Raw genomic sequence first — 144,179 nt, forward strand, 5'->3', positions numbered from 1 at the left:
AAAACAGGGCTTCCCTTTGTACCTTTACAAGCCCCCATTTTTCTATGGGCCATATCTATCTTCTCCCTATCCAGAGACACTCCTTTGGCCCACTCCAGAACCTTTCCTCCCTCTCCCTGCCCCTTGTCCTCAATTTTCCCTGCCCTCTATCCCTCTGGGGTAAATAAATCTCCTTTGTGCTGAGATCTTGGTCTTGTGGGGCAGAGGGTCTTGGGCCAATACTGATCCTAACACCACCCCATGGCAGAAAGACCCAAAATAGTAAAACAGCGAATGCTAAAACTCGTTTTATATCTAACCCACTTCCTTAACAATATGCTGCTTCTATAATAAGATGTTAATCTATCTATTAGCTATCTATTAGGAGTGGAGTCATCAAAACTTAGGTACCTCCCACTGGTCCTTCCTTATCTACAACATTAAAATTAGATTTCTAACACCTCGGCGTTGGTGGACACCTTTAAACAACAGCACTAGTAACACACTGGTCTTCTTCATCTTATTTGACTTAACTTTTTTTTTTTTTTTGATTTGTTTTTTTTTTCGAGACAGGGTTTCTCTGTGTAGCCCTGGCTGTCCTGGAACTCACAGGGTAGACCACGCTAGCCTCAAACTCAGAAATCTGCCTGCCTCTGCCTCCCAGAGTGCTGGGATTACAGGTGTGCGCCACCGCCGCCCAGTGACTTAACTTTTTAAAAGAGTTTTAACACTTATCTGTGGGCTCGATGGGGATGTCTTTGTGTGTTATGGCGCATGTGTAGACCGGAGAGGACAGCTTATAGGAGTCTGTTCTTTCCTTCTACCACAGTTCTGGGGATTGAATTTAGGTTAGAAGTGCCTTCATCAGCTGAGCCATCTCACTGGTCCTTTGATTTAAAAATCTTTCACAACAATAATCTCATAGTTCAAGCCGGGCAGTGGTGGCATGCACCTTTGATCCCAGCACTTGGGAGGCAGAGGAAGGTGGATTTCTGAGTTGGAGGCCGGCCTGGTCTACAGAGTGAGTTCCAGGACAGCCAAGGCTATACAGAGAAATCCTGTCTCAAAAACCAAACTAACAATAATAATAATGATAATAATCTAGTAGTTCATATTGCAATTTTAGAAAGAATGGCTTGATTTTGAAGGAAATAAAAAAAACATTTTAAAAGAATTAAATCTTGAAGAAGATATTTTTAAAATGGTATTCATTAGTCCTTAAGAGGCACCTTGGCTGGACTGGCAAGTGTATGGCCCTGTTCATGATCCCCTGCAGAGGAAGAGGCTGGAACAGGAAGAGGGGAAGTAGGGTAGGAGAGAGAACAAAGAAGAGTAGGAATTGGTTGTAGCACCAGGAGTTTAAAATTAAATTCCCATTTGCCTCATTAGTAGTGGATGGATTCCCAACATACCTGTCATGGCTGAATAATTTCCTGAAGATTCCCTCTTGTCAAGACTCACTTGTAACACTGAAACAAGTCCTGTAGGGGAAAAGAGACATGTGGACTGGCAGGGTGAGTGGGAATTCTAAGATTCTCCACTGAAATCAGAGCCCCAACCCCCAGCTCCCAGTCCCTGAAACAGGACACCCACTGTGCATTGGATGTGGCCTTCACAAGGGAAAAAGACAGGAGCATTTAAGAGAGCAACAGAAAACCTAATCACGGATGGTTCGCTTCTCTGAATTTGGCTGCTTAGCGGCTGGGATGTCTACCCTGAGTCCACAGGTAATCATGCATAGGAGCAGTCACAATTTACAAAACTCACAGAAACAAGCTAGCCGTGTCTGGATTTGGGGTAAGAAACCAAGTGTGAATTAGATAACTCATATTTCTTCATTTGCTTCTGTTGGCTTCCTTGCTTTGGTTTGGTTTGGTTTTTAACTCCAGTGGGTTCTTTAGGATGCTTACCTCACTGTTGAGAAAGCCTCTCAATGTCCCCCATCTAACTAAATGGTGTCCCTTCCCAATTTTAGACAAAGCTTTTCCTGGTTTTCTTCTAGGCATGCATGTACAGGCGGGGTCTGTTCACAGGGACACTGCTGTCTCAATCTTGAAGCAGATGGGATGGAAAATTAATCTGCTAACATAATGCAAGCTGAGAAGACATTCATTTTCATTCCTTATCAGAGTCCCGGGGTGGGGGTGGGGCAGGGCAAGCACAGCTGAAAAAGAGGAGCCAAATCCGATGACATCATTTACTCTAGGGAGAGAGCATAGCCAATTTATCAGTTGTAAATATGTCAGGCCACTGAGACCTTTGGGAGGACCGGAGGATCAGCTAGTCCATGGACCCAAGTCAGCAGTGACACACTAGAGGAAGGAGGACTTGTCAAGTTATGCTGCTCTGCAAAGCTGTCTGCCTCTCCTCCTCACCTGGAGTTTCATCCAAGACATCCACACTGCTCGGCCTTCCCTCCTCAGCTTGTTGCCGGCTCACCATGCCAGACTCAAGTCTGCACCCCGTCTTCCAGGTCCTGGGATCTAAGACGTCATCTCCTATGACTTCTCCTATTTGATTAATTTGTCCTGCCATTCAGGCCCATGAACTCCATTACACCTCTTGAGACATCTGCGACCGACCCTTCCCAGCATTTTCCTTGATTCCTTTACATGCCAAGTGGAGCAGCCAGAGACTCATTCCACCCCACCCCCTAATCCTCAGGGTGAGAACAATGCTGGCATATAATGAATATTCAGCACATTCTTGTGGTTGAGTAATTTTTCATAATTATGAATTCCTAGATTTTGATAAATAATAACAATTATTATATGTATGCTCTTTTAAAAAAATAATGTAAGCAAAATCCCTTCTTATTTGGAAATAAAAACCAATAATTCAGGAAAGATGGCTCAGATCACAATAGGATTGTTAACAGGATCCATGGTGATGCTCAGTTGTAATCCCAGCTCTCGGGAGGCTAAGGAGGATGGTGAAGAATTTGAGATCAGAGACAGACAGGCAGACAGACAGACAGACAGGGGGAAAGACAGAGACAGACAGATAGACAGAAGGGGGAGAGAGAGAGAGACAGACCGACAGAGAAACAGAGACAGAGAAACAAAGACATTGAGACAGAGACACAGAGACAGACTGACTGACTTCCTGATCCCTTCTCTTTTTCGGGTTCAAATTCTGTAGGAAGAGAAGGATCCCTGTCCCCACCCCTACCCCCCACCTCCCACCCCAGGGAAAACTCTCAGAACAATTGCCATCAAAAACAGACTTTTAGGTGGTGCTCAGTACTGACCTGACCCACGGTCCTGGTCCTCACATGTTTACATCATAGCCTGCTAATCATATATTAGGGGATCTGAAGCCATGAAGATTTTTTTTACTATCTGTCATGTGTCCATTCTATGCTTTGATATAAAATAGCACCGGAAATGAAAAAAGGAAAAGTTTAAAAATATGCCGGGGCAACAAAAGAATTATTTTTTATTGTGATGTCTTGAAATGTCTAGTTCTCTTCCTAGGTTTCTCTCTAATGTCTCCACACAATTTACAGATGTTACTAAAAAGAAGGGACTCACTTCTGTTAAGAAACACGAGAAGGAAGCAAATGTATCAACCCGGTATCATTCCAATTTCTTTTCCTATACATCATGTGACATGTCTGATTATAACCTGATGGCAGACGAGCGTTGGTATGAAGACTTCGCCATTGTGTAATGCAGACATGTTGCTCATAACCATCTGCCAGATGGAAACTGTGAGGCTTTAACTGGAGAGTGAACTATTTGGTCTATTTTGTGTAAATCTTCAAAGCATAAATTAAAAGCAGAAGATGTATTTTATGGTTTCAAGACCTAAAAGCCTCGGCCACACTCTGTAAATCTGCCTGTAATGTGGAGGACAGCTTATTCAGTCGGCCAGCCTGACAATCTTATCAACTCTCTTGTGCTGTTTCACTCTGAGATGCCTGAGCTAAAGAAAAATGTACCCTGAAATGAGTATTCCCATCTCTAAATATGCAGCTGGAACCCTGAGGCCAGACAGGGTTTATTTTAGTGTCTGTTTGCAGTGCTCTCTGTGGTACATCATGTTGAAAGTTTTCTCAGTCAGAAAATATTTCAATCGTTCATGGTTTTGTGGGGCCTATATGAAAAAGAATTCGGTACACATAGAAACGATCTCTCAGTTAGTACTTAAAATGTATTTATTTTCTTTTCATATTGCCTGAATAATTTATGTGGTATGTTTTGCTAGTTATCGAGAGGAGGAACTTGAAAAATCCATTTCTTTAGAGTTTAGAAAGCTTCGCTTCTTCCATAAGTATCAAGCCAGGACTTGGCATGTTTTAGGAGTCATACAGTAAAATAAAGAATGGGTTTAATGTCTAAATAGAAAGACCCACACTTACATTACTTCTCTAGACCTAAGTGAACTGAAATGGAAAAGGTGGCAAACACTCTAACAAGTAAATATCCATTCCCACTGACCAAGATCACATAAACTGTTTCTAACCTTGTATACCAGCAAGAGAAACCAAGATGCATATTTTAGACATAGTAACTAGGAAGCAGTTTCAAAGTAGCTCATGTGAGAGTGGTGGCTTAGAATAGGAAGGATTTTACACAGCCAGTGTCTTCCTCCCTAGCCCACCCCCCACCCCCACCCCCAGTGAATGGTGGCATAGCTCTCTGGAGGTCTGCAACTGTTCCCCCCCCCCCCCCCGCCTCCCTCCTATCTGCTATATAGTTTAAAACTACCAGTTCTTATCTTTTGGAGATAAACACACTCAAGTGTTTATAGATGAAATGAGATACACACACATACTGTGTGGGGTTTGTTCTGTTGTTTTTCTTGCAGGGCTGGGCAGGACCAGAGACATGGTCCTGCTGGGACATCCATTGTGCTTCCTTACCAGACCAGCCACATTTGCTTTCAAATAACCTGGGAGCTGGGAAAGGGGAGGGGAGGTTGGAGAGAAGAGTGTCGTAGAGGGAAGAGAATTGGACATGCATTGAGCCCTACATGAGAAAAAAAAAAAAAACGATGGTAAGATTATTGAATGTTTTGTCCTCTCTGATTTTGTCGTGTTTTATAAAGTTACTAAAACAAAACAAAACAAAAACCCAACTCTTTAACACTTAAAATCGGCTATAATGCCATGCCTATGTGCAAACAGGCAGCGCTAATTAGATTCTGTGGGTCAAAAAAAACCCCAAATCAATCAACTGAAGAGACCGTGAAGTTGGGAGTGCACCATGAAGGGAGTTTTGAGGGGGGTGGATGGAGAGGGGGCATGCAGGATATGACCAAGATACATGGTATCCATGTATGAAATTATCAAAGAACAAATAATAATTAAAATACCCAACAACATTTGTAGCCGGGCATGGTGGTGCACACTAGTAATCCTGCAGAAAGCTGAAGCATCTGAAGACCAGGGATGGCTGGGGCCACATGATGGCATCCTGTCTCAAAAGAGTCCCCTATCATTTGGACTTAATAATTGACCTTTCAACTTTACATCAACCTTTCAAGCACTCAAAGTCACATCCAAATTTCATCTGTGAGTTTATTTATTTTTTTCTTATCCAATGGTTCTGTTCAAGATACTTTCCCTAAATGGATAAATAGTATGCCTTACCTTCCTGGGCTCTGCTGTGTACCGGTTTCCCAGTCTGAGTTTACTGTTCTGTACAATAATGGCTTTGCATTGAATAAGTTCCCAGAGCCCTGCCAACCTATAATTACTGAGGCCAATTTGACCGCTTATTTCTAAAGACAAAGATCTTCTTGCCAGTGAAGTCTGTGAGCCAGAGAGCTCAACTCCAGTCTGAGCAAAGACCAATGTGTGCCTGCAATATTGAGTCATTTGTGGGGTTTTGCTAAAATTTGGCCCTGCCCTGTTTATATTTCACTATGCATGGCTTCTTGGAAACTTCTCGTGTCAAATGAAAGCTGATCTAAATAATCTGTACTGTCCACTTAGCAACATTTCCCAGGGAAAGTGTACCTTGGGAGGGTTAGAAACTGAGAACAGATTAGTGACTGCTTGTAGGAATTTGGCTGAAGAGTGCGAGTCTACAAAGCATGGGGAGATGGATGACTAACATCTTTTGGCTCGCTATACCACCCAGACACTCTTCTCTGTTGTTTCAAATGACTTAGAGTCAATATTTTTGTTGCCTAGATTTCCATTATTAAATGTTAACTAATGTTATTTAAAAGACAAAGAAATCTTTTGGAAACCACTGAATTTGACTGAAGTAACTTTTTCATCCTTTTAAAATAAAATGTTCTTATTCCCTGATGCTAAAAGTCAAATATATTCAGAAATTTGCTGCAAGTGACTCTCAGTCTGCCTTTCTTTTTCCCACCCTGCCCACACACCATGGGAAGCTCCACTAACAGGCCCCCTGCACTCTGTGAGCCCCTGGTGCTAAATATAGTTGTTCAAATCAGGGGGATGATCCTTACAGGGCTCTACAGCTTGGATAAAAAGCCATTAATCTGATGATTAAAGTGGAGAGATGAAACCCGAGGCCCTAGAGACTGACTTCATTAGAACTCTCTGGACTGACAACATTAGAAATACAAACTCAATTGTGCTTAAACAAAATATAATAAATTGTTAAGTCATTAAGTTAGAAGTCCAGAGAATGATTTTTCTAACTGGCTGGGTATAGAACTCAGGGGATATATTCAGACCTGAGATTATCCAGCTTACAGTTGGGTTTTTGTCTAGACTATTTTCCATCTCAGGCCAGGTTCTTCTCAGTTGGAGGCAAGGTATCTCCCAGTAGCCTGTCCCTTCATTGTTTCATTTTAGCAACGCCTCAGGGGAATCAAATTATTTTTTATATCTCAGAAAAATCCCCAGGATTCACTGGCCTACTTTGGATTTGAGCCTATATGTGATCTAATGACAAGAGCTAGGGAGCTACAATGGTCTGATGGTCCAACCTGAATCTAATTCCCACCCTTAGGTCAGCGATGGCCCGACCTCACATATTTAATGAGAAGAATGAATGGCTCTCTACACAGAAACTGTGATGTTCCCTCTCAAGAACAGGTCATACAGTAGAAATGGAAAGTGATATCTAATTGGTTAGTAGCTGACCACATTGCAGGGATTGAGCCCAGGTCCTGTGCACATTAGGCAAGCATTCTTCCATTAAACTATATCCCTAGTATACTGTCTGTTAATAGATCTCCTATTCAAAACCAGCTCTTGATTGGATAGCCTTAAAGGAGGAATATATATATACAACAAAGTTGCTAGCACAGTGGACTTGCTGGGATAGAGAGGGTCACAGTTTGCCTTTATCTAAATGAATGTGGTTCTTTCCCACACATCTGACTGAATATGCCATTTTATTCTTTAGCTGTTACTCTTTTTAGCTGGGATTATGCTGGAAGCTAACAACCAGGGTGTCTAGACCACCAATGATGATGGGAGGTTTAGTAGTCTTGCTTGTCAACCTGACTGGTCTGAGAACATTCTAATAAAACACATCTCTGGGGTTGTCTGTGATGGTGTCTTCAGAAACAATCAGATCACTAGGGCTATCAACCATTAATCCATCATAATATGATAGGATTGTTGGAGAAAGCTGACCACTAAGAAAGTGTTCTCAGGGACTAAATCTTGCTTTCACTACTTTTTCTCTACTTCAGGGCTGCCATGATGTGAACTGCTTTGGTCCCACATGTCCCCTATTGACTATAATGAGATGGATCCTGTGGTGGTTTGAATACACTTAGTCCAGAAAGTGGCACAATTAGGAGGTGTGGCCTTGTTGGAATGGGTGTGGTCTTTGGAAGTCTCCTCCTATGCTCAGCCTTCACTAATTATGGAAAAGAGGGAAGAGAGCTGCCTGAGGATGCCAGTCTTCTGCTTGTCTTTGGAACAAGATGTAGAACTCTCAGTTCCTTCTCTAGGACTGCTATCTGCCTGCCTGCTGCCATGCTTCCTGCTATGATAATTATGGATGAAACCTCTGAAACTCTAAGCCAGATCCAATGAAATGTTTGCATTTATAAAAGTTGCTTAAAACAAAAAACAAAAAACAAAAACAACAACAACAAAAACAAAACAAAACAAGCCGGGCAGTGGTGGCACATGCCTTTAATCCCAGCACTTGGGAGACAGAGGCAGGTGGATTTCTGAGTTGGAGGTCAGCCTGGTCTACAGAGTGAGTTCCAGGATAGCCAAGGGTACACTAAGAAACCCTGTCTCAAAAAAACCAAAAAAACAAAAACAAAGAGTTGCTTGGGTCATGGTATCTTTTCACAGAAATGAAACCCTAACTAAAAAAGTTATGGATGAAGACAAACCCTGAGAAAATGCAAGTTCAGATCAAGTATTCCTCTCTTAAATCAGGTATTTTGGTCAGAGTAAAGAACTAATGAATATAGAAAGTATATACAGAGTTCCTCCTTACTCTATAAATGTTCAAAAACATTGTTAGATTTACAGGGTGAGCCTCCTATATCAAGTATAAGTCTGCTTGTCTGTTTATCCGGTACAACTGTTGATACAACATACTCTGTTCATTGCTTTGTTCTTTTTGTTGTTGATTTTTTTTTTTTTTTTTTTTGTCTTTGAAAAGATAGAACAGTACAAACCCGGTGTTAGCCAAAGGGAAAAACACATAAATTGTCATTCTCTGTTTAAGTTAACCAATATAATCAGCATCTTGTCTCAACAAAATAAAAGTGTTTATTGTTGTATGTGATATTGTTTAGGTTCACAGTGGTTCTCAACCTTCCTAATGCTGTGAACCTTTGACACAGTTGCTCCTGTTGTGGGACCATCAGATGTTCTTGTTACTACTTCATAACGGTGGTGACTTTGCTACTGTTATGAATTGTAATGTAAATATCTGTGTTTTCTGATAGTCTTAGGCAACCCCTATAAAAAGGGCAATTCAGTGGTCCCCACAGAGGTTGTGACCCATAGGTTGAGAATTTGACTAATTTAGGATAAATTCTCTTCACTGCTTATAAAAATCAATTAGACTTAATCCAACTTAGGCCTTACCTCATATATAAACCTTGGGTACTCTGCTTCTGTCAGTTGCTTTCATTTCCTTCCTCTCACCCTCTTTTGTTCCTCCAAGGATGCTACATTTATTGAGTTGTTACTATGTACCCACTGTGTTAAATGTTTTCCATGCCTTACTCATTGAACCCATCAAGTCAGGACATTAAAGGTACTATTACTTTTACAGAAGCACAAAGAAGCCAAGACGCTTTGTCCAATGTCATATGACAATTTAATAAGTGAAGCTTTGAACCGACAGTCATTCTTGAGCCCATGTTCTCGACTTAGCTGAAAGAGGTTAGAAGCAGACGTCTCACTAGAGCTGAACACTGCCTAGACTTCAGTCTTCTATGACCCTAATCAGAAAACTCAGCCAAGCCTATCCAGACTTCTAACCTACTGAACCGTAAGATTAAAAAAAGAAAGAAAAGAAAAGCGTTGTTTTAAGTTGTTAAATGTGTACCAATTTGTCATACAGCTATAGAAAATGTATATAAGATTTTTTGTCCTTGAAGTTCAGCTAAGCCAAGTGAAATGGCTAATGTCGACTGCTGTGATCTGCCAAAGAAATGATTTCATTTTTAGGTTCCATGTAGTATTATCTGCGGGTGTCCAATATAATATTTTTTCTTTTCTTCTTCTTTTTTTTTTGTTTTGTTTTGTTTTGCTTTGTTTGTTTGTTGGAGACAGGGTTTCTCTGTGTAGCCCTGGCTGTTCTGGAACTCACTCTGTAGACCAGGCTGGCCTCAAACTCAGAAATCTGCCTGCCTCTGCCTCCCAAGTGCTGGGATTAAAGGTGTGCGCCACCAATACCCAGCTCTAATATTGTTTTCTTAGTGCAATGTCATAGACTTGACAACTTAGGAAGACACCAGAAATGTCTATGGACTGCTCAGTTCACTGTCCTTTACTCCCAAAAGCTGTGCTGACAGTTTCTCCATCACATAGCACAGCCAGTGTCCCTGGGTCCTTATCAGGTTGCCTCTTACGACCTGGGTCTGTGTTTGTTCTCATAGAACTTACTACAGAGAAAAGATATTTTTCAGTTTAGACTATAGGTCGGGCTTTAAAATTCTTATTGTCAAACAAAAGAGTAGTTGGAAGGAAGGAAGAAAGCAAGTAAACAAGTAGCTAAGAAGTATCCGAAGTTCTCATGCACAGAAACACAACCCCCTTGAGGAGATGGGAATTCAAGCCATCTTCTCAAAACAGCTCACTCTAAGCCTCATTCAAACAAAGAAGTAGCTGGGTGTGGTGATGAAGAGCATTAACCCGCCTCTTGGGAGACAGAGACAGGCTTCTGAGTTCAAGGCCAGCCTGGTTTTCAGTTTAGACTATAGGTCCGACCTTTAACATTCTTATTGTCAAACAAAAGAGCAGTTGGAAGCAAATTCCAGGCCAGCTAAGCCAATACAGTTAGATGCTGTTTCAAAAAACAAATGAAAACAAAAATAAGACATAAGTCCTTAGCTGTGCAAGAACTCAGCAGTTGTGTTTTTGTTATAAAACATTTAAAAAATTTTATTTAAACTGGGCCAGTGGTGGCACACACCTGTAATCCCAGCACTCTGGGAGGCAGAGGCAGGCGGATTTCTGAGTTTGAGGCCAGCCTGGTCTACAGAGTGAGTTCCAGGATAGCCAGGGCTATACAGAGAAACCCTGTCTCGAAAAAATCAAATCCAAAAAAACCAAAAAAAAAAAAAAATATTTACAATGAAGATCAAAGTCTATAAAAAATGAATCCAATACAAGTAGGTAGATATTTTAATCCCATGGATATGATTTTGAGGCAGTCAAGACCAAACAGCTCCTCCTAGTTGTCATGGAGGGAATGACACTATCAATTCAAGAGGTTCTGTTGAGTCTAACTGAAAGATGTTAAGAGCCAGTCCCAAGTCCTGACCACTGTTGCTTGAAGGACTGTGCATGAAGAAGTATTTCTTCTAAGCTCCACCCCACAGTTGCTGGCAACAGTCAGGTATGCCTGGCACCCTCTCCCCCCCTTCCTTCTTTCTCCCCATTCCCCTTCCCCCTCTCCCCACATTCTGGCTCCTCCTCCTCCTCCTCCTCTCTCTCTCTCTCTCTCTCTCTCTCTCTCTCTCTCTCTCTCTCTCTCTCTCACACACACACACACACACACACACACATACACCACAAGCATATATCCCTTTCCAACTCCCCTCCCCATTCACTAAGTACACTCTAGTTCATATATAGGCGCCTATGGCTGGTACCTAATGGAAGCGATGCCCAGCAGAGGCCTGTAGAGGTAACTCCTTCTCTCTACACCATGCCGCGCCTCTACCAAACAAATCCCTGGATTCTTTTTCACTTTTATAAACCACAACACTTATGACTACCTTTCCCTATTAATAGGAGAGTCTATTCTTGGAACAACTTTTGTTCACAGGTTTCCTTCAATAAGTTTTAGAATCAGCCAAATCCTTTTCCCAATTAAATTTGAAACATATGTTGTACTGTTTAAAGAGCGACTAGCAAAGGAATACTAACATGATATTTGGAATGCGTGCAAGGATCTCATGTATTAGAAATATGTATAGAAAAGAGATGGTTGTCAAGTACTTTACTGTGTAATAACGTATTCCAAGCGTTTCCCTCTCTTTCCAATACATCTTAAAGGTTCTTTGAGCCGTGCGGTGGTGGCGCACGCCTGTAATCCCAACACTCTGGGAGGCAGAGGCAGGCGGATTTCTGAGTTCTAGGCCAGCCTGGTCTACAGAGTGAGTTCCAGGGCAGCCAGGGCTACACAGAGAAACCCTGTCTCTAGAAAAAACAAATCCAAAAAACAAACAAACAAAAAACAAACAAAAAACAAAAAAAGTTTCTTTGTTTCTTTCTATCACAAGCAGATCCATGTTGCATAGTTAGCTTATTTTATTAACTAAGAAGAGAAAATGAAACATTTTCAAAAAGTTTACTTATTAAGGAATCCAACTCCCCTTATAGAGTATAAGACTTGAAAGAGACATGGAAGTCACTCAGCATAAACCAAGCATGAATATGCTCCCCTTAGGCAATATAACCAAACGCTTTTATGACTTTTGTTAACCACAACAGTACACATCAGTCTGGGTAGCTCTTACCGTTTGAATAACTGCTATAAACGTCAAGCTGTGCTAGAAAGCATAGCTGCCTTACTCTCATCTTGCTAGTTATTGTTTAGTTACAGGTCTTTAGTCACTGAGACGTCTCATCCTATTATATTCTATATTGATCATCAGTTTGGATGTCCAGAGAAGCAGTTCCTACGAACCGGATTTTAGTTCTCAAATGGTTCAGTAGACTCCAAAGCTATAGTGAAGGTTAAATTAACATCGATGGTCAACTTGACAGGGTCTAGACTCATCCAGGAGACAAGCCTCAGAACATGTCTGTGAGAGATTCCCTAAATCAAATATCAAGTTATTTTAATGAGGTGGGAAGTATCACTGAGTGTGTGTGTGTGTGTGTGTGTGTGTGTATGACAGCATTCCATAGGCTGAGGTTCCGCACTGCATATGATGAGAGATCTCCCTCTGCTTCCTGACTGTATGTGCACTAGGAACAGCTGCTCCTGTTGCCAAGGCTTCCCTTCAAGAAGGGCTCCACCCTGAAACTGGGAGACAAAAGGTATCCTTCCCTAAGTTGCTTTTGTCCCGGTATTTTCTCACCACAAGAGGAACCTTTAAGTCTCCAACAAAAGGTGGAGAAGCCTATTTTACATATCAAAGCCAACATGGCGTCCAGGTTCTCCAGGCATCCCTCTGTCTCTACCTGGCATACCCCACCCCCTACCCTAAACCTCTCCAACTGGGGACTGGGCTGCCCTTCCCCCAGCTGCCCCTCCCTATGTGATCCAGCCACTCTCTGGGTCAGTCTATTGCTCCAGGCTGCCCTTCTAGATCTGCGGCTCCTCTTCCCTCCCAGGTCCCCTCCCCTCCCCCTTCACAGGGCCCGGCTTAGTCTGACCCTGTCTACTCTGGAGTCTCCCAGAAGTCCCTGCCTCTGGCTATGCTCTTCCTTTATCTACAATAAGCTTTCCTCTCCACCATACCTAGGAGTAGTCAAGTCCTTTACTCTTTTATTTCTTTTTTTTTTCATTCACAAATAACTAATACAGTTGTTTCTAAAGTTTCTTCTGAAGCAATTAACATGGATTCAGATTACAGAAATGAGCTATACTTTTTTTTTTGGAAGTGCTTTGTTTTTTTTTTTTTTAATTCCTCCAAATATAAATGTTAAAACTAAAATGTCAGAACATGCGACAGTAATATTAATATAGCAACCCTGGAGGTAAATGTTAAACACATGCACACACGTCTTTGCAAAGAGCACCTGCAGATGTAAAACCAAGGGTGGCTTTTGTTATAGACAAATCTACTTGAAAAGTTCCATAAAACCACTTTATATGACATATCTTGGCATTTTCCTTTTTTAATTTGAAAAAAAAAAGCCAATGAATTTCTGGAGAACACAGTTAGTATGTGTTATGTCTATACACTTCGAGTGATCACATTTCCCTTGCTTCTGGAGATTTTCTGTGAACTGGTCCTGTACGTCTCCTGGCCCATTTTCTCATGCTGTCTGTTCTCTGAGAAAGTGATTTATTAGATTTATAGATTTAAAAAGAACTATGGAACAAGCCTGCTTAGTTGCACTGTCTTTCTCCATCTAGGTTAGGGGTCTTATTCACTGGGGTCTTTGTTGTCGGTCTCTTCATTCACGGACTTGGCCTTGCTAGCATGCCTGTGTGCTTTGTGGGTCCGTGACTACCCAACACGCCATGCAACAGGCAGATGGGACTCCCAAGGTCGCGCCCTTCACTCAGATTTCTTTTGTTCCCTCAGGGAGCCACTTTCTCTGCCTTGGGCTCCACCCTTCCTTCACTTGGAACTCCTCCCAGAATGTGATGTTTTAGGTGGTACATCCTTCAACTCCCTGGATGCCAAAGTGGGAAAACAATGAAAATAGGTTTCATTTACAGAGGTATGTGGTAGGGTGGGGCAATCAAACCTCTTTCTGCTTGCTAAAGATAAAGTTTCAGCTGGAAACTAAAACAAATTTAGGCTATGAACCATATTTCTTGCTAAAGAGCATGCACTAGCATTCCAGTTATGTTCAAAATGTTTGCATAACTTGCTAAACACATGTTTAGCAAGAATAAATGTACCATTATTCTATTTTTGAAGATTAAAAAAATACACACACATGAAGAAGTTATAATGGTCAAGAGTTGGGGTGGTTGTTTTTGGTTCTGGACTTTCAGGTTTTTGAGAAAGGATCTCTCTACATAGTTCTGGCTATCTTGGAATTCACTATGGAGACCAGTTTAGCCCCGAACTCACAGAGATCAGCCTGACTCTGTCTCTTGAGTAATACTGTATTTAAAGGTGTGCACCACAATGCTTAGCTCTCCTGAGTCTCTTTTTAAATTGTGTAAATTCTGAGCCCAAGGAATAAAATAATCTCATTCAGTACAGTTGGATGACAGATATACAGATGGAGGCACAAAGGTTTAAAAATAATCAAGTAAACACTGACATATCCCAGCAGAGCATGGAAGCAGAGTGCCAATTATAGAGGAAAGCCAACTGATGAATTGACATCATCTAACTCAAACCACAGAGCCACTTAGTATCTCTGCAGTGTCCTAATGGTGTAGGTAGACCAGATGGAATTTCATCCAGCTTTGTCCAAAGCAAGTCCTTTCCTTAAGAGGGACTTTTACTACAATTATAAGGCAAAGAAGACGATTAATAAGCAAAGTGCTTCCTGCCATGTCTTCCTGAGCCAGGTCCCACATCCTCAGCATATGATGGTAATTATACCCAGAAATGATCCCCAATGCCGGGCTCATTTTTAGCCCCTCTAACATCTTCCTCTTAGAATAACGAGGTAACTTAGACTGAGCTGTGCAACTTTGGGGCAGCTAACAAATGAGAATAATGTGAGGATCACAAAGTTATGTGCAACAGTGGACTGCGGAAGGCAGGTCCTTGCTTTGTCAATATTTTACTAGGCTTGAGGGAATGCTGCATATATCTGTGCATTGCATATTTTTTAATGTTTTTTTTCTTGTGTATGTGTTTGTGTGACAGCATGTGGAGTGGGGAGTGTGGGTGGATGTGTGCGTGTCGGGTTCAGAGAACTACTTATGGCAGTCTACTGGGGAATGCATGAGGGCAGAGGTATGTGCCGTGTGCTCATGTGGTAGCCAGAGGACTACTTCTGGGCGGCTCTTCTCTCATTCTACCATGTGGGTCCCGAGGATTGAACTCAAGTCTTCAGACTTGGCAGCTACAGCACCTTTACCCATTGTCTTAGTTAGGGTTTTATTGCCGTGAAGAGACACCACGACCAAGATGACTCTTATAAAAGAAAACATTTACTTAGGGCTGGCTTACTGTTTTAGAGGTTCAGTCCATTGTCATCATGGTGAGAGACATGGCAGTGTGCAGGCAGACATGGGGCTGGAGAGGGAGCTGAGCGTTCCTCATCCTGATCAGAAGGCAGCAAGAGAACACTGATTGTGCCTGGACATAGTTGAAGCATAGAAGACCTCAAAGCCTGTCCTCATGGTGACACATTTCCTCCAACAAGGCCACACCTACGCCAACAGGGCCAGACCTCCTCCTGATAGTGCTACGCTCCATGGGCAAAGCATATTCAAACCACCATACCCGTAGAGCATTGCTGGTCCTGTTGTCAATATTAATGTTAATTAATTTGTCAATATTAATGTTAATAATATTAATGGCATCTTTAAACCAGTCTGCAGCAAGCACTTGTGGCTCATCAAAAGTGGAGCCCGATCTGTTCACAACTTCATCTTTGTCTTAAAAATACTTGTATTTGTCATCCCCCCTCACTCTGTGTTATGTGCTATGAGGGCCTTTAACCCTTTCAGCCTTCTTTCTCTGGGCACCTCTGAAGGTTCTATTGAATTTTGCTGCCTAGGCAAACAGTTTAATATTAAAGCAGCAGACAAGAAAGCATAAAAACAAATCATGAAAGCTGATGTATCATTTGGGAGTATGCAGCAGCAGCAGCAGCAACAGCAGCAGCAGCAGCAGCAGCAGCAGCAGCAGCAGCAGCAGCAGTAAAAGCAGCGACAACAACAAAAAGGCAACATTTCAAACCAAAGCAGACTGAGACTTGTGTCAAGGACTGAGGAAATCCTTCTGTATGGCGGGAGCTGCAGGTATTGTCACCTCTGGCTTGTTGAAGCCTCATCTTCCCTCTGAGAAGAGAAGTTTATGGAGCATCTTTGTCATGTCTTCAACCTGGTGCCCCACCCTTGGAAGAAGTATATGAAAGAAATGGACGTCCATCCCCATCCCTAGGGATTTTTTCTTTACTAGATGAGAGAACCCAGAATCTGAAGCAACACAACTACAAATATGACAACAACACTTCAGCAACAACCACTCAGCTCAGCTGTCAGCTGCCACAGACACCCAAACTCTGTTTTCTCTCTATAAAAGAGACTCCTCATGCCTACTATGTTCCTAAAGCATGGGAGCCAGTACCTGCCTGTGATACCTACTCTGTGCCCAAAGAATGGTGAGCCTGAAAGGATAGAAAATAATACAGCCTAACTCTAATGATTCCAAGAAGTCAGAAGTTTAAAATGCTATCTCGCTTTGTTAGAAACTAGGTAAAAGGTCACATTCCAGAGCCTGCCCTTTGTTTAGACCTAGCAGAAAGGTGATCCTGGCCCCACCAGTTGGAAAAGGGCTGAGCTTATCTTGCTTCTGTAAACTGCTTATGCCATTACCGCTATACAGGAGTTCATGCAGCTATAGACATTCAAGAAAATAGGAAACTAATTGGTCCACTGAGCGCAGGCTCTGATAATTTAACTGATTGGCCTAAAGCTATGGAGTGGTACAAATCAATTGGCTCACATTTCGTGGGCTCTCCATGCTAAGAAATGGTTTGTGATTCGCGGGCTTTGTCGTAAACTTATAAAAGCTGTCGCAATTCGGCACTCGTGGTCCACAGTCCTCTAGCCCTGTGAGGTGTACGGCTGTAGAACCCAGAATTCTGGAATAAAGAAATCCTCATGCTATTGCATCGAGACAGTTTCTCGAAAGTGATTTGGGTGTCACCTTCCGGGGTATGGGGTGCTGGGGTACCCTCAGTTTTTGGGGGGGTCTTACAAGCCAGTACCCACCTGTGATACCTACTGGGTGCCCAAAGAATGATGAGCCAATACCCTTCTGTTCCCAGAGCTAGGCAGTATGTTCCTCAGTAGTTAGTTATCAAGTACCATTCTGCCTATCTGAATTGTACGTGATTTTGATTATGCAATTCAGATAAATATTTTTGAACCTTTGAAATAGAAGTGCGAAAAGGCGTATTTTATATCAAAGTCCATTTTAATTCCTTTAGGAAAATAATAAAGCTGTAATACTTAAAAATATTACTGTTGAATCATATCTTGGCAAGGGAACTATAAAACAGCAGGGAAATAATACTATCCAAATTTGAAAGGACATTTCATCTGTTGTTGTTCTACACCAAAGGTCAGCAAACTGTTCCTAAATGGACATAGTAAATATTTTCAGATTCATGACTAATATGTCCACGTGGATTCTATCACAAGTCTCAGCTATGCGATGAAAGCACAAAAGCTTTTAAATAAAACACTAACAACCTGTATGCGGGCAGTGTCCACACCTATGAGTCTGGAACTGAAGGAGTATAAGTTTGAGGCCATCCTATTCTACACACAGACCCTGGGAAGAGAGGGGGAGGGAAAGGGGAGAGAGAGAAGAGAGTGTATTCATTTAGAGGGGATGGGAGCGATGGCTCAGTGGTGAACCTCAAGTGTGCAGACTCGGGTTCTGAAGCTCAGTACTAACAGAAATGCTGAACTGGGAGTGTGCCTTTGATCTCAGCACTCAGAAGGTGAAGGCAGGGGATGCCCCAGAACAAAAGGGCCAGCTAGACTAAATATATGACTGAGCTTTGGGATCAAGCAAGAGAGCCTGCCTCGATGAACAAGGTGGAAAGGAATTGAGGAAGACTCCCAATAGCAACCTCAGGTCTGCACATCCATGTACACATGTATGCATACACACCAACACATCTACACACACACACATACACACACACACCACATACACACACACACACACACACACACACACATACACACACACACCACAAACACTTGCAGAAAGAAGAAAAAAACCACTTCATTTCTAAACACTGAAATTTGAGTATCGTACAATACAATAATCTATCATAAAATGTTACTCCTTTTCATTTTTTTCCACCATTTAAAAATATCTAAAATTGAGGCTGGTTTTGTAGCACAGATGATAGAACACTTACACAGCATGCACAAAACCCTGTGATCCCTGTAGTTAAGTGAAGATGTTCCCCATAGACTCTGGCATCTGAGAGCTTGGTCCACAGTTGGTGGAGCTATGACCTTGTTGGAGAAATTATATCACTGAAGCTGGGCTTTGAGAGTGCCCAAGCCTCTTGCCATTACCAGTGCATTCTTTGCTTAGAGTTTGGCATTCAAGATGTGTGAGTCCCCAGCTTCTGTTCACCACCATGGACTCTAACTCTGTGAAACTGTAAGCCCAAATAAACTTTTTCTTCTATAAGTTGCCTTGGTCATAGGGTTTCATCACAACAATAAAAAAAATTTACTTACACAGTCCCCAACACTGTATAAAGCAAGATTGGTGGTATATACCTTTAATCCCAGCACTGGGAAGTAGAGGCAGAAAGATCAAAAGTTAAAGGTTATCCTCAGCTAGATAGAAATGTCAAGAGCAGCCTGAGATACACAAAACCCTGTCTTTAATTAAATATAAAATCTATTAACTGAACACACACACATAAACCCCACATCACATACCTGTGATATACAACAACATACAGGAAACAGTCCCACTACAAATGAGAGCAATGGAAAAGTAACATGGGAAGGTAGGACCAAAACAAGACCCAAACACCAAATCCTGGAGTTCCATCACCAGCACGCAGAGCACTTGGTGTCATGATGTGAGCTCCAATGGGTTTGGGTAGCCCCAGCCCACGGCGTGGCAGTTTACAACCCACACCATCTCTCTATTGAGTTGGGTCCACTCTGCCTTCAGCTTCATTCCACATACATTCACTTCTCTGGCACCTCTAACACCTTGGACTCTCTATTGCTGCTTGGGCTCTAGCCTCAAAGCTTTATGCTTCACTGTCTCAAGACTGTTTGCAAAGAATCTGACCCCTTTGACATCTTAGGCCTTGCCCTTATTACCCTATTAACTTTTGTTCCTTTCCACACTTGCAAAATTAGCATCGTAAGAATTATGCTAATGTTGGCCACCATTTTCAAGTGGTAACCAAGGTCCTTCCGGACTGCAGTGGTATTTGCCTCTTCATGGCTCATGGATGAGTTTGATGAACAAATCCTGGTGAATTCATCCTCTAGACATCCCTGGGCAATCAATCTAGACACCCCAGAGATGCTCTCATAAAAGAAAGTCTTTCCAAAACAAATAAGCTAAATCTTGAGATGCCTTTAAGGCATCATTCCCATGGTCCTAGTGCACCTGCATTCTTTAAACCACCTCCATCTCTTTACAACCAACTTTTCCTGGGATCCAGCTTTAAACACGCTTCTTTTGTAGGAAAAAATAATCACCCCCCCCCAATCCTTCTGTTCTGTTTTTTTCACTTCAAATTCTCACTGTATACTTGGCTAAAAGCAGCCAGCAATATCCACGCCACAGTGTGAATGCTAGGCAGTCCTGAAATTTCCAAATGAGTATGTCATCTTGTGACTCAGCCTCTCCCAGAGTCTCAGAAAGCTGTTTACCACAGTGTAACATTCAGTCTCATGTATAGTCTGTATTGCTAGTGACATTCTCAGCTGATGAGCTTCCCACCAAGATTACCTATTATGAACCTCTGCTTAATGTATGTTCAGGCTTCTAGATCATGTCATAAAAATTTTTCAAATATTTCCCTGCAAACTGGTTCAAATGTTTTTGAATGACCCTACTTACCTGCAATGATTTCCTGTTAGTCAGCACTTCTAGGTGCTGTGACTAAACTCAGGAAAGAAACAACATATTCCTTTGCCCCATTTTCTTCCATGTAGGATCCCTATCTATTAGATGGTCCTGCTCACAGCCAGGATGAATTTTCTCTTCTTACTGAATCTGCCTGAAAATATGTCCCTTCTTCCCCAGCCAGACTTGTGCTATATTACTCCTGTAGATGCTTCTCAGTACAATTAAGTTGACGATCAAGACTGGCTTCAGGAACCTCTCTCCCCCACCCCACCCCTCTCTCTCTAAAACTGAGCACACTGAGGATCAGGCTTCAATGTATAACACTGAGAAGATGGAGAAACACATTCAATCCATAACAACTATCTGTTAAGTTTTGAACATGTTACTAGGTATACCTTTACAACATCAACTCCTTCAAGAGATAACCATTAGCTATCCCTTCTGATTTCTGACCTAGTAACTATAATTGCTTTGTTGCTTAAATATTTAGATGATCTGGGCACATCAGGATATTTGAGTATTGTTTATTTTCAATTTTCCAAGAAAGTGAACAATTCTTGTTTGCATGACTGTTTGTCGCATCTTTGTAGCACAAGCTTCTCATCTGTCCTGGCCTCTTGTTGTCCTTTTAACTCAGAGACATACCAAGCACAGAAAAGAAAAATAAAATCTATCTAAGTCAAAGAATAGTTAAACACATTCAGTTTAAATCAAGTGTCTTGGTAATTCTTGCTTCTTATTATTGGGTTCTTAAGATTTGACTGTTGTAGAGTATAATAAAAAAAAGTTTATGCTTTACATTTAGAAGTGACCATTATAAAATTCTTTCCTTAACTTAGACAAGACATATCTTTTAATTCAAGAACTATATCTTCAAAATAACGAAGAGAAAGCAATTGTTAGATAAATTATGTTTGCTTTCTAAAAATGCTTTGAATCCTGATGCAATGGCTTTACTTTAAGATATTATAAAGGAGGCAGAATTCAAAGGCAATTGGAAGACATTCCTTTGACAAGTTAAGTGCTCAGTTGGTGAGTGTCCTGCTCCAGGTACTGGTCCATAGGAATTCTATAGAAAGAACTCTAATCTTCTTTAGCCTAGCTGTACCTCTCATTCCTGGGGAAGGGAAAGAGGCTTGCTGATAGGCATGGCTTAACCAGCTTATGGAAACGTGTTCCTTTTACCTTGAAAGTTTCTAGACTAGTCCAGTTATCTTGCTTGCTGGATCGTATATAGTCCTAGAGCATCCATCATGCAATAAAAAGCAAACTTTCAAGATTCAGACATCCAAACAGAATAGACACAGGCTTGAGTACTGAGGGGTGTAATAGGGTATCCACAAAAGATTAATACAAACATCTACACAGTTCAGAAGAACCTGAAGATGAGAATTAAGTCTCAAAGGTGAAAGGAGTTTGCCATCACCAAATGACTTGGTTGGCTGTTCATGAGTAGAGCTAACATGAAAAGCCAATTCTTTATATAGTAATTGGCAGAAAACACAATAGAACAAAAGATATCAATTATTTTAATTTGAGGATATTGATAGTGAAGGGGAGCCTGAGTTAGACTTCTTCCATGACCTTTACTTCTCAGCCATCTGGATCTTGAAGGTCCATCCATGAACAAGTGCTTATGAGTTGCTTATCAGAAGAAATGTCCACTACATTGTTTCTTATAAGCAGACTCAGTCTTCAGTGGAGAGCAGCTTACACTGGTCTGTATTGTAGATTTGCTTTCATAGGCACTATTGAGTTAGCACTTTCTTGATAGGCTCAAACTGGACACAAGTCACTGAATTCTAATGGGCAGATATGGTTCAGAGGCGGCATCACGATCGAAGGACCGACCCATCCTTTGCTGACATTGCCACCACTGCCATTTTGCAATGTGGTAGCCATCAGGGGAGAGATTTACTCCACAGATTTCCTTCAGGTGGCCTTTCTAGGAACCTGCTACAACATCCTGTGTGCAGGCTCAAAACTCATCCAAATGCATCCAGGCAAAGAGCCATCTAGATATAAGGCAATGTCATCTATTCTCACGTTCTGGCCTTCCTTTGGAGCTGCCAAATCTCTTAAGTGCCATGAATGAACAGCCATTGCAGGTGGTGCCTAGGAACCATCCTGATGAATGCCACATTGCTTGGATGTCACAAACATTTTGGCCTTCATTATCTTCTACTAGTTCCCCACTGTCAAGACTCAAAAGGTCACAGAACTATCAACAATGCAAGTGGCAAGGCTTAATATCTTTTTGGTCTACTAAAGCAGTAGATTTGGGCAGTAGAAAGTTACTGCTACATTTGTGTTATGGCCTCAAAGACTGTAGAGAGGTTGAAATTGAAATGAACCAAGCACACGAGATCTATGCCATCAAACTCTGCTCAGCATTTCAGACGTGGGACTCTGAGACAGCAGAACAGAGGCTCATTATTGTCACTTTGGCTTTAGAAATTACTCAAAGACCAGAATAAATCTGTCCAGCTCTGGCATCTGAGAGATCCTAGATGTCTCAGGGACCTCCTTATGGAAAAGGGCTTCATTACTCTGTGCAGTGAATAATGATCAATCTGTATCAAGCCACCTTCAAACTGTTTGGTTTATCATGGTACCAGGCTTACAGACACTCTTCTTTGGATTTATTAGGTTTCTCGTGATCCTATTCTTTTCTTTGTTTTATGTTGTTTTATATTTTCCTTTTAAGGTACCGATACTGACCATTGATCTTTTTCCTCTTTGAGCAGGATCCCCTCTTAAAAATATTGTGGAACCTAGGTCTGGCTGTGAATGCTTTTAATCCCAACACTGAGGAGGTAGAGGCAGAGGCAGAGGCAGGTGGGTCTCTTTCTGAGTTCCAGATCAGCCAGAACTACAAAGTGAGTTCCAGGATAGCATAGACTAAATAGTGAGATTCTGTGTTAAAAAGCAAGTATTACGGGCTCCTCCAAGGCTCGATGCCTGAGTCATCTGGGAAAACATTGACTCTTTCTTCCACAGTCTGCCTGTGCTCTGTATTACTCACTGGTTCCCTATTTAAGTTTAAATATGTCTTCAGAGCTTGTATTACCATTTCTTATTTTAAAATCAGTCTTTTCCCTCAAATTCCAGACCCCCTTTGGCCAGACATTCTTTCTCCTTCTCCCCAGGTGGCATGACTAAGTCTCCAGGTGCTTTGGTTGCAGCTGTTGCAGAGGTTTGTGCAGCAGCCATGCTAGAGTCTGGAGTCATGAGGCTCCATCAGCACCAAGCTGTAGAGTTCAGACAGCTCACTGACCATTCCGCCCTTTTCATGAGAACAACAGTCACATAGAATCAGGGCTCACCTTAAGAAACTTGTAACTCAGTTGCTTCTTTAAAGATTCTGCTTTCTCCATTAAGGTCCCAGTGAGAGGTTGTGACTGATAAGGATTTCAACAAGTAGATGTGAGGGGAGGAAAATCCTTTAACTGCACTAATATTCTCAGCAGGACTCAGAAATATTTATTGGGCAGTCTACATTTACTACTCAGCAGTAAATAGCAAAACATTAGGGGAGTTTAGCATAGAAACTACAATTCTAATATATGCATATATGGAAAGCCAGAAAGAGAGGGCTGTGGTACAGAGGTGTCAACATCAAGACAAAGCTAGCAAACTCAAAGAAGGGAAGCTAAGGGAGGCAAAGCCTCCTATAAAAGCATGGCTCTGTGACAGATGTGCCTGCAGGGACTTCATGAATAAAATGGGTATTTCTGTTTCAGACAACAGTCCCAAACTGAATGACCCAGGTCACTGGTCAAGTTCTGCTCACCAGGGTGTTTCAGAGCCAAAATAATTTCCAAAACATTTTCATCATCTTTACGGTAAATGCTGAATATCAGCCACGTCTGCATTTCTGTTGGTGGGAACGAACCAGAGGAGGCACGCTGCTGAGGAATGACGTTTCCCACCCTGGATCTGAAACATGTCACTTCTCACATTCCACCGCTGAGGAGGATGTCTACTGTGTATCTAACTACCAGGGAGGCTGTAAATGAAGTCTACTGTGTGTGAGAAGACTGGTCCAGAAGAGACTGCTCTAAGTAGACATGTGGGAGTCCCGGCCATCTCCCTTAAAAGTATACAGTGTGAGGAACAAAAGATTTCCTAGTAAGAATGAAGTCAGTGCCCTCCATTAAACACATGACAGTACTGTTTGGGAGAAAAGCATCAATGAAAAATTTGAGAGCTGCAATAAGATACAGGTCTATACAGAGAAATACTAAAATAGGACCACGGTAAGGAGGACAAATATTAGAATGCCCAGAATTATCAGAGCCATAACAACTTCACATAGAAACTAATTGGTATCATTTTATTTATATACTAATTACATTAGACAATAAGAGACACTATCATTATGTACTAATTAACCATTAAATTCAACACCTAGCCAAGCCATGGTTATGGTATTTATTTCCTATAGTGTCTTTTCCCTCATTGGCTTTTAACTAAGCTTTTTTCCCCCCAATTTCAATCTTTGACATCCTGCCTCAAGGGAAATAGAATATGTTTTCAAACAGTGGACTGATAGAAAATGATAAACAAACAGGGAATATTAAAATAAGAGTAAAAACTTTATGCGCTGAAAAACTGCCAAAAGTAACACATTTTACTGGACTCCAAATGAAAGGGCCTTAAAATAGACTTTCTAAAAATGCAGAATCCATGGGTAGTCAAAAGAGATCATCGGGTAAACATGTACCTGTAGTTAAACCTGAATCACATATCCGGACCCACTTTGTGGGAGAGAAGTAACTCTTAAGGGCTGTCCTCTGATCTCCATAGGTATGCCATGGTGTTCATGCAACCACACAGATATGCATACACACAATATATGGTAAATTTTAAAAAAATACATGCCGGGCAGTGGTGGCGCATGCCTGTAATCCTAGCACTCTGGGAGGCAGAGGCTGGTGGATTTCTGAGTTTGAGACCAGCCTGGTCTACAGAGTGAGTTCCAGGACAGCCAGGGCTACACAGAGAAACCCTGTCTTAAAAAAGCCAAATCAAAAAAAGAAAAAAAAAGAAAAAGAAAAAGAAAAAAAAAGGAAATACACAATACAATCCCAAATTATAGCTGAAATATGGTGCCAAAAAGGATAATATATTTTTTCCAGGTGTTAACTAGTGTATTTAAACTGCTGAGGAGCCCCTTGGAGGAGGGAACAAATTACTCCCTCACATGAAGCAACCATTCTCTGTGAAAGGGTGTTAAGAGCTGGGGTGCCATGCACTGGTAGTGACAGACAGAGGACTATGACAAAGTGAAGACGATGACTGTTGCCTCAAAATGCTAGGAAAAAAATCTCACCTAGGAAATGACTTGAACAATTTCATTACTAGGTATTTATCCAAGAAAAAAAATCCATCCATGCAAAGAATGATTTATTCATACAACAAACAAAGATGAATCTCAAACCATTCATCCTCAGTGAAGGAGCCAGATGCCATGGGTTCAGAAAACTAGAAAATGCAGACTGACCCAAAGGGAGGGAGTTGACTCATGGTTGTTGGGACAGGAAGGAGAGGAGGGAATGGTCACACCAAGGACCAGAGCACTTTTGGTCACTCTCATCAGAGGCGACCCACTTTGTGGTGTACACATGACAACCCTTAGCAAAGTGTAGGTCTCCAAACGTGGCTGAAATCTGAAGGGAATATCTTAGAGAAAGCGCCAAACCGTCTTTTCAAATGTTCTGATGTTCTAGTCACCTTCCCCTCTCTACTCCAACCCTCTATATGGGAGCAGCCAGAGGCACAATTTGCTGAACCATCTGAGCCAGTTGTTTAAGTGATGACTTTATCTAAGCACTTGTAATCAGTTCAAACAAACAAAAACAAATGAAACGAAAACACCCACCACACTGTAAGAAAGAACCGTTAAAAGAGAAAGATTTTTGTTTTCTGAAGAAAAATATTTACCCACTTATGATGTTGCAGGCCTGAACTCAAAATCTTTTTGTCACTTAGGACAAAATCAGGACAGAATTGGTGTGCTACCCAGAATTCCACACTGTGTTTACTTTTTGTCTTGCCCTCCTAATCCAAAGCAGTTTTAATCAGTAGAGTCCTCAACACTTGCATTATTTTAGTCAAAGCTTTACTGGAAGAAGAAAATAGGCAGACAGGCTGGCCGTGTTTATTGATGAAGTCTCAGGAATCTTGCGGACCACGGCATCAGTTGACAGAAACAGGCCTGCTTTGCAAAAGAGGACATATTACCAAGTATCTTTGAGATGGACTGCAGAGGAATTAAGGCTCACAAGTAACTAACAAAGACATCACAGCTGAAAAGTCCAGGACACCGTGAGAAGTTTCGAAGTGCTGAAGAAAAGCTGTCTTCCTAAACATCACCTTGTGTGGTAACTATTGCAGGATACAAGCTTTTATTACAGGGACACCTGCAGATTTATGAAGCACATTTATTTATCTGTTTATTGTCAGGGTTTTTCTGTGGAGCTCCAGCTGTCCTGGGACTTGCTCTGTAGGTTAGGCTGGCCTCGAACTCACAGATCTGCCTGCCTCTGCCTCCTCAGCGCTAGGAAGGAAGTCTTGTGTCCTCTCACCTGCCTACCAATTCCAACCTCTTTGTGAGACTCAAATGATTTGGTGGACACATCATGATTTACATTCTGTAGCTGTGTGATCGCCATATTAAAGCATTTCACTCTGGGAAAGCTATAGTTTTAGAGGGCACAGGATCGGGGCAGATTGGAGAGCTACAGGGGAAACCCATACCCAGATACTAACTGTTCGGTTTGGAAAAGAATTATGTGCCTTAACTGTATTGTTACCATGTAAAATTAAACCATGCATAACTCTCGTGATTAGAGACTGCTAGAATTGGATTGTGTTTCATCAGGAAGCAGAACTCAAATAGTTTTTCCTGGGAAGACTTTGGGGGAAGGTATGTTACCAAAGTTGCAACACTGGATACATAAGGGAAGTTTAAGCTTTCAAGAATTAGCAACTAAGAAATCTTGTCACATTTGGGGCAGGAGAAACAGTTCAGATAAGAGAACATAGTGAGTGCTCTTCTAGAGGATCTGAGATCAGCTCCCAGTATCCAGGGTCCCGTGTTGGGCAGCTCAAAATCACCTGTAACACCAGCTCCATGGACTCTCTTCTTCATGTGCATACCTACGTATATGTGTGTGTATGTATGTATGTGTGTGTGTATGTATGTATATATGTGTGTGTGTATGTATGTATATATGTATGTACGTATGTATGTGTGTGTGTACATAGATGTCTGTCAATCAATCTCTCTATCTCTCTATCATCTATCTATCTATCTATCTATCTATCTATCTATCTATCTATCTATGATTTTAAAACCTTTTAAAAAGAAATAAAGAGGCTAAAGAATTGGCTCCACAGTTAAGAGTACTGACTGCTCTTCTCCAGAGTTCCTGAGTTCAATTCCCAGCAACTGTCTATAATGGGATCCATGATGGCTCACAACCATCTGTAATGGAATCCGATGCCCTCTTCTAGTGTGGCTGAAAAAAGCGAAAATGTACTCACATACATAAAATAAATAAATAAATATTTAAAGAAAAAATAAATAAAGAAAAATTTTGTCACTGTAGGCCACTCACCGTTAGTAGGACAGAGCTCTAGAGAGCTGGAGCCTCCTCCTAAGGGAGCATCCTGAAGGAGATCTAATCTGGATCAGAGTTCCACAGGTCTGCTTATCTGCTGATGTGTTATCTCTGACCCACCCTCTCCCTAGAGATAAATTAAATTTGATTAGAATTTTAATGGAATAAATTAGCAACTAAAGATGTTTATTTTTATTTTATATTTTTACCTTAGAAGAGCTCATTCTGTATTGCCTCACCCACCTGCCCAACCCCAAATCCAGAGCAATCCTGATCTGTATTGCCCCCCACTTTGAAAAGGCAAGTTCTAGAAGCAGGAAGCTGCTATCAAAAAGGGCAGTTGGGAGTGGGATGGGGGTAGGAAAGACATTTCCTGTTCCCTTCCCTCCTGTCTTCCTGCAAGCCGGCAGCTGGCTGAGTAGGCCCGGAGGCCAAGCCCCAGGGCCCAGAGCAAAGCCAGACAATCTGGAGGAAGAGCTGAGGTGAAGCCAGAGAGTTTCCCACGTTGCTTGTAACTTATGTGGGGCAAAACTCACTTCAGGGAAAGCCATGAATGTCTTGGTGAGTGAAGGGCATGCATTTTATATCAGGGACCTTAATTTAAATTCCAGCTCAGTCTCTCATCTTTAAACTCTGAGCCTCAGAGAGTAAAACGGAGGCTGTTAATATCTATTTTTGGCAGTTGCTTTGAGGACAAAGTTAAATAACACTTGCAAAGTACTGAGTACTGCCCCTGGGGGCTGTGGTCTCCATGTGACCAGAAAAGCAGTCCTTAGACTCTTTCTTCATTTTCCAAGTTCTCACTCCCAGGGAGCACGGAGGATAGAGCTGGGCATTCCCACCACACTTCAGGCTAGGAGAGTCCCTAGTCTTTCACATTTGATTCAACGTGCTCAAGCTAGGCACAAGGGACCCGGGGCTCAGCAGAGTATGCTTATGAACATGTGTTCATAAGCCTGGGTTCAAAGAGTACATGGAGGGACCAATGGCTCCAGCCACATAAGTAGCAGAGGATGGCCTTGTTGGATATCAATGAGAAGAGAGAGGCCCTTGGTCCTGTGAAGGCTCGATGCCCCAGTGTAGGAGAATGCCAGGACAGGGAAGTGGGAGAAGGTGGGTTAGTGAGAAGGGGGAGACGGGATGGGAGAACGGGTTTGGGGAGGGGAAATGAGGAAAGGTGATAATATTTGAAATGTAAATAAAGAAAATATCTAATAAAAAAAGAAAGTGAAAAATCCAAGATTCAAAGAACAAAAACAAAAACAAAAAACAAAACACAAAACAAAACAACCCTTGGGTTCAATTCCCCTCTCTTGACCCCCCCACTTGTCTATCAAAAATTAGTCAGACTGCCACATGACTGAACAACAGGCAGGAGCCAGTCGCACAGCAGCAAATAGCTTTCTATGTGACCTCTCTTAGATGAATTACTTTCACGTTGGAGACAACGACATCTTCCCACATCCTGTAGTCAATGGCTTTATGGGTGCTTTTGTTGCAAGAGCGAGATTATGAAGAGAAACACCAATTTCTACAAGACTGGTGACTTAGAAAATGCCATTCTAGAGATTTTTCTGAGCCTTGGGTTTTTGTGTGTAGGGATGAGAGGATGATGGGACTTTCCTGTAAGTTCGTGGGGGGGGGGGGAGATGGTGCCGTAGCTTAGTGTTGAGAGCGCATGCTCAGCACACTCCAGGCTCTGGGTTCCGATCCTAACTCTGCAAAGGAAGGCAGCTGTGGATAGGTGAGTGAGGAACTGCATATGCAGTTTGTTAGCAAGTCACGCAGCCTCGATCAGTGTTTAAGGAAATCTGCGTACTTACTGTTTCTATTAAGCTATTGAAATGTTATGATTCTGTGCATGAGAGCAATCCCTTCCATTTTCATGTTTTAAACAGCGATTTTAAATGTCCATTCCGTGCTAGGAAAACTCTCATAGCTAATAAAACAATATAGTGAATTAACCTAGGATGTGATTCAGTATGGATTTTGAGAGAACTATATTTTTGCCTTTATTTTTATAATTCACTTGGCTATGACCTTAATTTGTTACCACAAACTAGGCACAAAGAATGACTACTGCCACCTCTATCACAACAGTCTACTATTGGTATACCTTTTTACTTAAAGCATAATATTCATGGTTATTTTTATGCATCTGGTTCTACCTTCATGGCCAATTGTGTACTAGAAATCTAAAATATGTGGTGGTTAAAAAGAAACAAATGAAAATAATTTAAATATGAAAAATCTTTCAAGTATTTTTTTCTTTTATGCCAACCTTCCAAAACAAATTGCCAACGCAACAAAACTGGACTTAACATCATGTTGCTAGCATAAGATAGAGCCAAACTGGAAAAAGAATCAACAATTAATATAAATAAGGATTTCCCAACCACATGCTGCCTGTCTTGGGAAGCAGGGACAGTCTGGTGAAGCTGTCCAGCTGCACAGTAGTTCTTTCCGTTTTACTAGATGAAGTAGACTCCTTTGCGAAGCCTTTGGGAGTTACATCATTCTAATGAGAAAAGAGTATTCCCGTCAGGGAGTAAAAGGCATAGATTAAGGCTTTTAAAGTGCTGATTTTTAAAAAAACTAAAAAAGTATCTTCAATTATAAATAAAATGCTTATTAAGTTAAAATTAGTCAGCTTTCCTAGCATAATTTAAACCCGTTATCAAATATTTGCTCCCTGGCTGCAGGCTTCCGGTCAAGTCTGGACAGACTGCTCTGACTCTCTCCACCAGGGTTGCCTCTGGGGTGGGGCAGCTTACACTTTTTCTGCACCTGTGCTCAAAGAGCAGCCTGTTTGCAAACGTGGCTGTTTTGAGGAGAAAAAGAAGGAAAGGATTTCATGCAAAAACCAAACCCAAACAACAACAAACTACGTCCCTCCCCAAACCCTAAAAAACCATAAGAAACAGAACAGCTGTCATTTATTTCCATCCAACTTACTGACAGAAAAATCTGGACTTTTGTGAACATGCTACAAAGTTCTGGAGGCGGAAAGTCTCAAGGTCACCCTGCCAAAGACTTCCGCTGGAAGGACTGAGAGATTAGCAGGAGGATAAAGGCTGAAGATTTTCAGGAAACAAACAAACAAAAAACCTAAACAAACAAACAAAAAACCCAGCTATTGTCACCCAATGGTATTCTTTGAAGTCCGGAAGTTCTTATCAGGGGTTCGTTCCCCTCCTGCAATAAGCAAGCAATTTGGTCTGTAGAGATATTGACTATAATGTCTTCCTGTTCCCGTCCCAGACAGGGCTTCTCTGTATAGCCCTGGCTGTCCCGGAACTCACTCTGGAGACCAGGCTGGCCTCGAACTCAGAAATCCACCTGCCTCTGCCTCCCGAGTGCTGGGATTAAAGGTGTGTGCCACCACCGCCCAGCTGACTATAATGTCTATTAATATCAAAAAACCAAAAACCAAAAAACACTTTTTCATTTAGAATGTAAAAACTTACCCTTAAAACTTATCCCATGATCTGTTTCTATTTCAGAGTGAGTGGATCTAATAAATTATCTTTGCTCTTCACATAGCTACAAGTTTAACTCAAAAAAGTCAATCGAATTCAAGTTCTATATCACAGGCACTCTTGATCAAAACATCCGAAGAATGTACCCCACAAATGTATGTGCTCCCTTTACCCTAGTGAAATTGTAAGTTGTCAGAAACACTGGGAAAATCCTGCCGTCAGGGCAGTTACGGGTGGGGGTTGGGGGAGAGGTAAGGCAAGGCCCTTCATAGTTAGATGTGTCTCGGTAGGTCACATTTAAACCCTCACATACAGACAGCTAGTGCCCCAAGGAGCTGATGGGGAAAGGAAAGCGACAGTTATACTGAATTCAGGCCCAACTTCCCCCTAGAAAAACTAAGAAATGAGGATGCTCTGTTGTTGCAATCTAGGATCAGGTCTTTGAAATAAAACCAGAAAATGCTAAAAGTACTAAAAACAAAAAGAGTCAAACAAACAAACAAAACAAAACAACAGCTGCATCAACAAAAACACCCAAAACAAAATGCCAAAAGTTTGGAGAAGTATAATTTCAACTGATTCTCTAGAATTTGAGTTACAGATGACTGTTGAGTGGTCATGGTATGGGGTTACTGGAACTAGAATCTGGGTCCCCTGGAAGAGCAGCCTGTGCTCTTAAGCACTGAGCCATCTCTCCAGCTCCCCAACTCCAACTGTAGTCTTTAAGATTTAATTATCTCTGAGTTAGAGATAATCCACTGGAACTGGAAGTGATCTGGATGGTGGAAGGCTGCTGTGGCAAAGCCCGTTTACCTTAATTAAGAAAATATCTCCATGTCCAAAATCAAAAACAAAACACAACTTTCAAGTAAAAACATTCCTATAAAATTCAGCCAAATATTTTTGCTTGTGGGCCACCAGAGACATTTTCTATGGGGCTGAAAGAGAAAACTTTCTTCTGAAATGTAAAGTAGCTTCCCCCAAGCTCTCTAAAAAGTATATTATTCTAAAGTATTTTGAGTACGGTAAATATACCAAACTATCATATTTTTGCGACAAAATTCTTTTCTAACCGCTTCTTTCCTTCCTCCAGAATCTACCATATTTGTGGAAAGCCTTCCCTCCAGGTTTATCTAGCAAGCATCCTGATTTCCAGGTATCCCTCTCCCCGCTGAAGAGAGCACTTCCCAGAAGTTCACTGTTTTACAAGGAGCCCTTTTATATCTGAAAGAGAAAACCGTTTTGTCTAGGGATGTTGAGAAATTCCAAAAAAACTAACTCAGCCGGGATTCTAAATTTGGGGGAATGTATGGCACTCACTCAACACTTAGTGTTGGTCACAAAGATTCCTGACTTATTTTACACCGCTTGTAAGAAACTGATACTCGCTGTGCTTTTTTTTTTAAGTTCTTTACATCAATAAAAATAAATGTCAATTTTGCATCTTTAATGTGTTGAGGATTTTATAAAGCATACAAATTCAAATTATCCGTATGGCAGAACTTTTGGCGAAAACAAGAACCTGGTACAAAAAACCCATATTTTGCTGGTAGCTTTAAAAATATTCTCAAAGCAAATGAGAGCACGCGCCTAACCGAAGGAGAAAAGCCAAGTTTGGGGTTCGGATCTGCTGCTTTGAAAACAGTGGGTTTCTCGTTTTTTGAAGCCCTACCAAAGCAACTGGGCTGGTGTGTCTGAAAGGTTAAAAAAAAAAAAAAAAAAAAAAAAAAAAAAAAAAAAAGCCAACGCGTTAGGGCTGCTGGCGGCTGCAGGGGCATGTCTCCTATCCCCTTTCCAACCTCAGTAGTGTAGGAAGTCCGGAGAATTTTCAGTGAAACTTTATGCATTCTTGGAGAAGATAATAATTGAAATATAAAAAAATCTGACGGCGGGGGAGGGGGTGGATAGTGGAATTCTGCCGTGACTGTGAAGTCTGAAAAAAATAAACGCCCAGATACGTGGAAGGGGATTCGGGGAAGGCTGGAGGAAGGCAAGAGGAAGGCAAGGCATACACAGTCTTTGTACCCATCCCCACCCCAGCTCTCTTCCAGAGGCCACCCGGGTCTCTGCTTTGAGCGCAAATGGCCCAGTGAACGTGGCTTGGGGACGGGAAGGTCCCTCCCTTTATCAGCTAGTTCAACTTTCCCCCTTCACAAGCTGTTCACCACTTCTCTTCTAAAAGAAACGGGCACCCTATTCCCAGGAAAGGAAAACTTTGCTTCATGACTTAGAAAAGAAACTTTCTGTTGCTTCATCTTTGCAAAGAAAACTTGGTCCTGTGGGTTTGCCCGGAATCTGCTGAGCGCCGTGCAGAATCCCGGGCTGTAGAAGCTCTGGGAAGGGGTCACCTTTGCCACGCGCTCACTCTCTCCTGGGCTTTCTCGAAACCGGCAGGCACTGCGTGGAGAAACCGGGGTCTGAGCCTACCTAACACCGTAAAGGCAAAGAAAGGGGGCCTTAGGCGGCGTCCAGGACCCAGGAAAAGCACCCAGAAGGAGCCGCCCCGCCCCGGGGCTGCTAAAGTGAAGCGTGGATTCCTACAGGGACAAGGTGGTGGCCACTTTATGACTTTTTCCCTCCCCACAAAATACACTCCGGTGAGCACAGACTTTTCTCAGAGGTGACGCAATGTTCTCAAACACCACCACAACCACCAATTTACAAAAAAAAAAAAAAAAAAAAAAAAAAAGGAAAGAGATGTGGGGGTAAGCCTTGCCACCCCAGGCTTCATTCGGCTGCAGCCCCTCCCTCCCTTTCCTCCGGGTCTACTTCACTTTACAGCCGTTTCCCATCCCTACCCCCAATCCTCCTCCCAAAAGTTTGACGACCGCAAAGGAAACCAAATGGGAGGAAAAAAGTTCCCCAGTCCCAGACCTGGCGGGAGATCAGCATCTCTTTTGTTCGGGGCGAACCCACCGTGCCCCGTGACGTCACCCGGACTCTGGGCCAATCGGCGCGCGGTCGGCGGCGGCTGCGGCGGCGGGAGGGGCGGGGGGAGCCGGGCCGGACCCTCCTCCCCGGCGCGCGGGGCCTCGTGGGGGGCGGGAAGGGACTGTCCCATATAAGCCTCCGCTCTTGGGGCTCAGCCGCTCGCACCCGCTGCGCTGCTCAGGGGGCAGAAAAGGAGCCCAGGGTGTGAGCCTGGCCTGCGGCCACAACTTCTGATCTTCTCCCGTCCTCCTTCCATCTTCTTCCCGGCGTCCCCACCTCAGGACTTTTCCCACAGGCTGCGAGGGGAACCACAGTTCGTGGTCGCTTGCCTCCTGGGGAGGGTGACTCTCCTCCCATCCACTCAAGATGCTCAGGGGTCCGGGACCCGGGCGGCTGCTGCTGCTGGCCGTCCTGTGCCTGGGGACGTCCGTGCGCTGCACCGAAGCCGGGAAGAGCAAGAGGCAGGCTCAGCAAATCGTGCAGCCTCAGTCCCCGGTGGCTGTCAGTCAGAGCAAGCGTGAGTACCGAAAGTCTGGCTAAAACCGGCCGGCGGCAGGGATGGGTTGGTCCTCTGCGCCCGCCGAAGTTGTGGCTAAAGTTTTGCGCGCGTGCGTGGCTGTGCGAACGTGTGTGAGTGCGCGCTTTATTGAGGGAGACCCGCTGAGGACACAAAAGGCTTAAGTCTGAACAGGCTGGTTGCCGGTGCGGTGGAGGTAGGGACCGTCTGCTCTTCCCTCAAGTGCGCTAACAAATTCTACACCATCAGTTCGCCCTTCCAGGAACCAAAACTTGAGGTGAAAAAGAAAAGAGACACGAACTTACAAATTTTACATCTGAGATTAGTGTGGTCCCCCTGACCCTTATTTTCTTTATTAGTAAATAATTGATTAAATATTTAACACGGAGAGGAGGTAAGAATATCTAAGTAGGTAGTTTCTTACCAACTTGAAAGAGATGTAGTTGGCTCAGTGCTTTGGGGGGTACCCTAGGATTCCTCACCAAGAGCAAGGATAGGCATTTCTCTTCAAGTTTTCAGAGACACGCTCGTCCTTTATCTTGTGCTAGAGGAAATTTTAAAAGTTCTCTCTCCTTTTTTTTTTCTTTTGAGACGATCCCCCACTGTAGCCTAAGCTAGCCTGATATTTCCCTGTGTTGTCCAGGCTTGTGTTCAACTTGGAACAATTCTCCTGCCTCAGCTTCTACAGAGCTGGGGCTACTGGCATAATCATCAGGACACCCAACTTAAAGTTTTCTTTCTTGTCTTATTTTTGTTGTTGTTGTTAAGAGTATTGAAGCCCCTCGTGATTTAAAAGTAATTTCTATTTTTTGCCTCTCAGAGTGTTTCAATTCTGCTGAGGTAGTTCCCCTGACCAGATGGACATGACGTCACTGTATAACTTTTAACCAAGTTAAAAGATAAGAAGGGAAAAAAAAAACCTTAAACATCCACCTACATAAACAATGCTTAAATCTTTGCCCAGCTAGGTCCCACATTTGTATTTTAGTGGAATGTTGCTTTTAAGTTTTTGTGTTTGCTCAGGCTCACCAAGTCAGTTGGCAAAATTCAGTAATTTTGTAGGGGAAAAAGAGAGGAGGAGGGATGGAACTGCTCTAACTTTCCCTGCAATTCTTCACAGCTGGCTGTTTTGACAATGGGAAGCACTATCAGATAAATCAGCAGTGGGAACGGACCTACCTGGGCAACGCTCTGGTTTGTACCTGCTATGGCGGAAGCCGAGGTTTTAACTGCGAGAGTAAACCTGAACGTAAGTGGAAGGCAGTCTGGTCCCTGGCAGACCTGATGCTTTAAGTAAAACCACATTTGCCTCTTCCTCCACGCTGCTGGAATCGCAGGGTGTAATTCCCTCTCAGCAAAACTTCTTACCCTGGCTTTTCACGTGCTCCTGACTCTAAAACAAATGTAATCCAAACTAGGTTCCAAAGCCTTCTCTTTATTCTCTCTCGGAGCTTTTAATTAGAAAATGGAAGGTTTTGCATGTCTCCCTCCAAAGAGAAGACTTATAAAAGTTTGCTTATAAAAGTTTAATTTATTAGAAAGTTATCACAGATCTGTGGCTCCTGATGGTGGGCTTTGAGCTGCTTTGAGGCACTGGGTTGTAAAGTGATTTGTTAGCTGCAGTTCAATGAAAAAAAACCATCACCACTTGTGAGACTTCGAAGCCCCTGGGTAGCCTTCATGTGAGGCTGCTGGGGGAGGGGGGGACATTTCAGCAGGGCTGTCAGAGGCCAGCGGCTGCTGGGAGGCGGGCAACCTTCAAACTGTTTGTGTGTCCCTTGTGACCCTTGGATTGATTTCCCTGGTTTGAGACTGGAATTTGAAATCTTTCCTTTGCAACTCAGCTGGTCACAGGGTGTGGCTTTTTTCCTGAGAACTCTTTACATTATAAATAAGAGAACAACAGAGAGCTTGCTAAAGGTCAAAAGCTCTGGTTTCATTAAAGCCTAACTTAAAATTTGTCTCATTTAAGTTTCGAAGTAGCCATTTATGTGTGTGAGACTCATGGACTTTTTTTTTCCTTTCCACAGCTGAAGAAACTTGTTTTGACAAATACACTGGCAACACTTACAAAGTGGGTGACACTTATGAGCGCCCTAAAGATTCCATGATCTGGGATTGTACATGTATCGGGGCTGGGCGAGGCAGGATCAGCTGTACCATTGCAAGTAAGAAAGGCCTTCTGTGATGTGAAGGAGGTCATATATACTGTTCTCTCTGTTCCGTCCCTGTCTTTTTCTGTTATCCCTGACTAAATATTTTTTACTTTAAGATTTACCTCGATGACCAAACCCCATGAGGTTACCCACCTAGTTTCTGTACTTCTGGAAAATGGATCTAAGTAGAGATGGAATTTCTCTCTCCCTCTCTGTCTCTCTCTCTGTCTCTCTGTTTCTCTCTGTCTCTCTCTCTGTCTCTGTCTCTGTCTCTGTCTCTCTCTCTCTCTCTCTCTCTCTCTCTCTCTCTCGTGTGTGTGTGTGTGTGTGTGTGTGTGTGTGTGTGTACAGTGGAAGATCTCTTGGTTCTTTTCAGTAAGATATGCTCAAGGGACCTACCTATCTTAAATTATCTGTGCATCTTTAAGCCAGATTGATTGATCATATTATCATGTGCAGCTATGAGCCAGACTTGTTTTTGTTCTTTTTCATGAAGTCTGGTTCTGTATGATGAATAGACTGGACTTGGGGAGATCTTGCTGTTCTCAATTTCAACACAGACTGATGAACACACAGCGCATCTCCAAGGAGCTTTGGGTGCTGGGCTGACTCTCAGGAAGTCTACAGCTAAGGCAGTCTTTCTAGTATGACTCATTGGGTTACCAGTACTTTCTATTAATAAGACTTTTTCTAAAAACTAACTCTTAAATATAAGTCCTCTGTTCAAAAGAACCAATCAGACCCTTCTGAATAGACCAAACCAATGTTTCCAATACTTAATGTTAGGGTTTTTCCAAGTTTCCTGGCAAAGACCAATAGTCAATGGTACACAGTACTTGTGACCCTGCATACAATTCAGCCATTGGGTCTAACAGTCTAAGAAAGTATCAGGGTTTTCACATTCGTGAGTGTGTATGCTTAATTTCCACAAGAGTGCTATTTCCACCCTGGAGTGAAATGCAGGCGCTCCCTACTCCAGGAAATTGGAATGCTCTGCCCATGCAGCTCACTTTGCTGTCTGGGAGGACAATTCTTCCCAACTCTTTATTGTCTAGGGAACAGATTATCTGTGACCTCTCTAGGGAACCATAATTTATGACTTCTTGCCATTTAGATTTCTCCATGGCTTTCCCTTTGTGCTTTGGCAACTGACCCAAAGTGAACAGATATGTTTTTAGCCTTCTTCCTTTGTTTTTGTTGTTGTTGTTGTTGTTGACAGGAGAGCTGATCTCAGGGTTAGGGATTGCATTTTGTCCAACATAAGTACGTTGGACCACAAGATGGTCACCGCCTGAATTCTCTGAATTAAATTGTCCTAATGTTTGTCTTTAATCTGTAACAGATCGCTGCCACGAAGGGGGTCAGTCCTACAAGATTGGTGACAAGTGGAGGAGGCCACACGAGACTGGTGGCTACATGCTAGAGTGTTTGTGTCTGGGAAATGGAAAGGGGGAGTGGACCTGCAAACCTATCGGTGAGTGGCTCGCTTGGGTGATCGTGGGGAAAGGAGGCACAAGCAGAGCTCTAACGTGTGCAACCCAAATCGCTGGCCAGGAGAGCTGAATCACAATGTAAAAACTAGTGAAGTGTGATATGATGCCCCAGTCTTAAGGAAGTCAGATCTTGAAGTATGAAACATAAAGAAATCCTAATTTTGTTTCAGAAGTACAAGGTAGAAGAATCACTTAGAAAGAAGTGATTCCTTATGTTTATATACGATGCTGTCTCCTTGGTAAAGACATGTTATTTAAAGGGGGAAAAATTACACTATTGAGTCATTTCTTGTTGGAACACAGTGGGCCAAAACCCAAAATGCTGTGTAGCTCCAATCACACTTTGGTAATTTCCTTAAAAACAAACATTAACAGTTGTGGGGATATTTATTTATTTATTGATTGATTGATTGATTGATTGTCTCAGCCTCAGTTGTACTCTGTGAATCCCAAAGTTTTGGGTCCTGTTTCCTATTTCTCCAAATCAGACTTGTAGTTTTTCAAATTTATTTGTGTGTGTGTGTGTGTGTGTGTTTTACATTAAATCTAAAATGTAAAGAGCTTTCCTCTCATTCTTTGTAAGTCATTCATTAATTTATATTCATTTAGTTTAGGGACACACACACAGATCAATGGTAGAGGGCACTTGCTGAAGGAAACCTAAAGTCCTGGGTTCAATTCCCAGTACCACATTAATGAATTTAAAAAAAGATTAGGATTTTGCATAGGGTCATTTCCCCTAGGGTACAGACATCCATTTCTTTCCACTTGAAATGCTTATGGTAAGCTTGGGACCGGCAGAAAATACTGTCTGTGTATACTCATTAGGAAGGCAGGAGTTGCTTGCCAACGGGGCTGGGGCTTCCTCTTGCTTTGGCCTCTTTTCTCTGTGCTTGGCTGCAGGGCGTGTCTTCTCTTCTGAACAGAGTGCCACTTTAAGGAATGTGGCTGGGGTTTTGCTTACATGCTACACTTTAAATTACAGGGAGACACTATAATTTTAAATAGCCTTCCTCCCCCTTCTTTCTTTTTGTGTCCGATTTCTTCTACAGCTGAGAAATGTTTTGATCATGCTGCTGGGACTTCCTACGTCGTGGGGGAGACCTGGGAAAAGCCCTACCAAGGCTGGATGATGGTGGACTGTACTTGTCTCGGGGAAGGCAATGGACGCATCACCTGTACCTCCAGAAGTAGGTTTCTGTTGAAAATGCAGCCTGCTGTTGCTTCTGGATTCCTAGAGAGAGTTGTAAGGCTAGGGTAATGCTTTGACAACTTTACAGTTGCCTAAGATGTCCAGAAAACTGTATAACCAACACATTCTGCTTCTTCAGGGGACAGAAAAAGCAGTTCTCTGTTCAACTCTGCCTTAGGCCGTCAAAATAAAAAGAGCCTTAGCGATTATTCAAATGCTGAATGGGTCTTCTTAGATCTGGAGATTATCACGGAGGTGTTTTTCTGGTACTAAGGACAATTAAATCCTTAAAGTAGCCTGTAAATGAATCCTTTGACTTGGCGAAGCTATTGACATGGAAATAAAAGGTTCTACATTTCAGATTTCCTTCTATGTTTGAAGTTTAAATAAGGTGTACTGGCTAAACAAGAACCTAGTAGACATGAGAAGTGTCCGGTCTTATCCTTCTAATAGAAAAGTGGAACATTCCTGTGCATTTGTTCATTTATTGGGCAGAGAGACTTAAATTACAACCCATCCTTGCTCGTACATACAATGTGAGTAGTAAGGCTCAAACTTTGTGACTTAAATATTGCTGCAAATGCAGTCAGAAAAAATAAAATCAGCCATTGATTGAGGCAAATGCATATACACTTAAGAACAGAGGTCAAAGGGAGGTGTCTTTTCTGCTAAGACCCCAGCTAAAATGGTGTCCAACCTGAACCTGTTTTCAGTATCTTTGCTGAAACTCCTAATGCTGAGCTTTGTGAGTGCTTACTACACAAGCCTTCCTCATCTTTGACCCACTAAGTGTTCTCTGAAGCTAAGCTGTTGCCCAGTTTGTATTTCCCTCCTATTCCACCACATACAAAGTGAGTACTTATAGCATTTCATTGATCACATGCTATCTATTTGAGAGACTTAGCATGCTGTCAGAAGAGTTTTAAGTGATAGGTAAGAAATTTGAATTAGATTTCTTTCCACATTTATTTTGTGTGTGGAGGTAGGAGGCACACACGCCACAGTGTGCATATAGAGGGCAAAGGACAGTTTAGACCATGCAGGGTGAGGTGACCTCGGGTTGTCAGGTTCGGTGGCAAGTGCCTTTACTCACTAAGCCCAGAATTAGACGTCTAATTTGTCTTCAACTAAAATACTGCCACAAAGGACTTGGAAGACCGAAGATCATCACAGTTTTAAATCAAAAGATCTAAGGAGCCTATAAGTTTGGGGGAAACATTTGGTCATTTTCCATGGCTTATTTTTGTTTAGCAAAGAATTTGAACTTGGGTGGTATTTTTAATTACTATTTTAAGCTGGATAAACTAAACACATTCAAGATATCTAGATTTGATTTTTTTTTGTATTCATTTTAAAATTCATGCTTCAGCAAATTCCAAGGCTGTTGTTAGTTTGAAATTCTACAGATGGAACTTTGAAGGCAGAGGCAGCAATTAAGACTTCAAGACAATCTTAGAAGGGAGAAAGATGCCGGAGGCTAGCTTCTTACAGGGATAATAAGACATAGCATCCTTAACTCCGGAAGAGACTTTTAACCATGGGATAAGGCCATTTTGTTGATGACTTTTATGTTTGTTGACTTTATTGTGTATTATTGTTATTATTGAAATTATTATTATACAGGGGGATTCTTATAAGCCCAGACTGGCCTAGAACTTGCTACATTGCTGAGAAAGACCTTGAGCCTACCTCTCAAGTGCAGGGGTTACAGGTGTGGGTGAACTTTGTAATTATAAAACAGGTATTTTGGGGTAGGGCAAGAAAAGAGCCTTCTAGCCAAAGAAATTGTTTTTCCACAGGAAGTCTTTAACATAACAAGCGGAGAAAGCAATGTGCTTATTATTTTATGGTTTCCCTGGGGCAATTAGAAGAGACCTGCCTCTCTGTTGTTTCTAGTGTTCCTATGAGAGTTGGCCTTTGAAAGGAGGGCCATAGGCTGTAATTACCAGAAGGTCTAGAAGACACTGAGAAGGAATAAATAAAATCCCAGGGAATGAATTGAGTCAAAGAAGCAATGCAGAAAGTCTTAAAAGAATTTTTTTAATCAATAAAAGACACCAAACTTTTTTTTTTCTTCTTTGGCCAATGGAAAGGCAGGGCTGCACTTTAACAAAGCATGCATCTGACTGTTAGAATCTGCATCAGCAGCACTGGGGGTAGGACTGTCACCAACAGGAGCCACTTAGAAGCATTCAACTTTAACATTCCTGTCTTAGAGGGAATGGCTGTGTGTTGGTTACTAGATAACTTCTGGATTCAATGCTTCTTTCCCGAAACAGACAGATGCAATGATCAGGACACTCGGACGTCCTATAGAATTGGGGACACGTGGAGCAAGAAGGACAACAGAGGAAACCTGCTCCAGTGCGTCTGCACAGGCAACGGCAGAGGGGAGTGGAAATGCGAACGACACGCCCTGCAGAGCGCTTCAGCTGGTGAGGCGCTGGGACCGGGGGACAGCTCGACTTACCGTGCCAGAGTGATTTATAGAGTTTCAGCTGAGACGCCAGGATCATTTACATGATTTTGTTTAAAAAATATTCATTCTATGTTTTGAACAAAATTGAATGGAATGAAGTTGAGAAGTGCACTCAGCACTCCAAGACAGAACAGAGGTTTGGAAAACATAGTGGTAACTCTGATACCAGCTCGGTCAGTACAGTGTTTGCCTTGTGAGCACGAGGGACAGAGTTCAGGGCCCAGAACTAAAGTAAATATCCAAGGGTGATAGTGTTATCCCAGCACCACGAAGGTGGAGGCAGGAGGATCCCTGGGGAATCACAGACCAGCCAGTGTACACTACTTTGGGAGTGGGGGTGGGGGTGGGTCCAGGTTAGTGAGTGATGGAGTGGTTGACCAGCCCACTCTTCTTGGGGGAGTTGGGGGAGTTGTGTTCTAGGTTTGTGAGAGATGGCATCTTAGAAATCCCTGCCTTCCACATGCACAAGCTTTCCACACGCATGCACACATAGATAATGTTCTTGCACCCTCATTCACATGTACAAGTAATAGCGAATGAATGTGTGGTATGCACTTAGAATCCTCAAGCCCTGGGTTCAATTCCCAGCACCCTCCCAAAACAACCCAGTAGTTATTGTATATATTTAAAAGAATAACAAAAAAAAAATGTATCTCGGATGTTTTGTCAGAGTCTGAGGAAGGGTTCAGAGTACTTGCCGACTATGCGCAAAGCACTGGTTTTGGTTCCCCATCACTAAATAAAAGGAGGGTGTGTTGTGCCTATGAGTCCAGGGATCAGGAAGTCGAGGGATGGAGGATCAGAAGTTCAAAGTCATCCTTGGCTACTTAGTGAGTTGCAGTCAAACCTGCTCAGTATAAGAAGATGCTGGCTCTCATACACACACAATCTGAGGAAGAAAGGCTTTGTGGGTGGCGCCTTCCCATCATTGCACTCTGTGTTTTCCTCGAGCTTTCTCTGTGTGATATTCCAGCCTTATTACTTAGCCTCTTAGCAATCAATCATTTAGCTAATAGTAATTAGATTTTTTTCCCTTTTGATGAGTTTATCTTGACCTAATTAATCCTTGTGAAAGCAAACAAGGTTATATTTGATGATCCCTGCATTATCTAATTATCATCAATAACAACAGCACTAAAACAGAGGAAGAAGAGTTACGAGTGTCAGCCACTGAACTAGATTAAGGATTAACTCTGAGTTAACTGGGATTAAACAGTTAACTATTTTTAGTGTATTTTTCTAATACACTGAGGCATTTCATTGTTAAGAGGTTTGAGAAACACCGTTCAACAAAACAACCTCGTCTCTGAGGGCCTCGATGTCCTTCTGTATGGTGGGCCTTGACACTGTTGGCATCATCTGTCTGAGTTATCCTTGGGGAGTAGTGCTCACCAGCGCTGGGAGAGGCTAGATTCACTCTGGAAGCTCTTCCATTGCCAGCTCTGCTGCTGCTAAGGACTCTGACTTTCAAAAGTCAGATTTCTAAAAGAGAAGCTAGCAGATTTTGTTGTGTTTGTTGACTATCAGAGGAAATTTGTGAGGATTGATTGGTTTTAGGAAAACAAACATACATCCTAAGTAGTTCTGCTGAGCACCTATACCCAGGAAGGAGGCTATCTTAGGGAATCTGTAGCTCTCCAGGGTGTCCTCCAGAGAGCCAAGTGCTAGAGGGAGGGCAGGGTGTCTCCTGTGGCTTGTCGGCCTCTCTCTGGAAGAGGAAAGGCCACACACTGTGCATATGAGAGCCCTAAGGGAGGAAAGACGAGGCAGACCAACCATTTCAGGTAAAGGGGGACCCCTGGGTAGAAGGCAGGATCACCCGAAATGAAGAGCAGTTGAGTGGGTTGAAGCTTAGAACAGGGCAGGGAAGGCCAGCAGACAGGCAGGTGGAGAGCTGTGGAAGGGTGTGGAGCTCACAGATGCGTTGCTTCCTAGCATGACTGAAGGCTTGTTGAAGATAAGCTGTTGTGTCGTGTGGCAGACACTTACATATGCTGTTCAGGAGGCTCAGAAGAGATTATCCGAGGAGTCTTACGAATCACTCCATGGGCTGAATTCGAAAGTTCTAGATCAGGCCAAGAAGACACTGGACTTTTTGACTTTTCGCTTCCGGCTTCCTAACTCTTTTTCTCACGCTCACAGGATCTGGCTCCTTCACTGATGTTCGAACAGCCATCTACCAACCGCAGACTCACCCCCAGCCCGCTCCCTATGGCCACTGCGTCACAGACAGTGGTGTGGTCTACTCCGTGGGAATGCAGTGGCTGAAGTCTCAAGGAAACAAGCAGATGCTGTGCACTTGTCTGGGCAATGGAGTCAGCTGCCAGGAGACAGGTGGGCACTATCTCAGTCCCGTAATACTAGTGAACCTATATGTAGTGTCTGCGATATCTTAGTTGTTCCTAAAAAATGTAAAATGATGAACCCGGAGAAGTTTATAATCCTGTGACAAAAATCACAGTGGTTAACATTTTCTTCTAGTCTTCTAATGTGTATATTTTCTTCCTATCATGAGGATCAAACTGCTTTGTATTGTCTGTATTTTAAAATTGTTTCTCTAGAGTAGTCTCATATACTGTTTCTTCTGATGTGAATATAACCATGTATCTCTCCGTGCCATCTTTGAATCATAATAACTTGCATTCATAAAGCTTTACAAATGGGGAAACCAAGTCATGGTAGCAGAAGTGTCTCCCAGAGACATTAACAGGGGAACTCTGGCTCACCCTTAACCAGCTGACTTGACTTTTCTTTTTGTTCCTTTAGTAACACTGTCTCCATTTAAATTAGAAATTTGCCACCACTAGGGTCAATGTTGAGGGTGGGAAACAACTGTACTGACCGAGTCTCTTGGTTACGCTCGTAGCTGTGACCCAGACTTATGGTGGCAATTCAAATGGGGAGCCCTGTGTCCTCCCGTTCACCTACAACGGTAGAACCTTCTATTCCTGCACCACTGAAGGGCGGCAAGATGGACATCTGTGGTGTAGCACAACTTCAAATTATGAACAGGACCAGAAGTATTCTTTCTGCACAGACCATGCGGGTGAGTGTCCTGGGAGGAACCAGAGCAGGCAGTCGTCTCTCCTTGCCTTACACACCTTTCTGTGTGCCAGCAGCCAACCATTAATTCCAAGGCTGTACAGGAACTACCGTTTTGATCTATTTGGACCCAGGAGGCATAGCTAATCAATCCCACAGCAGAGGCAGTTCCCATGTCCCTTAGCGCAACTGGGGAAATGTCACCAAGGGAAAAGCCCTATGGTTTGATTATTTTGACACATGGGGATTATGATGCGATTAAAGACACTCAAGTATTGAAATCAGTGGCTGATTCCCCCAGAGCCGACGAACACACAGGATAAATGTCAAGGGTTCGGGTACTTATCTTCTGTGTAGAGTCATATTTTACACAAAGCTATCATTTAATCTTTCTTTTCCCCTTGGCTGGGAAAATGAGAAAACACGAGATTTAAATCTATTTTGAAAGTGAAGATGAAAATCCACTAAGAAGCTTAGGGCTGTATTATCAGGTATCTTTTATTTGTGGATAGGCCCTCTGGGAATTAGCAGCCGGAACCTGGCTCTGTCTAAGCCTGCGGTAGGCTCTCCTTGTTATACACACCAAAGCTCTGCTGTAATCTGCCTGTTTCTGTGCTGTCTTGGGCAGTTTTGGTTCAGACTCGAGGCGGAAATTCCAATGGTGCTTTGTGCCACTTCCCCTTCCTGTACAACAACCGCAATTACACTGACTGTACTTCTGAGGGTCGGAGGGACAACATGAAATGGTGCGGCACCACCCAGAACTACGATGCCGATCAGAAGTTTGGATTCTGCCCTATGGCTGGTAAGAGGAAGCCCTGTGTGGACCACTAGCAGCCTCTTGGTGAAGATTCCTCCTTTTCTCCCTGAGACAGTCTGAGAAAGTACGATGCACATCTATGTATTATATCTTACATTTGCAAACTGAGAAAATTGTCAGTGGCAATGAATATTGATATGCTTTTAAAATCTCACTGCCATGATTAAATGTCAAAAACTAAAACACAGTTCAGATGCCAGGTACTCTTTAGAAGTCTTCAGACATGAATTCACAAAAATGTATCTTTGAAGAAATAGGTCTGGTTGCTGTGAACTAATAGTTACTGACACATGGCCGGCTTGACTGGCGCCGTAGTGACCGAAATAAGTCAGAAAAGTTATTTTCTGGCAAATACAGAACTGTCCTCAGTTTATCTGGAAACAGAAAGAGGAATCAGGGATTGCTTATTGTTTTTAAGTTTTGAGAGTCCTGTAGAAGACATTTCTTTTCCCAGCGCAGAACCAGGAGCCTGAGGGTCACGAGAGTCATGTGCTCAGATGCAAGGAAACTATACTTTCTTTTTCCTCATTTCAACAGAAGATGACATTGGGTTTAAGAGGGACAGTCACTTTTTACATGGGATTTTATGCTCCCAGGTTTCCTTTGAACTCGAGTAAAGTCACAAGGCTATAGTTAAATCGAGTCCTAGACAGTAGGAATCAATTGAATGAGTATATGAGATTTTCTTACTCTAATATTCTCCAGTCTAATACCTCTTGGTATTTCTTCTCTCCAATCTCCTCTGGACTGGTTCTTTCCTGGAGAGTTCAAAACTCCACCTCCATCTAGCTTCGTACAGGCAAGCCTTCTTCCCAAATGAGAGAGATTTCTCTGGACTGTCAAACAACGCTGCTAACTTCACATGCCTATCCATTGGTGCCACATGACTGTTTACCAAGTATTTTTCTTCTCCATTGCCAAACAGCCCATGAGGAGATCTGCACAACCAACGAGGGGGTCATGTATCGCATTGGGGACCAGTGGGATAAGCAACATGACCTGGGCCACATGATGCGGTGCACGTGTGTTGGGAACGGTCGTGGAGAATGGGCCTGCATTCCTTACTCCCAGCTCCGAGGTATGCTGGGTATGAAAGGGAGTGTGTGTGAAAACCTGTAGTTGCCAAAAGCAGAGGAGGAAACATGCAGTCCCTGGCTATCCACTCACTCGCTGTGCTGGAGAAGTTTCTTGTTTCCAGCAACCCATTGAGAAAAACTGGCGAGCAAGTTGAATAGTTGTAGGGCTCTGGAAATATTCCCAGGATGTAAGCATTTAGGTTGAGCCAAAAGGATGGCTTTCCCAAAGAGAAATGGACATTTGATCCTTTTAGCTCTATCTAGGTTCTGCCTGTGTTTATGTCTAGAGAGGAGATAGCATCATTTCTCTAAGGGGGAAAATCTTTTCTATTTGCCAAATTTAAGGAGATGAATACATACTTAAATTAATTTCTTTTGTTCAAATCAGCTTTTTCCCTTTGGACTCAGACATGTGATAGGAGGAACTGTTGATTTATTAAAGCAATTTTAGTTTTCCGTTTCTTTGATTGGAAAAATAATATTTAGGTGAAACTCAGTCAATAGTTCCCATAGCCAGTTCACAGACATTGCACCCTGCATTGATTCCTTTTATGGTGTCCAATGGATAGAGATATCTGGGAGTCGTCGTTGTTACTTAGAACATTCCAGAGCAGGAAGGAAACTTTAATAAGGTATGCAAAACAGCCCTTCATTTGACAGATGAGAAAATGGGGTTTCAAAGATAGAATGTAACCTTTTTCGGGATTTCTCATTGATTGAGGGACAGTATTGACTTACATTTTAAAACTTTCTGAACACCATAGATGCCATTTTATTTTCCAGATCCAACTATCTTTAACTTTCTATTGCTGTGGAACACCATGAGCAAAAAACAAACAAAAAAACAACAAACAAATAACTTGGGGAGGAAAAGGTTTATTTCAGCTTACGCCTTTCAGGCCACAGTCCATCCCATCACTGGGGGAAAGTCAGGGCAGGAACTCAAGCCAGGCATCTGGAGGAAGGGACTGAAGCAGCACAGGCCCAGATCGAGGAGCCCGGCTTACTGGCTTGCTCTCCGTGACTTGTTCAACCTGCTTTGTTATATAGCTCAGGACTCCCTGCCCAGGGCTAGCATGGCCTGCCCACCATGGAATGGGCCCTTCTCCAGTCAACCATTCATCAAAACAGCACCTCCCAGACTTGCCTGCATGATGCCAACATTTTTCTGTAGATCATGTCAATGTCAAGTTGGTAAAACCCAACCAGCTCTTCATTAGAAAAAAATGATATTACTGCATTATAGTGGATGCTATGTAAATGTAGATGCTCTATTCGTCTTACGGTTTTTACAACCAAAAATTTAAATAAAATCATCAACTAAGTGAGAATGTTAGAGGAACTAAGACATGCGTTTGTTGAAAAATTAGTTTCTTCACAGGAAACTGTATTTTACCATGGCTTTTAGTTTAATGGGTTGTAATCCCTGACAATTATAAGTCTATTAGTCAGAATAAGAGGGGAGTAAAAATTAATATTATTAAACTTTGAAAAAAAAAGCTTAATCCTGTGCCAGTAGAAAATGTATTTTAACAGGTGTTAAATCCAGCCGTAGAACCTAATGTTTTGAAAAGTACAGTTTCTTTCACTCATTAGTCAAAGCTCATCACCCACCCAACTGTTCTCCTGTACAGATCAGTGCATCGTGGATGACATTACTTACAACGTGAACGACACGTTCCACAAGCGTCACGAGGAGGGACACATGCTGAACTGTACCTGCTTCGGTCAGGGCCGGGGCAGGTGGAAGTGTGACCCCATTGGTAAGTGGCTGCCTCTGCTTGGTCTGTTTACACCGAGGACGGTGGTTGGCTGGCTGGCTGGCCAGTTGCAGTTAAGGAAAGCTGTTCGTTGCCAGACTGCGTTCTCTGTAGACCTGTCTGCAGAGAGAGTTTTGCAAACTGTGCTTTCCTCATGGGCGGTGTCCAGTCTGAGCCTGCCGCTCGTGGCTTGTGTTGTGGCTCAGTTTGGTGACAAGGGTGGCTTTACCGAGGTTGAGTGGGGTTAGCTTTTTTTGGTTCTGAGCCATGACAAAGGAAGTTTCTGTTACTGACTGCAGAACCATGGGTAAAGGGCTAAGCAAGCCAGTGGGTACCCCCTCCCACCACTGCCAAAACACTTCAGTTTTGGCTCTCTGTGCAGTAGATAGCACTGGGCTAAGAGCGAGTGTTCGACATTAAAGAGCCCTGTTCCTAAATCCAAAGTTTAAGATGATCAATTCATATTCCTTTACTGAAGAAGACAGACTGCTTACTGAGACAGCAAATTGATCCCAGCAGTTTGTTTGGCCTGAGACTGTGAAGCCAAGGGGTCCCGGGAGGCCTGCTTAGGAGACTGTCCAGACTTCAAATTTAGCTCATTAACGTAAAGCTGCCTCCTGAATTCCGAAGAAGTGTACAAGATGAAATCATTGCGAAGTTTGTTCTTGCTTTACAGATGGCCAGGCAGCTACTTTAACACCTAGTTTTAAAATTTTTAATTGGTAATCTAGTTTTCTAAAATTAATTTCCAGATTTTGGCTATATACTGAAATTTTAATCTTTACATTTTTTTTAATTTAGCAGTGTTCCCTCTTTAGGACACTAAGTATCCTTTCCAATAGGTACATTTTAGTTTTTACGACTAATTTTCCCATAAAGGTAAATGATTTGAACAGTATAGTACTTTAGGACTGGGGAAATGGCTTCACACACACGTGCACGGATCACACATATATGCAGCCCCACCCCAAACACATACACTTATAATATACTTTATCTGTAAGAATTGGAATTTTTATATTCATATTTTAAGAATATACTTGATCCCACCACAACGATGTATTTGAGGCTGTTTTAATCTTTTCTTTGTGTATGTTCTAGACCAGTGCCAAGATTCAGAGACCCGGACCTTTTACCAGATTGGTGACTCCTGGGAGAAGTTCGTGCATGGTGTCCGATACCAGTGTTACTGCTACGGCCGTGGCATTGGGGAGTGGCACTGTCAACCTCTGCAGACCTACCCAGGTAAGCATCTCTGAGACAGAAGCAGACTTGTGTGTGCCAGTTTATGCTACTATTTGGAAACCCAGTTGGGGACTTCTTTGCTGTGTCCCATCCTGTCTCATATTACTGCCCAGTAGTTAATTACGTTTTCAACTTGTAGAACATTCCATTAGGTGACAACATTCCAGTTCACTTTATCGCAGTCGAGTGTGTGTGTGTGTGTGTGTGTTTGTGTGAATACATGTGTGAGTGCATGCTTACATGTGTGTGTGCATGCATGTGTATGAGTTTGTACGTGTACATGTGTGAGTTAGTATGTGTGTGTGTGCACATGTACATGTGTATGTGTTTATGCCTGTGTATGTCTGTTTGTGCATGGACATGTATGTGCACATGTGCACAGGTGGACTTGCGTGTGTGCATGTGTATGTGTGCATGTTCAAGTAGAAACCATAAAGTAACTCGAACCGGAAGTAAAAGAGAGTTTTACACTCTGTTTCTTAAAGAGAACTCACATAGACAGAGGACAAGAAGTACAATCTGAGGAACGAATTTGTTCCCTGCCATCTTAAGCCCTTCTTTGTGTCAGATTTCATTGGTTCAGAAAGAGGAAATGTGCAACAAAATTGAAGCCAAGAACCTTGGGCAACTCCACCCACAGAGTTCGAGTATTTATTACAGTTTTGTTGTTGTTGATATTTATTGTTAGGTTTTTGTTTTTTTGTTGTTTGTTGTTTGCTCTTCCGTAAAGACATCATGCTTAGGTATAGGCATTAATTTGTTTGGGGAAAACATTTAAAATTCATTGAATGGTTGTAACCACACACACTGAATTATGACCAACATTTCAGCAGTCTCCTAGATTTCTGTTAATGATTGATTGATTGATTGATTGATTATCCTCTGTATGTGTGTGGAGAGGGCTGTGCCTTGGCACACACATGACGGTCAGTGGACTTTGAAGCTCTTTCTTCACACACATTCTTTATATGGGTTCTGGGGATCAGATTCAGGTCTATGGGCTTGTGTGGGGCAAGCATCTTACACTGAGCTATCCTTCTGGCCTTCTGAGCTATCCTTTTAGACATAAAACAGGACCTGTATTAAGAAACAAAAAGATTTGGGAGGGACATAACCCACAGGCAATAAAAAAATATATAATAATAGGGCTGGTGAAATGGCTCATCAGTTAAGAGCACTGACTGCTCTTCTGAAGGTCCTGAGTTCAAATCCCAGCAACCACATGGCGGCTCATAATGAGATCTGACATCCTCTTCTCAAATGTCTGAAGACAGCTACAGTGTACTCACATATAATAAATCTTTAAAAAATTATAATAATAAATTAACTCCATAAGTGTTAAGATTAAATACCAAGATTAAATTAAATTACTCTGCGTGAGAGCATCCCAGAGGGAACCGTGAGAGCCAGCCGCAGTGTGAACCCATGAGTGAGCTTTGAGTCCTAGCTCTGACTGTGCCATGGAAGAGACACTAGTTGGCTTCTCATCTGTACAAAGGAGACCAGCTAACCAAAACTGCTTCCAGTCCTTCCCTAATTAATGGTCAGCGACCCAGAGCCCCGTCCACCACTCATGCAATAAAGTGGTGTTTTCAAAGGCAGGGTTTCACTGTGTAGCCCTGGCTGTCCTGGAACTCTCAAACACACAGAAATCCACCTGCCTCTGCCTCCCAAGTGCTGGGATTAAAGGCACGCTGAGATTAGAGGTGTGTGCCTCCCATATCCGGAATACGCTCTTGTGTTTATGTGCTGGGACCATCCGTCCTCCTCTGCTCAGCCCTTAGACTCTGTCAGGGCTGTCAGGAGAGGGGACTGCTTCCGAGGCGTGTGGCTCAGGGCAGCCTCTCTTAACATTTCTTGCAGGACTTAAGTTTAAGAGTGAGCTGCTTAACATTTTAACAATTTAATACAGTTGCTTTGTTTTGCTTATTGAAAGTCTAATCCAGTCCTTGGGTGGCCTCAAGCTTCCTATGTAGCCAATGATGACCTTGAACTTCTGTCTCTTGTTTCCAGAAAGGCTGGGATTACAGGTGTGCACATTACACCTACCTAGTTAACTTCATATAGTTTAAAAAATCTGATTACAAATATGCCATACTTTCAAAAAAATGAATATTTAGGAGGGCTGGATTTTTCAATGGTACAAGCCAAGAGTGGAAGTTTATTTTGTTTTCACAGTCAGTTTTAGCAGGGTAGTTTTTGAAATTTATTTTCTTTTAAGACCTTTTTCTTTTAAAAAGTAAGCCTATCCACATGGTCTCTCTCTGCAAGCATTGGCGGTGGATTCTGCTGGATAGGAAAGAGTCAATTAGCAGCAGTTTTTACCTGTTGACTTTGGCCCCTGTCTCTAAAAAGGGCAATGTCAAAAGCCCATTGCACACAGAAGAGATTGCAGGGCAAGCGGATGAGTGCTTGACCCCAGATAGCGCTAGCTCAGTGTTTATCTCAGTGGTGGCTTTGCTCAAGGGCTCACCCCTAGCCCGTGAGGCTCCAACAAGACACCAAAGATGGCTGAAACACTGTGTCTGAGCCTTGCCCTGTTTGTTCTTCCTACTGAGTTGGTAGAGCTGTTCAAACTAACAAAAGATAACAGGAATTCGGTTTGTCAATAAGCAACCAGGAAAGCACAGCTCTCAGCAAATTAAGTAGAGAAAGAACAGTTCGGGTCAAAAAAAAAAAAAAATCATGAATGTTTAACTTCTCCAGGGTCACTATTATCGGAAATCACCTGTTCTGACCTTATTTTCAACTGATTTTGAAAGTGTATAGTGTGTCCTCCTACAGGTGAAGATCTCGCAGTGAGAATTGCTATTAAAAGTCTAAAAGGTCCGAGGTGTGGGCGTGTGGGATGGGATCACACAAACTAACATCAAAAGGGTTATAAAAACACTTCAACTTAAATAGTGTAAATGATAGCTAGCCTTTAAACCATGTGTGGTAGTGTACAGTGTAGTGGAGAGCTGGAATTTATTTAGTTGACCTAGAAAACAGATGAGGTTTTTTTTTCCTTCCTTCCTTCCTTCCTTTCTTCCTTCCTTTCTTCCTTCCTTTCTTCCTTCCTTTCTTCCTTCCTTCCTTCCTTCCTTCCTTCCTTCCTTCCTTCCTTCCTTCCTTCCTTCCTTCCTTCCTTCCTTCCTTCCTTCTTTCCATTTCTGCACAGAAATGCTCTAAATCCCTTTTGCCATTTAGGGCAGTCCCTGGAAGGTGGATCCTGTTATCATTTTAGGGGCCTGGAGAACTGAGAGCTCAGGTTACGATTCAGTAGTTGTCATACAATTTAATTCCCAACCCTCCCATCAGACACCACGATTGCTGATCCTCCAGTCCCAGGGGACCCCACACCTGTCCTCTGCCGGCACCTGTACTCTCTCACACACAGGCATTTAAAAAATTAAATTAATAATAGAATTTCAGACCTGCTCAGAAAGGAAGGCTCAGAAAGGAAACGAAGTTTCTGTAGTTCTGAATCCCTTGGGCTAACCATAGCGACCATCTTTCTCTCCCTCCCTTTCCTGTCTTCCGTCACCCTTGTCACAACAGGGTATGATGACTGGACAGACAGTAAATGTCATTTGTATTCTCTTAATAGACTTATCAAGGAGATTTAATCATCACACTGTTTCCGGCCTCAAATTCAGTAGATAAGATGTGTGTGAAATGTCTCTCTACCTGAGAGATTATACTAGGATTTTTCTAAAACAGCAATATATAACAACCTTGTGGAGATTGTCACCAATTGTATAAGGACACACGTCTGTTTTTACTGATTCATATGGAACCACTTTAAATAGTGTTCAAAATTTTTTTAAATGTATTTGTATTTGATGAAGAATCTATGGAAGGATGGATTCCAGAGGGCTATGCAAATGACCTGAGTTAATTGATCAAACAACCCACCTGTGTGGTGTGTGGACCCTATGCTGCTTAGGGTGCAAAGCGGAGAATTGTGACATTTCCTCTTGTAGCATTACGTGAAATCAAGACTCAGTGAATATTTGTTGATCTTCAACAAGCTCAATTATTCCCAGTGTGGAAGTTGAGTACAAAAATTTTTGAGGTCACATGAATATGTAAGTTACATACTTGTTCTACTAAAGAAGATTTTTGTTTTCAAAGAATTTAGACGCTTAAGACCATAATTAAATCTGAAAGTCAATATATTTTTTCCAAGAGCATTCAGAAAATCACAGGTAGTATAGAGTACCGCTTCATCTGCATGCAGAAATTTGTTGTTTCACAGAGCATCAGTGAGAATTTTGTGTGTTAGGTTTTGATAAGGACTTTGTACAGATGAACTTGGATGGACAGAGAGTAGAGTACAGAGAAGATAAATTTCCATTCTGTAAACAGATTTTTTGACAATATTTCATTATTGTCCTAAATGGAATCTACTATATTAAAAAATTGATTCCCTTCTCTTATTTTGCCTCCCCGCATCTATCTTAAATTTAGTTACTGACAGTCATATCAAGATCTGAAAACATTGAATTTTAAATATATTCTGCCAAATGTCATTTCACTTGGTGATTGCTTCAAAAGATAATTTTTTGAGCAGTTTGACCCACAATGGTTTTAAGAGTATAATTCATTCTCTCTCTCTCTCTCTCTCTCTCTCTCTCTCTCTCTCTCTCTCTCTCTCTCTCTCAAGATTTATTTATTATATGTAAGTACATTGTAGCTATCTTCAGACACACCAGAAGTGGGCATTTGATCTCATTACAGATGGTTGTGAGGCCACTGGGATTTGAACTTAGGACCTTTGGAAGACCACTCAGTGCTTTTAACCGTTGAGCCTTCTCTCCAGCACCAAGAGTATAATTCTTAAGTAAAAGAAAAATAAAAACTAGATCCCCCCCCCCAAAGAGAAAGCTTAGACTGATGGGGAAGTAAACCTTGGTTTTGGTATTACCTTTGTCTGTTTGTCCAGGATTCAGCCCCATTTAGAAATGTTTGTTTTATATCATGCCATAAGAGGCCTTGGGAGCATTGCTTCCTTCTGAGCAGATTGCTCTGTGCTGAAAGCCTCCATGATTCAGAATTTGTCTTAAAAGAGCCTTAATGTAATTAGTACATGAGGCCTGCATTCCGAACTTCGTTCTTTGTGTTAAGGAAATTTCATAGTTGTCTCAAGTCTTACTTTGAAAGGCAGAGACGAAAGCAAGCTATGAGACATTGGCCTGGTTTCTGTCTTAGTTATTAGAAAAAGAATTCTAATTGCATTTCTTATGGGAAAGGCAATAATTACCAGGTAAAATCAGACCTGTTTTTTTTCCTTTTTCTTCTTCTATCATCACTGTGTAGAAGGTTTAACTGGACTCAGTCATTTTTATTATGCCCATATTTCCTGAGAAGAAAAAAGACTTTTAAGGATGGACATCCATGTTTAATAAAACTTTTATACAAAACCTTTATACACAAGCAAAAGAGATGGCATGTTTTCATTTTCAGGCACAACTGGACCTGTTCAAGTAATTATCACGGAGACCCCCAGCCAGCCCAATTCCCATCCCATCCAGTGGAATGCCCCTGAGCCTTCTCACATCACCAAGTACATTCTCAGATGGAGACCTGTGAGTACTGGCTCAGCAGCCCTGCACTCTGACCCCTGACCTTACTAGACGAAGATGTGTTGCCCTATGGGCTTGTCACTGCTTTTGAGTTAACAGATCTGATTCCATGTTGAATAGTGTTTATATTTTCTTAGTGTCTAGCCAATATGTATGTAGTTAGTCGAATCAACATGTAGATTTAGGGTTTTTTGTTTTTGTTTTTGTTTTTTTTTTCTTGTTTTTTTTTTGATATGTAGGAGAAATTAAATTAGGCCGTTGCCTTAGGAAAATCTTAGAAGTCATAAAGCTTACAATTATTCTCATCCAATGTGGAAAGAAAATTTGAAGTTTTGCAATGCCATTAAAATTAAAATCACATTTTCACGTTCTTTCCAGAGTTTAAAACCAGCTAAATGAACATCATTACTTTGACTTAACTCAGTTGTCCTGTAGTCCTCTCAAGTTATTCAGACAGAAGGAAATGAGGTATTGAGAGTAGGAGGAGAAGGGAAGGGATTATAGTTGGTTTCTAAAAGGAACCAAACCCTAGCGTTTTCTAGCCATCCAGAGATGTCAAAACCATAGCAAAGAGTCTATTATATTAGTCTATTAAACTTTGATGTCTCTTCCCCTCTCAGACCTGCCCTCTTCCATCTCCAACGCTCATGACATAATTTAAAACCACTATTTCAGAAAAGAGAAAAATGTACTTTTAAAAATCAAATCTACTCAACTGGTCTATTAATCCTAGACTACAACAACCTGTCTGACTTATGACATTAACTCACATGGTTGAGTTTAAACTCTTTGGGGAACTCTATTCTGTGGAGCTCATTCGTTTCTTCAGTTTCCCCGCGTTGTCCTTAGTCCTGAGTAGTCAGCCGTCAACTAAATTAACATCTGTCAACCATCAGTGGTGCCCTTTCTGCTTCAGTAGCTTCTGTATCTCCTCAGCTTATCATTTTATCACCGTCTTTACTGACTTGAAACTTCACTCGGAAGTGTTTTGCAAAGCCACAACAAATGGGACATTTACAAATAGGTACGAAGTACACATTGAATTGAGGCGTCTTCACATCTGATTACATTCTTTGAGTACATGTTGGCTTTGGTTTTGTTGTGTTTCATTTTGAGATGATGTCTCATTAGGCCAAGACTGGTTTCATATTCTTAGATAGCTAAGGTTGATCTCCCTGCTGGTGCTTGAATTCAGGTGTAGTTCATCCCCCTCCTCTCCCATGGTATGTGGTAACTCGGCCTTTGGTCGCGTTAGGCATGTGTTCTGTCAACTGAGACACATCCATGGCTCTCTTAAATTTTAAAAAGAATTTCTGTTGTTTTGTTTTTTTAAATGTAGGCCATCTGAGAGTTTACATTCTCATATTTTCTTCTGATGGCCAAGAAATCTTACATCCTATACAAGTTTATTGCTAATTTTTAAGCTAACGAAATGGCGAACTTCGATTTCTTTCAGCATATTTGAGCTAAAACTAAAGTTTAGAGAGTACTTGCTTAGATCACTTTCATTTATCTCCAAAATAAAAAAGACATTAGAACATTTGAAGTATGTACAGGCCTGATTAGATAACATTTAAAAAAAATCACTGGGCATTAAACATGTATTTGATATTTAAACCGCTTTAGATTATTTACACTTAAAAGGATTTCTTGTTTGAAGTCTGAGTGTTTCTTTTCCACACGATCTATTGCAATGAATCTTGCAGTCCATGACATATTAATGAAGTTGGACAGGATATAAAAATGTAAACTGGAGGGAAAAGATGAAACAAACTGAACTATATTCTTCTGCAATCTTTCCCAAGTTTGGCTAACCACTCTTGATGGGTTGTTCGTTTCCAAGGATGAGTCACCCCACCAGACAAGTTGAACCTTGTTTGTCATGGCTCCAGGATCTGAGTCAAAGCAATATTATGCTTTCCAGTGGCTTGTGGGGCAAGACGCTTGAAATGTATCCCGCCAAGTTGAAAGATAGAATTCGAGGCCTTTTCTCACTTCAGAGAGAAATGTGTCTCTGTTTACCAGCAACGTTGAGAGGCTGAATTGAGGATGCTGGTGTTAAATGACTCAGGATTTGGCCGTAGGGAGGGTCATCAGTGCCTCAACTGAGTAGCTTTGAAAACATCATTTAACTGCTTCTCCACCTGTAAAGTTCAAACAGTGATGCTGTTCACTTCCGACAGGAAGATGAAGATTAGGGGAGAAAGTAGCGAAACAGCCCCGAGCACTCATTAGACTGCTACTTTGACAAGTAATTAATTAACATCGACAAACAGTAGAGGCCCTGCTCTGAATCGGGTTTCTCCACCACTTTTCTTCCAAAATGGAGCCGTGAAGATCCTCTCCTCCAGTCTCCTTTGAACATGACTAACTACCACATTTCCCTTTCACGTTTTCAGAAAACCTCTGTGGGTCGCTGGAAGGAAGCTACCATTCCAGGCCACCTTAACTCCTATACCATCAAAGGCCTGACCCCGGGTGTGATCTATGAGGGACAGCTCATCAGCATCCAGCAGTACGGGCACCGAGAAGTGACACGCTTCGACTTCACCACCAGCGCCAGCACACCTGTGACCAGTACGTATCCCGCGACGTGGGTCCCCAGAGAAGCTTTTGTCTATAGCTGCTTCTTTTCATGTATGGCACCTGCATATCCCCTCTGCTCACGGGGAGTTGTGAGCATTCCAGCTAATCAACGGCTCTCGTCCCCTCCCCTTTCTCAAGGCAACACCGTGACCGGAGAGACTGCGCCCTTTTCTCCCGTCGTGGCCACTTCTGAATCCGTAACTGAAATCACAGCCAGCAGCTTTGTGGTCTCGTGGGTCTCGGCGTCCGACACCGTGTCAGGATTCCGAGTGGAGTATGAGCTGAGCGAGGAGGGAGACGAGCCACAGTACCTTGGTGAGTACCACGGATAGCTTCCTCATCTTCACCGGCTTCCTCGCCTTCGGTTAATAGAAACTTACTGGGCTTGTGATAATTCTGGTTCTGGAACAATGCCACAGTTCAAACAGGAGACACTCCCTTCCATCCGAGCGAGGAGAGGGGTGGGTCCTCTTCTGACCGGGCTGGGCCTCCCTGGACCCCTTTCTGATCTCTGGTGCTGTATTTCACACAGGGACCAGAAGGAGGCCTGCCGCTGACAATGTTATCCCTTAGGGGTGCCTAGTGACCTTCTTATTTATTTCTAAAATAGTCCAGTGATTAGGGGTCTTGAAAAAGCTTTGCTGGTGCCAGTGCGGCAGCTCAGTGGGTACAGGCTTTTGCTCCTAAGCCTTATGACCCGAGTTCAATCCCTGGGTGGAAGGAGATGATGGACAAGGCCCTCTAGCCCTCTGACCCCCCACATGTATACCCCCCCCCCCAAATAAATGTCGTAATCAAAAGATACTGAACATACTTGTGTGACCAGGACCCAGATCATAAAAATGAATGTCCTTCTAACCACCCCTACCTTGTCATCCTTCCTTCTACCATGGCTACTACTGTGATTTCTAATGACATCTCTGTTTAAAAAAAAAAAAAAACAGAGGGAGGTTATTAAAAATTATACATCTTCAGGGGGAAAGTGGAAAATGAAAGAACTTACATTGGAAACTGCAGGCTATTCACTAGAACATAGACTTTCACCCTTTGAATATAGCATTCTTAGAAGCCATCCAAGATTGCTTTGCTCCGGCCACTAACCTTTCCCCTTTTTAAAGATCTTCCAAGCACAGCCACTTCTGTGAATATCCCTGACCTGCTCCCGGGCAGAAAGTACATTGTCAATGTCTATCAGATCTCTGAGGAGGGAAAGCAGAGCTTGATCCTGTCTACCTCACAGACCACGGGTATGTGTGCGCCAAACCATGCTAAAAGAAACTTTAGATATGGGGTATGGTGGTGGGTGATACATACATACATACATACATACATACATCATATTATACATACTTACATATATATATAATATATACATAAAGCTTTGGGATGCTGAGATCCCGCCTAGTGTGCATCAAAGGACACTTTTAAAAAACACATTTTTAGAGGCTCTTTTGTTTTTCTATAAAGCATGGGCCTGTAGCAACGCTGACTGGCTTCCTTTCTTTTTCTTTTAGCACCTGACGCTCCTCCAGATCCTACTGTGGACCAGGTTGATGATACTTCCATTGTTGTTCGATGGAGTAGACCCCAGGCACCCATCACAGGTCATCTTTGGCTTCTGTGCTTGTTTTGATATATAGATGTGGGAGGAGAAAATTCTGACTACACTGGAATTCTCCCATTTTAGGTGGTTGGAGGTGTGTGTGCATGTGTGTGCACATGTGCGCTTGTGTGTGCGTGTATGCACTTCATTTCAAGGGCTGCACAGGTGGGTTATTCCTGCAAGCCTGCTGCTCACTGCTGAAGAGGGAGCTTCATCAGTGAAGTCCCCAAAGGTGCAGGCCGTGCTCAGGCCGATGCCTCAGCTCCTCGGGGAGAAGGCGGCTTACTATGAATATCTCTCTTCACGGCTTCTTCACTTACTGACATTTATTAAGGATCTCTGCGTTCAAGGATGTTATTTTATTATTAAAAGATTCCTATCACTGTTCTTATCTCTGTGCCAGTCAGGCATTATCAGAAGAAATGGTAACATTGAAAGACCCAGAAAGAATCTTACTGATTCTTAACAGTCAAACAAGATGCAGAGAGCCATTAGAAAGGAGAGTTTATAATTTGTTTAGCCTCCGCTTCTGAAGACACTTTCCTCCTAAACCTGCAGGGTACAGAATTGTCTATTCGCCATCAGTAGAAGGCAGTAGCACAGAACTCAACCTTCCTGAAACGGCCAACTCCGTCACCCTCAGTGACCTGCAACCCGGTGTCCAATACAACATCACTATCTATGCTGTGGAGGAAAACCAGGAGAGCACACCTGTTTTCATCCAACAAGAGACTACTGGCACCCCAAGATCTGGTAACTTAAAATCAACCCGTCCCCTGGTGTCTGATCTCTTAGGACTAGAGCAGAGAGCAGCTCTGACCTTCCAAGGGAAGATGGAGCCTACTCGGATTATAGTCATTCCTTTAGCCTCCGGGGAGAACTGAGGTGCAAGTCACATGAGTGACAGGTCCCTGGGAGTGAGTGAGCTGTTTTTGACTTTGTCAGCTCTTTCTATGTTTCCATCACCCAAATTGATGGTTCTCAACTTTCCTATGGTGACCCCAACCATAAAATTAGTTTCATGCTACTTTATAACTGTAATTTTGCTACTGTGGTAAATCATAATGTAAATATCTGTTTTTGATGGTCTTAGGTGACCCCTGTGAAAGGGTCATTCAACCCTCAAAGGGGTCACAACTCACAGGTTGAGAACTACTGACTTAAAATGTCATCACTGGGAAGGAACTTATCAAAGACAACTACTGGGCTTTCTGGTTAAAAAGCTCAGAACATCTCATCTTTCTTTTTCTAGGATGCTTAAGAATCCTAGAACTTAATCTGTTCTCTTAAAACTACCATCAAAATGAGTCAGTTAAACAAACATACCAGCTTTTTTGTAAAATGGAAACATTTATTTTTGTGTATTATTTTTAACTTCTTGGTGTTATGTGATAAACTCATGCCTATCTATAGATATTAAAGATTCCATGAATATCTACACACACACACACACACATTTATTTTATGATTGAGGCAAAACCCAGTATTGGCCTAGAATGAGTGGGTCTAAGAAATGCCAGAACTGTTCAGGGAGCCAACTTTTAACGTCAGCCTTCAGTGGGAATTGTGATTGACTCATTTCTCTTGTCTGCCAGATAATGTTCCCCCTCCAAAGGACCTACAGTTTGTGGAAGTGACAGACGTGAAAGTCACCATCATGTGGACCCCTCCTGATAGTGCGGTGTCTGGATACCGTGTGGAGGTCCTGCCTGTCAGCCTGCCTGGGGAACATGGGCAGAGGCTGCCAGTCAACAGGAACACCTTTGCTGAAATCACCGGGCTGTCCCCTGGGGTCACGTACCTCTTCAAAGTCTTTGCTGTGCATCAGGGCAGGGAAAGCAATCCTCTGACAGCACAACAGACCACCAGTACGTGCCAAACCTGCCTGGCCTCTCTTGTTACCTCACCTCTGAGCTCTGTACCCTCAGTTCTACCTGTGATAACTCTGTACCATGCTGTTCTCTCCCGGGTTCACGGCTTAGCAGTAAGGGAACTCACAGTAGAAGGGAATGTTGAAGGCAAAAATGAAACTAGCGTTCTGAAAATGCTAACTCCAACATGCATGCTTCCAACACACAAGTCATTTACAACATGTGAACACCACTGGAATGTAGGAAGGGGAGTGGTTAAGCGAGTTAAGAGTTTACTTAGGAGCAAGGTGTGGTGGCACACACCTGTGATCCCAGCACTTGGGAGGCAGAGGCAGGTGGATTAATGAGTTCGAGGCCAGCCTGATCTACAGAGTGAGTTCCAGGACAGCCAGGGCTGTACAGAGAAGCCCTGTCTCAATCAATCAATCAATCAATCAATCAATAAAGTTTTCTTAGCTAATGGAGACATGGAGATGCAATTTCAGTACTTCTGTCTTCCTTCTTCCCCTCCCTCTTTCTCTCTTTTTCCTTCCTTCTTCCTTCTCTTTCTTTCCTCCCTCCCTCTTTTCCTTTTTCCTTCCTTCCTTCCTTTGAGTTGAGAATCAAAAGTGCTTTACCACTATACTATATCCCCAGTCCTTAAGTGCATCTTATATATGTGTAGTTAGATAGATCTATATCAAGGTTAGAGTGTACTCTCTTAATACTTTTATGGTAGAATTGCAGACTAGCAGTTGCTAGGCATCAGGGTGTGTAGACTGTATGCCTGGCATTTGTGAGACCCTGGGTTCTCTCTTTAGCACCACACAGGTAGATAATAACTTAAATAATAACTCCTAAACATTTAGTGACACTGGGCAGTAAGGTATCATCTAGTCAGCTCTTTATCAGCAGAACCTGATTCACTCTTAAGACTTTGGCTGAAATGTACAAAGGGAAATGTTACTTCTGTTGGATGTGGGAAGAAACCTGAGGCCTTCCTTGAGGAAGTGACAGAGGTTTGGATTCCAAAGCTCACACTCTCAATTACACTCGACCATCTCTGGAAGGTTCTTTTTCTCAAAGATGCTTTGACTTCCTATGGGAAACCCAGTTATCAACCTTAGAAAGAAAAGTGGTGATTTACGTGATTCTTTCTGATACTCCATGTATCAGAAAGATTCTGAATCACTACGGTTCTACGTGTCTGTTTTAATTAGTAATTAGACCCATGTTAGTTATTTCTGCAGCAGAGGAGGCCAGTCAATCAACACATGCGTTAGCATATTGCTTGCAGGACCCACCAAGCTTTTCTTGCCCTAGCTCAGTTGGACTTAACCCAGTTTCTTTAACCTTTCTGGCCCCAAGCAAATTGTGGGGTTTGCAAAATGTTTTCCTTTAGGAAAAAAAAAAAGGAATACTGTTACTATAATGTAACTATAATTTCCAAGGGTGTTGGGTAAATCTTAGCTGGGAAAAAGTAGCCTTTCCAAAGGATGACAGACAAGTGAAAAAGGTCAACGAATTCTCATAACTGACAAAAGTTTTGGCAAAATTCTACATCATCCCAAGTTTCCCAGAGCTGCACAGTTTTCAGGGATGCGGCTCTGACTTTAGTTCCAACCTTGAGGAGGGAGAGCTTGGGAAGCTTAGTCAGGCTGGAGGATTTCAGCATGGCTGCCATTGGTCTAAACGCTTCTTGACATATTTCATCTTATTTTTTTCCAGAACTCGATGCTCCCACTAACCTCCAGTTTGTCAATGAAACTGACAGAACAGTTCTGGTAACCTGGACTCCGCCCCGAGCCCGTATAGTAGGCTACCGACTGACCGTGGGCCTGACCCGAGGAGGTCAGCCCAAGCAGTACAACGTGGGACCCTCGGCCTCCAAGTATCCCCTGCGAAATCTGCAGCCTGGGTCTGAGTACACTGTGACCTTGGTGGCTGTGAAAGGCAACCAGCAGAGTCCCAAAGCCACTGGAGTCTTTACTACCCGTAAGCTAAAATTCAAATGCCCTTCTTTAGTGAAGCTGCGTGTTCTTGACTGTGGGCTTTTTCTGTCCTTCTTCTCTTCAAAAGTTAACTTATAATTAATTATTATTATATCTAAGTACATTGTGGCTGTCTTCAGACACACCAGAAGAGGGCATCAGATCTTATTACAGATGGTTGTGAGCCACCATGTGGATGCTGGGATTTGAATTCAGGACCTACGGAAGAGTAGTCAGTGCTCTTAACCACTGAGCCATCTCTCCAGCCCCTCTCTGAATATTTCTTACTGGTCTGCTGTAACAGACAAAGCTTTGCCAGAATGGACATCACAGTACATGGCCTTTGTCCAGGCTGATAAATGTTTGGAAACAAGATTCTCTTGCTGCAGGAAACAATGTGTCCATTTGCAGGTATTTTCAGGTTCTTTTTATCCTTCTGGGCTAATGCTATGAGTCAGGAGGGCTTGGGAGATAGCTCAGTGGGCAAACTAAGTGCTGCTTACCCATCAGGACTTGAGTTCGGATCCCCAACATGGACATAAAAAGCCAGGTGCTTTGGTGCATAATTGTGAGCCTAGCTCTGGGAGACAGACAAGAGGATCTGGAGAGACTTACAGTTGGTGTTGCTGGTCAGTAACCGCAAGTTCTCCAGAAACCCACTGCAGAGGCTGGTGTGGGAGTGCCCATTTTTCATTCATTCCGGTACTTGGGAGGCAAAGCAGGTGGATCTCTGAGTTTGAGATCAGCCTGGTCTACATAGCAAGTTCCGGAACAGTCAGGCCTACATAGAAAGACCCTGTCTCAAACAAACAAACAAAACACAAACAAGAAACAAAAAAGAAAGGAGGTAAAGAAATATGGTGGAGACTGGTAGAGGAAGTCACGTGATGCAGACCTCCGACTTCCTCACAAGAATTCATGGGTACATAGGCCGCATATAGAGATGCAGACACACAAAGAAGACTGACTAAATACTAGCAGACAGAATAGAATCCATACCATTCTCTAGACAGCATATTATGGTAGTCATATATGGAAAAAAAAAATCACCCCATGGACAGAACAGACATCAGCAGGAGGAGCGAGAGGTTAAGTGTCTGACTGACTTCCCTGAGAGCCCAGCCTGCTGGGGACTACTGTCCTTCTCCGCAGAGACCCGCTCTCCTCTTCCTTAGCTTTCACTTCCACACAGAGGAAAAAGACAGGGATTTTTAGCTACGGCTATCCTTTGACTCAACATTTTAGAGGAAATGGCCGTAAATCTCTTATTTATCCACATCTCAATTTAAAGGCCTGTATTCGCACGCCGTTTTTTCTACTAAGTATACTCCATTTACATGACAAAGAATGATGAGACTTATTTCTTGCCGAGCACTTGTTATTTTCGTTATTTTCGACCTGACGTTTTGAATTATGGAAGGACCTAATGTAAGCGTGCTTTTGGCATTTATGGCTGTCTACCCCTGGTCCTCAGCTTTCCAGGAGCTTTCAACCAATCTTGTTTGACTAATTTTAAAATATGGATGCTCAAATGCATTAAAAAGTCATCTAAGCCCTGCGTGGTAGCACACGCCTTTAGCACTAGCACTTGGTAGGAAGACTCAGGTGGATCTGTGAGTTCAAGGCCGGTCTGGTCAACATTAGTGAGGTCCAGAACAGCTGGGGCTAAGTAAAGAGGCCCTGTCTCGGAAATAAATAAATAAAATAGATGAGTAAAATAAAAGCAACAATCTAGAAAAACTTAGTTTGTAAATGACTCTGGGATTTCCCAAAGAAGATTCCCTGTCAGCAATTCTCCACAGGAATCTATTAATTCTCTACAAACTTCTTTCCGTGTACATTTGGTATGTGAGGTTGGAAAAGGAAGGCTTGCGTTTGTTCTCCTATGAAATTGTTCATCGCCAGCAAATGAAGTCTACTTTCTAGTTTGTGAGAGAATGCTTTTAAATTTTTTTGCTATTTTATACTGCCTGATTTTGAGATAGTCTAAGATCCACTCTTGTAGAGTTAGTATCTTTGTTTTTCTTGAAAATCCCATTTCTTATAGATGTCCTTTAAATAAATCAGCATGAAGCTTCAGTGCACATGGCCTCTTACTCGAAGGCTTCTGGGTATAATAGTAAAGCTGTATTTGCTAACGGTTAATTAACATACCGCATTGCATGTAGTATTCTTTCCAAAAACTTTAGGTAGGTGGCTGAAGGACAAATGGTAAACAAGAACAGTTCTCCGCGGCTCAGATTTAAATAAACCAGTGGAAGGAAGCAAGGAGTTACACAAATCCATTTGAACCTCAAATAGTCTTGGTATAAACACCAGCAGGGCCTATGAACTTTAGTTTCTGAAGCTTTAGTAAATTTAAGTTTTGGGAGCCACTTTTCTGACTTTTATATCTCATGCTAAATTCTTAAGAGCAACTGTGAGAAAAGTGAGGGGAATAAGTTATTTTTAGAGGGAGGAATCCAGCCTGCTCCTGTTTTTGTGCATATGTCATTTCTCAACAGCCAGGTTGTTCCCTACCTAACAAGCCTGGCCAGAACACATAATTCACAGTTACAGGCACATCCTTTGTTTGACAACAGTTTGTGGGTTTGTGGCTTGGTGATCTTCCCGTAATGGTCTGCCTAGGCAAAAGAATATTGTCTCAAATGTGGGGCAAGATTTAGTTGCTTGGCTCAAGCAGTAGAAAATGCCTAGGTGTAAAAAATGGACTCTTCTGAATTGCAGGTGCAGTATTTGGTTTTAACTGCTGACCATTATCTCCAGTCTCTTAGATTAGAATTCCCAGTTACTTATGTCGGGATACTAGAATACCAAGCACACTTTTGTTGTAATTCCTATGCTCAGTGTGGTTAGGTCCTAAGTATCTGTAGCATTATTCTTCTGAAGGATCAACCACGTGTTTGAGGGTAGGATCTTTGATGCTGATGATAAGATCCCCAAATGAAGAAAAGACACAGATTATAAAACCCAAGAAATCAAAAGGGATTTTTATTAAGGTGAGCTAGCCCCTCTTTCTACTCATGTGTGAGCTCAAGCCCCAGCCCAAAGATGGACCTGCAGAATCACCATCCCCCAGCCCCATCCCCCACTCTCACCAGGTCCTGGGTGACTTGAGTAAGAAGCTATGATGTTCAACATCTCAGCCGATGAGTGAACCTGGGCTACATTCTCTGTCTATTTAGTGGTTAGACCCAAGCTCTGTTCAAAATGCTTGTTAATCTGCAGTCCTAGCCAGCACCTATGCCCTAATGTTGAGCCTTATGTTGGTTAATTTGCAGTCCAGCCTCTGCGTTCCGTCCCACCTTACAACATTGAGGTGACAGAGACCACAATCTTGATCACCTGGACCCCCGCTCCAAGGATTGGCTTCAAGGTGAGTCGCAGATACACCTCTCATGGTAAAGCCCAGAGGTGCTTTCCCGTTCCCGCCACACTTGACAGACCCCGGTTTTTTAAAGCCCTGTGCTCATACTCCAGGACCTTGTGAGAACAAAGCCTGCAATGAGGCTTCTCTGTGTTGCAAGGGAAGAAAAACATTAGCATGGAAGTGTAGTGTTTATTCTGTTTTCTGTCATTTCTCCCCAGGGAACTCCATTTTAAAATAAAAATATAGCAAAACTTCATCTGATGTGTCACTCTAAATGGGTGTCGAGATGCTTACAAAAACCAATTTGGGAAGACCAATTAAACCGAGAGTCACTTAAAAATCACATTTTTTGTCCAATCAGTTTCATCTCAACTTGTTCAAAGCCCTGTGGGTGAATTTCTTAATAGAAGTTAAAATTGAGGTCTTTCGCTTTAGATATCTGGAGTCATGTTCTTTAAAGCAATGATACCAGGGAAGTGATGGATACAAATGAATATGTTTTAAAAGAATCCCATCCTTTGGCATCCAAAGGATGAAAAAAAACCATACTTATTATGTCTGGAAATCAAAGCCTGATGGTTTAAAAGAAAGAAAAAATGAAATAGACAGAGGGTCACTCTGCTTTTTTAGTATGCAAATAGCCAAGTTGACGAGTAGGCTGCTCAGATACAGAGGGCCCTTTATGAAGACCGCCAATGCACCTTGTTAATTTCCCTTAATAATGTCACTCAGAGTTTTAGAAGCCACAGAGAATATGAAGACTTTCTCTGGAGTTGAGTACTGTTTGATAATATTACCTAAGCTTTTGTAGTTAGGAACACTCATCTTCGTGGGAATGTGTTTTATTTCTATGTGTCAAAGTGACTGGTGATAACTAGAAAGTTAACTGAATGTGAGTAACTTATTAAAGAGAGAGCCGAGAGCATTTCTTCCCTGTATACTGCTGGTATGTTCCACAAGGTTCTCTGTCAAACAGTATAATGACATTTCTCTAGAACTTTTATATTAAAAAGGACCCTAGTAGCAACGGAAGACACCTCCAACTAAATGCAAGCTAACTATAGTGCCCTCAACTTGTTACCCACCCAATAAATGCACAGTGTGGATTTCTAAAGGACTTCTCTCTGGGTAAATCTACAACCTCTTGGGAGCTCTGGAATATTCATCTTTCATGTTGACTTTGCTTTCCTCCTTCCAGCTGGGAGTCCGACCAAGCCAGGGAGGTGAAGCACCCCGAGAAGTGACTTCAGACTCGGGAAGCATCGTTGTGTCCGGCTTGACTCCAGGCGTGGAATACACTTACACCCTCCAAGTCTTGAGAGATGGCCAGGAGAGAGATGCACCGATTGTCAACAGAGTAGTGACACGTGAGAGGAGCTTTCTTTCTTCTTTTAACTTTTCAAGCACTTAAAAAGACTTCCAAAGCCAGGTGTGGTAGGGTGTGCCTTTAATCCTAGGGTTTAGGAAATTAAGAATGAGGGATTGGATGCCGGGCACTGGTGGCGCACGCCTGTAATCCCAGCACTCTGGGAGGCAGAAGCAGGCAGATTTCTGAGTTCCAGGCCAACCTGGTCTACAGAGTGAGTTCCAGAACAGCCAGGGCTATACAGAGAAACCCTGTCTCAAAAAAACAAAACAACAACAAAAAACCAAATCCAAACAAACAAACAAACAAACAAAAAACCAAACACACCAAAGAATGAGGGATTGGGAGCTCAAGGCCAACCTCGCCAAAAAATGGAGGCCTGTCTGGTAGAGCAGGGTTTTATAATACACACCTCTAATCCCAGTACTTGGGAAGCACAGAGATGCAGATGTTGGAGAGTTTGAGGCTAAGCCTGGTCTACAAAGTGGGTTCTAGGCCAACCAAGGCTGCACAGTGAAAGACTGTCTTAAAAAAAAGAAAAGGAAACAAACTTCTTTAACTCTAAATCCCGGCTTACATATGAGATAGAACAAGGGAAGAGCCCATCTCCTATTTATATCAACAGAGTCTTCAGAATTTGATGTAGTTTATCTGGTGTCATGGAGGCCACAGAATTGGAAGTGTTCCTTCCATGTTAAAAGTCTCCAAAACTGGGAAGATGAAACAGTTTCAGTCGTGAATTATAATCGCATTAATCCTAAAGAAGGAAGGAGGAAGAGGAGGAGAGGATGGAAAGGGCGTAGAGGAAACATTTCGCAGGCCACGTGTCTTGTGTTCAGTTTAATTTTTAAGTCTTCTTTTCTGTGCAGCGTTGTCCCCACCAACAAACCTGCACCTGGAGGCAAACCCTGACACTGGAGTGCTCACTGTCTCCTGGGAGAGGAGCACCACCCCAGGTAAGAAAGGGGAGCACCACCCTACGTAAGCGTGGGGTGGATCTGAGGGCATGAACACATGAGGCCTTCCCGAGACAGATTTTGATTCCGTTCAGAGAAAAAGAGAAAGCAAGTACTCAGCTCTCCATGAGTGATATGGGAGAATAAGAGAGTTCACGGACTACATGTAAACAATGTGAACATGTCTGCATATTTTCTTGAGTCACCCGAAAGGGAGCTGTCAAATGCTAGGCTCGAGGGGGGAGGGTCAGCAGGAGGGGAGACAAACATTTATCCTGCAGGGGATTATGAGGATTAGGTGAAAAGATTTTGTTCAGTTCATTAAAAATGCCCAAACTGGGGCTAGAGGGGTGGCTCAGCAGTTCAGAGCCCCAGCTGCTCTCCGAGAGAACCTGAGTTCGATTCCCAGCATCCACATGGCAGCTCACAATTGTCTGCAACTCCAGTTCCAGGGGATCTGAAGCCATCACACATGTACATGCCCACGCACATAATAAATAAATAAATAAATCTAAAGCCCAATGTAAAGGCTGAAATCATAGTCTATAGTCCATAAATCTTACCATTTACTGAAGTTTGATCAATTTTTTGGTATCTGGGTGGGGCTGACTTCAGAATTCCAACTGATTCCAGAGTCTCCAGCTGCTCAGCCCATCGCATAAAATGGTGTTGTGTTTGCATATAGCCTATACATTGCTTGTGTACTTCAATTACCTGTAGGTTACTTATACCTTAATATATTGCAAATGCTGTGGAAGTGATTGTCCTACTAGATTATTTAGGGAACAGTAACAAGAAAGAGTGTACACACAGTAAAGATCCAAATTATTTTTAGCTGTTTTTTTTTAAATCCATGTTGGTTCAGTGCGCAGATCTGTAACCTATGAATATGTAATAAATTGAACTACAAAATGTAAGAGAGACAGGGCTAGGGCGAAGGCTCCCATGGGTAAGAGCATTGGAGGTTCACGCATGAGGTCACATGCCTTCCTCCTCAGCAGCTATGCAAAAAGCGGGGCACAGCGACATGAGCAGCTGTAATTCCATCGTGGTAGGGGACAGAGAGGAGGAGTAGGCAAGAGGATTACTGAAGTTTGTTAGCTGGCAGCCTAGCTCCAAGCCCAGTGAGAAATCCTGATTCAAGAAAATCAGATGATAAAGAAACGAAGCTGTAAATGTGTTCACATGTACTACAATGTCTTCAGAGCTGGTGAGATGGCTTAGCAAGTCTGAGCTGACTCCCCAGGAGTCACGTGGTAGAAGGAGGGCACTGACTGCCAAATGCTATCCCAGGATCATGGCACACGCACAATCTCGTATACATGCACACAAACTAAACAAATAAATAATAATTCATATCATATCAAATGTCATTTTTGTAAAAGGGCAGAGATGAGATATAGCTCTGCAGGATAAGTGGCTTGCTACCAAACCTGACTGAGGTCAATCCTGGGGGCGGGGCCTATGTTCCCCATTGACCCTCACATGCATGGCACGGGGAAGTGTGTGCATGCTTGTGCACATACATGCACAACACAAAGTGAATAAATGTAACAAAAACAGGCAGAATTAATAATAACAGCATTTATAAAATCTTAAGGCATATAAACTATAACACCAGTCAAGGACCATAATGTGTCCTCAGTATATTAGCTTAGACATAATTCTGTAACTAACGGGCAAAGGGGAGACGGACTGCGGCACCATATTACTCGGTTTTGAGAACTTGCTAAATGGGATCAAACTAATTAGAGCAATATATTTAGTTCATTACTTGATTGTTTTTAATTTTACTCATTGATAGCAATTTTATAAAAGTAATATTGTCATCTCAACACTAAAGCTGAGGCAGGAGGATTAGCCTGGTATATACAGTGAGTTTTAATGCTAGCCTGGGGTCATAGTGCGAGCTATGTCTTGACAAAACTATATACTATATCTGTATCTATCTCTGTATATTACATATACACATACATATGTTTATATCATCTTAAGGTACATTTGTATGATGGAAGCATGCCTACATGCATTTTTCATGTGTGTGAGTTCAGGTGCTACAGTGTGTGTGGAGGTCAGAAGATAGCCTTCAGTATGCATGACTGCCCTCCATCTTGTTTAAGACAGGGAGGCCGATAGCTTCTGGGAACTCTCCTGTCTTCACTTCCCAATGCCCTCTAGCAACATTGGGATTTCAGACCCACGCTTTGGTGTCTGTGGATTCTGGAGATAGGATCTCAGGTCCTTCTGGATGTATGGCCAACAGCTTATCCACCAAGCCTGATCTTTAGTCTATAATTTGTAGATATAATTTCTTACACCGTTCTTATCCTTGCTTAGGCATATGTGTGAGGCAATTATCTATAAATGTGTGTGATTATAGTCACACAGAACAAAAACTAGTTTAAAATACTTCTTTTGATCTCCTTTTGATATAGACTGAGCGATGTTTCCTTCTCTGTGGCAGTGTATTGTATAATGTGACAGGAACACTGTTTCCAGATGAGTAACTCTGGGTTTGAAACTCGAAGCTGACTAGTTCCTTGCTTCTGGGCAGCTGGATCATTAATCTTTGGTTTCAGTGGCCTGCCCATTTAATAGTCAGTCGCAAAGGAAATGACCGAACGCTATTGACGTCCCGTCCCATTGGGTTTCCTCACACATAGCACGTTAATGTTCACCTTCTCCCCACTGACAGGATATACCCTCACTCCCTGTTCTCAGTGGGCCAATATTGTGGTGTCTTCTTCCAACTTGGCCACTACTAGATTTATTCCTTTTCTTTTAATACCTTCACTGACCAATTTTCATAATTCTGAAGTCTTCTATGATTAATAGTCGTTTTCTAGAATGAGCATCTGTGTTTACACCCCCTTCCCCCCCCAGTTCAAGCCTTTACATTCTTTGGAGAGGGTTTAGGTGGAAAGCCATCTCAGAACATTCAAAAAAAAATAAAAGTAGAATATTCCCCAGCTCTCCTGCAGGTCACCCCTTAAGGAAAAGCAGGATAAAATAAAAAAAAAAAAAAAGAGGCTGCAATTTGTAGACAGGAATGTCTCAGGCCTTCTCTAAGATTTCCTTATCTTGCTGGGCGTTGGTGGTTCACGCCTTTAATCCCAGCACTTGGGAGGCAGAGGCAGGCAGATTTCTGAGTTCGAGGCCAGCCTGGTCTACAAAGTGAGTTCCAGGACAGCCAGGGCTACACAGAGAAACCCAGTCTTGGAAAAAAACAAAAAAACAAAAAACAAAAAAAACCCAAAAGATTTCCTTATCTTTGTTAAAGGTCATGATTTTATTTTGTACTTAACACATTTAAGTGTGTTAAGGGTGTCAGATCGCCCGATGGATGCGATGTAGAATGATCAAGCTAGCATTTCCATCTCAGACATTCATTTCTAAGTGCTGGAGACCCTCAGACTCTTTAGTTATTATGAAATGATGATCAATTGCCATGGACTAGTCACTCAGCAGAGTAGGCAGATTAAAACTAACTCCTACTTTCTGACTGTTGGTGCATCACAGCCCTGGCCCTTGGTCCCACCTTTTCCTCTCTACGTCCATCTTTGGTGTGCAGTTTAATCCATCCTGAGTCACAGAAGTCCTGTATGGTAACTTCCTCTCTGCGTTTACTCCAGATATTACCGGATACAGAATAACCACTACCCCCACAAATGGGCAGCAGGGGACCTCTCTGGAAGAAATGGTTCACGCCGACCAGAGTTCGTGCACTTTTGAAAACCTGAATCCTGGCCTGGAGTACAATGTCAGTGTTTACACTGTCAAAGATGACAAGGAAAGTGCCCCTATCTCTGATACCATCGTCCCAGGTAATAGAAAAATAAGCTGTTATCCTCAGAGCGGCAGTTTGAGTAGCAATGGGGATTAGCATCTTAATCCCAGATAGCTGAGTGTGTCAGAGACAGTTGGGCTTTAAAATGCCAACCTCCCAGTCTGCTCTCCAAAACCACAAAGCCAAAAAGCAACTGTTTGGATGAAGGCTTTCCTGTCCCTTCTGCTTCACTCTGTGCTTCCCCGGGATGCTGTTTGTTGCCATGGCTACCTGATGAGTGCAGCCACAGCATTAACTCTGTACTGTTTGCTCACATGGAAAGATTACTAAACAGTGTCTCGTGTCTGTACCCAGTGCTGATGGGCTAAAAGTAATGTGGTAAATGCATCCCACTGGGCCTTTGTGCCCAGGTTTTACAATCCATATCCGCCTCCAACAGTTATCTAGAAAACAGTCTTTGTCTCCATATGTGAGCACTGAAACACACTTGGTTGACAATCCAAATCTTTATCTTGCAGCTTCAAATCCTTTTTAAAATTGCAAGTGGGGTGAAAACGACAGAAAGGAAAGAAGTAAAGGCCAGGCCTCCCGGGCTTGCTTTCTTCTGAATTGAAAGACAGCGTCACAAAGGCCCTGTCTAGGGATAGGTTCATTGTTTGTCCCCAGTCTTCTGTAGAATGAAAGCACTGGTCAGACTCTCTTACCCTCTGCAGTGTTTTGCTATGCATTTATGAATACTAATTAAATTACATGAATTAAAACGTTGGCAGTGGAATGGGCTCAGGGCTCAGTGCTGGCTGGCCTCGGCCTGACTGTGCGTTTGAGTGGCACAGTCACAACCTAGATTAATACCAGGGTCATGATGCCGTCATGGATTTCGAACATGGAAAATAAGGCAATTAACCAACCAGTTTTTTTTTTAACCTTTGTAAGATTTTATTTTCTTACTAAAGGTTTTGTGTTCTTTCCCCCACAACATTGCTAGGTTCTGAGAATGATTTTCATATTGTAAATGTGCTTATGACTTTTTTTTGAGCACTTGAGAAGTTAAAACTGTACCATTTAAGGACATTTTCTAAATGGGAGAAAGCCCCTGAAAGAATGTGGTAGCCTGCATCATTCTCCCAGGGGAGCAAATTACTCATGATGTTTGGGAAGGCTTTTCAAATAATTTGGGACACACTGCATATACCATCATTGCTTGACCGGTCTGTCAATTTCACTACCGATCACCTGATGTACACTGCTTTATTTTTTCCTCTTTGTTTTTTTTTTTTTTGTTTGTTTTTTGTTTTTTGCCTCTACTTTCCTTTTGCCTCCTCTTTGCTTCGTAACTCAATAGAGGTGCCCCAGCTCACTGACCTAAGCTTTGTTGATATAACTGATTCAAGCATCGGCCTGAGGTGGACCCCGCTAAACTCTTCCACCATTATCGGGTACCGAATCACAGTAGTTGCGGCAGGAGAAGGGATCCCTATTTTTGAAGATTTTGTGGACTCCTCAGTAGGATACTACACAGTTACAGGGCTGGAACCCGGCATTGACTATGACATCAGCGTTATCACTCTCATTAATGGCGGAGAGAGTGCCCCTACTACACTGACTCAGCAAACGGGTGAATCTTGAAGTCTTCTGTGTTTGAGACATGGATGGTGTTGCATGCTGCTCAGTCACTGTGGTTAAATCTGGATGTTTCCAAGGAGAAGCCGGTGATTGGCTACGGAGATGAAGGCGGGGCATATTCAGAGATACATTAGCCTAATTGCATGAAAACATATATAGTCTCATGCTCTTTCATTCAAAGCACAGATGTGAAGATGGAGAACTCTAGATCTCTGATCTATGAAATGCCAAGTAGATTAAATTTGTAGATCTTGAGGTTTTTTTTTTTAAAGTATGACTCTGGAGCACCCATTTGTACTAAGACATGCTTCCAAAATGCACCTCTATGTGCTTCCTCTTACCTGTTGATAAGTTCCCATGCTTCTTTGTAGCTAATAAAAAACCCATCAAAAATTAGTGTTACAGAAGGGCAGTTCTCAGGGTTGGAAGACAAAGAAAAGAGCCTTAGGGCTTTCTAGATAGTGCTGCTATAGAGGGTAAAGAAACTCCTCTTTAACCACAGTCTGTCTAGAGACGAGCATGCAACATCTTAAAGGTTCTCTGCCCTGCATGGTAAGAAACATTGCTGAGAACCACTGTGCATGAATCCCCTCACTTATAAGTAGAGTTCACTGAATGGAATTACGGCAATGCAGTAGTCTGTAGACACCTCACTCCGGGGAAACTGAGGACCCCTTGTCTTTTTTGTCTGCGTGCATGTGTTTCTTTAGAAAGTACTGCTATGTGTCTTTGCTGTGTGGCAACTTAAGCCTCTTCAGCCTGGGATGAAAATCTTCCGTGGTATTGATGTACTAAATCAGCAATAACAACTGCAATAAGAAGCCGACCTATTTGAAAAGTAGATTAAAATTCTTTAAAATGCATTGATCATGGCAGAAAGGTTAAAGGGGCCTAACAGTGTTCTCTATAGTGTTTTATTTTTTTAACAGTAGTGTATCATGATTTAGATTAGATTAGACTATTTGCATGATTATAACTGTTTCTTTTCTGCATGAAATACTGGTTTTTACCTTTTCAGCTATTATTTTTTTTTAAGCCTCGACTTTAAAATCTTATTAACTCAATCCCTTATTTGAAATCAGCTGTCCCTCCTCCCACGGATCTGCGATTCACCAATATCGGTCCAGACACTATGCGGGTCACTTGGGCCCCGCCACCGTCCATTGAGCTGACCAACCTTTTGGTGCGCTACTCACCTGTGAAGAATGAAGAGGACGTTGCAGAATTATCCATTTCGCCTTCAGACAATGCCGTGGTCCTAACAAGTAAGCCCTCAGACATAGCTGTTCAGATACTTATCTGGAGCACAATGAATGGATTCTGAATTCTCACGGAGGAACACCTAAGAGAAAGGAGCGCTGTAACAGACACACACACACACACACACACACACACACACACACACACACACGCTCCACATTCAGTAGGCAGCTCTGTAAACTCTGAAAGATGTACTGATTCTGCTGGGTGGCGAACCTTTGATTGCTACAAACCGTGCTGGAAAGCACCGTCTGCAAGGCGCCAAGGTGGCAAACATTTTCTAATTCCACATAAGTATACAAAAATTAAGTATCTCCCGAATGGATTCTGTAACTAAGGAAAGAGTAAGAAACACGGGGATCAGCGTGTCTGGTTTGCTGTCCTTTCTTGTGGTGAGACCTACCACCAACAGGGGATCTATTTAGTGTGAGAATCAGTTTTGTGTGGAGAGAGGCAGAAGTTTAGTTCATAATTTGGAAAGCATGTGTTTGCACAATTTCCCTGAGGCCTGAGAGCTTAGAAAGCAACTGACACTTATTAGACAATTTACAGAAATTGCCTCTTCCCGGGTCCTACTAGAAGAGGATATTTTGAATTAAAGAGAACAAGAGGTTGCAACGTGGTAGGAGGTTGTATAAGTCCAGGGATTCTATAGGAGAGGAAAGTAGTTACATTTAGGTGCATTCCCAAATATGGTCAGAAAACATCCTCTCCTTTTCAGATAGGTCTCCGAAAGTGAAATACAAAGAGGCACCACACCTGATCTCCTTCCTCACTATGTGGCTAACGACCAGAGTATCTAGATAACTTAACTTGATAGTGGCCACAAGGACATTCTGTCAGTCAGTAAGAACCACACTGTCCAATATACTAGACCCTGAGTCACATATTGGCACCGGTTTAGCCAAACCCTGTCACTTGTTAATTGTGTTTCTTAAGAGTCCTAATGCTATGACTCCAAAGTAACTCTCTCTTGGGGAAGTCATTATTACCCTATTTTAAAGATTAAGCAGTTTGGGGCAGTGTACTGAATCCAGGGGAACTGGATGTGGTGTTCATTGTCTTGAATACATTGATGGCCCCACAAAGACACACGTTAAATTTTGTCCAACTGTGCACCTTCACATTGTAGAGCATGGAGGCTGCCGACCACCTCATAGGGTGGTTGTGATGGGTAGGTGGTAATGTAGATTCCCACAAAACTTTCATCAGTGGCCCTCACAGATGATGATGCTCTTTCAAATGGATGAAAGAGATATTAATGCCAGTGTTTGCACTTGACTGAGTCCCATTGACACCTGCGGAACTGGGACTTACAGAGGCTCAGGACAAAGCAGCCCATGCTTACAGATTATTTTCAGACATAGATGCTCATTTAGCTACAGGTAGACTATGGGACTGGATACTTGGTTAGTTTATCAGATGAAGCCGTCCAGGGAGCACTGTGCTTTCTCATGCTTAAAGCAAATCCCACTCGCTTCTTCAGATCTCCTGCCTGGGACTGAATACTTAGTCAGTGTCTCCAGCGTCTACGAACAACACGAAAGCATCCCTCTCCGAGGAAGGCAGAAAACAGGTGAGCCATGCCGACAGCTCTCAGCTACCAACATTAAGCAACAGAATGTTAGGTGGAGTCTATAGATGCATCTCCACCTTCTGCAATGTTGGTACATTACTTCTTATTAATTAATCAATTTTAGCTATCATAGAGGAGTGGTTTTCGCCATGGTATTTTCATGGTATTTTCATTTGCTCTGTTGATCTTTCTCTTCTGTTCCTCTCCTTGCCCCACGCCACCCTTCCTGGTCCCCTTCCTCCTGTCACGTACAGTCTCGTCTTCAATCTCATGTCGTCTATGACCCTTTTCACCCTCTCCCCCTTAAGACATCTTCTTTTCTCCCCACACTCCCTATTCTATTTTCAGGACCTATGTTCTGCACACAAATACACATACAGAAAATTTAAATCCAGGATCCCCATACCAGAAAACTGGACTTTATTTGTCTTTCTGAGACTGGATTGCTTTATTTTTAACATAATAATGTTGCTTTGTATAACATAACAATGGAGTTTCCTTGTAAATTATCCCTGGGTTCTTATTCTAGTTAGGGTTGTTGTGATGGCTGTGATAAAACATCCTGATCAATAGCAAATTGGGGAGGGAAGGGTTTATTCAGTTTATACCTCCACACTGTAGTCCATCACTGAAGGGAGTCAGGACAGGAACTCAAGCAGGGCAGGAACTTGGAGGTGGGAGCTGTTATAGGCCAAGGAGGGGTGCTCCTTATTGGCTTGCTCCCCATAACCTGCTCAGCCTGGTTTCTTATAGAATCCAGGACCCTGTGCCCAGAGAAGGCACCGCCCACAATGGGCTGGGCCCTCCCCTGTCAATCATTAATAAAGAAAAAGCCCTACAAGCTTGCCTTGTTCTTATAGAGGCATTTTCTTAATTAAAGTCCTTAGATGACTTTAGCTTCTGTCAAGTTGATATAAAACTACCCAGAACAATGCTGGAGCCCTTGGAAATATCAGTATAATGTTGAAATTGACTATAATTTTACATATTGTTTCAATTACTTTGAAAAAGAAAAGAAAAAAACAAAAAAATTAAAATAAAAAAAGAAAAGAAAAGCATGTGTAAGCCGATTATGGTCAGCTGTCAGTACCAGATAGCAGGGTCTATTGCTTTCCTCCACATCGTCCTCAATGCCTAAGCCGGTGGTTGTTGTCTTTTCCTCCCCTCCTTGGGTGGGAAAAAACAGGTCTTGATTCCCCAACTGGTTTTGATTCTTCCGATATCACCATCAACTCCTTTACTGTGCACTGGGTGGCTCCTCGGGCCCCCATCACCGGCTACATCATCCGCCATCATGCCGAGCACTCTGCCGGAAGACCCAAGCAAGATCGAGTGCCGCCCTCACGGAACTCGATCACTCTCACCAACCTCAATCCGGGCACGGAGTACATCGTCAGCATCATTGCTGTTAATGGCAGAGAGGAGAGTGCCCCGCTGATTGGCCAGCAAGCCACAGGTAATTTTGTTCTTTTATCAGTAAAGAAATCCCATGGTGTGGACTTTGCATGGTTTGGTGTGGGCTGTGAGAAAGCCTTATACTGTCTGAGTCAGCATCTCTGGAGAAGTAGATCGAGGCGGGAGACAAAGAGCAGTCAGTGATGGAGCCAGCAGAGGAGGCAGAGGCGGGTGGATCTCTACTGACTGAGTTCCAGACCAGCCAGAGCTACACAGCAAGGACTCTGTGGCAAAAATAGCTCCCTCTAAGAATACATTTAAGAAGATAATTTTTTTCTCTGAGAGATTGTCGCCTGATTCGACTATGTTCTGGTGTTTTTGCTGGTCAGTTTCTATGATATTTTGAGAGAGTTTCATAGCCCAGACTGACCCATAACTGGCTCTGTAGGCCAGGCTTGACTAAGATACTTCGCCTTGACTTCTGAGTGCTGGAGTTACAGGCATGAGCTACAGCTCCCAGCTTGAATATTCACTGGTTTTTAAGAATGTTTCATTCACAGACATAATATGGTACCAAAGTTACTATAAACCTATGATTTTTCTTTTTTAGCTGGGCTTGGTAGCACAGATGTGTAATCCTAGATTCTTGGGAGGCTGGGGGCAGGAAGGCCATCCTGGGCTGCTGTGAGTTTAAAGTTAGCCTGTGCAATTCAGTGAGGCTTGTCTCAAAATAACTAAAAGTTTTTTAAAGGGGTGCTAAAGTAGACTGTTTTGTGTGGTGTGAGTCAAGCCCTAGATTATGTCTATAAGCATAGATAGATATATTTTCAGTACAATGATTGGGAGACCTGTCATCGGAGCAATCTGTAGCTTAGCTATGAATAGGGGTGTGTGTAACCACTATTTCCAAATAGCACATAGTTAAGGGTGCATAGGGTGAGATCTCTGTGAGTTCCAGGCCAGCCTGGTCTACAAAGCAAGTGCCAGGACCAAATAGGGCTGTTAACACAGAGAAACTCTGTCTTAAAACCAAAAGAAAATAGAAAAAAAAAGTATGGGTGAGTGAGTACATTTTAACTTCTGTGATTTAAATTATTTTCCAGAGAAAATGTTAAGGAAAAAAGAATTCACAATTGGTCTGGTTGCCGTAGCCCCTTCCCTTGACCTCTCCATAGAATTTAATCTTGTTAATTCAGTGTTGTATTTAGATTTTTCTGTGAAGGAAATGTAATAGTTATCTAGGAAAAGACAAAGAGTAAATCTGAGCTTTCTTTGGAAGTTGTAAATGTGACATTTTCCTGTCATTTTCTAGTTTCGGATATTCCGAGAGAGCTGGAGGTCATTGCTTCCACGCCTACCAGCCTGCTCATCAGCTGGGAGCCGCCCCCCGTCTCTGTGCGCTATTACAGAATCACCTACGGAGAGTCAGGTCTGTTCACTTCGGGCCGTGTCACCCTTAGAGGATCAGGGACAGGGCGGGTAACTTGGAAATCTGACAGTGGGTATAGGATTAAATGCTAGCAGGCCCATTTAGAGAACCTCTTTTTATTTCTTTTTTTTTTTTCTGTCCAAAAATTCATGGGAGCTGTGTTTAGTTGATTATAGAATGAAATTCACACTACAGCTAGGGTGGAAAGCAGAGCTAAGAAAAGTTTATGTATCCACAAATATTTTATCATTGGTAATTCTTACTATTTTCTCTTTTTCAGTGTTCTCTATATTTAACAAATATTCTGTTAACACGTATGTAGAGACTGTACTTCATTCCAGTTTAGGTTGAGTGAGCCACATTTTTGTCCCCTTTTTCTGTTTAATTTAAAAAATTAATTAAATATAATTATATCATTTCCTCCTTTCCTTTCCTCTTCCAGACTGCCCCATGCCCCTCTCCCACCACTCTCTCTCTCTCTCTCTCTGTCTTTCTCTGTCTCTGTCTCTCTCTCTCTGTCTCTCTGTCTCTCTCTCTCTGTCTCTCTCTCTCTCTCTCTCTCTCTCTCTCTCTCTCTCTCACACACACACACACACACACACACACACACACAAATCTGCTTAGTGTTGCTTATATGGACGTGATTTCAGGCTGACTACTTGTTATTTTATTATCAACTTGGGAGCTCATTCCTGGGGATTTCTTCACCTTTTCCCTGTTAATCTACGTCAGTGACATTTTAACCCAGGGATGTTAAAATGACATTAGCTTGAGAGTTCTCCTGGTTTTAATGTACTTATCAGGGCTTACTACACGCATAAATATACTTGCCTATTCAGGCTGGGTTAAAGCAGCCACTCCTTAGGAGGGACCCTGCAAGCTGCAGTGATTTACATACTCCTTTCGATGTGTTAATAATATTGGAGTCACTCCTAGCTCCTCAAATTCTATGCTAACTCCTTTCATACAGGAGGAAATAGCCCTGTCCAGGAGTTCACTGTGCCCGGAAGCAAGTCCACAGCCACCATCAACAACATTAAACCAGGAGCAGACTACACTATCACCCTGTATGCTGTCACTGGCCGTGGGGACAGTCCAGCAAGCAGCAAGCCGATTTCCATCAATTATCAAACAGGTACAAATTTCTCTTTGGGGGTAACACAGGGTTATTTATGAAGATGGTTATCTCAGTATTCATCCAAGGTATTTTCTTCACTGTGCAATAGATTTTTCTTTGGTTTTGTGTGGTGCTGGGGACCAAACCCAGCATCTCATATGTGTGTGTGTGTGTGTGTGTGTGTGTATACATATATGTGTGTGTGTGTGTGTGTGTGTACACGTATATATAATAAACAAGTGCTGTATCACTGAACTATACTCTTGACCCTCATTTATTTTTCTTAATAAAACAAAAGTCTGTAGCTAATAACTCCTACAAGTAGTAGAATCTTGAGACAAATGTACAAAGAAGACCCCAAGAGCAGACATTTTTGTCTGTGTTTTTAACTGTTACAGCTATGTGTCTACCAATAGACATAAGACATAGAGAGTCATAAATACATGTAGAAAATGCCTGGATGGGTTGACTATTAGGAGACAAAGGCCTGCCTGAGATGTAATGTTTTGTTCGTGGAATGAAAGAATCAGGTTAAAAATAGTTGTAATAGTTAGAGTCTGGACGCATGGCTTCCCCTCTTCAAGCCAACCCCTTTATTCTTGTCAAAAGAAACATCTGCAGTACATTAATAGAAGCAAAAGATCATTTGCATACACACGAGAGCTAAAGGCAGGGACTTGTCCAGTCCTGCCCCCAAGCCCTGGGACATCACTGTTTTCTTTTGTACTTACAGAAATTGACAAACCATCCCAGATGCAGGTGACAGATGTCCAGGACAACAGCATCAGTGTCAGGTGGCTGCCTTCAACTTCTCCCGTGACAGGTTACAGAGTGACCACCACTCCCAAAAATGGCCTAGGACCATCAAAAACTAAGACTGCCAGTCCAGGTAAGAATGACCAGAATGTCGCACCTAGCAAGACAAACACGGTAGGAGCTCAGAAGTTTCCACTTGAAGTGAGTGTGCTAAGTGGTGTGTGCATGGCACTCCCATTCATAGCCTGTGGCCGTTCAGTTCACAGGACAAGTTAGCATCCAGGTATTTCAGGTCTTATTTTCTTTATACCGTCTTTTGTAGTAGTATGGACGCTATTTAAATCCTTAGTCACTAAGAAGAGAAGGATATACTGACCCTGTAGATCCTGCTGGATCTGATGTTCTTATACAAAAAGGCTTGCAAGATATATGATCTCAAGGCAGTTTCTTAAGATCAATTTAATTTCATTCATTTTTCAAGAATAGCCTCATTAATTTGGGGGGGAGGCATCATGTTAAGTCGTAAAGCTTATTCTTGAATATGATTTTAGTGCAGTATGCTAAATCTTGTTTTAAGATGCGAGCTCATGAAGTCTGTGCTGGCTTTGACTACACTACATAGGCAAGGATGACATCAAACTTTTGATCTTCTTGTCTGTATCTCCTAAGTGCTAGTACTATAGACATACAGTTTACTGTGCTGCTGCTCAGTTCATGGGAATAACATTCTACCAAATAAGCCTTGCTCCCCACCCTGCCCCAATTTTGTTACCAATGAACAAGTTTTCCAGGGAGGAAACAGGTAAACCGATTTCCCCGAGTGGAATGGGTGTTTCATGATTATTCTGCAAATGAAAATGATAGGCTCAGCATGTGCTTTTCACTGAGCTCCTAGGAGTGGCTTCGGTGGCTCTGTAGACCAGCAATTGCTTCTCCTTCCCTTTCAGATCAAACGGAGATGACCATTGAAGGTTTGCAACCCACAGTGGAGTATGTGGTTAGTGTCTATGCTCAGAACCGGAATGGAGAAAGCGAGCCCCTGGTTGAAACGGCGATAACCAGTACGTAACCAATGCTCGGTTTCTACTTCAGAGTCGTATTGTTCTCGGGTGTCTCGATGGCCCTGCACGACTTGTGCCATTGTACACAGGGAAAGGCAATGTGTCAGCTGGTTCATATCTTGAGATGAGCCCTAGGCCAGCATTTTGTTTTCTTCTTGGTGCCACAGCGAGCATGCAGGAAAAATCACTGTAGTGTTGCCATCAATGGCTGCTGTGCTTTCAATCTCCTTCGCTTAAATAGCCTCAGCAAAATCTTATTTGCTTTTAGCAAATCTATGAAATATCTCTCCAGGACCTCCTTTTTCTATAACTGGATGGTAATGTTGACTGTAGTATGCCCCAAGAAGCAGTCCCTCTGTTTGAGGGACTATGGCTGAGTCAGCCTTTTAATATAAAGACTTAAAAGAGGAGGGGAAAAAGAAGAATTATGGCTTGAAAAAAATCAACTTTACCATTTCTAAGATATAGAAAATCCAGGTCCTTGAGACTAACATCACATTGCAGAATCAAATCTAGAATATCTTTAAATTGATACAAATACATTTCCTTTGTGGAGTGTTTCTTCAGGGTGTCTACATACCTTACACCCTACACCCTTGTTTTAATAAGTTACGTGACACTGAATACACTAAACCTCAAAAAAAAAAAAGCCTTTTAAGCAAATGTCCAGTAGCTTTCTGTTTTAATAGTGTGATAATTGGAATTTGATTCATCAAAGAGAATGGTATCTGCAGAACTGCTTTGCATGGTATAAAAAATTGTGCTTGTCTCACAACTTGCTTTTCACATAACCTCTTACCATTAATTTGCCTAACAGACATTGATCGCCCCAAAGGACTGGCATTCACTGATGTGGATGTCGATTCCATCAAAATTGCTTGGGAAAGCCCACAGGGGCAAGTTTCCAGGTACAGGGTGACCTACTCAAGCCCTGAGGATGGAATCCATGAGCTTTTCCCTGCACCTGACGGTGAAGACGACACGGCAGAGCTACAAGGCCTCAGGCCGGGCTCTGAGTACACAGTCAGTGTGGTTGCCTTGCACGATGATATGGAGAGCCAGCCCCTGATTGGAGTCCAGTCCACAGGTATATCGTTAACCGCACCGGCTGGGTGCTCATGGGAGCAGTGGCTTTATGCCTTGCTGACGTCATACTTTCCTGGGCTATTGATTCCCACGTAAGGGAGAGTAGCAAAATGCCCTCAAATTCTTAAGAAAGGCCCTCTTTAAGGAGGAATAGTAGCAAACCATGAAAGTTAGGTGATACTTAGTTAACTAAGTCTAGTAAAGAGAAATATAAAGAAGCTAAGCATATCTGTGCAAATATATTATATATATAAAAAGTCTATTATAAAGCAAGACATTTGAAGATGATGATGGGAAATGTGGATTATTTCCTAAGTGACACACCTCTGGTGACCCTCCTTCTCCACACATGAAGGAAAGAAGTCTAGAATCATAGAGCTTACTCTGAGAATTGGCCCTAAGCCAGGCATTTCCTTGCAACATGATCAAAGTACATGGGTAAGATCTCCCCTGGCTAATTAGCCTGCACTAGGCCTTCCTTTGCTTAAAGGACTATGATCCAGATGTGTAGGACAGAGTCATGAGGACAAGTGCTTCCTTCCCACAATCCTTTCTCCTCCTGTGCTTTATTTGTGGAGCAAGGTCGGAATGCTCAAAGCATCTAGAGGTGACTGTCTGTGTCACTGCTCTCTGCTTCTCTTTCCTGCCTCTTTTGTGAACCAATTTTCTTCTTATGCTGTGCCGCAGAGAATACTTCAAATTTAGCAGTGATATCTGCCGTGGGGTCCAAATAAAAGAGACAATAAAAGCAATTCTATCTCTTGGATGGAATACTCTGTGAAATGGTTTCCCATACAAAGATAATTTATATAGAAAAAAAGGGGTCATTGCTCTTTTTTTTTCATTCAAATGAAAAAAAAATCAATTCTAATGACTAAGAAGGGAATTCAACTCTTGGTTTCAAAAGGGGTAGGGTAGGGAGGTAAGACCCAAAGTCTCTTGGAGACCTGGCGTTGTTTACACAGTTATTTCCAGTGGTTCTGAGAATTGCTGGTATTAAAAAAAAACACTCCTCTCATGTCTCTTGTTTTTATTACTTGTTTGTGTTGACTCTCTGCTGGGCCAGGAAGTCCACCAGTCCCTACAAGAACAATCTATTCTCCTTCTTAAAATTTGCGTTATTTTTCATTTCCTCGTTCCCTATAAGATAACCTTTTAACCAATGACCATCCTGACAGCCATTCCTGCGCCAACCAATCTGAAGTTCACTCAGGTGACACCCACCAGCTTGACTGCCCAGTGGACAGCGCCTAATGTTCAGCTCACTGGCTACCGCGTGCGGGTGACCCCGAAGGAGAAGACAGGACCAATGAAAGAAATCAACCTTTCCCCAGACAGCTCATCAGTAATCGTATCAGGGCTCATGGTAAGAAGTGAGCTTCCATCCGTAGAGTAAGGTCATGTCATAGCTTTTATCAGGTGCAATCTCATATAATAAAACTAATGTTCTTCTCTTCTACCTCTACCGTCAAGTAGGTTTGTCACAAATGTATACCAAAAAAATCTTTTATATTGACTTAGGATTTTCTAGATAACCTAAGATGACGATTAGATCAGAATGGTGTAAATAACTTTAGATTTCATGCAGGTCTTTGACAGAAGTATTCTGCTTATTTAAAAAAAAGTAGTATTCTGTAGTGAGCACTTTATATATCCACTCTGGCTGAGTTTATGGCTTTTATGAGTGGTATTTCCTTGGCAGGAAGCATTCTCCAGTTAGTACCAACCTAACTTGACACTACCCTCATTAAAACATTTGAACATCATCAGGAGGCATAATAAGCAGGTGGATCTGAGTGGGGGCCAGCCTGGTCGACAGAGTGAGTTCCAGGACAGCCAGAGATACATAAAGAGACTCTGCCACAAACAAGCAAGCAAATAATATTTAAACCTCTTTCTGGCCATGCAGAATCTAGCTGGGATTCTATAAGGGCTTAATGCACATCTTAACACAAGACCAGTCCCAAGGGAAGCAGCAGAAGAGAGGTCAGAGACAGAATAGAAACTTTCTCTTGCTTTTCTGTGATCAGAAAAAAAGCAAAATATGATTTTACACCTGTTAGATCGTAAAAAAGGTGAGGAAAAAGGGGGCTAATACTGATTTTTTTTTCCTTATTCTTTTTTACTACCACTTGTGGAGTGCTTGGACTTATCACCTGACAACATTTTAAAATTCACTTAATTTAAATGTATTGTCAATCATAGGGAAAAGTGAATCTGCTCTGAGAACCTGAAGTGTGGTTTTTTTGCTGGGTTATGCAGATGGTGTTTTATGATCACTGTGTTTCTCTAAAGCTTTGGTAGAACTCCAGGCGTCACGCAGCACTGTTGCTGAAGTTTCTCTCTTGTGCCCTTGTTTCCAGGTGGCCACCAAGTATGAAGTCAGTGTCTATGCCCTCAAGGACACCTTGACAAGCAGACCAGCTCAGGGAGTCGTCACAACTCTGGAGAGTGAGTACTCCAATGTTTTATAATAGTGACAGACCCTGAGTCTAAGTCAAAAAAAAAAATCTTTAAATTTAAACCACTGACTTAGCAATAGAATTTGGAAATTGATAGAATAGTTTATCGTTTTGGGAATCCACTTTGTATGCCATCCAAGAAGTGACCCACTGAAACAGAGTGGAATCACTTCCCTGTGCTGCACTGCTGCTGGTGAGTTAACTCTCACAGCTGGTTTGTGCTGGACTGGTAAGGGGCAGTATTCATAGAGTTCAGTGTGGGGAAGATGAACTGGCTTCTGCAGTAGGAAATGTGAGGCTAAATTAGGTCTGTGGTCTAATCTGTGGATGTTTTATCACCTATGGATATGGGTGATTAACACATGAAGCCTTATAGAAATGGAAGGATTAACACATAAAGCCTTATAGAAAAGACAGAATACTAGTCACCCACACATTATTACTAATTGCCTATGTTTTGATTCCTAGCATACAGTCTTACATATTAGTAAAGTAATCATTGTACCACTTGTTTGACATATTTCTAGACAATAGAGTCAACCCTGGGAACCATTGATAGTATTTAGAAAGCTTTTCCATTTCTTCAAAGGAAAGACTTGAAAAGTGAATGTTTTCATATTTTCTCAATAACGTATCTTTCTGATGTCAAAGGGCATAACCTACAGGTGTATTTCCTGGAGTAGATGTATTTGTATAATGAGGACTCGTTTTAAAATAACAAAACTCTCCATGTATGAGCCAAGTGTGCATTAATCTCTAGCTGTGCTCCTACACAGATGTCAGCCCTCCAAGAAGAGCCCGTGTGACGGACGCCACAGAGACCACCATCACTATTAGCTGGAGAACGAAGACGGAGACCATCACTGGCTTCCAAGTCGATGCCATCCCAGCCAATGGCCAGACCCCAGTTCAGAGGACCATCAGCCCAGATGTCAGAAGCTATACTATTACAGGTCAGTGCACTCGGCAGTCTGCCCATGTGTGCCGCTACAGGATAACTTGGCTCGATAGATATTCTGATAGATATTCTGGTCTAGCATTGAGAATGTTATCGCCATCCCATGAGCTGTTGACTTCCTGACTTTTGTTTGACCTATAAATCTCATTCATCAAACAACACATATTGTTTCATAAAACACTCATTATTGGTTACTGAAGATCTGTACACCCATAGTCATAGGCAGGAGGATGTGAGTTTGAGACAAGACATAGTGAAACCCTATTTGTTTTTTTTTTTTAGTTAATACAGAGAACATAAAGATATAAAATTGTAACATCTAGTTCTTAGCATTAGCATGCCCAGATTTTTAAAAAGCATAGTGAAATTTATAATTACAAACAGCACTATGTATAATAAAAATGGAAGCTGTAATCAGAGATTACAGTATCAGATTCAGTATCAGCGCATAAGTGAGCTGCTTTTGAAATGGGTTTCTCCTTAACAGTGACCTGTCCACAGCACAAAGCACTTAACTCTTCCCCTGTGAACTGCTTCCCGCATGGTGCAGGAGTCAAGGAAGTTGTAGGCACTCATGAGAACTCACCTAGTAACATAAGAATGGACTAAAAGGGCGTGTCCTTTTAACATCCAGGTTTACAGCCAGGCACTGACTACAAGATCCACCTCTACACTCTGAACGACAACGCCCGGAGCTCTCCCGTGATCATCGACGCCTCCACTGGTAACTACGCTTTCTCTGAGGGAAATGTCACTCTTGTGCATATTGCAATCAGCCGTGTCGCCTTTAGAAACAGGGAGCTGCAGTTTCCATGCTCTGGCTCCTGGGACTCCCGGCTTCTCTCCCTCTGTTTGCCAGCGCTGGGAGCAACTGTGAGATTCGTTTTCTAAGGTGCCGCTTTGCTTGCCTTCCAGCCATTGATGCCCCGTCCAACCTGCGGTTCCTGACCACCACACCCAACTCCCTGCTGCTGTCATGGCAACCACCCCGTGCCAGGATTACTGGCTACATTATCAAGTATGAGAAGCCTGGATCTCCTCCCAGAGAAGTGGTCCCTCGGCCCCGCCCTGGTGTCACAGAGGCCACCATTACTGGTATTGCTTCTGTTCTGCGATCTTTTCCCCCCTTAATTGTAGATACCCCAAATCCATAATACTCCCCAATTGTATCTTTGATGCTATTTGATGAGAATGAAGTGCCCAGCACTCTAGGTGTTCTTCTTTTTAGGGACAGTCGTGTTCTCAAGAAGTATGAATGACTGAGCATGTAATTTCAGTGCCGTCATATGACACAGATAAGATGTGTTACTCTCTGATGTAAATTCTTCATTATTTTTGTCCCCTCCACCAAATAAGATAAATTGTATGTATAGAATCTCCTGGATGTTGAAGTCTCTAAAACACATAGATATCAGGAGATCACAGCTCCTCTGTTGCATTTATCGAACAAGAAAGTAAGAGTCTGATATGGGAAGACTTCCCAATTTCTGCTGTCACTGACAGCTGTCCTTTTAACATCCAGGTTTACAGCCAGGCACAGACTACAAGATCCACCTCTACACTCTGAACGGAGCTCTCCCGGGTGTTGTCGCTCAGCGTGTAGAGGTGGATCTAAATAGAAGTCTGAAATCTCTGATATCTCTCAAATATGTATTCCACTGGCGGCCTACAGTATAGATAGTTTGTCTACAGGCTGAAAGAATCCTCCAGAAAGACTTACCATGAAACTACTCATTTGAGTGTCAGCTGTGGTTGTAAGATGATTAGCTGGCCAGGTGGCCTTGGGGTCCGCAGCGTAGGTAAACAGGAAGCTGATCTCCCCCTTTAGGACTTCAGAGACACCTGGGAGGAATGCTCACTCCCTAGTTGCCTCTGCTGAGCCAATAACCACCCATGTCCCCCAACATAAGGAAATGGCTGTGTTTCCCATCAGGTCTGGAGCCAGGAACCGAGTATACCATCTATGTCATTGCCCTGAAAAACAATCAGAAGAGTGAGCCCCTGATCGGGAGGAAAAAGACAGGTAAAGACTTATAACCAGTGGTTGCTTTGCAGGGTGAAGGTCTCTACGTTTCAACACATCTCTCGTGGATTTTTTTTCTAGCAGAATGGCTTATATATTGCACTCTTTGACAGGAATCACTTAACATGCTCTAAAAACGTCTGATTTATTTCTTTTTCTCCAACCTTAAGCTTCATTTTTTTTTTTTTACCTTGCAGAAATTCAAACTAGATAGTTTGAATTGAAGGTGTATGGGGCGGCGCTTTTTAACGGTGGGAGTAAAACCTTTCTGATTTGTCTTGATATATTTATTATTTGATTTCTGAACTTCAAATATTTCGGTTAGTTGCAAAGGCTTAATTGGAGCAGAGACGGCTTTCTGTGGGGCTCAGCGGTTCAAAGCTTTGTCTGTATAAGAATTCACACTAACATTTTTTTTCCTGTCTAAACTATAAAGAAATCTGTGAGAGAAAAAAAAATCACGATTTCTTTCTATAGAGTGTCTTGTGATCCGAGAACCGCTGGTTTTCTGGGAGCGTTGATCAGGTTGATACACAGTTGTCGCCTGGGTGGACAGTGATTGGTTGCTTCTTCTCTGAGCTTAACTGGCTTTGCTCTTGTGGCTCTAACCTCTCTTGGCTAGATGAGCTTCCGCAGCTGGTTACCCTTCCACACCCCAATCTTCATGGACCAGAGATCTTGGATGTTCCCTCCACAGTTCAAAAGACCCCCTTCATCACCAACCCTGGGTATGACACCGAAAACGGTATTCAGCTTCCCGGCACAACCCACCAACAACCCAGTGTTGGGCAACAAATGATCTTTGAGGAACATGGCTTTAGGCGGACCACGCCACCCACGGCGGCCACCCCTGTCAGGCTTAGGCCAAGACCATACCTGCCGAATGTAGATGAGGAAGTCCAAATCGGTCATGTTCCCAGGGGAGACCTAGACTACCACCTCTATCCTCATGTTCCGGGCCTCAATCCAAATGCCTCTACAGGACAAGAAGCTCTCTCTCAGACAACCATCTCTTGGACGCCATTCCAGGAGAGTTCTGAGTACATCATTTCATGCCAACCTGTTGGCACCGATGAAGAGCCCTTACAGGTATAGTACAGCCCTTGCGAGTATCTCTCTGTGTGTGACTGTGTCATCCAGAAGCAACCAAAGCATCATGGCAGATGCCTACCCTCCCCGGGCAGGTGCTACAACTCTGGCTGGAGGTTGTTTGACTGTTTTGCTCACTGTGACTCAGCGAGCATCACTGAGCTTTCCTCTGTCGAGGAAATAAAATTATTCTTACTGTTGTCACACATTGGAGACTACTTAGTGAGATGGAGAAAACAATGATCTTAGGAAGAACAGGGAAAGTAATTTCTATGAAGTTTGACATGCCACCTTTGGTGTCTGTCCTCGAAGAGTCACGTTATCTATTATGTGTCTAGGAAGTCACGTTATCTATTATGTGTCTAGAAAGACTAGGTGAACCCAAGTTCTACTGTGCTGGCACCTTGCATGGCGCATGGCGCCCTCTGTGGCACTCATGTTTATGAAGGGGGTTTTGCCAGGAGTTCTAGTGACCATGGGATTCAGACAAGGCTGGTATAGCTGAGGGCTTCTGGGAATTGTGCAACAACTAGGTAGAAAGATCCAGCAGAAATGTTTTTTTTACATTGGTGTTTTGTCTGCATGTCTGTCAGTGTGAGGATGTCAGAAGCCCTGGAACTGGAGTTTCAGGCAGTTGTGAGCTGCCATGTGGGTGGTAGGAGTTGAACTCTGGTCCTCTGGAAGAGCAGTCAGTGCTCTTAACCACTGAGCCATCTCCCCAATCCCACTCATATAATATCTCATCTAGATTGGGTGGGAATCCTATATATCCCTTTGTCGTTTTTTAAATGCAAGTGGGGGATTACTCATAGACCATGGAAGTTCATGCCTATTCTCATTGTAATGCTTTCTCCCCACTTTGGATGTTTAGTTCCAAGTTCCTGGAACATCTACCAGTGCGACTCTGACTGGCCTTACCAGAGGGGTCACCTACAACATCATAGTAGAGGCACTGAAAAACCAGAGGCGGCACAAGGTTCGGGAAGAAGTTGTTACTGTGGGCAATGCTGGTAGGTGCCCTGCTGGCCTGTTCAGGCACATGCCTCTTGCTGGAGCAGCCCAGAAAAGGCTTGGTCTGTTGTTCCTTGTTGTGTTTGAACTTAGGAAAAGGGACTACACAACAGTCAGGAATGGCCCCTTATACAATCTTAGGATGTTCACCAGCACATGTATGATGGACAGGATACAAAGTCTGGGGGGGGGGCAACATTAATGTTATTTAGTCTAATACACTTTTCCCTTCCTATTGAGTATCCAGTTAATAGAGGCAATGGTTTCTTGATACCTTTTACTATCTTTCATCCAATACTGTGGTTCACGTAAGTGTTCCTAACTCAGAGTACCTACCTATAAATAGTCCTCCTTGACAATGTTAAGTGATGGCTTAGTATATTAGTTCCTAATGTAAAACATTACCACTATCGCCCCTTTCTTTCCAAAGAGCTCCCCGTTCCAAATTTCAATTTTATACACTTGTTTAATTTTTAGATTTACTGATTCTAATGTTATATGTATGGGTGTTTTGCCTGCATGTATGTCTGTGTGCAACATGTATGTAGCACCCATGGAGGCCAGAAGAGGGTGTCATGTCCTCTGGAACTGGAGTTAACAGATGGTTGTTACCATGTGGGTGTAAAATGTATCCTAGGTTCACTAGAGGAACATCCAGTGCTCTTAAGTACTGAGCCATCATCTCTCCAGCCCCTTTATATGTGTCTTTATATATATATATCATGTTATTCATGTTATATACATGCAAGCTCTTAATGAAGGTTAAATGGCCATTATACAAACATGATAAAGATTAAAAAATCTTCATAAAGATGAAAAACCACCATGTAGCATCTTAATAAATGTTAAATAAATTTAATCCTGAATATTTTTTATAAAGGTTGAATGACCCGTGACTCTGAAAAGTCTCTTGAAGACAGTGGTGTGTCATTTGGTCATTTGGCTTTTTAAGTAGCAGCAGCTAAAGGTTCACCAAGGAATGTGAGTTAAGGAATAACTGAGATTGTGGAGGGCTCACTCTCACTTCTCCCGGGGAGCAGGGAGCAGGACTTCTGTGTAGGACCACTTACTTCTTTTCAGTCTCCCTCCTCCCGAGAGCAGACTGTGAGTTAACTCGTAACGAGCAGTTGCATGTCTGGCAGTGCAGAAGAGGGCAGATCGTCTGTATTCCATCCACAGTGATTAGCATTTGCCTTTTGTGCCTTCACTAGTAGTAAAATGCCACTTGAAAGGGGTTTTTTCAAAAGCATAGGGGTTTTGTGGTTTTCCACATTGTTTTCTTGAAGGTAGCGGGTGTGTTTCAGACAGAATCCTACTGTGTCATATGCTGTGTGTGTGGATAGTGTGCTGGGCTGGAACTGCTGTGTAGTCAGGCTCCATAATGTTAGGGCAGACTTCTGACCCCGAAATATTTTAAAATAGCGAATCCTTGTGAGAGGTCCAGCCCCTTTGTTTTCTTTCCAGCTCCTGATTCCATCCATGACCAGGTCCTCTGGGTTTTAGACTTTTTTAGTTCTTCCAGAATGATGGCTTTTGAAATATTAGGCATTTCAAGTATTGATTGAATTTGCGCTTTTGATTTTTACACTATTAAAAAGAAGTATTTAAAGCCATAGTAAGTTAGCTTACTTAACATTTAGAGAATAGCTTAGGGTGCACTTTATTTATATAAATTATATCTTATTTACTCACTATAAATGGGTGTTGATGTTTTACCTGTACACATGTCTGTGCACAGTATGCATGCTTGGTGCCCATGAACCACAGAAGATGCATCAAGTGTCCTGTGACTAGAGTTGTTATAGACAGCTTTGAGATACCATGTGGGTGCCAGGGACCTAAGCTAGTCTCTCTAGAAGAGCATTACTCTTAACCACTGAGCCACCTCTCGGGCCCTTGATTAGTTTTTAAAGAAAATTTTTAATTTTTTTTTAATTCTTAAAAATTTCTAAAACAGAAGGATGAAATCCTGGGAAACCCACTGAGGCTTTTCCACTTCTTCCTAACTGCACCATGGTGATTTCTCTTACTTGAAAAATCCACTTTTATCTAGTTTTACCTTAACCATAAGAATCTAGGTTTTCAAGCTATTTTGCAAAAGAAATGCTACAATGTAAGCAGAGATTGCATTATAATGTTATGTAAAAATATTAAGACTTTTACTATAGCAAAGAATGGTATCTAACAGTACTGCTAATTACTGACTAACAATTGTTAGTAATTTCTGCATAGTGATGATGGGCCATCATCGCTTTGCTTTGATTTCTTGGTTTCATGTAGCCTTTACAAGATCCAAAAAAGTGGGGATATTTATATTATTATCCCATAATAGATGAGGAAAGAGGCAGATAAATGTTAGATACTCAGGTATCTTGGAGAAGCATCACTGCCCACATTCTTAGCTAGTTAAAATGTCTGAAGATCTGCTTCATGCCACGAGAGACAGGTTTCCCAGGAGTGATTTGAAACAGAAGACGGGAATGAAGGAAGATGTCCTTTGACCCTGCTGTGGCAAGTGCCCATTGGCTACATCAGAGTGTTGCTGATGAGAGAGAGCATCTGTGTTATTAGTGCTGCTAGATTAGGTCACGATATACAGTACATCTGTTTCTTCATCAGTAACCATCAATAAAATATCTTTTCCTTTTTCCCTTTCTTCTCCTTTTCTTCATAGTCAGCGAAGGCCTGAACCAGCCTACGGATGACTCATGCTTTGACCCTTACACGGTTTCCCATTACGCCATTGGAGAGGAATGGGAGCGGTTGTCTGACTCTGGCTTTAAGCTCACATGCCAGTGCTTGGGCTTTGGCAGTGGTCATTTCAGATGCGATTCATCTAGTGAGTAGCTTGCGTTTTCCACCCACTTACCCCTCCATCTCTTCTGGTCTCATGCATTTGCACTAGTTGGCCTTGGAAACATGTTTGGCAGACTTGGGCTCTTCCAAACATGGTGCAAACAGAAGTATACTGTTTGACTCAAAGTAACATTTTTGCATCATAGAAGGATGATGGGAAATTTTACTTGTGGAATATGACTGCATTTTAAGAGTTGTGTACTAATCTCACTATTCCTTAAAAATATATTTGTAGTTTTGAAATGTTTAGATATATGTAAATTGAAGTTAAAAATCTCATTAGAGTTTGGTCTAACTGAGAAGTTATGAGACAGGCAGGCAAAACTCCAGATTCTTTTCAGTCTTTAGTATTGAGTAAGGACAGAAGTTGGCATTTATACTCCCAAACAATAGCTTCCTCAGCATAACCAGATATATATGTATTGTAATACATGCTTACATCACACACACATGCACACGCACACGCACACACGTACGCATGCACGCACGCACGTGTACACACACACACACACACACACACACACACACACACACACGCACACAGATCTCACAACCCAGATATCCCAAACATTTTCTCTCATAGAGGAAAATATCTTTGTAATGCATTCAACATTTAAGGATCAAGTTCAAGGCTGGTGAACTAGGTGTCCCATCCCTGGAACCCATGTGGTGCTGGCACCGACAAATTGTCTTTTGACCTTTATATATGCACTGGGGGACACTAATGCCCATATGTACACACATATGCACACACACACACACATGAAAATCAGTAAATGTAATAAATGTTAAGATCAACTTTGACTGGAAAAATATTTGATTTTCAAATTTTAAGGAGGCTAATTTTTTTAATTATTAGTGAAAATGATCCTAAGAATTATGTATGTGTCTAGAGATTTAGTATTGGAATAGATAACCATTTATTCTTTGTAGAAATTTGATTATTATTGGCTTTATATGTATTTTTTGTCTTTTTATGTGTTAATCATATGTCATAGACGCAGGCCTACAGACAAATATAAAACCCATATTTCATGGAATGACATTTAATAGATCTCTAAAGTTTTTCTGTATAACATTTTCCTTTACTTTACGTGAAATAGCAAATTCCAGACGGAAGATTTAAAATCAAGAAGTGGTTTCAATGTGTGTGTAGTTGGGGGAGCCCAGTGGGCAGTGCACCATGCTGGAGTCGGGAGGGGTACCACTTGGCATTGACCAGGTGGTTTTTCAGTGTAGAGAGTGAACTACATTGAAGTTTGCATGTTTTTATTAAGTCAGTACGTGATTGCAAATGTGGAAGTATACAATAATGTTATCTGTGAACCTTGACTCAACAGTCTTTGTTGAAAATGTCATAACTATCTTATGCACTTGCTTATAGTTTAAGGAAGGATGAATTGTTAGAGTGGAAGAACCACTGCACTGTATGAATGTCGTAAGTGAACTCTGTGTAGCATAAATCTTAGAGGTTAAAGGGCGTTTTACATATGATGTTAGACACAGCTCATGGTGACTAGATACTTCTTAGGACTCTTCTGTTTGTACAAGCCTGATTCACTCATTTGTCATTATTTTGTTGATTGTTAAATTTTTCGTTCTTCACTTACATGAATCAGGTGGTAACAGGTGACACCAGCTGTTCTCTCTTGAATCTGTTTGTTTGCTTGTTTGTTTTTGTTATTTTATGAGACAGGGTTTCTCTGTGTATTCCTGGCAGTGGTGCACTTAGTTTGTATACCAGGTTGGCCTCAAACTCAGAGATCTGCCTGCCCCTGCCTCCCTACTGCTGGAAGTAGGTGTGTGCAACCATGCCTGGCCTCTATTTAATATTTAATTGAACTGTTTTGTATCTAGGATCTCTGCAGACCCAAAATATATTATTTAAATTCTCCAATTCCATTTTAGTTTTGCATAATTGTAAAATTTAAATTGAATCACTGGTTGGTTCTCTGAAATGATTTTGGTGGTAGTGTTAAGTCTTAACACCAGCCTGGAAAATATCAAATGTTATGATGAAGAAATTCTTCATCTTGGACTTCCTGCTCCCTGCGGACTCAGTCCTGTCTCAGTGTTCTGCCTGTCCTGTGAGTCAGAACACCAGTAACTCTCTGCCTGCCATGTCCCTGCCTCACAGAATGGTGCCATGACAACGGCGTCAACTACAAGATCGGAGAGAAGTGGGATCGGCAGGGAGAAAGCGGCCAGCAGATGAGCTGCACGTGCCTCGGGAACGGGAAGGGAGAATTCAAGTGCGACCCCCGTACGTCATCCTAACAATGGGTCTAGACCGTTAAGTAGTGCTCCCACGTTCCTAACTGAGCCAAAACACTCATTCACGGGCTGGGCTGGACGGGGTGGGCTTGTCAGTCTTGTGGCTGGGAAATCAGTAGCTTGCTTCAGAAGTGAGTCATGACTGAATGTCCTGTCTAAGCACTTTGGCACTTTCCCAACCCGAGCACTTTGGTCACCTGTGGTGGAGTAGACACAGTTTTGTTTTGTTTTTGTTTTTGTCTTTTGGGTTTTTTGTTTGTTTGTTTTGTTTTTTTGGATTTGGTTTTTTTGAGACAGGGTTTCTCTGTATAGCCATGCCTGTCCTGGAACTCACTCTGTAGACCAGGCTGGCCTTGAACTTAGAAATCCGCCTGCCTCTGCCTCCCAAGTGTTGGGATTAAAGGTGTGAATAACCCCTGCCCAGCTAGACACAGTTTTTAAAATTCGACTTCAGTCTTTCCATCTGTACCAAGGCTTTGGAATCTCTCCTTGCTGTTCACCTAAGTTGATGAGATTTGGCCAGTGCTCATTCAGGTCGAGGGCATTAACTTGAATGTACCCGATTTTGTCCTTGGTCTTACAACTGTTTCTGCTCTGTGCCCACGTGCAGATGAAGCAACGTGTTATGACGACGGGAAGACCTACCACGTAGGAGAACAGTGGCAGAAAGAATATCTCGGAGCCATTTGCTCCTGCACGTGTTTCGGAGGCCAGCGGGTAAGACTGGTTGGCATTTAGATAAAGCACAGAGGAGGCTCCATCATGGATGTGCTGTGTGCACAGGTGGGCCTTGCCTCTTATGTAGAGGCCCTAAGATGAGCTTCATTGCTTTGAAGAGGCACCATGACCAAGGTAACTTTTATAAAGGACAACATTTAATTGGGGCTGCCTTATAGTTACAGAGGTTCAGTCCATTTTCATCATGGCAGGAAGCAGGACAGTGTCCAGGTAGACATGGCACTCTAGAAGGAGCTGAGTGTTTCCCATCTTGATCTGAAGGCAGCCAGGAGAAGACTGTCATCCACAGGGACCTAGAAGAAAGCTCTCTCCTGCACTGACGGAGCTTGAACATAGGACCTCAAAGGCCACACCCACTCCAACAAGGCGTGTCACTTCCCATGGGCCAAGCATATTCAAACCACCACAAAGTCTATCCCTCCCCAGTTGATAAGAGCTTCAGCACCTTCTCCCATGGCTGAAATTCCCAGGCTGTCCTGTCTGTCCTCCCTGAAGTGTAGCACTGAGCCCCCAGCTCTGGACCAGCATCTCAGTGGCAGTATTGTTCACATTTTTTTAATAATACTGTGAACTAAGAAAATGCCACTATTTTTGAGCCCTTGCTCAATCTAAAAATAGTCCCCTTATTATCACTTTAATACTGAGCTAAGTAATAACAGGCAAACAGGGAAGAGTGGCCGAGGCTCTTAACGCTACGCTTGGAGACAGTAAATTAGCACACCCTGCCACGTCAAGCTAATCACAGGAGATTTTGACTAATACCGTTCTGGATGGGCTGCAATCAGCAAGAAGGCTTCATAGAGAAGAGAAACATAAACCAACCTCCTGGGGTTTAGGATGGCTATCATTAGGTGGGGAGCGAGGGAGGCAGAGGCAGTGAGCTTACTTCCAGAGACAGTGCTTGAGGGACTTGTTGCTCCTCCTGGGAGGAGCTGGTCCAGGGAGGCAGTCCTTCCACTGGAGTCTTATGGTGAGAAATTAGATTTGAGGAGGAGAATTATGGAAGGCTGTGAAAGTCATTACTTAAGCCAGTAATTCTCAGTCGTTTCTAATGTGTGCCCTTCTTCAATATAACAACAATTTCTACTCCATCTTTTAATAATTGAGATTTCAAAATGACTTAACTTAAACGTAATAGAGGGCTAGAGATGGTGGCGCATGCCTTTAGTCCCAGCACATGAGGAGTCAGAGGCAGGTAGATCTCTAGGTTGTGCGATCTACAGAGCAAGTTGCAGGATGGCCAGGGCTGCACGGAGAATCCCTGACTCATAAAACCAAACAAACAAAAAGGGGGAAAGACAGGGCAGGTCCTACAAGTTCTCCTTTGAGCTCCACACATGCTGGGGCACATGTGTGTACATGCACATATGTAAATAAGCTTAATTTTTTAGAAATTAAATTGTTATATAAAGCATTTGACCTGAAGGGGTCCCGGAACTGTAATGCACAAGAAATAATGCCCCCCGCCCTCCACGGTAAAGCTCACCGGTTAATGCCATTGGCACTCACCAGTGATTAAAAGTAGCATAATGGAAAATAATCTTTAAAAAAAAAAATCCAGGAGCTGGAGCGATGGTTCAGTGCTTAAGGGACTTGTTGCTGTACTGGGCACCTGGACTTGGTTTCTCTCCTCACATGGTCCATAACAGCCAGTCCCAGAAGAACCAATGTCCTCACCTGGCTTCCTTGAGTACCAGGCACACATGGTGCACAGACACATGCAGGCAAGCACTTAGTACATAAAACAGAAACATATGATAAACCTGTTTTAAAAGAAAAAGTGCAACTAATGTAGCCACAAGAAAGATTCTGGGTACCATCAGAACCTTCTTATATCTGGGGCAGCCTAAGGGACTGACAATCTTGTTTTATCCATTATTCATGGAGTGGACTGACTGTTTGTCCCTCTGTCTGTCTCTGTCTCTTCTCAGACAAACACACAGAAGCAGATCATAAAACTTAGTCACCATGGTCTAAATGAGTGGCTTTGTTGGGAAGTAGATTTTGGTCCTTGTTCCTTATGATCATGAAATCCTTTGAGTAATGCCTGTCTCTAACGTTATGAAGCATGATGGTGGTAGTTATGGCATTATACAAAAGCATTTTTATCGATTCTGCAAGCAGGCCTTATGGGAAATAGGTTCTTAAATGGAGAAATGTCAAAAATGTTTAAATGATTCAATAAGCAAGTGATTGTAGTATTTATTTTTGAGACAGAGTTTCTCTGATATGTAGCCCTGGCTGTCTTGGAACTTGCTATGTAGACTAGGCTGGCCTTCAACGCACAGAGATCCACCTGCCTCTGGGTGTGTGCCACCACTACTCAACTATGGCCTTATTTCTTAATTTATTTTCAATTATAAATGTAAAGTCTCATTAGTTAGGCAAAAAGATGGCTACCAACCTGTCTGTGAACTTCAAGGACTACTTCATCCCAAGACTGCACCTCTCTATATCTTCCCTAGTATCCATTTCCATTTCCCCTGGGATTCCTGTTAATGATGACATCATTCACCCTATCAGCTCCAGTTTTCTCTCCTTGCAGCTCAAGAGCAATGAGAAAGCAGGTGTCCAGCAAAACTCAGGAAGAAGCATAGGCCCACGTGGTGGCTTCCTGTACCCATCCCATCTCTGGCCAGAGCTAAGGCTATAGGTTAGGGAGGTTTTAGAAAGGACTAGGTATGGCTGGGTACCCAATTCTACCTGGGACCCACTGTGCCCTTTCTGGCTCCTTCCAAGTCATTCCACTCCTGTGGATCTGTTTCCTTCACCAGAAAGTGATGGAATTCGTCCACACACTCTCAAGTCACTGTTAGGAGCCACAGAGGGCTGGGAGAAACCCTCCACTGAGAGCAGACAGCCTACCAAGAAGGAATGTGCGACCAAAGATGAGTAGGGCAAAAAAAGTGAGGCTATTTCAGAAGAAAAGCCTATGTAGACTGTAGCCGCCAGCAGCTACATGTAAACCGGGTTTCCTGTTGAGAGAATTTTGGGGTCATAGGGAAGAGCGGCGAAAAGAACGTACGGCCAAGTCAATGTTCACTGATCAAAGCCGTAAACTTTAATGGCGCCAGACCTTATAACAGTTCGGGCAAACCCTTCCCCCCAGACTCCAGGCTGAGTTCCGGTGGAAGTTGTCTAGCTTCTCTTGGAGGTCTTCGTCTTGACTGCTCCGGCAGCTGGGTGGGTCACCTGTTTAATTCAGGAATCCCTATACCTGGAGGAACAATGAACTTGACCTTTACTACGTGCACTCCACCCTAGGTGGAGCAGGATCCTGGCTAACTGGGAGAAGTTAACCTTGACCAAAGTCAAACTCTGACCAAGTGCAAGACTGCCCCAATATGGCTCTGTACAGTAGACAGATAATAATATGCCAAGTTATACGCTAAGAGTTACAGCTGCACACAGGCATCATTGAAGCTTCCTGGATTAATTGCTTATACTGCCCGTGGGCAAGGGCTGAAATTCTTTAACTCAAGCTCTAACTTAGGATATCCTCAGGTTATCAGAAACCATTTAACTTTGTGTCTCTCCTCTCAGGGCTGGCGCTGTGACAACTGCCGCAGACCCGGGGCTGCTGAACCCAGTCCAGATGGCTCCACTGGCCACACCTACAACCAGTATACGCAGAGATACCATCAGAGAACGAACACTGTAAGTGTCCACCTTCCCCCGCAGTGCCTCTCTCTGAGTGCAGTCAGTGGCATAGTATAGAGCCGGTGGATGGATGCTTTTCTTGAGTGAACCAAATGAGTTTTATTTGGAAAGAAGCCTTCTGTTCCTGAGTTCCCTCTTTAGAACCCATGTAAAAAAGTTGGGTCCTGTGGCAAGTGCTTATAGTCTCCTCACTGAGGAGCTGGAAATGGGGTGTGGGGAGGTGTCCCTGGGGCTGTCTAGCCAGCCATTGTAGCCTCATTAATGAGCTCCAGGCTTGTGAACAGAGTAGACTGCACCTGCATGATGAAAGTTACCCACTGGCTCCTTATGCACACAGTCTTATTAATTATAACTTGTTATAATTTACTAAACTCCTAAGCATGTCTATTACTCAGTACATTGCTAGTCTTTTGAAACTAGATAGTTATCCTTTCTATAAAACCCCCTCCCCAACACACACTTTTGTTTTTCAAAGTATTTGCTACTAATGTGTTTCTTCTATTTTGACAGAATGTAAATTGCCCAATTGAGTGCTTCATGCCGTTAGACGTGCAGGCCGACAGAGACGATTCCAGAGAGTAACCTTCCCAGCCCCAACCGACAAGTGTCTCTCTACCAAGGTCAATCCACACCCCAGTGAGGTTAGCAGACCCTCCATCTGTGAGTGGTCCTTTCACCCTTAAGCCTTCTGCTCTGGAGTCAAGTTCTCAGCTTCAGCACAACTTACAGCTTCTCCAAGCATCACCCTGTGGGATGTTGTAAGACTTCTCTCAGAAATGGTGACAGCTGGCTGCCCTGTTCTGCTTCAGGGTCCTGTTCAGTATTGTTTAAGAGAATCAAAAGTTCTTGTGATTTGGTCTGGGATCGATGGGAGGGAAACACAGGGGGCCAACCAAGATGAAATGTATTAAATGATAGCGCCCAAGACCTTGAGCAGGAAAGTTACCCAGACCCTTCTGCTTTCTTCTGCCATCTGGCCTGCAGCACTGTCAGGAGGCATGTCCTGTGGCTGTGTTCAGACACCCCACCCACGGGACTCACTTTGTCCCAACAATTCAAATTGCCTAGAAAGATCTTTCTCTTACCTGTTATTTATCAATTTTTCCCAGTATTTTTATACGGAAAAAATTGTATTGAAGACACTTTGTATGCAGTCGATAAGAGGAATTCAGTTATGGTTGGTGATTATTTTTATATGTACATGCCAACGCTTTTACTACTGTGGAAAGACAAGTGTTTTAATAAAAAGATTTACATTCCATGATGTGGAGGTCATTTCTTTTTTTTTTTTTTTTAACATCATGTATTTGGAGAGAAAAATCCTCATCTTCTTGAATGTCTTTTTTCATTTCAATTCAACACGCATCTGAAGAGCCATTGTGTGGGGCTGGGTGGTTTCTTCACAGGAACTCCTGCCTGCTCCGCCTTACAGAAGCACTGATACTTCTTGTCATTTTGTGTGTCCTCAGTTGTGGTTCTGCCTCACCAGATTGACATGGACTCAGATGTGCACTAAACTTGCTAGCTAGCACGTTAGAAGTATAACTGTAATAAGACTTGTTCTCGTGTGTGTGTGTGTATGTGTGTGTGTGTGTGTGTGTGTGTGTGTGTGTACATGCAAGTATGTGCAGCAGCTGCCCATGAAGACCAGGCAGGAGACCAGAAGTGGGTGCTGGGTCCCTTAGAGCAGGATGCAGGTGGTTGTGAGATAGACACTGGGATTTGAACTCATGACAGAGGTGCAAATGCCCTCACCTCTCCAGTCCTGTAGTTCTGTTTAACCATCACAGGCCTTTGCTTCTTTGAATGAACATCTATTCAAGAAGATCACTTACAAGGAAAACAGGATCAGGATGGTTGAGCTGTTCCCATGACTTGAATGGCATAGTATAGAGATGTTCTCCTTGGGGACCCCAGTGCTATGACATCAGTCTAGCCCATCCTGATTCAGGACATCAGGTCAGCTGACACTTGGAGTATGAGTTGAACTCCCAGCTCAGCTTAATTACAGTTGGTCTGCAAAAGCAATATCCTTTTTTAATTAACAGGATTTAGGAAATTTTGAAATTTTTTTTTTTTGGTTTTTTGGATTTGTTTTTTTTTGAGACAGGCTTTCTCTGTATAGCCCTAGCTGTCCTGGAACTCACTCTGTAGACCAGGCTGGCCTCAAACTCAGAAATCCGCCTGCCTCTGCCTCCCAGAGTGCTGGGATTACAGGTGTGCGCCACCACCGCCCAACTGAAATTTTGAATTTTGATACTGAACATGAGGTATGTAGTGTGGAGCATATGACAGAGTACTTAGCTACAATACTGAAGGCTTTGGGTTCAATAAAACCTTACTCCTACCTAGAAATATCTGACATTTGCAATAGTAAACACAAAAAAACAGGAAAAAGTTCATTATTGTCTTAGTTACTGTTCTGTTGCTGTGAAAAGATAAGGACCAATGTCACTTTTATAAAGGAAAGTAATTGGAGGCTTGCTTAGTTTCAGAGGGTGAGTCCATGATCACGGCAGGGAACATAGCTGTGGCGAGCAGGCAGGCATGGTGCTAGAAAAGTAGCTGAGAGGTCTACATCCTGGTCCAAGGCAGAGACACTATTGGGCTTGCCCACCTGTAGTGGCCTACCTCAAAGGCTACACCACCAACGAAGATGCTAATGCTTCCCAACTAGTTCACCAACTGGGGACTAAAGATGCAAATATATGAGCCTACGGGGGTGAGAGGGGGCATTCTCATTCAAACCACAATTATTAATTAGTAAAAGATTCAGAAAAATACTTTAAAAATACAACAATATTCAGTCAAGAGTACTTTTGTAAATACCTGGCAAAGAACAAATTCAGAACGATGTCTTTCTTGGTTCATTTGCTAGAAGAACATACTAGGCCACTTGTCTTAGTCAGGGTTTCTATTCCTGCACAAACATCATGACCAAGAAGCAAGTTGGGGAGGAAAGGGTTTATTGAGCTTACACTTCCACACTGCTGTTCATCACCAAAGGAAGTCAGGACTGGAACTCAAGCAGGTCAGGAAGCAGGAGCTGATGCAGAGGCCATGGAGGGATATTCCTTACTGGCTTGCTCCCCCTGGCTTGCTCAGCTTGCTCTCTTATAGAACCCAAGACTACCAGCCCAGGGCTGGCACCACCCACAATGGGCCCTTCCCCCTTGATCACTAATTGAGAAAATGCCCCAAGTTGGATCTCATGGAGGCACTTCCCCAACTGAAGCTCCTTTCTCTGCGATAACTCCAGCCTGTGCCAAGTTGACACACAAAACCAGCCAGTACCACTTTTGAATAGATTTGACATTAGTTCTCATTTGGAGGAGGTTTCAGGCCTTCATTCTGCAGAGAATCCAGCTGAGATGAGCTTCCTTACAGACTGTGGGCCCAGACCCTGGGATGTCACTTGTTCGGCTTCTCCAACCCAACAGTAAGCAAGCTAACTGCAGTGCATCCATCAAAACGACAGAGTAGCTGGGTAAGTCCCATTGCTTAGGAGGTCGAAGCAGGAGTATTGTTATGAATCGCATGTTCTAGACTAAGCCTGGGCTTTGGCAAGAGAACCTGTCTTAAAAAACAAACTACAAAAACAAATCAACAACAACAACAAAAAATCACAGAATACTAAGTAAGTTGGCACACAATTGTAATTTCAAGACTTAGGAAGTCTGGGCAGGAGACTGTTGAGTTTGAGAACAGCCTGAACTTGGACTACATGGCCAAACTAGGCTACAAGACCATATCTTAAAAAACAGGACTGGAGATGGCGTCTGAGTTGGCAGAGTGCTAGTGTACATGTGTGAAGACACCCTGTGCTCAACCATTAATGCATAAAGTGGTGTGGTGATGCATGCTTGCACTCCTAGCACTAGGGAGGTAAGGTAGGGTCAGAAGCTCAAGTGATCATTAACTACATGGGGAACTGGAGGCCACCCTGGGTTACAGGGAAGACTCAGGTTTCCTCCACTACCATTCAAACCCATAGGAAGCACAGATCCAGGTGCTATTAAATAGCTGACATGGTGTGTGTGTGTCTGTCTGTCTGTCTGTCTGTCTGTCCTAACTTCTTCATTCTTCATTAAAGGGAGGATCTGGCTCAAGCCAGTCTTCATCTGAAGTTCCTGGAAGAAGGCAGCAGAGCTGGCCAGGGTGGGAAGCATAATCATAAGTGTAGTCAGTAAAGCAACTCAGCTTGATTTTGCTCAAAGATCTTCATTAAGAACATAAATATCAGCAGGGTGTAGAAGCCCATACCTGTAATCCCAGCACTGGGGACGAGAGGCAGGAAGATCCCACAGGTTGACCGTCAACCTGGTCAAAGTAGCCTTTGATCCTGGCATAAAAAGCTGCAAAGCAAACGAATGCAAAGAGCAGGTTCTGGCTGTAATGGCCCAGCCCGCCCAACTGCAAGACAAAGCAGAGATTCCCTGCAATGCCACAGTTGAACTGAGTCCAGTCAGTTGGACTGAGTTAGTTGAATAGTCAATCCCTTTGACTACTTTGATGCGAAAAGAATCACACCCTTCATGGTTAAGATTAAAAAAAAAAGGGGGGGTGGGGTTGGAGCGAAGGCTCAGCTGGAAAGGGCTCACACATTACCGCTCCTGCTGATGATCCAAGTCCAGTTTCCAGCATCGTTATCCAGTGGCTCTCAACTGCCTGCAACTCCAGCTCCAGCGAACCCCAGCACAGCAACACCTTGTCTTTCCAATGGCACTCTATTGCTTTTTCTTTTAAGGATCTCACTGTATAGCCCAACCTGGCCTCAGACTCCCTGTAATCCTCCTTCAGCTTCCCAAGTGCAGGGATGAGCGGTGTGGGCCACATAGCGTACTGCTGGTTTTCAAAGCAATACATTAAACCGATAACTCTACTTGGAATATATGCATCAAGTTTAAAAGGGCCTTCTCGGGTCATCAGAAATGTAGAACTCTTTTCCCCTGGTTCTCTCGCAGTGAGAACATCCATCAGGAAAGCCACTTAGTGTTTCCAGAGATCCTTAAGCCTTCACTGACTCACGTTGTCCAGTCCCCTGAGATCTGCCTTCAGCAAGCCAGATTGCCAAGGTGTAATTAAAAGACTTGGCTGGATTTAGGCTAGAGACAGACAATTGAGGATAACTCTGTTAAAACTAGTAAATGTTATCAGACTTTTAAAAGAAAGTAACAGCTTTGAAGTTTTAACTGTGCCTGGCCAAAGTTGATTTGCAATGAAATATGTTGTTTGGTATTTATATTGTTTTCAGCTCAAATGACCTAAGTGAATTATGTAAATTAGCCCACTATAACATCGCTGTAAGCCTGTAAGGCATACTTCCTAGGAAGGTGAGTGAAGAAATGGGGAGGTAGAAATCTCAAGTATAGGAAATGGCTTTTCCTAGTTAATTATATTTCCATGGAAAATTCTATTCCATCTCTAGCTGTATGAAACTCATTAAGGTGATTAAGAAACATCACATCAGCACACTTAAGCGCTGTAATTGCCTCCTATTCAGTAAGTTCCCATTACTGCAGTAGGGAAAGTGGCAGGCTACAATTTTTAAGTCTCTCTCAGGGATGCAGTTCAATTGTTTTTTTTTTTTTAAAGCATTGTTGGGACTTATGTTTGCAAAGATCTAAAGATTACCAGAGGCTAGCAAAGCAGGAGGATGACCTTGCAGACTCAAGTTCTTAAAGACTCTAGGACAGGGGTCCCAAGGCCACTCAGTAGGAAAGGGGACTGTTGTCAAATCTGATGATGCTAGTTCTATCCTTGGGACCCACAATGGAAGAGAGAACTGAGTCCTGGAGGCATCCTCTGACATCCATACACGTCATAGTGCACACCCGGAAACATACATACATACATACATATACACACACACCTTTAACAATTGTTGGCACTTTCCTTTGAAATATGAATTAATTTTATTTTCAACACTGCCCTACTCTATCTTCATTAATGATTCTACCTGAATTAGAAAAAAAAAATCCCCCATAAATTACAAATGAAGAGAATCTATCAGTAATGAAAGCACAGAAAGTGTTCTCCAGTTAACTGGGCAATGGGAAATTCCACTCCTCAGTGGAGCCAGGTCTGAGATATGAAGGCATGTTTTACATTTCCTCATACCCTCACTATTACTCTTCAGAAATAGTGGTTCACACCCGCAGGAGCCACATTTCTTCCCAAAGTAGCTCTTGAGAGGCTGCAGTCTGGGGTCCAGGTCAGCACTGTGCACTGGCATGGGTAGGCGAGTGGCCACTGCCGGCAACTGCACAGCCCGCAGGCTTCATCCGCTCGTGCACACAGGTCAAGGCTTCGACCAGTGAGCGCTTTGCGTCAGTGTTTGATGAATTCTCCGGTGTTGGGATTCCTTTTCATCTTTTTGGAAGAGCCTGACCTGATCCAGATGGAGCTCAACTGCCACGTCCCCTGCCCTAGCTTTCAAGTGCTAGAATTTGTGGCCTAGGCCACCATAGCCGGCAGGTCTTCTACGGACCAGCTGTGCTCATACACAGTGATATGTATGTCACTGTGAATGTCACAAGATGTCTCTAAAACATCTTGTTAAAAATTAAACTAATCCACCCCACGCCACCCCCCAGCACTGTTTTTATTTGTAACACGACTATGTGAAAGCTGGAATCCCCGTCGCCTCCCAGGTCTGAGGACACAGTAGTTTAAATGCTCAAAAGGGCAGTGGTTAGCATTATATATGTAAGCTCGATGAAGCAGGATAGGGTTAAGCAGATAAATGGTTCCCATTACAGTTTTATGCTCACCTTCAGCTAAGCTAAATAACTCCAGGAAGACAGCACATTTAATAATTTATGAGCCAAAAATCTGCATCTGCTATTTATTGCTACTAAAAATAAATTAAGAAGCACTGTGGCCACCAGTATGTATCTGTGTCTGTGAGTTGGGAATAAAGGAATTCCTTTGAGGCTCAGTTTACAGCTCAGAGTTAGTGTGGGTTTAGATCCCTAGAACGGCAACAGAACATCACCCACAAAACCTCTTTGTACAAATTAAGGCTCAGGTGCCTCAGAGGTGAAAGCTAAATGTGGGCAGAGACTAGAACAGCAGGTTCCATTTCTAGCGCATCTATCTCATTCACGAGGTCGGCAGTCAGCACGGGCATCCTCAGAGAGGCAGGGAATGTTGCTATAGCAGCAAGCAAGCCAAGAATCAAGGCTGAGGGACCTCTGCCCAGTGAAGCCACAACAGTTTACTAATTATGTAAATCCACTTAGTTTCAATGGGCCACCCCAAGAGTTGAAAGATCGGCCAATCACAGAAACAACTCAAAAGATGACTTTATTATAACATTTTCTGTTCTGGGTGTGGTGTACTAACTCCAGCACTCAGAGGTAGAGGAGGAGACGGGCGGATCTCTGAGAATTCCAGACCAGCCTCATTTACAAGTTCCAGGACAGGAAGAGCTACAGAAACCTTGTGCCAAAAAACAAAACAAGTAACCACAAAACAAAAAGCTTTAATATTTATTTAGAGGACTGGAGAGAAGGCAAAACTAACCTAAGGCTAACTGACCAAAGGTTACAGCTGACCACAGGCATCCTCTGTGTGAACAGTCAGGACTACAAACACTGGGACACAGATCCAGTTATGTCCTGTCTGGTTCAGGGAGGCACTCACATGCGCGCGCCCCCCCCCCCCCTTTTCTGCTCACTTTGGGTGAAAAGCTCTACATAGAACACCGGGTCCGTTGATAGGTTGGTACCACACAGGTGTACTAAAGTAGCTAACGGTTTTTAAGCAGTTCTGAGAAAAGAAGAGCAGTGTCAGCATTATCTAGATCCTGCTAAGGATCCAGCTCCCAGGGGATAATTGGCTGTTTGTGAGGAGGCAAACAGCCAGGTTCTGAGAGGCACGAAGAAAGAAAGGAGCCCTGGGGAGAGCAGTCCGCAGGGGACACGTGTCATCAGAAGGCAGCTTGGCTTCTCCTGGTTACCTGCACTTAGGTGTCTCACAGGGACTTTTCATGAAAGCTGGCTCCAGGAGGGAGGGATGCTTTCAGGTTTTGCAGAAACAAGCCTTGCACATGGTGTCTTAGGGGAGAGAGCTACACCTTTCAAATAAGTAAGACCCAATTACCTAAACCATAGATCCAAATATTAAGATACAAATGACTCTTTTTAAAAAGAGGTACTTTCAAGATCCCACACAATTATCTACGACCAGGAAACAATGTCAGCTAAGGTCAGTGGTGGAAGAGTCGGAGGTCTGTATGAGCCAGGACAATCCCCAGTTCCTCACACGCCTCGATCACAACCTTGTCAGCAGTAGATCCAGACGGAGCGACAATGTAGGCCACACCACTCTGTGGAGGAAAACCCCAAAACCAATGTTGACTTTCAAGGCACTACACATGCATACCTAGAAAAAACTAAAATTCCCTTCTAGAATGCATCAGTGGGAGAGAGGACTCAAAGGTTTAGAGCACTGGCTACTTTTCCAAAGAATCCAAGTTTGGTTCTTAGCACCCATGTAACACAGCACTCAACCATCTGTGACTCCAGTTCCAGGGCCCCTGACACCTCTTCTGGCCTCCTGGAGCACCAGGCAGGTGCACATACTACATAGTTACATACATGCATACATACATACATGCATACATGCAGATAAAACATATATCTTTAAAAATTATATAAGGTAACAAGGAAATAATCAGGCAAAGCAAGAGAATTTGGATTATGCCTATATCACATAGGAAAGTAAAATAATTCATTTGTATCAAATCAACATAGCTTTACTATGCAACCCTAAGAAGTTAAAACACAGGAAACACAATTTCGTTTTTGTGATGCTAGGAACTGAAACTGAGGCCAGGCATCGACTGGCCGAGTGCTATGCACACCCCTAGCCTCTAAGGGGCATCTGAAGTCATCTCTACAATTCTACATCCCAGCACACTCCAGTTCTCGCTTACCCTTTTAGCTCGGTCTACGTTATCCCTGAAAGGAAAGAAGGCATCGGAGCTGACAGACACGCCGCTGAGCTTGTCCACCCACTCCTTCTTCTCTGCCTCAGTGAGCAGCTCAGGAACCTCTTCGAACAGTGCCTTCCATTTCACCAGGTCTTCACCCTAGGGAGCCAGGGATGCAAAGTGAGCCCAGCACCATCTTTAGCTCCATCCCAGGAGAGCGCAATGCCAGCAGCCACTGGGGCATTCCCCTAGGGCTGCTCCCAAACAGCAGCACACTGAGGTTCCTACTTCCACAAGTTCTTTGATGCTTAAAAAATTTCATTAAGGAAAGGTCATTCTTAGATTGCTAAAGAGATTATATTGTACTTTTGTTTATCCCAAACCTACCATATTCCCAACTCTCAAAGTTAAATCTGTAACTTTATAGACCTTCAAACCATTTAAGACAATTCGTCATGTTCAATCTAGGAAATGGACAATAACTGATGTTTAACTACATGTACAACTATTGTGGGTATAAAGTTAGCTGTAGGCAAATCTAAACAATGCATAGTATTTACTACTATTTGGATGTTTGCTACCTCACAAGTTGGTACTGAAGTGTAACCCCCAGTGCAAAGGTAGTAAGGCCTTCTGCAGGCTGCAGCGGAGCATGCCAACAATCCTGCACTCAGAGCTGCAGTGCAGGTCAGTCTACACTAGAGCCACCAAACTAGACCAAAACTAGTACCAAAACCACACGCATCTACTAGCGGTTTTTGTAGGGGAAGGTCCCCTGTGCGGCTAAAGTCTAATACACTGCCAGCAGCAAGCCTCTGCTGACACTAGGAGATACTAGAAGGAGAAAAACAGTCCTTGCAGTGACAATATTATAACCTACAGGGGTAGCACAGGCCTACAAAATTAATCCAAATTCATTACCCAGTTAGCAAAAGTTGTGGTTTCAGAAAGGGTGCAGCAGCGATGCTGACTGGGATTAGGAAGATCCTTTAAGCGTTTAAGACTATTGAGGGTTTAGACAAATCTCTGGTAGGATGGTAAAAGACTGTCCTAAATGAGAGCACAACACGGTCCACCAGGAACCCAATCAGTCCATACCTCACCAATGGTGCCAGTCACATACTGATCAATGGCATTGGAGATCTCTGCTCTCTTCACCCCAGCTTTAAACTTCATGGAAAGCACTCGTGGGTGGTGTCGAAGCCACCAAGAGTTTGCCTTATCACCTGCGAGGCGTGTACAGTGTATCCGAGACTGCTGTCCTGCTCCGATGCCAATAACCTGAGAACACCGACATTTGTAATCAATGACACTTCTCCCAGCAACATTGCCTTTCCAAAGGGAGACAACAGTGAGGCTTCCATTCTGGGTGGCTTTGCTGGCTCTGGAGATCCTGCCCAAGGACCAGAGACTACAGCCTGTCAGGATTGTGACTAGAACTGACAATCATAGTAGCTGGCAACCATGAAAATACTGAAAGGCTCTTCTGAATCACACGCTAGTATCTCATTGGTCCCAACAGCAACCTGTGGGCTAGGCATGTGTGCATGTGCTCGGGAGTGTGTGGTGTAAACCAGTCTCTCTAACCCTACCCAAGGCAGCTCCCTCTAAGCAAGAACCAGTATAACCAAGTGCAGTACTCGGCTCTGGGCTAGTTTTTAAGTCTACCAAGGTGCTGAGTAAATACTGACACAGCAGGAAGAGAAATTTGGCAAATCTCCCTTTCCTGGCACCAAGGCAGGGTTTTTGCTAACTGTTCCTTCTGTCCTGACAGCTTGGTTACCTGCCCGTCCTTGGCATAGCACACGGAATTGGACTGAGTATACTTGACAGCAACGGTGGCGACAATGAGGTCTCTGAGCGCAGACTCCGGCAGCTGAAACAAACAGGATGGCTAAGTCTCAGCAGGTGTTGGAAATCTCTTGGTTTTAAGCTATGGACACAGTGTGACAGACCCGTGATACAGTTAGGTGTTTGGTTGATTTTAAGCTATGGCTACAGTGTGACAGACCTGTGATACAGGTAGGTCCCTCATGACAACCAGATGAACAATCACCCTGAATGCTGCCACACTTCACTCAAGACTGAACCATGTGAGCACACCTGTGACTGATGCAGTGTGCTCTCTGCAGAGTCCCATGTGCCACCCTCACACTGGCAACAACCATTCAGCAACATGATGCAAAACACTGTCTTATTTGAAAATGACAAATAATACTTTTTGGTCAGAATTTCTTTAACTGAGGAGATAAGATTCAGGAGCAGAACTAACATTAAGATTAATTTTTATATATGTTGTGTACTGCTATGATGTACATATAACCAGTGCTGTTCTGGAAAAGTCAAATGATAATATTTCTTGCTCTGCTGAGAACATTTTAAAAAGCTTTTTTTTTTTTTGGTTTTTTTGAGACAGGGTTTCTCCTGGCTGTCCTGGAATTCACTCTGTAGACCAGGCTGGCCTCGAACTCAGAAATCCACCTGCCTCTGCTTCCCAAGTGCTGGGATTACAGGCATGAGCCACCACACCCGGCTTTAAAAAGCTATTTAAAAACATTTTGCACCTGGTGGCGGCGATGCACACCTTTAATTCCAGCACTTAGCAGGCAGAACCAGGAGGATCTCTGTGAGTTCAAGGCTAGCCTGGTATACACATAGAAACAGCTTTGAAAAAAAAACAAAAAACAAATTTTGCGAACTCTAAAGCAATGAGTCTCTAAGAGCCCAAAATGTCACCTTTGGTACAAATCAGAAACGAGAACAATGAAGCAAGAGTGCACTGTAAGCAGGTAAGGTGCCAGCGACAGACAATCACACTGCTACATAAGTTACGACACGGGAGGCCTGCAGTCCCATAATCAGCACCCAGCGGCAGCCATGAAGGAAGGCCAGCCTTCCAGACAGAGAGAAGAACGAAGTTACGCTACTGCTTGTGAAACAACAGGTGTAACGAGGATAACCACAGTAGTAAACAATTAAACCACTCTCAGAAACACAGTTACCCTAGCGTGCCTGTGCTCCCTAGATATATGAAATCATGAATCGACAGTATGGATAACATGAAAGAAGAAAAAAACTGTATGGGAAGAAAGAGAAGGAAAGAGTGGGGAAGACTAAAATGGGGAGGAGAGAGAGAATATATGGTTAAATACAATATATACCGTATGTATGAAAATGTCCTTATGCTATACAGTATCATAAGTAATGAGTACATACAATGAAAAAGAAAAATAAAGAAGATAAACGTGGCTTCATCCAAATTAAGCTTATACTGTGCAAAAGAGAAATGAAGAAAGAATATAGAACTCAACAACTGCATGTGAACCCACACTTCTTAAAGCTCAAAATTCGAAGCTCAGTTTTAAAAGATGTTTAGTGGGGAGGGGGGCGGCAGGGGGGATGGGGGAGGACTGTGGGAGGGGGTGACCAGGAGGGGGCAGTGAGTGGGATGTAAAGTAAATGAGTAAAATAAACAAAACAGTTTACTAAAAATTATATTTTAAGTAAATATATTATTCTAATATTATATATTATTAGTAATATTACTAATATACTCTTGATCTTTTGTTTGAGCCATCAAGTACCAAAGACTCTGTAGAAAACTAGCCTCCCGAAAATCCACTTCAAATATACCTCTGGCACTCTTGAGTTGGATCAAAAATTATGAGAAATGCCTATGGGGTGGATGGGGGGACTCTCAACTGCAGCACTATTTTTGCTTTAAAAGGGGAAGCAGTCAGCTCTCTTTTGCGTTTCACTGTCGCTACAATGGCCTGTTGTGGAGCAGACCAGGGCCCGTCCAGAAGCACACAGAAAAGCCAGACCCACAGCAACGACCCTGAGAAAAATCAGGAAGAAACAATGAGCTCAACAGTGTAAACATTTCCCAAGGAGAGGGTGAGCGAGCCCAGCTGGACTTCAGAAGCCTGACTGTGGTGCGGGGTGATGCAAGGTTAGAGGACTGGAGAGGAAGGCCCGAGCAGATACTCCAGGCTTCTGTGGAATAGAGCTGACCATAGACAGACCACCCCTCACAAACACTGAAGCCGACATTTCAAATCCACTCAGTCCTTCACGAGGTGTGAGCCGTTGGCTTCACCTGCCTGTCGGGAGCATAATCATGTCTCTGGGCAGAAAAAAATGATCACAGACTCTCAAAACTATCAGCACAGCCAGTGCCCAGTACTAAGAAGTCCAGGCAAAATAGCAGGTAAACCAGGAACAATCCTTCAAAACCGAAGGCTCACTACCTCAGGGACTAAGGCCTGGGTCAGGCTGTGTTCAATCCCAAAACACACACACACACACACACACACACACACACACACACACACACACCACACCTATCTCTCATTCATTTCCCTATAACTTCAGACAGATTTAACTATTCTCTGTCCCAACTCTGTAATTTGTACAATACAGAGGATGGTCCTCTCCCATAATGTGCTGTGACTGAATCGAACATTGCATGTAGGCAATTCTCCCCAGATCATCATCCTAAGAACAGGCCTCTCCTACAGGGTGACAAAGGCACGACCTAAATATCCAAGGGGCAGGTCATACTTGGGTTGTCAGGTGGCTTTTCATTGAAGCAGAGCAACATTTATCAGTACAGAAAAACATCGGTGACCTAAGGCATACAGTTGCAGAAGACACGATCTTTTAAGCACATATACACACAAGCTTCTAATGTGCCAGGCATACCTGACAATTCAAACATGAGCTAGTTGCTTGCATATCTACCAATTACAAATATGGATGGACTCTAATAAAGGATAAGCTTGCATATACTGAAGACAGACATGCTATTTACTTTTAGTTTGGATACTTTCAAACTTACATCTTTATTCTTGGTGACAATATTGCTAAATAACGACTTGTCAACGACACCATTATTTCTCTTCTGGCTTAAACGAAGACCAAAGAGTGTTCGAACTTCATTTTCATCCGGTTTGTAGGACTGGTCCATCTGAGACACAAATTTTAAGAATTATAAGTATTATATCTAGTCCCAATTTTCCACACAAAAAAATTCTTGCTGGGTATGAAGATGCATGCATGTAGCCCCAGTTCCTGGAAGGATGTGGCAGGAAGACTGCAAGTAGAAACCAGGCTCAGTCACAGTGAAGTTCCAGGCCAGCCTGGGCTACACAGTCACACTGTGTCTCAGAAAACAAGCCCACACACTAGCACAGGGAAGACATCACTGTTGAGTTACACCCCTTTTCCTAACAGGAGCATGTGTACTGACATCACTCAGTATGGGCACAATACAATGTTACGCTAATCAAAGTTACCCTCTTTCAATCCTCTTCTATACTTGGTAGATAGAACAAACTCACTGAGGCACAACATTTACATTCTATTTTCCCTTTCTTCCTAAATTCTTTTAAAGAAATTTGGCCAATTTGAAATACAAGTTAAAAATGGGTTCTGGCCTAGTGGCATGCGACTCTCTAGCTAATCTGGGAAGGCTGGTGTAGGAGAACTAGAAGGCCAAGACCTGTGTTGGCTATGCAGTGAGTGACCTCAAGGCTAGCCTGGGCAACCCAGTGGTAGAGTTTCTGTACAGCATTTACAAGGTCCCCAGGTTCAAATCTCAGCACACTCTTGGTGATAATATTACTAAATGAATGAAATAAGTAAAATAACATAATACGGGAAAAATAAGAATTATAGCTTGTATCTCCCATGTGTGAGATCCTCAGTTGGTAAATGAGATGTAATGTTCATATAATTGCAAAGATGAAAAAAATAAAAACACCATGGCCATGAGGACAGTGAGCTTGATCTCCACCCTGTACAGGGGCAGCACAAAGTTACCAATATCTATAGCCTGTGACCCAGCTCTGTTTCTCTCAGATCTTAGGTAAGTTACAGAAAGGCCTGGGACAGGTTTGCAAGGTGTGAAGCAGGGTAAGCGAGTGTAAGAAACAGAACAAGTGCAGGTGAACGCCCTGGTGGAGTGTGCCCTGACTATTTCTGGAAGGGCAAAGAAGAAATTTAGAGTAGTCACTTTAAAGGGTAACAGTGGCAGTGGAACAGGCAGGAGGGTTTCTACAACATAACAGCCACATCTGAACAAGAAAGCATGTAAATAAAAATAAAAAATAAAGTTAACAACAGCAAGACACTTAGGGCCCCAAGCGCCTGTGTAAAAGGGGTAAGACTAAGACTAAGGAGTCAGACAGGGCGAGGCGGTGCACGCCCGCAATCAGAGCCTTGAGATTAATGGAGGCAGGTGTACCTCCGGGGTCTCGGGCAGTCAGAGGCTCCGTCATAGTAAGACCTGTCTCATAAACAGGAAGAACAGAAGAGTCTGATGCGCTGCTGTAAGGATCTAATCCCAGCATTTGCAAAGCTGTGAGCTTGAGGCCACCTCGAGCCTCACAGTAAAGACAAGACCAGGGAGAAAAGGACAGAGACAACTACAAAAAAAGAGGCATAAATTTGAAGGCTGTCTCCATAAGAAAGAGATACAAAAGGAAAGAATACAAAATAAATCCAAAGACTAAATCACCACCTAACTTTGGAACTGCACCGACCTGAAGAACACAGTAGTTTCCATTTTTCTTTTTAGAAAGTATTTTCAAGGCTTCTTCTTCATATCCTGGGGCAACAATGCCATCTGACACCTGTAAATACATTAAATTAAATTCTTATTTTTAGAAATCAGAGAACAACTCTGTAAGATACAGCAATAATTAGCTGTCCTAAGAACTGTTCCAGAACTATCAACAGAAAATGCTAACATTTAAACTCAAGAAACAAAAACAAACAAAAAACCTCAAAAAAACTAGTAGGTAGACTCAGAATTATTCTTTAGAGCTATTTTGTAAGCTATCCTATCATAATTTTCTGTGGTCAATCTTATTTTTAACTAACAACAAATAGAAGATTTTCTCTAATAAAATCTTATTTTTCCGCTCTTTGGCTCATGAAGTGGGGCTGAGGCCTGCACCAGAGAGCACACTCCGGTCTGGCTCAGAGAAGACAAAGCAAGAAAATAAGACCCCAGATTTGTCGTCTTGCAACTAGAGATTGTCTCAGTGACAGCCACCTGCGAGTGTCACACCAGCCAGTGACAGGCATGGTTGGGATGGCGGAATGGCTTAAGACCATAGAAAGAATCACTAAAGTAACCCAACAGCACCCTGCTGCAGACCCCTTTCCTCTCTGAGCTCCTTGTCTCCTTCTGCCTGCCACACTGTGGTGAGATGCGAGGCTGGTGCTAACTGATTGAGGTTAGTTCACCGGAGTGCTGCATGCTTCCTCCGCCCCAGGCATTCAACCCTCTCAGGATTATCAGCACACTTTAACAACTTGGACATTTTGCACACCCACCAGAGGACTGAAAGAATTAAACACAGAATACCCCCACATCAAGACAAACACCCATCTGAAACCTTACATCTCAAAATCAACACAAAGTCAAGGACTTGTGTTGTACACGTCTCAGGTCCTACATGGTAAACAGCTGCACAAACACTACCACTGCAGGCTGTGGTTCCAATGAAGCCAGGGGCAGGCCGTATGGATCAAGAGACCTGAACTTCTACTCACTTCTCTGGAGATAATTTTTGCTGTTGGGACATCACAAATGTCAGATAATGCAACAAAATCACCAAATGAAGACATCCTATCAGCTCCTGTAAATGAAAGGTAAAGGGATTCGCCATAAAGCAACCTTGCACAGAAAAACCCACATGACCAAATCTAGTATTTCCTTTCAGATCCTTCCAGGTTCATAGACATGAGGGCGCGTAGCATGCGCGCCCCCCCAAGCTGTTCCTACAACATGGGCAGGTATATTATACACGGGATGTGGAAAACAAAACATACTTTCTCTAAAGCTAACCTCATCACACAGAACTATCAGTCAAATCACCGTAAGAAAGGATTTCTTTTACCATCTAAATTAGCACTTAGCTATAGATAAGCATCAGCCACTGAGAATAAGCAAGTCACGTGGCCTCTATCCAGTCTGTATTTATAGACCTGGGAGGCAGGACCCAGCACAAGGTACAGTTTCTGCCTATGTCTTTAATAAACTGTAGCGTTTTCTCAAAACTCTTCATGAACTAGTATCTGCTGGTCATTATACAAGAATCTTATATTTCTGAGTATATAAAATTTAAGTCAAATCAAACTTAATGGTTAGAATAACTATGCAACTTTTTCTGATAAAAATGCATTTAAGTACCTAATACAAAATAAAATGTATCAATCTCATTTGTTACCACATATTACATTAAATACTAACATGTACTTTTGTGAATATACTCATCTTAAGTATTAATTTAAAACAATCAAAGAGAAACTTAAATCCTAAAAGACTATAGTACTATTTTATTCTATTGCTTTTTCCTCTAAATGTCAAAATCTCTTATCTGACCTCTTGCTCTGGCGTATGCAATGGCCAGGGGCGTGAGGGTCGGGTAGAGGTCATAGACCATGCAGACTCTGGCCTCATCCTCACTGAGTGGAACCCCAACAGCAGCACCTGGCAAAGAAAATGAGAAAGTAGGGTGGCAATGGCGGGCAGGAACAACAGTGACTGAGCACCCTCACTCACCAAGGTAAAACTCTGACTGGGCACCCCTCACCACCATGCACACAAGCAACTGTTTAAAAGCACAAGCAATAAACCTAAAACCTCAAATTGCTACTTTTCAATATTCACACCAAAATATTTTGAAGGGCAGTGGTAAAACATGAAGACTGGGTTCAATTCCCAGCACCACAAAGTAAACAAAAGAAAGCATAACAATTTTAAAAATATATATTTTTAAAGATATAGCCTATATTTTTCAAACAAAGGTGGAATATTTTCTTGTACTTGTGCCAAATTAAACGAAAACTACTCGGTGAGGTAATTCAACACCAAACCCCACCTGTGGGGGCAGCGGCCTCTTCTCCCGCCGGGGAAGCAGAGCCCTCCCTGCAGACGGAGCGCACTCCCCTCTCTGTGTGCCTGGCACACACACGTTTATTTCTATTCACTGCACTGTAGCGCCCATCAATTAACAACAATGGCACGTGAGCCTGCAGGCAGCCTTGTGACATTATGATTATAGAAATGTATGTGGGCTTAAGGACTCGAGAGCATAAGCACGAATGTCTCATGCAATAGAAACAGGAGCAGAGGTTCCATGAGCACTCCCCGTATGTTTACTAAGGTACAACTCCAAAACGGAACAGCACTTCTCTGGTTTTATGAGGTTTTGTCACTTCACTGTCATTCTTAAACTTTTCAGAATGACACCCCAAGTGCCAACAGCACAACTGCTCTATCTCCTGACACTGTCACATAATCATGTGTATATGGATGTTACCAAGGTTTCTGTGACTATGTTGACACTACCTACCATCAATGGGCTTGCCAAGCGGCCGAGGCCATCTGGGACTGTCTAACTGGCCTCAGAACCCCGTAAGCCTCGCGTACACTGGGGCACTCCAGAAGGCTCCCCTCACCTGCTGGGCTAACGTGCTTGAATGAAGCCGCGGCTGGAATCCCCACTGCTCCCCTCAGTTCTGTCACCAGCTGCCAGGCGTTCAAAGCATCACACAAGTTTATGAATCCTGGGGCTCCGTTGAGAACTACACACGAAAGCACACATACACATTAACACATAGGTTCGGAAAGGCCACGTATATGTGTCCCTTAAACATAACATGTATAGGCTATTTATACAACTTGCATGTGATTCTAGGCAAAAGTCACGAAAGTACTCAAAGGCTGGAGGTAGGGTACACCTTTATTCCCAGCAATGGGAAGGCAGAAGCAGGTGGACCTCTAGGAGTTCAAGACCAGTCTGGTCTACAGACTGAGTTCTAGGATAGCTAGGGCGACATAATGAGATCAAGAACCATTTCCCCCATGCCCCCCCCCCCCAGAAAAACTAATCAAGATGTAAACAGGTATCTGCAAACACATCAGTAGCCCAACTTCAAAAGGAGCACAACACTTGGGTCATCTTCAAAGACGTGCACCCCCACGTCCCCCCACCTCACCCCACCCCTGCAGAGTAGAAATACAACAGTAAGAGACTACTCAACGATGACAAGACCAGGTACCAGCTACATCCATGTGAATACATCAAATATTTATGAAAAGTACAGTGACAGTCTGTCATGAGTCATAAACCTTTTCAACTAAAACAAAAATAAACAAAGCTTATCAACTGCATTACAAGTTAAAGTGCCATGGACAGGAGAGACGGAAACAGTGGTGTCTTCATCTTTTACAGAGGATACAATAGAAGCGGCAGGCCGGGCATGGCGGTGCTTGCATTTAACCCCAGCAGTCAGAAGGCAGAGGCAGGTGAGTCTCCCAAGTTCAAAGCCAGTCTGGACTGCAGAGAGTTCCATGACAACACAGAAAACTATTATCCAAAGGACAGATAGAATGGTGTCATCTCAACACTCGGGGATGAAAGAGATCCTGAGATCCTGCCTAAAACAAGTTCCCCAACAGAAAGACCACCACAGCATATCCCCACGGAGCTAAGACAGGAAGTCGGTGGGAGCATTAACTGAGATACCTCATGAGGCTCCCAGCAAGCAAAGCAGACCAGAGAAGATTAGCTCAGCTCTCTTCTCCAGCTCTGCCTCTGTGGGTAGCTTGTTGAATTGTGAGTGGGAAGGTGAGCAGAGGAACGGTTTTGTCTAAACACCTCCCAGAATACTGGTTCCCCTCACATCACATTCTCAGAGGTGCTAATAACTGGTCAGACGTAACAGAAAGCACTACAGAGAGTGCTTCATCTATTAGACAAGCCAAACAGGCACCATCTCACTTCCAGTCAGAAGAAAGCAAAAGACAAAACAAAGAGAAAAATCAAACATACACACAATTCCATCTTTATTCTTTGCTTTAGCTTTGTTCTAGACAAGCAGGTGTGCTACCAAACATTCAAACCACACAAAACCGCAAAAATACTTTTTCTGTTGTAAAAATAAGTGTCCAGAAGTCCTGACTGAGTCTCTTATAAAAGCTGCTGTGTACATGCCTGGGACATCCTCTACCACAAGCAAACAACACTTTACCTTTCATAAGAATGAGACGCCCAGACACATAAGGAAAAATGAACTCACACTGTCTTCCAGTGTTGAGGGTAGAAAACAGAGCTTCCCAGAGTGCAGGTGATACTCTGAAATTCTTATAAAAATGCAAACTGTAGACTTGAGATGCAACAGAAGTTTTTGCATCGTGGGCTGTCACCCTAATGGGAGAACTTGAGTAAAACTGGGTGACAAAGGAGGCCCAGCTATGCTGGCCAGAGGTGCTGAGACTCAAAAAAAGATAGCCAGGACCACAAAGAGCACAAAGAAGGGATTCTGGGTGCTCAATGCCAAGGCCCTAGAGCAGAAGCTGCCCTGTGCGGGGAGCAGAGCTGAGGAGTGGTGGGTGAGTTAGCAGGAATGGAGACTTCAAGGCAAGCACCCGATGGAGCAAGGAGGCCAGAGAAGAGTCCTAAGGGGGAGGCATCACTGGAAGACACTGCTGAGACTACTCTGCTGTGTGGAACAGAAAGCCTGAGGGCGGAGGCAGAAGTAACCTAGAGTAGTCAGGGAGTCTCTGGGGAGACTCTGCGACTCGTGTACTGTCAGGCACAGAATGTCCCCGTGGCAGAGTAGTGAGAGAAGTGCACATCCCTGGGTGGGAGGGTAAGAGGAGAGACTCCATAATCCTCAAACTTCCTACCCTGCTCTCCTCAGCCCCCTGGGCTGAGACAGGAAGAAAAGAAACCAACAGGGGAACAGCTGCTCCCCAACAGCAAGCCATGGCCAGGGCTGCCTTGGGCGTGAATGAGGCTGTCCTGGGTAGCAGCATGCGCTGACCCTGTCAGTTCTAGGGCTCCACACCCAGAGTCCTTTCCTGACTCCTCTCAGGGGAACAAAACAGGGCAAAACACTGAAAATATCTCTATTATAGTTACAAAATGTCATGTATCAATTCCCTTTGAGGTAAAACGCTATCTATTTTGGACACAGGACTTCAAAAGGGAGGTGAAAGAGCTGACCCTGGGGTGAAGCCCAGGAAGTCCCTGAAGTCAACCGGATTCACTAGGTCACCATGGAAGCCGTACAGACTGCTAAGACCTTCTCAGACTAGTAGAGCTGCCTGCAGGCTGTGCAGTGTGCTCGGGGTTGTCCCAGCTTTGGGAGCTGTCATTTCCGCTCCTATAAATTAGCTCTCACCAATATTCCTGTGAACAATCACAGTAAGCCCCAGTGGATCACCAGGTTTGACTTCGGTGGTATCTGTACTCTGACCTGTCACTGGCCCCTTCTCTGGAGTGAGTAGATATGTTCCAATTTCCCCAGGGACAGTGTCACACAGCATAAGCAACAGTTTTAATTCTCAATACCCATCACCGTCACTTCTCTTTTAAATGAAAAAAAAAAAAAAAGGTTCTGTTTTGTGCATGTGTGTGGGGTAGAGGCACGAATATGGACAACTCTGACCCAGACTGAACTCCTGTCATCCCGCCAGCACAGCAAGCGCCTCTGCCTCTGAATGACCACTCTGGCTCTTCAGTGTTAGTTTTTCCCCTTCCTTTCTCCCTCATGCTCCAGCTCTGCTCACTCTGGGCCCTGCTTCAGTGTTCGTTAACTTCACACTTCTATGTTGGCCCACAACTGGCCTTTTAGGCCCAACAAGGAAATCACTTCTTAGAACATCTGTCAAACAGAGAGTGGCTCTCAAGCCACTAAACTGGTTTCCTCTGCTGTTTTCTTCACGGATTCAACTTCCAATCATAGACGCACCACAGGGTTGCTCTGCTCCCCTTCAGGGCATCTGAGCAGCTCCACCCTTAAGTATCCCAGTTTGTCGTCTCTAACATGAGCTTTGCCTACCACCCGGACCTGTGGTTTGCCAGGCAGTGCAGCTGCTGCACCACTGACACTTTCTGTGCACCCTGATTCTGGATGGTTCTAAGGCCTGCTAAGTAATTTACTTCTACGTTCTGAACAGGAGTAACTTCAGATACGACAAAGAAAGCCAGGTGCCTACACAGCGCGTGAGTCTCATACTTTACCTGTGATTGGAAGCTTGGGCTTCAGCGTGTAGAGCTGTGCAGGGGTCTGATGCGGGTTCATCCCATACCTCAAGGGCATCTGAGAAATTCCTTTACTGTACTGTTTCCTGAAGTAATCTGAAATTGCTTCATCATATTGAGCGGTATGAGTGAATGCCTACAAAAAGTTGTATTTTGTGAGATATTAGGAACGCTTCCCAAGAACGCCTTTGGGTACAGCCTTAGCCGCTAGCCCCCAACACATCCCAATTAACATTTTTCCTAATATTTGTTTTCTCTGTTTAATGAAAGGATAGAAGGCCCAAGCAGAGCGTGGGAAGCCGACATAGTAGAACGGAGTGGCTCTTGACTGACGCACTTGGACTACAGGGACATCGCTTCACAGCCCGACAGAAGTGCACCCACCTTCAAGGCCAAGTGGCGCCTGGTCTCCAGGGAGGTGTCCTTACTATCAGAGCTCTGCATCTCTGCAGCCACCGCCACATAGTCCTCCGGCTCACACACGACTGTCACTCGTGCGTGGTTTTTGGCTGCAGCTCTCAGTAAGGTCACACCACCTTTGAAGGACGAAATATGGTATTTTTCTTTGGCATTTTGCTATCAGTTGAAGAACTCTCTTTCAAATAAAGCAACTGTGAATAACACTTCTACCTTAATTTATGCCTTAAAAAAAAGGGGAAAATAGCCCATCTACCCACCCCCATACACAAAAGTAGCTTATAAAATATTTTCTAAGATGGGAGTGGTGACACACAACATTGGAGACTGAGGCAGGAGGATTACTACAAGTGGAGTTCAAGACCAGTTTGGGCAATGTAGCAAACCCCTGTCTCAGAGACATGAAACAAAACCAGAACACTCAATAATAAAAATAAAAGCAAAAATCAAGGGAATGTAATCTCCACCCATCTGTTTTGAAATGTTTCTTTCACCTTACCAATATCAATCTGTTCAACAGCTGCCTCAACAGTTACATCTGGAGAAGCCACAGTCTTCACGAAGGGGTACAGGTTACAGACAACAACTCTGACAATCGGAGAAAATTAGCTCTCATTAAACCTGAAGCGCCATCAGTTACAACTATTTAGGAAACATGCTACTACAGACGTGATCAAAGCTGTGAGGCTCGAGAACACAAACTGCAAGCCTGACAGTTTCAACTTCTTGTCCTAAAGTCTTGTCTTTATGTGTACGAGGAGTTGCCTGCATGCGTGTGGACATGCACACAATGCCCATGGAAGCAGAAGAGCATCCACAGAAGTCACGAAGAAACTGCTGTGAGCAGCTGGAACCTACACCTGGTCCTCTACACGAAGAGCAGCAGGTGCTCCCAACGCTGAGCCACTCGTCCAGCCGCACCACTTTGAAATTCTTAGAAGTTACATTAAGAAGTGTGGAGGCTCAGAGCACAGAGTAGGCAGGCACATGCTCCGGACACGGTGCACACACATCCTCCTCCCTCGCCCTCCTGTGAGGCTGATGTTGGCCAGTCTTAGCTAACTATTACTCCCCAGGCCAACCCTCAGGCATGATGCTTGGTCAGCCTTAGATAACTATCACTATTAGATCATTCAAATTTCAAGTTTTGGTTTTTGGCCCAGAGTGGTAGCAAAGCCAGCATTCAGAGAATGTGGAGTTTGAGGTTAACCTGGGCTACATAGTTAGACCCCCCCCCCCACCTCAAAACAAAATATTTTAAGCAGAAATCAAAATTGTAACAGTACAGAAAAAAATCTCATTTTACACAGTGATGTTTACCTAGGACACAGACATTTCCACTATTTTCCCAAGAGATTGTACACATAATGGAAACACTTAACATTCTAGAGGTAAATACTTGGTTTGTTTTCAGAGAGGTCATAAATATCCACCCCAGGACCACAGTATAGGCCCTGCTGGTGAAAACCAGTACAACAAAAGAGGTGAGGACCTCTCAGTCCACTGGATTAGGCTCATTATCCTGATTCCAACACTGGAAACACATCACAAGAAAACGATCAAGCTGCTGTTTCTAATGTAAGCCAACACAAAAGCTGTCTTGTAAGTCTAACCCAGAAAATAAAAAAATTACATACCACAGCCAAGTAGGACATCGTCCCAGCAAGGTAGGCTAACTTAGTATCTAAAGATTAGGGGCTGGCGAGATGGCTCAGGAAATCAGGGTGATCCCCAGAAGCCACATGGTGGAAAGAGAGAACAAACCCCTGTGGGCTGTCCTCCCAGCGCCACAAGCCACCACATGTTTGCCTCATAAATAAAGATCTTTAAAAAAAAGTTGCAATATTAACAGAAGACAAAAGCCACAGGATTACTTGATGCACAAAGTGTGAAAAATTCTGTATTTATCTATAATTTTAAAAAACACATCAATAAATTCAGAATTGTAAGGTACCTCAACATGATAAAATATAATAAAATCTAACATCATGTTTATTGATATCTTAAAACCAATATTTTTCCTAAGATTCAGAAATAAGAATACTTACTATTCACCCTTTCTAGTCAATATTTTGCTGTGTTTCAACCAAAGAAATATATAAAGGAAACTAAACAAAGGCATCAAAATTGGATACATGCGAAATGGTGTTCATATAGAGAAAGTCCCAAGCTGTTAAGAAGAAAACCTATCAGCCTTAATGAATGAGTCCAGCAAGGCTGCAGGATGTATGATCAATACACAAAAATCAATTGTAATAATACACATTAGCAAACAATAATCAGGATGGGAAATTAAGAAAGCAATGCAGAAATGACAGTATTAAGGCCAATCAAATACTGAAAACTAAATTGCAAAAGTACCAAACTGACACTGAAAAATACAAAACAATAGAGAGGAAATAAAGGATGCTTCTCAGAAGGAAAGGAATCTCACACCCATGAGTTGGAAGACTTTTGCTGCTGAGATGACAATTACTCCCCATGTATATACTGACTCTGTGCAAGTCCCACAGCCTTTCCCAAGTGCTGCACAGGAGTCCTACAGGCAGGCGTCCCTGAATGCCTCAGCAATCTTGCATAAGCAAAACAGACTGGGAGACCCAGGACTCTCCACTTCAGCCTGTACTCCAGATCTACCTCAATGGTGCAGTGGATAGCCAGAGACCAAGGATGCCTGAAGCACAGTGGAGAAACGAGCAGCCTCTGAGGATGATGCTGGGACAGGGGACAGCCCTGTACCTCGACCTCTGTCCCACACCTCTGCAAACCTACACCTTAACTCAGTCAACAGAGCTGGGTGTAAAATGGTACAGTCTGGTAACCCCAGCATTTGGGGAGTTAAGGCAGGAAGGTGGGGAACCAGAGGCTAGTTCAGCCACACATGGAAAGTTTGCCTAAATACAAACAAGCAAGTCTAATTACAAACAACAAAATCCCCAGCAAAATGCCCTTCACCACCATTATGAGGGGCTTTAGGTGTGACATCAAAAGCTCAAGCTACAAGAGAAACTAGACATCAACAAAATCATCAAAACTCAAGTTAGTCGAATCACCGCTGAGAAGGAAACAACCACACAACCCAAGAGTCACTAGGAATGAGTAAACCCCTAAGACTGGGCACTGCTGAGTCCAGGGGCTCCTGTTGGGGAAGTACAGATAGCAGACAAGAATGTGCTGACAATGAATGTAGTGATGTTTTCACAACTTTTTGAATGTAAGCATCAAACTGCAGCTTTTTAATAGGCTGAATTGTATAATACATAAACCACACCTCAATAAAGCTGCTGTCTATGTTTAAAGGACACAATATCTTTGTGGGTTGTACGCAGCGAAATTTAAATCTTAACTTTTGAAAAACAAAGACTGGGCCAAGGGTCCAACTCGGTGGTGGGAAGTTTACTCTAAATTAACAATTAGCAATGCCAAGGTTGTTTTTAACTTAAGTTACATAGTTTGGAAATACGAATCTGGGGAAATTAAAATACTCATACATAACAAATATTACATAGAAGATGCGAAAAAAGTGTTTTTATAGAGAGGTCAGAAGAAGACATCAGGTTTTAGTCATCTTTGGTGTTTAATGCTTTCAAAACAGTTACCTTATAAGGTTGAAATCCAGTCTGGCCATGTCAGCACTGTCTTCTGGAATATTGCGCGCCAAGATCCCTAATGCAACAAAGTGAAAGGACATGCTAAAGTCGGAAATGTGGGCAGTCCACACGGCAGCACCCATCCCTCACAAGGCAAATCCTAATATTCTTTTTTTTTTCTGAGACAGGATCTCACTATAGAGTGCTGGTAGCCTCCAACTCAAGAGATCTACCTGCTTCTTTCTGTTTCCCGAGCGCTGGGATGAAAGGCACACGCTACCACATAAAAGACAGGGCCTTACTATATTGACCAGGATGGTCTCAAACTCCTGAGCTCAAACGACCCTCCGGTCACAGCATTCTAAGTATTAGGATTACCAAGAACCTAATATTCTTAAAGAACATTACACACGGTTGAAGAGCTCTGAATAAAAACAACAAATAAACAAAAAAGAATTAAGACATTTAACAATATACACAGTAACACAGGCCTACACTCCAAGCTCAGTCAAGGTAGGATAGCAGGTTGGACAGCAAGCCTGAAGTGTGTTAAGACGTTATTTCATTAAAATAACAACAAACAGCTGGGCGTGGTGGTGTATGCTTTTAATCCTAGCACTCAGGAGGCAGAGACAGGCAGATCTCCGTGAGTTTGAGGTCATCCTGGTCTACAGAATTCCAGGACAGCCAAGGCTACATACACAGAGAAACCCTACTTCCACAAACAAAGAGCAACAACAAAACCACCTTTTCCCTCAATACTTAATTCTCACTGAGCCTCGTGCCCCGTATTTCTGATCCCAGTATTAAGAGGCTAAGATTTCCAGACTAGCATATACTACACAGTGGATTCTACGGCTAGTCTGGCCTCAGAGTGACTCTCAAAAAGCCAAAATGACCTAATTCCTTTTCCTTATGCAAAGCAAAACCCCAAACCCAAAAAACTGTAAAAGGATTTTTTACATAACCTCTGCCAGTCTTCCAATCTACATTTTCATAAGCTATACCTCATGGCCTGACTGATAAGCCTTAGCTTTTCAGTCTTTTCCCTTTCTTTTCCTGTTTTTCATTTATGTGCATGCTTGTTTGGCAAGTCTATCTGTATGTGTACCCATGCCCAGTGCCCAAGGTCAAAAGAATTTGATCCCCTGCAAGCGGGTTTTGATCCCCAGAGGGTTTTGAACCGGAATGTAGGTACGAGGAACTGAACCTGGGTCCTCTGCTAAGGCCCAGCCATCTCTCCAGCACTAGCTTTCTGGCCTTTTTCACAGGTTTTATTGCACCCTGCAATGCAGATATACCCTTCTGAGGCTATTACTGCTCAGAGGGTTTGCTACACTAGGCAAACGAACAGAAGTCACATTCTTTTGAGAAAGTGTTACAGTGTAACACTGTATTCCAGACAGAAGTGACCCTCAGACTGTACACAGAAACAATGCAATCTAGATTATCTAAACTAGTTAATAGGTCAAGATCAAAAGCAATGGAGGAAAACAATCTCAACTTGTCCTGTAGTGAGGAGTCAGATTTTTAAGGGATCAATGGGAGAAGTATACTTTTTAAAATCTTTTTTGGGGCTTATGATTTATTTCTTCCTGTATCTTTTGAAACTGTGAACTAAAATATATGCTATAAACTGAAGGTTTATAACCTTCAACCACTTACCAGCATGGACGGCAGGATGCAAGGTTTTCACACGCCCCCCTAACATTTCAGGGAACCCCGTTAGCTCAGACACATCTCTGAAAACAGAGTAATGAAACAGTTACCTAATTATCACTTTCCAGAATTTAAAGCATCTCCCACCAAGTCTACAAGAGATTTTTTTCAAGTCCAACTTAAGCAAAACTTTAGAATTTTTCACTAGGCTGGATTTCCTCAATTTTATTCATACACTGCAAAATGTTATATTTCCTAAAGAATATGTTTGGAAAATCAATTAGGCATTAAAGCACTGACTTTATAATGTCCAGACACTTAATAACCTGTAATTATGAAATTCAAGGGCAGTGGTGGCTTATGCCCTTAACCCCCATCACTCAGGTGGCAGAGGCAGGAGGATCTCTGAGAGTTCAAGGCCAGCCTGGTCTACAGATAAAGTTCCAGGACAGCAGGGCTACATAGGGAAACCATGTCCTGAAAAACCAAAAGCAAACAAACAAAACAAAGAAATAAATTCTACTGAGAATCATCTATAGAGAATTTAACAACAAACACATTAAAAATATCTTTGGACTGGAAGGATGGCTCAGTGTACAAAGTTTGTCTCTCATCCACAAGGACCTGTATAAATAAACTAAAACACTCGCACTTTAATAGGACATAGTTCTAATTTTTAAAAGATATCCACAACCCAACTCACTCAAGGAAGATGAGGCAGGAGGATCACAAGTTCAAAGCCAGCCTGGCCACCCTACAGAGACCCTGGCTCTAAGTTTTCAAAGTTTCTGAAGCAAAAAAATAAGAAATGAGCTAGGGATATGGTTTGATAGTGGACTAGAGACTGGGGTCAGTCTTCCATACCACCAAAAGAATATGAATAAAAAGACCTAACGGGGCAAGCAAACATTGGCCAGTGGCATGGAAGTATGAATGGCCATCTGAGAAATATTTAAACTAGGTGATACACAATGGAAAAATTCCTCATATTTCATCTGAAATGTCACAGCCAACAATGGCCCACCCTAACCAGTCCCACAATAACTCAACTGCACCTCACAGAAGCCTACTTGGCTGCTGTTCCTGACACTCCTGAGTCCCATAAGTTACAAGGGAATCCACTGAAAACATTTATTCAATAAGTAAAGGCATTCTTGCTGTCTGAAGCTGTCAAATGTACAGCTCCTATGTATGTACTGCTCACACAGACAAGAGTTATGAAGAGGTGAATAATTTACCTCTACAGGGATTCTTCACAAACCAAGAATTATTGTGGCAGCAAAGACAGGCAGGTCTTATACAGGTGTGTGAACTTAACTATCTTGAGGTCTTTTTTCCTTCCCTACCTTCCAGTCCTTCAGGATCATCTCCTGACATCTCTTGTCAAACCCTTCCCACTGTTAGTCAAGGGATGAGCATGTGAGTGAGGTACTGATTTGTACTTTCTGAAGGATGCTATGGAAGAGTCAGATATAAACCTTCAAAGATGTTACAGTCTGAGCAACCAGTTAGAGCCTGAACATCTGTATTTATTCTACATAACAAATGGCCCACCTAAGTTAATTTGCTTGAAAACAGTGGCTGGGTGCTAGGGTTCTAAAGCTCAAGGTTCCCTACTTCTAACCCAACGTCTACCTGTGAGTTCCTTTTCCACTGCGTTATGGGGAGGTGTTTTTGTCAGTGCCTGGATTATATGGCTTTCTGGTGAATATGGTCACAACATTTTTCTCCCTGGACTCACCTTTAACACTACCAACACTACTGCCTTACCTGACTGCCAGGCCAGCATCCCTGATCGCTTTTGCTGTGCCTCCGGAAGCGACCAGACTCAAACCAAGAGACGCGAGATTTCTGGCAAATTCCACGAGGCCAGTTTTGTCAGACACACTGAACAGGGCTGAAAGAGAAGGCATTTCTCATTACTCGCGGCCTCTGGCACCGCGTTCTCCCGGGTCTGGGGAGGGAAGGGGACTCATGCGACTGCAGGCCTAGGGCCCAGCACTGAGGGCACGCAGCCTGCAGGCCCGGCCCGGCCCGGCCCGGCCCGGGGCCTCCCCAGCTCGGCCAGAGGCTTGCTGCATGGACGGGTGGCGGGGATGGTGCAAGCAGGAGCCCTGTGATGCATCGCGAGGGCCTCACCAAGCTGGGAGGGAGCCATGCTGCGCCGGGTCGCGGAGTCAGGAGACGGACAGGCCACGTGCGTAGGCTGGCAGGCCGGACCCCGCGGTTCAGGAAGCGGTGGGCGGGGCGTGTTGACCCCACGTGACCCCGAGGTCCCGCCCCCTCCTCCAGTGAGCTGCAGCCTAGGGCGGAAGGCGCCGCTGGGCGGGGCTGCAGCGAACGCCGGAGCCCGGGACCTGTTGCCGCGGGGTTCTCTTTCCGAACCCAGATCTGGGCGTGGGGACCGGTTGCTCGCGGGTGTCTGGGGTGCTGCTGAGGTCCACGGGAGGTGGGGCCGCGGCCGCTAGAGCACCGATTGGGGGAAACTAGCCAGAAAAATAAACAGACTATGTTGGACGATGTCAGAAAGGATTGTTGGATTCTACTAATCTCTCCTTTTTACAAGTCTGGGAAACAAGCGCGAGACCTACGCGTGAAGTCATTGCCTCCACAGTCCACAGTTGAGAGCCCCCCAAAATAAAATGGCCATCATTTGAAGTTTTTTATACCCCATTATAAAGTGGCCTGGAATTTACATCAAGATCACCATCTTGCAAATCTATAAAATGCTCTTTTCCTTCCAGCCCGAGTGGCAGAAGTAAAGGTTGCAAGACTTCATTTATTGAAAACAGGAATAGCAAAATTGAGCACATCCGCATCTTTTTGATAAAAGTGACACCTTTGGCAGAAAAGAAACACATCTTGCTCTATGCACGGCCCTATTTTTAACATTAATGTTTTAATATTAATTTTTTGTTTGTTTTTGGTTTTGGATTTGGTTTTTTGGAGACAGGGTTTCTCTGTATAGCCCTGGCTGTCCTGGAACTCACTCTTGACCAGGCTGGCCTCGAACTCAGAAATCCGCCTGCCTCTGTCTCCCAGAGTGCTGGGATTACAGGCGTGTGCCACCAACGCCTGGTTAATATTAATTTGATTATGTTTTCTTGCTATGTTCTTTGATACAGTTCCACAGAAGAACTTGCACTTTGATAAAGGTGCCTAAAATTTTACAATTCTATAAAAAGCCTAGCTTTTTATTTCCAGTCTAGGCTCTCAATTTGTGCAAAGTCCATTTTCCTATTACTTGGATACCTGCTTCTCATCGTCTTCCTTCTGTAATAGTCCAATCTCTTTTCACTCCTTTCAGATATCTATTGATCAAATATCTACCTCATTTTTCTGACCTCAGAACATGTTAACTCCTTGCCCTGAACACCTCTCACGTTTCTAACGAAGATATATTAGGATCATCATAGTGTCTTCAGAATGTGTTTACAACTTTAAATGTACAGAGGTGAGCAAGGTTCACGGTCAGTAGTACAGGGAACTTCCCTGGTCAACCACATTAGATTTCTACGGAAACTAGAAAGCAGAGAAGGAAGTAACCAGTAAAACGAAGTAAACAATGCTTAGACATGAAACATTTTCCACATTGAAAATATATATGCAAATATTTATTGAGCCCTTTCTGCCTAACATAAAGAAGGAAAGCTATGACCTCATCACCTGTCCAGGAGCTCAAGATGGGAAGGAATGCAGACACCACATACCTGGGGCAGTAAGAAAACACTAGTTAAAAGAAGAAAACAAGATATTAAACTGAATTAACTAGGGCCTCTGGTAACAGGGCAAGACACATTCCTTTTATTTAAAGCTATTTACAATGAATAGTCTTGATTCATTCTCTCACGGTTTTAGAATACAGACTTGGTGCTTGTTTCATATGTTAGTAGCAGGAAGAAAAAAATAAGGCCTGTTTTTAGTTGTTTGGTCACCCTGGACTAAGTCACTTCCTGAGGGTGATCTTCATCCATATTTTTTTTTTATAACACTGGCATCGTAATTGTTCTGTAGTTCCGCCCAGCCGGTGAGGTGTAAATGGAGTAATCTACTGAAAGAACAAATTGTGAACTACCCGGCAAACGATAACATACCTGTATTCCTCCCCCATTCATTCTCTTGACACAGCTGACCTCTCAGATCCGTTTCTGAGCTTCTGATCACATTCTTGAAGATGCCAATGGAAAGCAAGCTAGAGTCTTAGAAGTGAGCGATCCAGCATCGATTGATCCAGCATTGATTACGAAGAGCTAATCAATCACTAGTGCTGCTATTCCAGACAGACTGACAGTAAAAATAGGTCTATCTTATAATGATGACATTGGCATATGTTTTTATTTCATACCCCATCCAAAGGAAGCTTGAGGACCCCGAGTCACATTAACACATCTGGAAAGTCTCATATACATTTCTTCAATCTTGGATGCACTATGGTTTGGTTTTGCTTTATGTTTGTTCCTTGTAGCAATTCATTACTTCCCATTCCAAATCTAGGCTTTTCTCATGGCCACCAAGGTCTAATAAAGCCCATTCACATTGGGCTGACTCCCACTAAGGGTTAGGGCACCCCAATGGGAACATCTGTCACAAGAAAGAGTTCCTAGGAGGTTAAATTATTGAATTAATATATCAAGTATTTTTCACAAAATCACTTTTGGTAGAGAAAATTGATTGAGAAATTTAATCTACTACTATGTATTAAAGAAATGGAAACCTTTTACCTTGAAGTCTGGGAACCGTTTCGAAAGAGCAAATTGGTAATAATATGAAATTCAGTTAAAATGGCTGGAAGCAGAGAAACCACTTTGGAAGGTTCTGGAACTAGCCCACTGCAAACCAGAAGATGTAATCCTGCAATCATCACAACTTTGAAGATATCTTAGAGCCTTTATAAAAATGGCCATTTTGATTCTTTATATCTGACCTAATTTTCTTGTTACTCCCTGGAATATCCCTGTAACAGACCTCAAGCCTCCAGTAACGCTAAGGCTAAGACAAACAAGAGAACATCTGAAACCTTCCTGCTATGCTGCAGCCAGCCAACGCAAGGCCTACAAAATGATTTTCTTGACTGAATCTATACAGGAACTTCTTTGTGTCTTTGCTTTAGAGTAGCAGGTCATTCAAGATATCTGGAATCTTGGTTTCCAAGTTGTCATCACTCATGTTTGGTTTAGACTGAACAATTTCTTACTCCTATAATTCAGAGTTGTCATTTTATCTTACTATCACACCCAATTTTAAGCAAAAGTTTGAAACCATGGAAAAGAAGGAATCTGTGTGAGGGCTGGGAAGGTGGCTAAGTGGTAGAGTGCTTCTTCGCATATGCAAAGCACTGGGCTCAATCCACAACACTACAGAAATTAGAGAATGAGTGAATGAATGAGGAGAAAGAGAATGGTCTGTGGAAAAACAAAATAAGAATTTAAGAACAGGAAGCCATGGAGATTATGGGATATGAGAAACCTACCATGTCTACCTTGATTATATGAGTATATAATGAGGTACATTATTAATCTTGTGCATTATTATATACCTATGCAAACAAGAAAACATACTCTGGATATGTGTATAGTTTGTGCAAAAATCAATGTGAGTAACTGTACAAGTCATTTGAGTTTCTAAATATTGATATTAAAGAACAGATAACCAATAAAGTTTAAAAATCATATGGGAGGTGTCTTAGGGTTTCTATTGCTGTTACAGAACGCTATAACCAAAAAGCAAGTGGGGGAGGAAAGGGTTTATTGTGCTTAGATTTCTACATTGTCGTTCATCTCTCTCTCTCTCTCTCTCTCTCTCTCTCTCTCTCTCTCTCTCTCTCTCTCTCTCTCTTGGATTTGGTTTTTTCCAGACAGGGTTTCTCTGTATAGCCCTCGCTGTCCTGGAACTCACTCTGTAGACCAGGCTGGCCTTGAACTCAGAAATCCGCCTGCCTCTGCCTCCCAGAGTGCTCAGATTACAGGCATGTGCCAACACCACCCGGCTGTAGTTCATCTCTGAAGGAAGACAGGGGAGGAAGTCAAACAGTACAGGAACCCGGAAGCAAGAGCAGATACAGAGGCCATGGAGGGGTGCTGCTTCCTGGCATGGTCCACACGGCTTACTCAGCCTTCTTTCTTATAGAACCCGGGACTATCAGCCCAAGGGTGGTACTGCCCACATGAGCTATCTACCCCACTCAACCACTAATCAAGAAAATGCTCTACAGGCTGGTCCACAGCCTGATTTTATAGGGATAGGAGCATTTTCTCAATTGAGGTTTCCTCCTCCCAGCTGACTCTAGTTTGTGTCAAGTTGACATAAATTTAGCCAGCACAGAGGGTGCTGAAATTATGAATTCAAATTAGCAGTGGAAGAGAGAGGCTAAAGGTAAACAAACTTGCAAAGTTAAGGACATCAAGGCCTAGAAGTTGATAAGCCTAGAAGAAGATAAGCGTGCTTCATTAGGTTGAGCAAATAGACTGAGCAAAAAGGCCAAACCTCAGAAATGTGTCCAAACAGGTACCTGGTTGGTATGTCCTGTTCTGTTTGGTTGGTTAATGTTCTAGGAGTACATGTGAATTGTGACCAGTAGAATTTATACCATGGACACAGTGAGTCATGGAGTAATAGGATAATATTATAATTATCCTATTATAATTATATTATAATATTATAATATAATAATTAATATAAAATAAATAATATCATATTATAATTATAATATATCCTATTATAATTATAATATAAGAGAAGCAAATGCTTCTCTTATAAATGTTTATTGAGAATGCTGTAGCTATGCATATATACAAAGTATTAGGTATTATGCTACATACATGATCTCAGTACTTGGAAGGAGAAGGGGAGAATTATGAAACCTAAGGGTAGCCTGGGCAACACTGTGAGACCTTCTCTAACAAACAAGCAAGCAAGCAAGCAAAAACAAGCATCAAACAGAATCCAACCAAACAAAAATAATCTCTTTTGAGAGTTGTTTATGGTTTTCATGAGAAAAGTCCCCATAGTCTGTGGCATTTGAATGCTTGGTCTCCACTTGGTGCCACTGTTTGGCGATGCATAGGAGGTGTGGCCTTGTTGGAGTAAGGAAGAAATTGGGCTTGGGCCTTGAGAGTAAAGAGCAGCACCACTGCTAGTTCATTCTCTGTTTGGTGCTTACAGTTCAAGACGTAAGCTCTTAGCCTCCTGCTCCTGCTCCTACCATCTCGGGCTCTTATCCCTCTGCAACCATAAGTCCAAATGAAACAGAAATTCCTTGTTTCTTCAGGAACTCAGTTGTGTGTCGAAAACCTTTTTGGGGTGCTGTGCTGCCTGGCAGGAGTCTGACATTGGCCAAGGAGCTTGACATTGGCCAAGGGCAAGGAAACAGGCTTCAGGCAGGAATCTGACATTAGCCTATAATAGGGAAGTAGGTTAGGGCGTGGATTTTAATCTTAGGGTGGAACAAAAGAAGTAGACTTCAGGCAAGATTTTGGGCTTGGACAAGGAAGCAGGCTCAGGTATTTTGGTCATCCTTATACACTCTTGGAAACAACTGTCACCAAGGAGTAATCTCGGGACTTTGATTACTGCCTGGACTATTTTGTGTCTATGTCTTGCTCGTTCCTCATGGTACTTCTATTGCCCTTAGTACTTGCATGTAATTAAAATGGTATAAAAGCAGATTGGAAAAAATTAAACCTGCCTTCAGTCTCAGAATTGACTGGGGTCATGCTGTAGCAATGTCTAACTGTCTTTTTCTTTTCAATCCTTGCTCCTGCACTGGAGAACCTGTAGACTGGCTGAGCGGACTTGGTCAGTTGTGTCACATGATGTTTTTCCGGAAGCTGCCTTGTGAGAGGATGTTTTGCTGAAGCAGATGCTTGAAAGAGCACATGCTGTTTGGAAAGAGTGGAACCCCACAGACAGTGAAAGGATGCTCTTGCAATGTTGGCCTTGTAATGCTTTGCTGTCTTCTCTGGTCTTTACTGGTTTTCACCTCATAGAGAAAAATGTGCCGAAGAACTTCTTGTGGTATCCTGACTGGTTCTTGCTGCTTTCAGTGACTCTTGCTGATTCGGCTGAGCCTTGCAGTTTCTGCTGGATTGAGCTACTGCTACTGAATCGTGTTTGGTGTTTGTTATTGGACTGGTTGCTGGTATCCTGACAACAAAGAGTGCAATTACTCCAAAGAACAACTTCTAAGCATGTCCATAACCCCCCTTTCCTATAAAATCTTCTTCTTCCCCTACCTCTGGTTAGAAAAATCTAAACTTACATCCAAATAAACTTCCTTTCTCTATGTTGCTTTGGCTATGTTGTCCTATTACAGCAATAGAAAGATAACAAGATGCTACTCTGTGGTGACAGACAGATAAAGGGGGAACTTTTGCCCTCAGAGTCTTGATGTACCATAATGACCTACCTGTAAAGATACTCAGGTGCAAGAGTAGCACAAAAGTTATGGGGGTAATCAACCGCTCTCTGCTTGGACTCAAGGCCTACTCCATGGAACTAACAGATTCTGGCAGCATGCACAGGGCCTACACAAGGTTAGCAGAGGGGACCCCAGTGCTCAGACAGGTAGACACGAGCCTCGATGTCTAACCCAGAAACTTACCAAGGAAAGTCAGTTTTCTCAGCCTAGCAGTAGCTGGTCAACACAAGATGAACTTGATGGCGTTTCTGGAGATTTTTTGGGTGTCATAGTGCTTTGCCTGTTGCTTTTGTTTGTTTATTTGTTGTGGTTTTTTTTAACCTTATAAATATTTTTCTTATTTATTATGGTTTTAAATTTTGTTTTTATGGGTTTTCTGTGTATGGGAGTGTGTGTGTGTGTGTGTGTGTCTCCTTGCCTGTTTGGGCAGGTGAGGAAATCTGGAAGGGGTTGGAGAAAGGGAAATCATAATCAGAATCAGAATATCTTAGATGAAAAAAATCTTGAATTGAAAAAATATTGAGCCGGCAGTGTCAGAGAAGAAAAAGTTAATAATAATAATAATAATAATAATAATAATGGAATTAATCAAACTTACAGGGTGTTAGATGAAGATACCGTCCCCTTATCAAAGACAATAGCAGGCCAGGAGAGAGCCACAGTTGTTTTATAGGCCTGCCTCACTATGCTCAGGGCAGGGAGCTGCAATTTTATGCAGGCTTGTCAGAGAAAACTTTCTGCTGCTCACAGCTGACTGAAGAGCTGAACACTGAGGGAGGGATAGCAAGCTTCAGAAACTTGAAGGCCTATGTGTTCCAGCGGAGGAAAAAGAGCAGGTGCAAAGGCCCTGCACAGGGAGCGTGCTGGTGGGGTCTGGGCACAACAGGGAGCAAAGAACAATTCCAGCACAGAGAACAAAAGAAGGATATGAAGCAGCCAGGCAGAATGAGGAACCATGAACCGTTGTATATTTTATTTTTTTTAAAGATTTATTTTTTGTTATATGTAAGTACACTGTAGCTGTCTTCAGACACACCAGATCTCATTGCAGATGGTTGTGAACCACTATGTGGTTGCTGGGATTTGAACTCAGGACCTCTGGAAGAGCAGTCAGTGCTCTTGACCGCTGAGTCATCTCTCTAGCACCCTGTTGAATATTCTAAATGAGAAGGAAGCTTTGAGAAACGTTGGGCAGAGTGGCATTTAATCTGGGTTGGGTTACTCTAGTTGTGGAGAGCAAAGATAAAAGAAGCAGGCAGATCCCAGAGGAGACTTGCGGTGAATGCCCAGAGCTATAGGAGAAGGGTGTGGCTCCCAGCTTCTGCAGGTGAATGGACCAAGGAGGAGGGTATGTGGGTGTGCTCTAGGTATAGGCGGAGGAGACTCTTCTCAACTCAGTTGCCATCTCTTCCCCCCTTTCATATTCTGGGGCTCCCATTGTGACAGCTGGTAAGAAAAGAGAAACAAGGCAAGTCTAGGTCATGCCAGCAGTATAGTCCTGGACAAAATACTTCTCAAATAGTCAACACACCGACAGGTATACAGAGTTGAGAGGAACCTGTCCCCAACGCCAAGGTGACAAAGCGAATACATGTAATGCGAGCAAAGAGATGTCAGGCCTTCTCAGCTTGTTCAGGTCACCCACTGGACATCTGCAAGCCCAGCTGAAGAGTCAGTGTTTTCATCAAAAGTGGCCTTTATGCCCCTAAAAAGTAACTAGAGAACTGTTACTACAACCTACACGACAGAGGTATTATCTATGACAAAGTCAGTGGGAAACTAATCATGCATGCCCCAGCTGTGTAACCTCCAGATTTAGCCAGTTTTAAGGCACTCGAAAGCTAGGGAAGTTAGAAGTGTGTTTAGACTGTTTTTTTTTTTTTTTTTTTTTTTTTTTTTTTTTTTTTTTTTTTTTTACCCTCGGTAACATGAAGGGAGAGAGTTGAACTATAAAGTGGTTAGAGACACCAGGGAGAAAGACAAGAAAACCTGGTGGGACACAGAAAGGAACCTGAGTTCTCCTCCCACAAGTTTGGTCTACACATATCTTCAGCGGAGAGTCAAAGATTCCTGAACAATTAACAACATTTTATACAAAGAAATAATATTCCTTTTATACGAGATATTAAACAAGAGTGTTAAAACAGCAGTGAGCTCCAGGAAGGCCTAGGAATACATATTGTTCAAATATCTTTCTTCTTTCCCAGATAAACCCCTGCTGTCCTCTGTGATGCCCATAAACAACATTAGAAACTTAATTTATAGTAAAAATCAAATCTTAATTACCTAGTGTAACCTTTGTGATCTAGGGTTTTATCTGATCAGCTGTGATTCTGTCCAGTGCACCTGAGGAACCACATTTAAATTCCTTTGCAACCATTGGAGATATAACAGCAGACGTCACCAAGTGATGTCTATAGTTATTATAGAGGCACCTAAGGGCAACTCTTTTGAGACACCTACACCTGCACTTGGGATGTACTGTCCTTTTCTTAATAACTTTTCTTTCTACAAACCCAGGCTTAAATCTTCTTCAGGACCTCTTCTTAAGAACTCCAGTTCTGGGCTGGATGGCTCAGCAATTAAGATCATTTGCTACTCTTTCAGAGGATCTGAGTTAGGGTCCCACTAATTACATCAGGTGAGTGGTTCATAACTCTAGCTCCAGAGATAGGGGATCCGATGTGGTGTGTGCACAGGCACACATATACATGAGTATTAGTCAAGGTTCTTTAGAAGGACAAAAGTGTTAGAATGAAATTTATATATTTCAATAAGGATGTCTTGCTTAATTTCCAAATAACGTATACATTTAATATCTAAATTATCCATCTACCTATTTATCTATCTATCATCTATGTGATTTATTAGAATGGCTTACAGGCTGTAATCCAGATAGTCCAATAATAGCTGTCTATAATGGAAGGTCCAAGAATCCAGCAATTGTTCAATCCACAAGGCTGGATTTATCAGCTGGTCTTCACTATAACTTTAAGAAGTATGTTCTAATGCCAAGAAAGGAATGGACTTTCCAGCAACAGTGAGATCAAGCAGGCAAAGAGCAAAAGCTTTCTTCTTCCTTGTTCTTTGTGTAGGCTACCAGCAGAAGGTGGGGCCCGGAATTAAGGTGGATTTTCCCACCTCAACAGATCCAGACTTCCATTAATTTAGAGAAAAATCCCTCACAGGTATTCCCAACTTCTTGTGTTTTAGTTAACTTTAGATGTAGTCAACTTGACAACCAAGAATAGCCACCACAAGTTCACACTTTGTCAACTTGACACACAATCATATCTCTAATGTTCCAAATGAAAATAATAGCCAGAGCCATGCATGCACATTATTTTTCCCAGCACTTGGGAGTCAGAGACAGATAGATCTTTGTGAGTTCAAGCCTGGTCTACAAGGAGAGTTCTAATACAGCCAAAGCTATTCCTCCCAAAAGTTGTGTCTTGAAAACAAACAAATGAAAACAATTACCAGGTCAAAAATATGCCTAACGTAACATAACTACCACATATACATTCACAAACATATTATATATATTTAGAATGGGTGGCAATGTCCCTTGAGAGATACTGTTTTGGTATCTCAAAGCTTGAATATGATAAACACTGATTTTCTCTTAATGGATGTTAGATTATATGATAAAGAAATTGAGTAAAGAAAACACAAATATCTGTTCAGACACACTATTAACAAAATATGATAGAAATACTCATGTCAATTATAATCCCCGTTTCTGTAACTGGTCACATGGTCTTAACTGCCATTTATAACCACCTTCCTCTATTATCTATTCTATATTTCCTCCATCTTCAGCAAGCACTTCATTGTGAGTTGGTTTCTTTCCTGGAGGAATGACCCATATTTTCATTCCTGAAGGCTCTGTGCCCTTTGTCATCCTGCCTAAATTAGTTTGTTGTAGTTTCCCATTGACTTTGATCACAGTAGCATCAACGGACACACTAAAGGATCTCCTATACTGCAGCTATTATCTTTCTCCCTTGTGGAGAGGCAATCCAAGTTCCTCTTGGTAGTATGTTGTGAGGCAGTGGACCGTGCCAGGAAACTTGGTAAAGTTGAGTAGACTGGAAGCCCTGGAACCTCAGACAGGGAATGGTAGGAGCTTCTCCTGCTTCTGACCAGGCCCCTGTCACAGGACCACACTCCCTACATAGGAACATGATCTATGGTCACATGGATCAGAACAGAGTTCTCCATGCTAATGAGGTATTTAGAGACCCTGAAAGTTAGCCAATAAACTTCCCTTCCCAGACATTCCTTCCTGCAAAAGGTATTTAATCTCTGGTCCACCCTGAGGAGGTAGTGTGCACCCATTTTCCACAATGAACAATCAATAAATAGTCTGGAGCCAAGGATTGTCTTTCTCAAGAACCACCATGAAGAGCATGGAGGAAGCCTTTGTCTACAGAGCCACTCTGTCTATGTCTCCCACAGATGGCCCTTTTGCATTTCCAATGATTACTGCTAAACTAAGGACAATCTCTGTTGAGCTATACCAGAGTTTCTTATTGCCCCCCTCTTCTGTTTCTCAACTCCTCTGAAATTTCCAGTGATGCCTGGATGACCAGGAGTCTTGAGAAGCTCCAGCCTAACCTCCTTGAAGGCCCATGGGCTCCCTTGTTTCCAGCTCCATGTGTTTTCCATTGGCAACTGGATGCCTAGGAGCTTGGGAACCCCAGCTTCTGTCTTCTATGTCGTTTCTCACTGGGGGATGAGGGCCCCAGTCTGGGCTGCATTCCCCCACTCCCTGAGCAGATTCATTGATGCTTTCTGAGAGCTCATCACCCAACAGAGGGCATAGAATAAATGCAGCCAAGTGCCTTCCCATTTCTTCTGCCTGGGGGAGTTTCTACACGAAGCATAAGGCTGAACGTGGAACCACAATATAGATCAATTGTCCCTCCAGACAGTATTACTCCCATTAGTCTATTGACTTAAGGATTTCAGAAGCCCAAAATAGCCAGATGGAAGACTGAGCTTCTAACTCTATGGACTGTTGTCTTTCCTGGCAGGAGAACTCTCCACGGGCCAACACAACTGGATATCATGGGGTCAGGAAGCAAAAAAAAATTTTCCTTGTGGGTCACTAGGGTTGATAGTGAGTGGAACTATTTCATTTTCCACCCCTTGACATTTTTTTTTGATCTTTTTTTTATTCGATATAATTTATTTACATTTCAAATGATTTCCCTTTTCTAGCCCCCCCCCCCACTCCCCGAAAGTCCCGTAAGCCCCCTTCTCTTCCCCTGTCCTCCCACCAACCCCTTCCCACTTCCCCGTTCTGGTTTTGCCGAATACTGTTTCACTGAGTCTTTCCAGAACCAGGGGCCACTCCTCCTTTCTTCTTGTACCTCATTTGATGTGTGGCTTATGTTTTGGGTATTCCAGTTTTCTAGGTTAATATCCACTTATTAATGAGTGCATTCCATGATTCACCTTTTGAGTCTGGGTTACCTCACTTAGTATGATATTCTCTAGCTCCATCCATTTGCCTAAGAATTTCATGAATTCATTGTTTCTAATGGCTGAATAGTACTCCATTGTGTAGATATACCACATTTTTTGCATCCACTCTTCTGTTGAGGGATACCTGGGTTCTTTCCAGCATCTGGCAATTATAAATAGGGCTGCTATGAATATAGTAGAGCATGTATCCTTATTACATGGTGGGGAGTCTTCTGGGTATATGCCCAGGAGTGGTATAGCAGGATCTTCTGGAAGTGAGGTGCCCAGTTTTCTGAGGAACCGCCAGACTGCTTTCCAGAGTGGTTGTACCAATTTGCAACCCCACCAGCAGTGGAGGAGTGTTCCTCTTTCTCCACACCCTCTCCAACACCTGCTGTCTCCTGAATTTTTAATCTTAGCCATTCTGACTGGTGTAAGATGAAATCTTAGGGTTGTTTTGATTTGCATTTCCCTAATGACTAATGAAGTTGAGCATTTTTTAAGATGCTTCTCCGCCATCCGAAGTTCTTCAGGTGAGAATTCTTTGTTTAACTCTGTACCCCATTTTTTAATAGGGTTGTTTGGTTTTCTGGAGTCTAACTTCTTGAGTTCTTTATATATATTGGATATTAGCCCTCTATCTGATGTAGGATTGGTGAAGACCTTTTCGCAATTTGTTGGTTGCCGATTTGTCCTCTTGATGGTGTCCTTTGCCTTACAGAAACTTTGTAATTTTATGAGGTCCCATTTGTCAATTCTTGCTCTTAGAGCATACACTATTGGTGTTCTGTTCAGAAACTTTCTCCCTGTACCGATGTCCTCAAGGGTCTTCCCCAGTTTCTTTTCTATTAGCTTCAGAGTGTCTGGCTTTATGTGGAGGTCCTTGATCCATTTGGATTTGAGCTTAGTACAAGGAGACAAGGATGGATCAATTCGCATTCTTCTGCATGCTGACCTCCAGTTGAACCAGCACCATTTGTTGAAAAGGCTATCTTTTTTCCATTGGATGTTTTCAGCCTCTTTGTCGAGGATCAAGTGGCCATAGGTGTGTGGGTTCATTTCTGGATCTTCAATCCTGTTTCATTGATCCTCCTGCCTGTCACTGTACCAATACCACGCAGTTTTTAACACTATTGCTCTGTAGTATTGCTTGAGGTCAGGGATACTGATTCCCCCAGATTTTCTTTTGTTGCTGAGAATAGTTTTAGCTATCCTGGGTTTTTTGTTGTTCCAGATGAATTTGATAATTGCTCTTTCTAACTCTGTGAAGAATTGAGTTGGGATTTTGATGGGTATTGCATTGAATCTGTATAGTGCTTTAGGCAAAATGGCCATTTTA

At 42.8% G+C, this 144,179-nt stretch overlaps 2 protein-coding genes across 11 annotated transcripts; one reads left to right on the forward strand and one right to left on the reverse strand.

The window, feature by feature from the left end:
• Positions 1 to 34,184: 34,184 nt before the first annotated feature.
• Fn1 (fibronectin 1) lies at positions 34,185 to 102,542 on the forward strand. 10 transcript variants are annotated; one of them, XM_052193785.1, is made up of 46 exons: positions 34,185 to 34,568; positions 35,689 to 35,817; positions 36,599 to 36,736; positions 38,067 to 38,198; positions 39,270 to 39,407; positions 41,689 to 41,844; positions 44,031 to 44,222; positions 44,755 to 44,934; positions 45,559 to 45,735; positions 46,676 to 46,828; positions 48,461 to 48,589; positions 49,688 to 49,831; positions 55,280 to 55,401; positions 57,798 to 57,975; positions 58,123 to 58,299; positions 59,103 to 59,231; positions 59,499 to 59,588; positions 60,146 to 60,340; positions 61,183 to 61,455; positions 63,166 to 63,432; positions 66,710 to 66,804; positions 67,997 to 68,165; positions 69,034 to 69,120; positions 72,753 to 72,944; positions 74,250 to 74,522; positions 75,613 to 75,795; positions 77,277 to 77,366; positions 78,553 to 78,822; positions 80,074 to 80,190; positions 81,161 to 81,325; positions 82,041 to 82,196; positions 83,011 to 83,124; positions 83,942 to 84,211; positions 85,389 to 85,576; positions 86,574 to 86,661; positions 87,449 to 87,625; positions 88,265 to 88,354; positions 88,546 to 88,725; positions 89,564 to 89,653; positions 90,276 to 90,742; positions 91,614 to 91,752; positions 94,428 to 94,592; positions 96,747 to 96,872; positions 97,494 to 97,600; positions 101,165 to 101,278; positions 101,792 to 102,542. In XM_052193785.1, exons 1-46 carry the CDS (start codon positions 34,418 to 34,420, stop codon positions 101,861 to 101,863), a joined length of 7,434 nt encoding a protein of 2,477 aa, XP_052049745.1. In that variant the 5' UTR covers positions 34,185 to 34,417; the 3' UTR covers positions 101,864 to 102,542. The 10 variants fall into 10 exon arrangements, with proteins under 10 accessions (XP_052049745.1, XP_052049746.1, XP_052049747.1 ...); XM_052193786.1 differs by lacking the exon at positions 83,942 to 84,211; XM_052193787.1 differs by lacking the exon at positions 83,942 to 84,211 and having other exon boundaries at positions 90,351 to 90,742.
• A 6,209-nt stretch (positions 102,543 to 108,751) lies between these two features.
• On the reverse strand, positions 108,752 to 131,209 carry Atic (5-aminoimidazole-4-carboxamide ribonucleotide formyltransferase/IMP cyclohydrolase). The gene is made up of 16 exons (XM_052192764.1): positions 131,092 to 131,209; positions 130,723 to 130,849; positions 128,959 to 129,035; positions 127,303 to 127,369; positions 124,203 to 124,291; positions 123,671 to 123,822; positions 123,266 to 123,422; positions 119,694 to 119,819; positions 118,615 to 118,722; positions 117,783 to 117,868; positions 116,765 to 116,854; positions 115,060 to 115,188; positions 112,003 to 112,095; positions 111,318 to 111,500; positions 110,223 to 110,378; positions 108,752 to 109,613 (listed from the first exon to the last, which is right to left on the reverse strand). Exons 1-16 carry the CDS (start codon positions 131,108 to 131,110, stop codon positions 109,494 to 109,496), a joined length of 1,779 nt encoding a protein of 592 aa, XP_052048724.1. The 5' UTR covers positions 131,111 to 131,209; the 3' UTR covers positions 108,752 to 109,493.
• Positions 131,210 to 144,179: the final 12,970 nt, after the last annotated feature.

Source organism: Apodemus sylvaticus, chromosome 9 (genome assembly GCF_947179515.1).
Source record: "Apodemus sylvaticus chromosome 9, mApoSyl1.1, whole genome shotgun sequence".
Classification (NCBI taxonomy): domain Eukaryota; kingdom Metazoa; phylum Chordata; class Mammalia; order Rodentia; family Muridae; genus Apodemus; species Apodemus sylvaticus.

Coding starts and splice junctions, on each gene's coding strand:
- Fn1 (XM_052193785.1), top strand. CDS start 34,418: ATGCTCAGGGGTCCGGGACCCGGGCGGCTGCTGCTGCTGGCCGTCCTG. Junction 44,935..45,558: donor TTTCTGCACAGACCATGCGG/GTGAGTGTCCTG, acceptor TGTCTTGGGCAG/TTTTGGTTCAGACTCGAGGC. Junction 80,191..81,160: donor AATCACCTACGGAGAGTCAG/GTCTGTTCACTT, acceptor CCTTTCATACAG/GAGGAAATAGCCCTGTCCAG.
- Atic (XM_052192764.1), bottom strand. Junction 127,370..128,958: donor GCATCCTGCCGTCCATGCTG/GTAAGTGGTTGA, acceptor TTGTTGCATTAG/GGATCTTGGCGCGCAATATT. Junction 110,379..111,317: donor TGACTGGCACCATTGGTGAG/GTATGGACTGAT, acceptor CTGGCTCCCTAG/GGTGAAGACCTGGTGAAATG.